The 144179-nt window shown below is 51.5% G+C and overlaps 1 protein-coding gene and 1 pseudogene across 1 annotated transcript; one reads left to right on the top strand and one right to left on the bottom strand.

The window, feature by feature from the left end:
• The first annotated feature begins 7013 nt into the window (after positions 1–7013).
• LOC147118175 (RNA-binding protein 39-like) lies at positions 7014–112412 on the top strand. The gene is made up of 9 exons (XM_085983671.1): positions 7014–7076; positions 34890–34949; positions 35995–36047; positions 39704–39821; positions 46568–46720; positions 77448–77585; positions 82862–82927; positions 109654–109858; positions 112279–112412. The coding sequence occupies exons 1-9, from the start codon at positions 7014–7016 to the stop codon at positions 112410–112412; spliced, it is 990 nt and encodes a 329-aa protein (XP_085839797.1).
• Positions 112413–119578: 7166 nt separating this feature from the next.
• On the bottom strand, positions 119579–120556 carry LOC147118176 (uncharacterized; annotated as a pseudogene).
• Positions 120557–144179: the final 23623 nt, after the last annotated feature.

The raw sequence follows: 144179 nt of genomic DNA on the forward strand, positions 1-144179 counted from the left end.
CCCCTCACCCCTGGAACCAGTCTGGTCAATCCCCTCTCAACCTTCACTGCTCCAAGGAGAACAATCCCAGCTTCTCCAGTCTCTCCACGTAACAGAAGACCCTCATCCCTGGTACCGACTCTGGTCAATCTGCCCTTAACCTTCTCTGATCTAAGAATACTGCAGTCTGTTTATGTGTTGGATGTACTTCAGCCTTGCTCGGTTTCCGGCACTGCTGGTTAAATGTAATAGTTACTTGACACTTGATACTTCTGCCCTGTGACAATGAGGAGGAACTGATCTAACACGGACTCAGGCAAATCCAGCCTCTCTCTGTCCACAAGCAATGCGATAGATTCCGGAGCTGGGAATGCACAGTTGAAAATCCCCTCGATTTGATGGTAAGTTGGAGGGTGTAGCACCCAGCACGAGCAGAAAGGAGTTATACAGTCTATCACGCAGCGAATTACGTGGCCGTTCGCCCATCACCCCCATTGTCTCCCGGTTAAGCAGCGCCGCGATTTCAAAAGGCTCATCCTTGTTTTCAAATCCCTCCATGTCTTTCGACCCTCCTCCCTATCTGTGCAATCTCCTGCAGCCCCGACAAGCCCCGGAGATCTCTGTGCTGCAATGTAGGAAGGGCAGTACTGAGGGAGCGCCGCTCTGTCGGAGGGGCAGTACTGAGGGAGCGCCGCACTGTCGGAGGGGCAGTACTGAGGGAGTGCCGCACTGTCGGAGTGTCAGTACTGAGGGAGCGCCGCACTGTCGGAGGGGCAGTACTGAGGGAGCGCTGCACTGTCGGAGGGGCGGTACTGAGGGAGCGCCATACTGTCGGAGGGGCAGTACTGAGGGAGCGCCGCACTGTTGGAGGGGCAGTACTGAGGGAGCGCCGCACTGTCGGGAGGGGCAGTACTGAGGGAGCGCTGCACTGTCGGAGGGGCAGTACTGAGGGAGCGCTGCACTGTCGGAGGGGCAGTACTGAGGGAGCGCCGCAGTGTCGGAGGGGCAGTACTGAGGGAGCGCTGCACTATCGGAGAGGCAGTACTGAGGGAGCGCTGCACTGTCGGAGGGGCAGTACTGAGGGAGCGCCGCACTGTTGGAGGGGCAGTACTGAGGGAGTCCCGCACTGTCGGAGGTTCAGTACTGAGGGAGCGCCGCACTGTCGGAGGGTCAGTACTGAGGGAGTGCCGCACTGTCGGAGGGGCAGTACTGAGGGAGCGCTGCACTGCCGGAGGGGCAATACTGAGGGAGCGTCGCACTGTCGGAGGGGCAGTACTGAGGGAGCGCTGCACTGTCTGAGAGGCAGTACTGAGGAAGCGCTGCACTGTCGGAGAGGCAGTACTGAGGGAGTGCCGCACTGTCGGAGGGGCAGTACTGAGGGAGTGCCGCACTGTCGGAGGGGCAATACTGAGGAAGCGCCGCTCTGTCGGAGGGGCAGTACTGAGGGAGCTCCGCACAGTCGGAGGGACAATACTGAGGGAGCGCCGCACTGTCGGAGGGGCAGTACTGAAGGAGCTCCGCACTGTCGGAGGGGCATACTGAGGGAGCGCTGCACTGTCGGAGGGGCAGTACTGAGGGAGTGCTGCACTGTCGGAGGGTCAGTACTGAGGGAGCGCCTCACTTTCGGAGGGGCAGTGCTGAGGGAGCGCCGCACTGTCGGAGGGGCAGTACTGAGGGAGCACTGCAATGTTAGAGGGGCAGTACTGAGGGAGTGCTGCACTGTCGGAGGGGCAGTACTGAGGGAGTGCTGCACTGTCGGAGGGTCAGTACTGAGTGGCTCAGTGCCAGATTTAGTTTTACAACACACTCGTGCAGCACCTTGGGAGTTTAACAGTGGTAAAGGCGCTATATAAATGCAGCTTGTTGTTGCTGCGCCCCCGCTTTGAATCTGACGGGTTTGTTAAACACATTTATACTAAAGATTGTTCTGCGAAATTTCGCAACTGGGATCGAGTGCAGACTGAACCAGGGGAAACACTCAATATTATATCAGCTGTCTAAATGCGTGTGTGGGGGGGTTAATGTACTGAGAGAGACAGAGATAGAGAGGCTGCCAATGACTCATTGTATAGAGAGATAGAGAGATGGTACATAACACGTTATGGGTGGCTCGGTGGGTCGAACTCTCGCCTTGGAGTCAGAAGGTTGTTAGTTTCATGTCCCGCTCCAGAAACTTGAGCATAAAAATCGAACCTCACACTCTACTGCAGTACTGAGGGAGCGCCGCATTGTCGGAGGGGTAGTACTGAGAGAGGGCTGCACTGTCGGAGAGGCAGTACTGATGGAGCGCCGCACTGTCGAAGGGGCAGTACTGAGGGAGTGCCGCACTGTCGGAGGGGCAGTACTGAGGGAGTGCCGCACCGTCGGAGGGGCAGTACTGAGGGAGCGCCGCACTATCGGAGGGGCAGTACTGAGGGAGCGCCGCACTGCCTGAGGGGCAGTACTGAGGGAGCGCCGCACTGTGGGAAGGGCAGTACTGAGGGAGCGCCGCACTGTCGGAGGGGCAGTACTGAGGGAGAGCCACACTGTCGGAGGGGCAGTACTGAGGGAGCGCCGCACTGTCAGAGGGTCAGTACTGAGGGAGCGCTGCACTGTTGGAGGGGCAGTACTGAGGGAGCGCTGCACTAACGGATACCCGGGAGTGAGTTACAGGCTGGAATCTAATCGAGGGGTTCAGGGGGTTTATATATAGAATAACAGATACCTGGGAGTGAGTTACAGGCTGGAATCTAATCGAGGGGTTCGGGGGGTTTATATATAGAATAACAGATACCTGGGAGTGAGTTACAGGCTGGAATCTAATCGAGGGGTTCGGGGGGTTTATATATAGAATAACATATACCCGGGAGTGAGTTACAGGCTGCAAGCTAATCGAGGGTTTCGGGGGGTTTATATATAGAATAACAGATACCAGGAGTGAGTTACAGGCTGGAATCTAATCGAGGGTTTCGGGGTGTTTATATATAGAATAACAGATACCCGGGAGTGAGTTACAGGCTGGAATCTAATCGAGATGTTCGGGGGTTTATATATAGAATAACAGATACCCGGGAGTGAGTTACAGGCTGGAATCTAATCGAGGGGTTCAGGGGGGTTTATATATAGAATAACAGATACCCGGGAGTGAGTTACAGGCTGGAATCTAATCGAGGGGTTCGGCGGGTTTATATATAGAATAACAGATAGCCGGGGGTGAGTTACAGGCTGGAATCTAATGGAGGGGTTCAGGGGGGTTTATATATAGAATAACAGATACCCGGGAGTGAGTTACAGGCTGGAATCTAATCGAGGGGTTCAGGGGGCTTTATATATAGAATAACAGACACCCGGGAGTGAGTTACAGGCTGGAATCTAATCGAGGGGTTTGGGGGGTTTATATATAGAATAACAGATACCCGGGAGTGAGTTACAGGCTGGAATCTAATCGAGGGGTTCGGGGGGTTTATATATAGAATATCAGATACCCGGGAGTGAGTTACAGGCTGGAATCTAATCGAGGGGTTCGGGGGGTTTATATATAGAATACAGATACCCGGGAGTGAGTTACAGGCTGGAATCTAATCGAGGGGTTCGGGGGGTTTATATATAGAGTAACAGATACCCGGGAGTGAGTTACAGGCTGGAATCTAATCGAGGGGTTCGGGGGGTTTATATATAGAATAACAGATACCCGGGAGTGAGTTACAGGCTGGAATCTAATCGAGGGGTTCGGGGGGTTTATATATAGAATAACAGATACCCGGGAGTGAGTTACAGCCTGGAATCTAATCGAGAGGTTCGGGGGGTTTATATATAGAATAACAGATACCCGGGAGTGAGTTACAGGCTGGTATCTAATCGACAGGTTCGGGGGGTTTAAATATAGAATAACAGATACCCGGGAGTGAGTTACAGGCTGGAATCTAATCGAGGGGTTCGGGGGTGTTTATATATAGAATAACAGATACCCGGGAGTGAGTTACAGGCTGGAATCTAATCGAGGGGTTCGTGGGTTTATATATAGAATAACAGATACCTGGGAGTGAGTTATAGGCTGGAATCTAATCGAGGGGTTCAGTGGGTTTATATAAAGAATAACAGACACCCGGGAGTGAGTTACAGGCTGGAATCTAATCGAGGGGTTCAGTGGGTTTATATATAGAATAACAGATACCTGGGAGTGAGTTACAGGCTGGAATCTAATCGAGGGGCTCGGGGGGGTTTATATATAGAATAACAGATACCCAGGAGTGAGTTACAGGCTGGAATCTAATCGAGGGGTTTGGGGGGTTTATATATAGAATAACAGATACCCGGGAGTGAGTTACAGGCTGGAATCTAATCGAGGGGTTCGGCGGGTTTATATAGAATAACAGATACCCGGGAGTGAGTTACAGGCTGGAATCTAATCGAGGGGCTCGGGGGGGTTTATATACAGAATAACAGATACCCGGGTGTGAGTTACAGGCTGGAATCTAATTGAGGGGTTCAGGGGGTTTATATATAGAATAACAGATACCCGGGAGTGAGTTACAGGCTGGAATCTAATCGAGGGGTTCAGGGTGGGTTTATATATAGAATAACAGATACCCGGGAGTGAGTTACAGGCTGGAATCTAATCGAGGGGTTCAGGGGGTTTATATATAGAATAACAGATACCCGGGAGTGAGTTACAGGCTGGAATCTAATCGAGGGGTTCGGGGGGTTTATATATAGAATAACAGATACCTGGGAGTGAGTTACAGGCTGGAATCTAATCGAGGGGTTCAGGGTGGGTTTATATATAGAATAACAGATACCCGGGAGTGAGTTACAGGCTGGAATCTAATCGAGGGGTTCGGGGGGTTTATATATAGAGTAACAGATACGCGGGAGTGAGTTCCAGGCTGGAATCTAATCGAGGGGTTCGGCGGGTTTATATATAGAATAACAGATACCTGGGAGTGAGTTACAGGCTGGAATCTAATCGAGGGGTTTGGGGGGTTTATATATAGAATAACAGATACCCAGGAGTGAGTTACAGGCTGGAATCTAATCGAGGGGCTCGGGGGGGTTTATATATAGAATAACAGATACCCGGGAGTGAGTTACAGGCTGGAATCTAATCGAGGGGTTCAGGGGGTTTATATATAGAATAACAGATACCCGGGAGTGAGTTACAGGCTGGAATCTAATCGAGGGGTCCAGGGTGGGTTTATATATAGAATAACAGATACCCGGGAGTGAGTTACAGGCTGGAATCTAATCGAGGGGTTCAGGGGGTTTATATGTAGAATAACAGATACCCGGGAGTGAGTTACAGGCTGGAATCTAATCGAGGGGTTCAGGGTGGGTTTATATATAGAATAACAGATACCCGGGAGTGAGTTACAGGCTGGAATCTAATCGAGGGGTTCAGGGGGTTTATATATAGAATAACAGATACCCGGGAGTGAGTTACAGGCTGGAATCTAATCGAGGGGTTCGGGGGGTTTATATATAGAATAACAGATACCCGGGAGTGAGTTACAGGCTGGAATCTAATCGAGGGGTTCGCGGGGTTTATATATAGAATAACAGATACCCGGGAGTGAGTTACAGGCTGGAATCTAATCGAGGGGTTCAGGGTGGGTTTATATATAGAATAACAGATTCCCGGGAGTGAGTTACAGGCTGGAATCTAATCGAGGGGTTCGGGGGGTTTATATATAGAATATCTGATACCCGGGAGTGAGTTACAGGCTGGAATCTAATCGAGGGGTTCAGGGGGTTTATATATCGAATAACAGATACCTGGGAGTGAGTTACAGGCTGGAATCTAATCGAGGGGTTCAGGGTGGGTTTATATATCGAATAACAGATACCCAGGAGTGATTTGCAGGCTGGAATCTAATCGAGGGTTTCGGGGGGTTTATATATAGAATAACAGATACCCGGGAGTGAGTTACAGGCTGGAATCTAATCGAGGGGTTCGGGGGGTTTATATATAGAATAACAGATACCCGGGAGTGAGTTACAGGCTGGAATCTAATCGAGGGGTTCGGGGGGGGTTATATATAGAATAACAGATACCCGGGAGTGAGTTACAGGCTGGAATCTAATCGAGGGGTTCGGGGTGTTTTTATATAGAATAACAGATACCCGGGAGTGAGTTACAGGCTGGAATCTAATCGAGGGGCTCGGGGGCTTTATATATAGAATAACAGATACCCGGGAGTGAGTTACAGGCTGGAATCTAATCGAGGGGTTCGGGGGGTTTATATATAGAATAACAGATACCCGGGAGTGAGTTACAGGCTGGAATCTAATCGAGGGGTTCAGGGTGGGTTTATATATAGAATAACAGATTCCCGGGAGTGAGTTACAGGCTGGAATCTAATCGAGGGGTTCGGGGGGTTTATATATAGAATAACAGGTACCCGGGTGTGAGTTACAGGCTGGAATCTAATCGAGGGGTTCGGGGGGTTTATATATAGAATAACCGATACCCGGGAGTGAGTTACAGGCTGGAATCTAATCGAGGGGTTCGGGGGTTTTATATATAGAATAACAGATACCCGGGAGTGAGTTACAGGCTGGAATCTAATCGAGGGGTTCGGGGGTTTATATATAGAATAACAGATACCCGGGAGTGAGTTACAGACTGGAATCTAATCGAGGGGTTCGGGGGGTTTATATATAGAATAACCGATACCCGGGAGTGAGTTCCAGGCTGGAATCTAATCGAGGGGTTCGGGGGGTTTATATATAGAATAACAGATACCCGGGAGTGAGTTACAGGCTGGAATCTAATCGAGGATTTCGGGGGGTTTATATATAGAATAACAGATACCCGGGAGTGAGTTACAGACTGGAATCTAATCGAGGGGTTCGGGGGGTTTATTAATAGAATAACAGATACCCGGGAGTGAGTTACAGGCTGGAATCAAATCGAGTGGTTCGGGGGGTTTATATATAGAATAACAGATACCCGGGAGTGAGTTACAGGCTGGAATCTAATTTCCTCGTTATCCTACGGGTCGTTAATCTGTATTATTTTTCAGGACACTCTGAGCTAACGGGGGCACGGATCAATCATGACGTCTGAAGATTTTGATGTTGTCATCGAGGCCATGCTGGAGGCCCCGTACAAGAAAGCGGTAACTAGATCAAATTCTTCCATCCTAACCCATGTTTCAGGTTGGGAGCAAATCCATTCTTCTTCAAAAATCCACACTGTCGCACCTCCCGTCGGCCAGACACAGCTCCCTCAGTACTGCCCCTCCGACAGTGCGGCGCTCCCTCAGTACTGCCCCTCCGACAGTGCGGCGCTCCCTCAGTACTGCCCCTCCGACAGTGCGGCGCTCCCTCAGTGCTGCCCCTCCGACAGTGCGGCCCTCCCTCAGTACTGCCCCTCCGACAGCGCGGCGCTCCCTCAGTACTGCCCCTCCGACAGTGCAGCGCTCCCTCAGTACTGCCACTCCGACAGTGCAGCGCTCCCTCAGTACTGCCCCTCCGACAGTGCGGCGCTCCCTCAGTACTGCCCCTCCGACAGTGCGGCGCTCCCTCAGTACTGCCCCTCCGACGGTGCGGCCCTCCCTCAGTACTGCCCCTCCGACAGCGCGGCGCTCCCTCAGTACTGCCCCTCTGACAGTGCGGCGCTCCCTCAGTACTGCCCCTCCGACAGTGCAGCGCTCCCTCAGTACTGCCCCTCCGACAGTGCAGCACTCCCTCAGTACTGCCCCTCCGACAGTGCGGCGCTCCCTCAGTACTGCCCCTCCGACAGTGCGGCGCTCCCTCAGTACTGCCCCTCCGACAGCGCGGCGCTCCCTCAGTACTGCCCCTACGACAGCGCGGTGCTCCCTCAGTACTGCCCCTCCGACAGCGCGGTGCTCCCTCAGTACTGCTCCTCCGACAGCGCGGCGCTCCCTCAGTACTGCTCCTCCGACAGCGCGGCGCTCCCTCAGTACTGCTCCTCCGACAGCGCGGCACTCCCTCAGTACTGCCCCTCCGACAGTGCGGCGCTCCCTCAGTACTGCCCTTCCGACAGCGCGGCGCTCCCTCAGTACTGCCCCTCCGACAGTGCAGCAGTCCCTCAGTACTGCCCCTCCGACAGTGCAGCACTCCCTCAGTACTGTCCTTCCGACAGTGCGGCGCTCCCTCAGTACTGTCCTTCCGACAGTGCAGCGCTCCCTCAGTACTGCCCCTCCGACATTGCGGCGCTCCCTCAGTACTGACCCTCTGACAGTGCAGCGCTCCCTCAGTACTGTCCCTCCCACAGTGCGGCGCTCCCTCAGTACTGACCCTCTGACAGTGCAGCGCTCCCTCAGTACTGTCCCTCCCACAGTGCGGCGCTCCCTCAGTACTGACCCACTGACAATGCAGCACTCCCTCAGTACTGTCCTTCCGACTGTGCGGTGCTCCCTCAGTACTGCCCCTCCGACAGTGCAGCGCTCCCTCAGTACTGCCCCTCCGACAGTGCGGCGCTCCCTCAGTACTGACCCTCTGACAGTGCAGCGCTCCCTCAGTACTGTCCCTCCCACAGTGCGGCGCTCCCTCAGTACTGACCCTCTGACAGTGCAGCGCTCCCTCAGTACTGTCCCTCCCACAGTGCGGCGCTCCCTCAGTACTGACCCACTGACAATGCAGCGCTCCCTCAGTACTGTCCCTCCCACAGTGCGGCGCTCCCTCAGTACTGCCTCTCCAACAGTGCGGCGATCCCTCAGTACTGACCCTCTGACAGTGCAGCACTCCCTCAGTACTGCCCCTTCGCCATATATCTGTTATATTTATATATATACGCACTGTCGGAGGGGCAAGTTCTGAGGGAGCGCCGCACTGTCGGAGGGGCAGTACTGAGGGAGCGCCGCACTGTTGGAGGGGCAGTACTGAGGGAGCGCTGCACTGTCGGAGGGGCAGTACTGAGGGAGTGCTGCACTGTCGGAGGGGCAATACTGAGGGAGCGCCGCACTGTCGGAGGGGCAGTACTGAGGGAGCGCCGCACTGTCGGAGGTGCAGTACTGAAGGAGTGCTGCACTGTTTGAGGGGCAGTGCTGAGGGAGCGCCGCACTGTCGGAGGGGCAGCACTGAGGGAGCGCCGCACTGTCGGAGATGCAGTACTGAGGGAGCACCGCACTGTCGGAGGGGCAGTGCTGAGGGAGCGCCGCACTGTCGGTGGGGCAGTACTGAGGGAGCACCACACTGTCGGAGGGGCAGAACTGAGGGAGCGCCGCACTGTCGGAGGGGCGGCACTCAGGGAGTGCCGCACTGTTGGAGGTGCAGTACTGAAGGAGCACCGCACTGTCGGATGTGCAGTTCTCCATTGTGTCTTGGCCCCAATATTGATCCCTCAACCAACATTGGTAAAACAGATTATCCCGTCTTTTAACACATTGCTGATTGTGGGAGCTTGCTGTGCACAAATAGGCTGTGGCATTTCCTGCATTACAACAGTGACTACACTTCAAAAAAAGTACTTAATTGGCTGTAAAGCGCCATGGGACTTCCCAAGGTGTTGAAAGGCGCTATATAAATGCAATTCTTTATTTCATCCTGACTCAGCCAAGCTGATACCCGCCAGAGTCTGGACTCTCGCCTGTTTTTGAGTCTGTCGTCAATTAATAATCGATATACTCTATGATGGTCTGACTGAGAGTTATTAAGCGCACTGTATTTGCCGCAGGGTTAGGATGGATCTGAAAATGCCCCTCGCATGGCAAGATCCCAGGTACAGTATGCCAGCAGCAGCCCTGAGTAAGGGGGTCCCTTCGGAACTAATCGAGAAGATGCAGCAGTGGCGAGATCCTTGGTGTCTGCCACCCTCCCGTGGGGGGTGGTTGTGGGGGTGAAGGGGATGTCGGCCCCTCCCCCAAGCCTGGGTCAGTGTCTGGGTTCCACCAGCTCCCAGTTGCCACCCCCCATTCCCTTAGCCCTCCCCCATTGCCCCTTTCCCTTCCTCTCATCGCGTCCCTTCCCCTCCCATCTCACCCCTTCCCAACTCATCACATCCCCATTCTATCCTAATCCATCCCATTCCTTCTCTTCTCACCATCCCCGTCCACTTCCCATTCCCTGCCATCCCATTCTGGCCCATTCATTCCCTTCCCATGCCAGTCCAATCCCATCCCATCCCAACTCATCACATCCCCATCGCATCCCATCCCTTCCCATCCCATTTCCTCCTGTCCCATCCCATTCCCTCCCATTCCATCTATTCCCATCCCTTCCCAACTCATCACATCCCCATTCTATCCTAACCCCATCCCATCCCTTCCCATCCCATCCCTTCTGAACCCATCTCACCCCTTCCCCTCTCCCATTTCCCTTCCCCATCCCATTCACTTCCATCCCATCCGAATTCCATCCCTTCCCACCCCACCGCATCCCACCCTGTTCCATCCCATTCCATTCAATCCCATGCCATCCCATCCCCATCCTACCCCATCCCATTCCCTTCCCAATCCCTTTCCACTTCCCAATTCCTCCCATCCCTTCACATCCCTTCCCATCACACACCAGCCCATCCCATCACATCTCATACCTTCGCCTTTCACCTTTCCATCCCAATCTCTTCCCCATTCCCATCCCATCCCATCTCAGAGACGCCTTTGTCTACCCAAGGGCCAATATTGACTTCAAAAGCCATAGGGAAGGGTGGAGAAGGGTAGAAGATGGCAGAAGGGTCAAAGCAAGAGGGCAACCATTGGGTCTGCTCGATGCTACTTTACTGAAGTCCGGCATTGGGTCTGACCTGTAGTATCGCCTCCTGCCTGGGAATTGTACGGTGATGAAACAGGAGCCGCTCCCAATACCATCACTTCATTTCATTTTATTATTAATTCCTCCCATCGTTACCCTCCTTCTCCAGTAACCCTTTCATCTCCCAACATTTGCGGCGCAATGATTTTGAACTGGGCTCAACACTTTCCTTTCTTTCACTTCTCACCCAGAACGAAAGATTCAAAACCAAGGGTTTCAACAAGGAGAACCAGAGGAGGTGAGTCTCGATAAAGTTCATTCTCGGGTGGACAATCTAGGCAGAGCTCCCTCTACACTGTCCCATCAAACAGTCGCAGGGCAGGTACAGCACGGGTTAGATACAGAGTAAAGCTCCCTCTACACTGTCCCATCAAACACTCCCAGGACAGGTACAGCACAGGTTAGATAGAGAGTAAAGCTCCCTCTACACTGTCCCATCAAACACTCCCAGGGCAGGTACAGCACGGGTTAGATACAGAGTAAATCTCCCTCTACACTGTCCCATCAAACACTCCCAGGGCAGGTACAGCACAGGTTAGATACAGAGTAAAGCTCCCTCTACACTGTCCCATCAAACACTCCCAGGGCAGGTACAGCACGGGTTAGATACAGAGTAAAGCTCCCTCTACACTGTCCCATCAAACACTCCCAGGGCAGGTACAGCACGGGTTAGATACAGAGTAAAGCTCCCTCTACACTGTCCCATCAAACACTCCCAGGGCAGGTACAGCACGGGTTAGATACAGAGTAAATCTCCCTCTACACTGTCCCATCAAACACTCCCAGGGCAGGTACAGCACGGATTAGATACAGAGTAAAGCTCCCTCTACACTGTCCCATCAAACACTCCCAGGGCAGGTACAGCACGGGGTTAGATACAGAGTAAAGCTCCCTCTACACTGTCCCATCAAACACTCCCAGGGCAGGTACAGCACGGGTTAGATACAGAGTAAAGCTCCCTCTACACTGTCCCATCAAACACTCCCAGGGCAGGTACAATGGGTTAGATAGAGAGTAAAGCTCCCTCTACACTGTCCCATCAAACACTCCCAGGCCAGGTACAGCATGGGTTAGATACAGAATAAAGCTCCCTCTACACTGTCCCATCAAACACTCCCAGGGCAGGTACAGCAAGGGTTAGATACAGAGTAAAGCTCCCTCTACACTGTCCCATCAAACACTTCCAGGGCAGGTACAGCATGTGTGAGATATAGAGTAAAGCTCCCTCAACACTGTCCCATCAAACACTCCCAGGGCAGGTACAGCACGGGTTAGATACAGAATAAAGCTCCCTCTACACTGTCCCATCAAACACTCCCAGGGCAGGTACAGCACGGGTTAGATACAGAGTAAAGTTTCCTCTACACTGTCCCATCAAACACTCCCAGGGCAGGTACAGCAAGGGTTAGATACAGAGTAAAGCTCCCTCTACACTGTCCCATCAAACATTCCCAGGGCAGGTACAGCACGGGTTAGATACAGAGTAAAGCTCCCTCTACACTGTCCCATCAAACACTCCCAGGGCAGGTACAGCATGGGTTAGATACAGAGTAAATCTCCCTTTACACTGTCCCATCAAACACTCCCAGGGCAGGTACAGCACGGGTTAGATACAGAGTAAAGCTCCCTCTACACTGTCCCATCAAACACTCCCAGGGCAGGTACAGCACGGGTTAGATACAGAGTAAAGCTCCCTCTACACTGTCCCATCAAACACTCCCAGGGCAGGTACAGCACGGGTTAGATACAGAGTAAAGCTCCCTCTACAGTGTCCCATCAAACACTCCCAGGGCAGGTACAGCACGGCTTAGATACAGAGTAAAGCTCCCTCTACACTGTCCCATCAAACACTCCCAGGGCAGGTACAGCACGGCTTAGATACAGAGTAAAGCTCCCTCTACACTGTCCCATCAAACACTCCCAGGGCAGGTACAGCAGGGGTTAGATACAGAGTAAAGCTTCCTCTACACTGTCCCATCAAACACTCCCAGGGCAGGTACAGCATGGGTTAGATACAGAGTAAAGCTCCCTCTACACTGTCCCATCAAACACTCCCAGGGCAGGTACAGCAGGGGTTAGATACAGTGTAAAGCTCCCTCTACACTGTCCCATCAAACACTCTCAGGGCAGGTACAGCACGGGTTAGATACAGAGTAAAGCTCCCTCTACACTGTCCCATCAAACACTCCCAGGGCAGGTACAGCACGGGTTAGATACAGAGTAAAGCTCCCTCTACACTGTCCTATCAAACACTCCCAGGGCAGGTACAGCACGGCTTAGATACAGAGTAAAGCTCCCTCTACACTGTCCCATCAAACACTCCCAGGGCAGGTACAGCAGGGGTTAGATACAGTGTAAAGCTCCCTCTACACTGTCCCATCAAACACTCTCAGGGCAGGTACAGCACGGGTTAGATACAGAGTAAAGCTCCCTCTACACTGTCCCATCAAACACTCCCAGGGCAGGTACAGCACGGGTTAGATACAGAGTAAAGCTCCCTCTACACTGTCCTATCAAACACTCCCAGGGCAGGTACAGCACGGCTTAGATACAGAGTAAAGCTCCCTCTACACTGTCCCATCAAACACTCCCAGGGCAGGTACAGCATGGGTTATGTTGTGTATGTACCTTTAAGAGAATAACTGGTCTCAGACTGCAGTACCGGCAGTGACCACCCCTGTATAAAAGGCGCTAGAGAGCCTCTGTTGTTTAGTTTCGTTTATGCCTTTCACCAGCGAAGATCTGTTTGTTTCCTCTCCTGCTAGTCCGTGTCTCAATCATTCACGGACTTAACACTGGCGACGAGTAAGAAACAAACTTACCTGCAACTCAGCAGCAGCTCCGACGACGTTGTTGAAGGTCGGAGCCGGAAAAAAAAGGAAATAAAAGAGGCCATTGGAACTCGAGAAACGGGCGTTGACCGTCAATCATCGGTTTGAAAACTTGCAGGAGAGGCTGTCCAGAGCCAGGCTGGGTTCCTCGGTCCGTGGTTTCCCAGCTAATTGGGCTGGTGACAGGTAGTGCTCTGATCCTTCCTGGGCTGCGGCGCGCTGAAGCTCGATCGGGTGGCTTTTCAACGGGGCCGGGCAGCGAGTCGGGAAGCAAAGAGAGAGAGAGAGGGTGGAGCACACAGGGCGCGGCCGGTGCTTCGAAGCTGGGCAGCGTTCGGACCTCAGAAGAGGGAGGGAAGTGTCCCAGAGGGTCCGCTCCACGACGGGAAAATAATCAAAGAAAAAGAATACGCGCAAGAAACCGTGGAAAGCAGCGCTAACAACAGCGGGGAAGAAGGCAAAGCGCGGGAGGCGCCATTTTTTAAAATCGGGGAAGAAGGCAAAGCGCGGGAGGCGCCATTTTATATTTGCAAGATGCCGAAGACTGGCTGTATCACTGCTTTTGATAATACATTACCGGACTGGACCACGTATGTGGAAAGAGTCGAGGTATATTTCGAGGCAAACGATATAGTGGAGGGGAAAAAGGCATCGATATTGTTAAACTTAATGGGCGCTAGAATGTACGGCCTATTGCGGGGCCTGATTACTCCAGCCAAACCGAAGGCGAAGAGTTTTAACGAAATTGTTGCTGTCCTACAGGAACACTTAAACCCTGCACCGCTGTTGATAGCAGAAAGATTTAAATTCCACAGGAGAACTCAGCACAAAGATGAGAGCAATGCTGAGTATCTTACGGAACTACGCAAGCTATCAAAGCACTGCCAGTTCGGGGCAGGACTGGCAGATACCCTACGGGACAAATTTGTCTGTGGACTCCTGAGTGAAGGAACACAGAAGAAGTTACTCGCAGAAAAAGAGCTGACGCTAGATAAGGCTTTCAGCGTGGCAGTATCGTATGAAGCAGCAGCCAGGGGAGCTGCAGAAATTCAACAAAAACCACAGGAATACGGCACCCATGAAATGACACGGGGATTTGCAAGATGTTATCGCTGCGGCAGGACTAACCATGACCAGAAGGACTGCTGGTCCAAAGACAAAATATGCAGACAATGCGGGAAGATTGGACACATTGCACGAGTTTGTAGGTCTGGGAAGAAGACCAGCAACAACAAAAAGGCTACTAAGGAACCGTACAAGAAAGTACAAAAGATGACGGACAGTAGTTCCGAAGACCAGATGAGCGATAGTGAATCCGAGAACAGGAGATTAAGCTGTCTCAAACTTCACAATGTAATCGCAAAAGAGGATCACCGAACCATTTGGGTCACCCTCACGATAGCAGGGTCCCAAGTTAAAATGGAATTGGATACAGGATCAGCGCTAACCGTCATGAATCGAAGAGACTACGAGCGGCTATTTTCACACATACACTTGAGAGAGACATCCATCATCTTGACGACGTATACGGGGCAAAAAGTATACCCCAGAGGAAAAATAAGGGTGCCTGTCGAATACAATGGCAAGAAAATACGGAAATTGTATCTCTACATACTGCCAAATGGTGGACCACCGTTATTTGGACGGGAATGGATCAGGAAGATAAACTTAGATTGGCATTCCATTCATGCAATGATGGTGGACGGTAAAAAAGATGAAGACGTCACTCCTGGACGATTGTCAACAATCTTAGCTAATGCCAAAGAGGTATTTCAACAAGAACTGAGCACGCTTAAAGGCGTAACCGCCTCGTTAAAAATAGAAGAGAATGCAGTTCCCAAGTTTTTCAAAGCGAGACCGGTACCATATGCAATTCGCCCAGCCGTCGAGGCAGAGCTGGAGAATCTGGAGAAGGCGGGTGTGTTGTCTAAGGTCGACTGGAGCGAGTGGGCGACCCCCATCGTTCCTGTCACGAAGAAAACGTTAAGCAATAAGTCCGGAGAGCCAAGGAAGATTCGCATCTGTGGGGATTTCAAGGTGACGGTGAACCCTGTCCTTCACACAGTACAATATCCTCTTCCAAGGATAGAAGACATCTTCGCCTCACTGTCTGGAGGGAAGCGTTTTACAAAAATTGACCTAGCACAAGCATATTTGCAGATGGAGGTTGAAGAGTCCTCTAGGAAGTATCTCACAATAAACACTCACAAAGGTCTTTACCAGTATCATGGATTGGTATTCGGAGTAGCATCGGCTCCGGCGGTATGGCAAAGAGCGATGGAACAAGTCCTGCAAGGGATTCCGGGGACTCAGTGTCACTTGGACGACATCCTTGTAACAGGTGAAGATGACAGTGAACACCTTAACAACCTAGAACAGGTGCTCACTAGACTACGGGAACATGGGCTGCGAGCCAGCCGCCCCAAGTGCGAATTTTTTAAGAAACAGATATCGTATTGTGGCCACGTGATTGATGAAGAGGGGTTACATAAGTCCCCTGACAAAATTGAAGCGGTTGTTAAGGCCCCAGCGCCTGAAAATGTGTTGCAACTGAGGTCATTCCTCGGGTTGGTGAATTACTATCATAAGTTTTTGCTGAATTTGTTGACAATTCTGCACCCACTGAACGCTCTGCTGCGAACGGGGGTAGCATGGAAATGGAGCGATGATTGTAAACGTGCTTTTCAGAAGAGTAAGGACTTAATCACTTCGAAGGAAGTATTGGCTCACTACAACCCAGCACTGCCAATTAGGCTGGCGTGTGATGCGTCTCCCTACGGCATTGGGGCGGTACTGTCACATAAATTCCTTGATGGTTTGGAGAGGCAGATAGCTTTTGCGTCACGCTCGTTAACTTCTGCCGAGCGTAACTACGCCCAGATTGACAGAGAGGCCCTCAGCCTAGTGTGGGGGGTGAAGAAGTTCAATCACTATCTGCACGGTCAAAAATTTACTCTACTAACCGATCATCAACCTCTTGTTGCCATTTTCAACCCTCAGAAGGGCGTACCGATAATGACAGCACAACGGCTGCAGAGATGGTCCCTTTTCCTAGGGGCACACCAATATGACATCGAGTACAAAGGAACTAAACAGCATGGAAATGCTGATGGATTGTCACGTCTACTGTTGCCGACGGTGGAAGAAGAAGACCTTGCAGTGGATCCAATGGAGTTATTCCACTCGACCATAGTCGAATGTCTCCCTGTGACGAATGAAAACATAGAAAAGGAAACACGGAATGACCCGACACTATCACGGGTCTATGATTTAACGGTGAAGGGAGTGGCCCTCATCTCCATGGCAAAGGGTGCACATTGATTTTGCAGGTCCCTTCATGGACTCGATGTTTTTAATTGCGGTGGATGCACATTCAAAGTGGCCAGAGGTAATAAAAATGTCCTCAACCACCACGGAAAAAACTATCACAGTTTTACGAACCATATTCGCCAGGAATGGGCTGCCTGAACAGATTTGCTCTGACAATGGACCACAGTTTGTGTCTGAAGAGTTCCGGAGGTTCTTAAAGAACAATGGTGTTAAGCATTACACATCTGCCCCATATCATCCAGCCACTAATGGATTGGCCGAGAGGTTTGTCCAAACATTCAAGAAGGCTATCAAGGCAATGTGTAATGAAGAGATACCCCTACAACACAAGGTGGACAACTTCTTGTTTGCCTACCGGAATGCGACACATGCGATTACCAACCAAACTCCAGCCATTATGTTCTTCAATCGAAGACTACGATGTCGCTTGGATTTGGTTAAGCCAAACGTCCGAAGAGATGTGGAGAACAGGCAGTTTCAGAATATGAATGAAAGGCCGACCAGGAGTTTTAAGATAGGGCAACCAGTTTTGGCCCGGGACTACCGCACTGAGAAATGGCAACCAGGAACGATTTGTACATGACAAGGACCTCTCATGTATACCGTGGACGTTGGGGAGAGCATTGTAAGACGCCATGCTGACCAGATTCTAGAGTCACTGGAAAACGTCAAATCTACACCACGATCTGATACACCTGGTAATGAAATCGACGTTCCAATTGCAGCTACCGCAGAACCGGTAATATTGGAAGCAGATGAACCAAACAACGATGTTGATTCCGACTCAACATTGCCAGAAGAACCTGATACCCCAAAGAGGCGTTATCCAGACAGAATCAGGAAGCCTCCTCAAAGACTGAACTTATAATTGCTTAAACTTAACCAATGTATCTAGCAACTGTAATTGTGATTGTAATTCGTTATCATTTAGTTGTTAAATGAATGTTTTGTACTGTTTATCTAAAAGGGGAGGAATTGTTGTGTATGTACCTTTCAGAGAATAACTGGTCTCAGACTGCAGTACCGGCAGTGACCACCCCTGTATAAAAGGCGCTAGAGAGCCTCTGTTGTTTAGTTTCGTTTATGCCTTTCACCAGTAAAGATCTGTTTGTTTTCTCTCCTGCTAGTCCGTGTCTCAAACATTCACGGACTTAACAGGTTAGATACAGAGTAAAGCTCCCTCTACACTGTCCCATCAAACACTCCCAGGGCAGGTACAGCACGGGGTTAGATACAGAGTAAAGCTCCCTCTACACTGTCCCATCAAACACTCCCAGGGCAGGTACAGCACGGGGTTAGATACAGAGTCAAGCACCCTCTACACTGTCCCATCAAACACTCCCAGGGCAGGTACAGCACGGGTTAGATACAGAGTAAAGCTCCCGCTACACTGTCCCAACAAACACTCCCAGGGCAGGTACAGCACGGGTTAGATACAGAGTAAAGCGCCCTCTACACTGTCCCATCAAACACTCCCAGGGCAGGTACAGCACGGGTTAGATACAGAGTCAAGCTCCCTTTACATTGTCCCATCAAACACTCCCAGGGCAGGTACAGCACGGGGTTAGATACAGAGTAAAGCTCCCTCTACACTGTCCCATCAACACACCCAGGGCAGGTACAGCACGGGTTATATACAGAGTAAAGCTCCCTCCACACTGACCCCATCAAACACTCCCAGGGCAGGTACAGCATGGGTTAGATACAGAGTAAAGCTCCCTCTACACTGTTCCATCAAACACTCCCAGGGCAGGTGCACCACGGGTTAGATACAGAGTAAAGCTCCCTCTGCACTGTGCAATCAAACATTCCCAGGGCAGGTACAGAACGGGTTAGACACAGACTAAAGTGCCCTCTACACTGTCCCATTAAACACTCCCAGGGCATGTACAGCAGGGGGTTAGATACAGTGTAAAGCTCCCTCTACACTGTCCCATCAAACTCTCTCAGGGCAGGTACAGCACAGGTTAGACACATAGTAAAGCTCCCTCTACACTTTCCCATCAAACACTCCCAGGGCAGGTACAGCACGGGTCAGATATAGTGTAAAACTCCCTCTACATTGTCCCCATCAAACACTCCCAGGGCAGGTACAGCACGGGTTAGACACAGAGTAACGCTGCCTCTACACTGTCCCATCAAACACTCCCAGGGCAGGTACAGCACAGGTTAGATACAGTGTAAAGCTCCCTCTACATTGTCCCTGTTGTGTATGTGCCTTTAAGAGAAGAGCTGATTCTATACTGCAGTACCGGCAGTGACCACCCCTGTATATAAAGCCATAGCAGGCTTTTGTATTTCAGTCTTGAATTACTCCCTGTTCAGTAAATACCTGTTTTATTGTTCTCCTGCAGTCTGAGTATTATTGATCCTCGGCCACTACACTGGCGACGGGCAGGTTTGAACTCACCTGCAGTAGTGCATCACCTCACGGGGATCTTTTCCCTAAAGAGAAGCTTCTTGGAGGTCGAATTCTGAACGGCGGGCGTCGACCACGGGCAACCTCCCAGGGATCCATCGGAGATTTGCAGGGGAGGCTGTGGAGAGCTGGGCCTGGCTCCCCAGTCGAGGTGTTCCAGCAAGTCGTGCTGGTAGCAGGCAGTGCGCTGACCCTTCCGGACTGCGGCGGGCTCGGGCTCGGTTGAGCGGCTCTGCAAAGGGGCCGTGCAGCGTCGTCGGGAGGAAGAGAGGGAGAGAGGGTGGAGCGCACAGGGCGCGGTCGGTGCTCAAGAACAGGGCAGCGTGGAGAGGATAGAATGCGGGGAAGGACAAGTGAGATGCGTCGAAGCCGCGGGTCACCGCCATTACCCTGTAGAATGCTAGGAGCAGCGTGGCAGCAAGGGGAAGAAGGAAAAGCGTGGGAGGCGACATTTTATTCCATTGGGGAAGAAGAAAAAGCGTGTGAGGCGCCATTTAAAACCACCCAAGATGCCAAAAAGTGGCAGTATCACTGCTTTCGACAACGAGGTAGAAGACTGGACCACGTATGTGGAAAGAATTGAAGTGTACTGTGAGGCAAATGAGGTGGCCGATGGAAAGAAGGCGTCGGTATTATTAAATTTGATGGGCGCGAGAACGTACGGCCTATTGCGGAATTTAATTACCCCAGCTAAACCAATGGAGAAAAGTTTTGAGGAGATTGTTAATATCTTACAGGAACACCTAAACCTTACACCGCTACTGATAGCAGAAAGATTCAAGTTCCATAAAAGAAACCAGCACAAAGATGAGAGCAATGCTGACTCTCTTACTGAACTACGCAAGTTATCGAAGCACTGCCAGTTCGGAGCAGGACTGGCAGACACCTTGCGAGATAAGTTTGTCTGCGGGCTCCAGAGAGAAGGAACCCAGAAACGACTACTTTCGGAAAAGGACCTGGCGCTAGAACAGACTTCCAGCGTCGAAGCAGCAGCACGGGGAGCTGCGGAAATACAACAGAAACCATAGGAATACAGCGCTAACGAAATGGCGTAGGGAGCAGAAAAGTGCTATCGCTGCGGCAGAACAACCCATGATCAGAAGGACTGCTGGGTTAAGGACAAAGTATGCAGGCAATGTGGGAAAATGGGACATATAGCAAGAGTCTGCAGGTCGGGAAAGAAAACCAACACTACAAGAACTACTAAGGAAAAGTACAAGAAAGTAAAGAAATTGACAGACAGTAGTTCGGAAGATCAGGAGAGTGATTAAAGACTCCGGGAGCAGGAGACTAAGTTGTCTAAAGTTACACAACGTGATCGCAAAGGAGGATCACCGAACCATTTGGGTCACCCTCATGATAGCAGGGTCCCCAGTAAAGATGGAATTGGACACAGGATCAGCCCTAACTGTCATGAATCGACGAGGCTATGAGCGGCTATTCTCACACATACCCTTGAAGGACATGTCCATTGTATTGAAGACATACACGGGGCAAAAAGTCTACCCCAGAGGAAAAATAAGGGTGCCAGTTGAATACAACGGCAAGGAAACACAGAAACTGTATCTATATATACTACAAGATGGAGGACCATCATTATTGGGATGTGAATGGATCCGAAAAATACAATTGGATTGGCATTCCATTCAGGCGCTAACTGTGACTGATAAAAAGGATGATGACGTCACACCTGGACGACTGTCAAAAATTCTAACTGACGCGAAAGAGGTGTTCCAACAAGGACTTGGGACTCTAAAAGGAGTAACGGCAACGATAAAAATCGAAGATAATGCAAACCCAAATTTTTTTAAGGCCAGACCGGTACCTTACGCGATCCGCCCAGCCGTTGAAGCAGAGCTGGAGAGTCTGGAGCGTTCGGGTGTGCTGTCCAAGGTGGACTGGAGCAAGTGGGCCACACCCATCATTCCTGTAATGAAGAAATCATTGAGCAGCATGGCTGGGGAACCGAAGAAGGTTTGCATCTGTGGGGACTTCAAGGTAACTGTGAACCCAGTCCTGCACACAGTACAATATCCACTTCCACGGATAGAAGATATTTTCGCCTCACTATCTGGAGGGAAACGCTATACAAAGATTGATCTGGCCCAAGCGTATCTACAAATGGAGGTGGAAGAAGCGTCTAGGAAATACCTCACGATAAACACTCACAAAGGCCTTTACCAGTACAATCGACTGGTATTTGGGGTAGCATCAGCCCCGGCTATTTGGCAGAGGGCGATGGAACAAGTCCTGCAAGGGATCCCGGGGACCCAGTGTTATTTGGACGACATCCTGGTTACAGGCGGAAATGACAGTGAACACCTTGCCAACCTGGAGCAGGTGCTCACGAGATTACAGGAATATGGGCTACGAGCCAACCGCCCCAAATGCGAGTTCTTCAGGAGACAAATCTCATATTGTGGCCACATGATTGATGAGGAAGGGTTGCATAAGTCGCCGGGCAAGATTGAGGCTGTAGTCAAGGCTCCAGCACCGGAAAATGTGTCGCAACTGATGTCGTTCCTCGGGTTGGTGAACTACTATCATAAGTTCTTGCCGAATTTATCTACAATTCTGCACCCACTGAACGCCCTACTGCAAACTGGAGTAACATGGAAATGGAGTGAGGAGTGTAAGCGTGCCTTTCAGGAATGTAAATGCCTAATCACTTCAAAAGAAGTATTGGCCCACTACAATCCAACACTACCGATTCGGTTAGCATGTGATGCGTCTCCCTACGGCATCGGAGCGGTGCTGTCACACAAATTCCCTGACGGTTCAGAGAGGCCAATAGCCTTTGTGTCACGCTCGTTAACCTCAGCCGAGCGTTACTACGCCCAGATTGACAGGGAGGCCCTCAGCCTGGTGTGGGGGGTGAAGAAGTTCAATCACTATCTGCACGGGCAGAAATTCACCCTACTGACTGATCATCAGCTCCTGGTCTCCATTTTTTACCCAAAGAAGGGCGTTCCGGTGATGACGGCGCAACGGCTGCAAAGATGGTCACTTTTTCTAGGGGCACATCAGTACGACATAGAGTACAAGGGTACGAAACAGCATGGAAACGCTGATGGGCTGTCGTGCCTACCGTTGCCTGCGGTAGAGGAAGCACCTGCAGTGGACCCTGTTGAGATATTCCATGCGACCATAGTCGAATGTCTACCTGTTACAAACTCAAGTATAGAGAAGGAAACCCGAAATGACCCGACACTCTCTCGGGTCTATGATTTGATGGTGAAGGGATGGCCAGCACATGGCGACTCACTGTTGCCAGCATTCTCGCCAAGGAGAAAACAGCTGTCAGTGTGCCGGGGGACCTTGATGTGTGGATCCCGAGTGGTAATTCCACCCAAGTTGAGAGATAGAGTGCTCAATGAGCTTCATGAGGGTCATCTGGGAGGGGTTAAAATGAAGAGCCTAGCCAGGGCGTTTGTGTGGTGGCCAGGAATCGATAAAGAAATCGAGGATATGACCAAGAGATGCACAGGATGCCAGAAGGTCCAAAACGCTCCACCACAGGCCCCGCTACATCCATGGGAGTGGCCCTCATCTCCATGGCAACGGGTACACATTGATTTTGCTGGCCCATTTATGGACTCAATGTTCCTAATCGCTGTGGACGCCCATTCGAAATGGCTAGAGGTCATCAAAATGTCCTCCACCACCACGGAGAAAACTATTGCAGTCCTACGGACCATCTTCGCCAGGAATGGCTTGCCAGAACAGATTTGCTCTGACAATGGGCCACAGTTTGTGTCAGAGGATTTCCGGAGATTTCTGAGGAATAATGGGGTGAAGCATTACACATCTGCCCCATATCATCCAGCCACAAATGGATTGGTTGAGAGGTTTGTTCAGACCTTTAAAAAGGCCATAAAGGCAATGCATAATGACGACATACCACTGCAACACAAGGTGGATAATTTCTTGTTTGCTTACCGGAATGCGACACATGCAGTCACCAACCAAGCTCCAGCCATAATGTTCTTCAACCGAAGGCTAAGATGTCACCTGGATTTGCTCAAACCAAACATAAGACGAGATGTTGAGGATAAGCAATTCCAGCACATAAATGAGAAGCCAACCAGGAGCTTCAAGATAGGGCAACCAGTCTTGGCCCGCGACTACCGAACAGAAAAATGGCAGCCAGGAACGATATGCACACAGCAGGGACCACTAATGTACACAATGGACGTTGGAGAGAGCATCGTGAGACGCCATGCTGACCAGATTCTAGAGTCACTGGAACAAGCCAAACTCATACCACGAGGAGGTGCACCTGGTAATCAACCCGAAGTACAGATTGCGTCTACCTCAGAAGCAGTGGTATTGGAAGCTGACGAACCAACCAATGACAATGAGCCAGAATCAACTCCGCCGCAAGCACAGGATACTTGAGAAAGGCGCTATCCAGTCAGGATCAGGAAGCCTCCTCAAAGACTGAACTTATAAATGATTATTTCAGTTGATGTATATAGTACAGAGAAAATTGTAATTGTAATTAGTAATTATTTAGTTGTTAAATGAATGTTATGTACTGTTTATCTAAAAGGGGAGGAATTGTTGTGTATGTGCCTTTAAGAGAAGAACTGATTCTATACTGCAGTACCGGCAGTGACCACCCCTGTATATAAAGCCATAGCAGGCTTCTGTATTTCAGTCTTGAATTACTCCCTGTTCAGTAAATACCTGTTTTATTGTTCTCCTGCAGTCTGAGCATTATTGATCCTCGGACATTACAGTCCCCATCATACACTCCCAGGACAGGTACAGCATGGGTTGGATACAGAGTAAAGCTCCCTCTACACTGTTCCATCAAACACTCCCAGGGCAGGTACAGCACGGGGTCAGATACAGAGTAAAGCTCCCTCTGCACTGTCCCATCAAACACTCCCAGGGCAGGTACAGCATGGGTTAGATACAGAGTAAAGCTCCCTCTACACTGTATTTATCCCTCCTGTGTCAGCTATGGCTCAGTGGGTCGCACCCTCCCACCTCTGACTCAGAAGTTTGTGATTTCAAGTCCTACTCCCGAGACTTGAGCACATAATCCAGGCTGCCACTCCTGTATAGAACTGAGATATTGCTGCATTGTCAGAGAGGCAGTAGTGATGGAGCGCTGCACTGTCGGAGGGGCAGTACTGAGGGAGCGCTGCACTGTCAGAGGGGCAGTACTGAGGGAGCGCCACACTGTCAGAGGGGCAGTACTGAGGGAGTGCCGCACTGTCAGAGGGGCAGTACTGAGGGAGCGCTGCACTGTCAGAGGGGCAGTACTGAGGGAGCGCTGCACTGTCGGAGGGGCAGTACTGAGGGAGCGCTGCACTGTCGGAGGGGCAGTACTGAGGGAGCGCTGCACTGTCGGAGGGGCAGTACTGAGGGAGCGCTGCACTGTCGGAGGGGCAGTACTGAGGGAGTGCTGCACTGTCGGAGGGGCAGTACTGAGGGAGCGCCGCACTGTCGGAGGGGCAGTACGGAGGGAGCGCCGCACTGTCGGAGGGGCAGTACTGAGGGAGTGCTGCACTGTCGGAGCGGCGGTACTGAGGGAGCGCCGCATTGTCGGAGGGGCAGTACTTAGGGAGCACTGCACTGTCGGAGGGTCAGTACTGAGGGAGCACCGCACTGTCGGAGGGGCATTATTAGAGAGCGCCGCACTGTTGGAGGGGCAGTACTGAGGGAGCACCGCACTGTCGAATTGGCGGTACTGAGGGAGCGCCGCACTGTAGGAGGGGCAGTACTGAGGGTGCGCTGCACTGTCGGAGGGTCAGTACTGAGGGAGCGCTGCACTGTCGGAGGGGCAGTACTGAGGGAGCGCTGCACTGTCGGAGGGGCAGTACTGAGGGAGCTTTGCACTGTCGGAGGGGCAGCACTGACGGAGCGCTGCACTGTCGGAGTGGCAGTACTGAGGGAGCGCCGCAGTGTCGGAGGCCCAGTACGGAGGGAGCGCTGCAATGTCAGAGGGCCAGTCCTGAGGGAGCGCTGCACTGTCGGAGAAGCAGTACTGAGGGAGTGCTGCACTGTCAGAGGGGCAGTACTGAGGGAGCACCGCGCTGTCGGAGGGGCAGTACTGAGGGTGCGCCGCACTGTCCGAGTGTCAGTACTGAGGGAGCGCTGCACTGTCGGAGGGGCAGTACTGAGGGAGCGCCGCACTGTCGAAGGGTCAGTACTGAGGGAGCGCCGCACTGTCGGAGGGACAGTACTGAGGGAGCGCTGCACTGCCGGAGGGGCAGTACTGAGGGAGCGCCGCACTGTCGGAGGGGCAGTACTGAGGGAGCGCTGCACTGTCGGAGGGGCAGTACTGAGGGAGCGCTGCACTGTCGGAGGGGCAGTACTGAGGGAGCTTTGCACTGTCGGATGGGCAGCACTGACGGAGCGCTGCACTGTCCGAGGGTCAGTACTGAGGGAGCGCCGCAGTGTCGGAGGCCCAGTACGGAGGGAGCGCTGCAATGTCAGTGGGCCAGTCCTGAGGGAGCGCTGCACTGTCGGAGAAGCAGTACTGAGGGAGTGCTGCACTGTCAGAGGGGCAGTACTGAGGGAGCACCGCGCTGTCGGAGGGGCAGTACTGAGGGTGCGCCGCACTGTCCGAGGGTCAGTACTGAGGGAGCGCTGCACTGTCGGAGGGGCAGTACTGAGGGAGCGCCGCACTGTCGAAGGGTCAGTACTGAGGGAGCACCGCACTGTCGGAGGGACAGTACTGAGGGAGCGCTGCACTGCCGGAGGGGCAGTACTGAGGGAGCGCCGCACTGTCGGAGGGGCAGTACTGAGGGAGCGCTGCACTGTCGGAGGGGCAGTACTGAGGGAGCGCTGCACTGTCGGAGGGGCAGTACTGAGGGAGTGCTGCACTGTCGGAGGGGCAGTACTGAGGGAGCGCAGCACTGTCGGAGGGGCAGTACTGAGGGAGTGCTGCACTGTCGGAGGGGCGGTACTGAGGGAGCGCCGCACTGTCGGAGGGGCAGTACTGAGGGAGTGCTGCACTGTCGGAGGGTCAGTACTGAGGGTGCACCGCACTGTCGGAGGGGCATTACTGAGAGAGCGCCGCACTGTCGGAGGGGCAGTACTGAGGGAGCACCGCACTGTCGAATTGGCGGTACTGAGGGCGCGCCGCACTGTCGGAGGGGCAGTACTGAGGGAGAACCGCACTGTCGAATTGGCGGTACTGAGGGAGCGCTGCACTGTCGGAGGGGCAGTACTGAGGGTGCGCTGCACTGTCGGAGGGTCAGTACTGAGGGAGCGCTGCACTGTCGGAGGGGCAGTACTGAGGGAGCTTTGCACTGTCGGAGGGGCAGTACTGACGGAGCGCTGCACTGTCGGAGTGGCAGTACTGAGGGAGCGCCGCACTGTCAGAGGCCCAGTACCGAGGGAGCGCTGCAATGTCGGAGGGGCAGTCCTGAGGGAGCGCCGCACTGTTGGAGAAGCAGTACTGAGGGAGCTCTGCACTGTCGGAGGGTCAGTACTGAGGGAGTGCTGCACTGTCAGAGGGGCAGTACTGAGGGAGCGCCATACTTTCGGAGGGGCAGTACTGAGGGAGCGCCGCACTGTCAGATGGCCAGTACTGAGGGAGTGCTGCACTATTGAAGCATCAGTACTGAGGGTGTGCTGCACTGTCAGAGCGGCTGTACTGAGGGAGTGCTGCACCATTGAAGCATCAGTACTGAGGGAGTGCTGCACTGTCGGAGAGGCAGTACTGAGGGACACTGCACTGTTGGAGGGGTATTACTGAAGGAGCGCTGCACTGTTGGAGGGGCAGTACTGAGGGAGTGCTGCACTGTCAGAGATGCCATATTTCGGATGAGACTTTAAACTGCTCTCTCAGGTGGACGTAACGATCCCATGGCCACTATTGGAAGAAGAGCGGGGTAGTTCTCCCCTGTGTCCAGGAACAATATCCTGCAACCAACATCATTACAATCAGATGATCTGGTCATCATCACATTGCTGTTTGTGGGAGCTTGCTGTGCGCAAACTTGCTGTCACATTTCCTACATTACAACAATGACTACACTTCAAAAGTATTTGATTGGCTGTAAAGCACGTTGGGATGTCCTGAGGTCATGAAAGGCACTGCAGAAATGACAGGAGCATAAATAACACACAGAAGGAGATAATGACCCAGAATTTCAGGTCGGGGGCTTCCCGTGGGTGTAAGCCCCCATCCTGCACTTACCTACCGCGACAGCTCTTGAGATGTGAGCCCCCATGGAATTGCGATCCTCCAACTGCCGGTGCGCAGTGCTTGCGTATCCCAGGGGCGCAGTTAGTTCGAAGCGTCCCCTGGGATCACGTGGGCCATGGAGTGCCAATGGTAGCAGGGAATGCCCTTTCATAAAATTGACAGGAAGAGCTGTCAAACCTATAAATACTATAAGCCCCAAAACATCACTAAATCTTCAAATAAATAAAAAAAAAACATCACATTTTAAAAATCTATATATATAAAGCAGTTGGTTTGTCTGTCCATCTGTCTGTATGTCTGTCTGTATGTCTGTCTCTCCGCCGTACACTCAAAAGTTATAGAGCGTACCTACACATATGTTATATCAAAAGAAAGCTGATGATCAGGGGAGTGTCAGAGGCATATTTCCTTTTTGGTCAGACAAAAATTGTTCGGACAGTATACAAAAAACATTCAAAAATCCGCTCATTAGCGGTTGACCAATCCTACCGCTCATTAGCGTTGAGTGACGTGATGGTTGACCAATCCTACAGTTCAGTGACCTGATGGTTGACCAATCGGTGCATCACGGGCGGGACCTAATCCTGCAGCCTCCCGAAACCTTGCCGCCACTTTTTCCCCTGCTTTTCCTCAACAGCGAGCGGGGCAGCTGCGTCGGCCCGCCGGAGCAGGAGGTGAGTTGGGGGTCACTCGGGCCGGGCCTCACAACCGCTCGGCCTGAGACACAGAGCGGGGGAGCGGCAGCAGCCAGCCATCAACCGCGTGGCCCTCTAAACTGCCCTGGCAACGCCGGGCCTCCCCAACTAGTAAACTATAAATTACATGAAATAACTATTTAAAACAATAATTTAAATTTTTGAAAAAATTAATTACATTTTCTAACGAGGCTAAAAATAAACTTACCTTTCTTTAAAGTATTTAAAAATAATAAACCTGTGGAAAAAATGTTTTAATTTTAATTAATTCACCACTTACCTCGTAAAAAGCAGGCCTTGTGACTGCTTTTTAAATGTGTAACTCCTGGAGACTTACCTTACTGGGAAAACCTGCAAAAAAAACGTAAGTTCAATGCAAACGCGCTGCCTCTCCGGCGCACGCGTTCGACTTCTGAACCCCTTCTTTCAGGGGAATGGAAGTGCCGGTTTCCCACGCAGGCGCAGTGTGTGCACGAAACCGGCACTTCCATTGGGCTTACGGGTGAGTACCCTGTGCGCACTCACCCGTGGAGATCCGAATTTCTGGGCCATTAGCACAGTTGAGCAAAAACTCGGTCGAAGGGGTAGGTTTCAAGGAGCGTCTTAAAGGAGGAGGGAGAGGTGGAGAGGTTCAGGGAGGGAATTCCAGAGCTTAGGGCCCCAGCAGCTGAAGGCATGCCCACCAGTGGTGGAGCGATAGAAATGGTGGATGCTCAGGAGATCAGAATTGGAGGAGCGCAGATACCTCGGAGGCCACGGAGGAATTTGAACACGAGGATGTGAATTTTTAAAGTTGAGATGTTGCCGGACCGGGAGCCAGTGTAGGTCAGCGAGCACAGCATAGGGTGATGGGTGAATGGGTCTTGGTGCGAGTTAGGATCCCGGGGAAGCTGAGTTTTAGATGAGCGGATGGTTACGGAGGGTGGAAGGTGGGAGGCCGGTCAGGAGAGGGTTGGAAGAGTGGAGTCTGGAGGGGTGAAATGGCTGGGCTGAGGGTTTCAGCAGCACATGAGCTGAGGCAGGGGCGGAGATGGGTTCCTCTCCCTGACTTGCCTCTTCCTCTCTGTTCCAGCGGGAGTCGGGATCGGAGTGAGAGCAAGAGCCGGAGCCGGGATCGGAGTGAGAGCAGGAGTCGGAGCCGGGATCGGAGTGAGAGCAGGAGTCGGAGCCGGGATCGGAGTGAGAGCAGGAGTCGGAGTCGGGATCGGAGTGAGAGCAGGAGTCGGAGTCGGGATCGGAGTGAGAGCAGGAGTCGGAGTCGGGATCGGAGTGAGAGCAGGAGTCGCAGCCGAGAACCCAGCAGTAGGTATGTCATTCCCTGCCCTCCGACATCACTTCCTGTCCTCTGACATCATTTCCTGTCTTTGTACGACACTTCCTTTCCTTCTTGTCCTCGTACATCACTTCCTGTCTCTTCTCTCAGTCCCTCTCCCTCAGGGAAATATCTGTACACTGACTGGTGTCTCTCAGGGAGATATCTGTACATTGACTGGTGACTCTCAGTTCCTCTCTCTCAGGGAGATATCTGTACACTGACTGGTGTCTCTCAGTCCCTCTCCCTCAGGGAGATATCTGTACACTGACTGGTGCCTCTCAGTCCCTCTCTCTCAGGGAGATATTTGTACACTGACTGGTGTCTCTCAGGGAGATATCTGTACATTGACTGGTGACTCTCAGTTCCTCTCTCTCAGGGAGATATCTGTACACTGGCTGGTGTCTCTCAGTCCCCTCTCCCTCAGGGAGGTATCTGTACACTGACTGGTGTCTCTCAGTCCCTCTCCCTCAGGGAGATATCTGTACACTGACTGGTGTCTCTCAGTCCCTCTCTCTCTCAGGGAGATAGCGGTACGCTGACTAGTGTCTCTCAGTCCCCTCTCCCTCAGGGAGATATCTCTACACTGACAGGTGTCTCTCAGTCCCCTCTCCCTCAGGGAGATAGCTGTACACTGACTGGTGTCTCTCAGTCTCTCTCTCTCAGGGAGATATCTGTACATTGACTGGTGTGTCTCAGTCCCTCTCACTCAGGGAGATATCTGTACACTGACTGGTGTCTCTCAGTCCTCTCCCTCAGGGAGATATCTGTACACTGACTGGTGTCTCTCAGTCCCTCTCTCTCAGGGAGATATCTGTACACTGACTGGTGTCTCTCAGTCCTCTCCCTCTGGGAGATAGCTGTACACTGACTGGTGTCTCTCTGTCCTGTCTTTTTTGCTCAGATGTCAGTTGCTCTGCATGCACGACCTCCAACCCCTACTTTTTTCCTTCCCTCTCTCCGCAGTGACAGTCATGAGAGGAGACACGGGAAAGACCACCACCGGCATCGGAGGAGGAGTCATGAGCGACGGAGACGGCGTTCCCGGAGGCACGGCCGGAGAGGGCATCGCAGCTGGTGCAGGGGTCACCGGCATTCTCGCCGAAGATCTCACAGGTGTGGCCAGGCATGGGATTTGCTACTTATGTGATGCGCTCATCAAGCAATTGCACTCTGACTGACCTCACCCTGAGAGTTTGCTCACCATGCAATTGCACTCTGGCTGACCTCACCCTGCAGCATTTGCTCACTGTACAATTGCACTCTGACTGACCTCACCCTGCAGCGTTTGCTCACTGTACAACTGCACTCTGACTGACCTCACCCTGCAGTGTTTGCTCACCATGCAATTGCACTCTGACTGACCTCACACTGAGAGTTTGCTCACCATGCAATTGCAGTCTGACTGACCTCACCCTACCGTGTTTGCTCACTATGCAATTGCACTCTAACTGACCTCCCCCTGCAGAGTTTGCTCACCATGCAATTGCACTCTGACTGACCTCACCCTGGAGAGTTTTCTCACCCAGCGATTCAACTCTGACTGACATCAACCAGTGCAACACTCTCAAGTAAATTCAACTCTGATTCACCTCAGCCTATGCAACAAACTCACCAAGCAAATCAGTTTTCACTGACCTCACCCTGTTGAGTTTACTCACCCAGCAATTAAACTCTGGCTGTCCTCACCCTGCAGAGTTTGCTCACCAAACAATTGAACTCTGACTGATCTGATCCTGCACAACTCTCCCAACAAGCAATTGAACTCTGACTGACCTCAGCCTGCGTCACTCTCCCGGCAAACAATTGAATTCTGACTGACCTCATCCTGCGCCACTCTCCCAACAAGCAATTGAACTCTGACTGACCTCAGCCTGCGTCATTCTCCCGGCAAACAATTGAACTCTGACTTACTTCATCCTGCGCCACTCTCACAACAAGCAATTGAACTCTGACTGACCTCAGCCTGCGTCACTCACCCAGCAACCAATTGAACTCTGACTGACCTCACCCTGCGCCACTCTCCCAACAAACAATTGAACTCTGACTGACCTCATCCTGCGCCACTCTCCCAACAATCAATTGAACTCTGACTGACCTCATCCTGCGCCACTCTCCCAACAAACAATTGAACTCTGACAGACTTCATCCTGCGCCACACTCTCAACCATTTGGTCTGAGGCTCTGATCGTTTCTGTGTGGAGTGGGGGAAGGGGGGATTCGGGAGAACACGAGAGAGGCAGCGTCTGGGCCCTGGGATGAAACGGCAAGATGGTTATAACATAAGTAGAAACAATACAGTCATAGAATCATAGAAATCATAGAAATTTACAGCACAGAAGGAGGCCATTTGGCCCATCTTGTCCATGCCAGCCGACAAAGAGCTATCCACCCTAATCCCACTTTCCAGCTCTTGGCCCATAGCCCTGTAGGTTACGGCACTTCAAGTGCATATCCAAGTACTTTTTAAATGTGATGAGTGTCTCTCCCTCGACCACCCTTTCAGGCAGTGAGTTCCAGACCCCCACCACCCTCTGGGTGAAAAAAAATCTCCTCAAATCCCCTCTAAACCTTCTACCAATTATTTTAAATCTATCGCCCCTGGTTATTGACCTCTCTGCTAAGGGAAATAGGTCCTTCCTATCCGCTCTATCTAGGCCCCTCATAATGTTATACACCTCAATTAGGTCTCCCCTCAGCCTCCTCTGTTCCAAAGAAAACAACCCCAGCCTATCCAATTTTTCCTCATAGCTAAAATTCCCCAGCCCATGCAACATCCTCGTAAATCTCCTCTGCACCCTCTCTAGTGCAATCACATCCTTCCTGTAATGTGGTGACCAGAACTGCACGCAGTATTCTAGCTGCGGCCTAACTAGTGTTTTATACAGTTCAAGCATAACCCCCCTGCTCTTACATTCTCTGCCTTGGCTAATAAAGGCAAGTATCCCGTGTGCCTTCTTAACCACCTTATCTACCTGTCCTGCTACCTTCAGTGATCTGTGGACATGCACTCCAAGGTCCCTCTGATCCTCTGCACTTCTCAGTGTCCTACCATTTATTGTGTATTCCCTTGCCTTGTTAGCCCTCCCCAAATGCATTACCTCACACTTCTCTGGATTGAATTCCATTTGCCACTGTTCTGCCCACCTGGCCAGTCCATTGATATCTTCCTGCAGTCTGCAGCTTCCTTCTTCATTATCAACCACGCGGCCAATTTTCTTATCATCTGCAAACTTCTGAATCATACTTCCGACATTCAAGTCCAAATCATTGAATAAAATAAGGAAACTTAAGGCATCAATGACCATGTGGTCAGTCAGAGTTTAATTGTTTGAGTGAGCAGGTTGCTCAGGGTAAGGACAGTCAGAGTCCCCTTGCCTTTAGGTCGGGTTTGAGGCCCTCCTCAGACACTCCAATCTGAGGAGAGTCTTGGTGCTGACACTAACACTAGCTTCACCAAGCAATTTAACTCTGATTGACCCGACCTTGCGTGACTCCCTCGCAAATCCATTGAGCTCTGATTGGCCACACCTTGCACAGAGAACTCTTGTTCAAGCAGTGAGGTTGTCATTGACCTCACACCGCAGAGTTACCTCACCAAGCAATTAAACTCTGACTGACCTTACCCTGGGCAAACTGCTCACTCAAACAATTGAACTCTGACTGACCACATGGGCAGTAGTGCCTTATGTTTCCTTACTTTATTCATTCATGTGGGCATCGCTGGCAAGACCCGCATTTATTGCCCATCCCTAATTGCCCTTGAGAAGGTGGTGGTGATCCGCCTTCTTGAACTGCTGTAGTCCGTGTGGTGAAGGTGCTCCCACAGTGCTGTTAGGTCGGGAGTTCTATGATTTTGACCCAGCGACGATGAAGGAACGGCGATATATTTCCAAGTCAGGATGGTGTGTGTGACTTAGAGAGGAACTTGGAGGTGATGGTGTTCCCATGTGCCGCATCTGGAATACTGCATACAGTTTTGGTGTCCATACTTAAGAAAAGACATACTTGTTCTCGAGTCAGTACAAAGAAGGTTCACTCGGTTAATCCCGGGGATGAGGGGGTGGTCATATGAGGAGAGGTTGAGTAGATTGGGACTCTACTCATTGGAGTTCAGAAGAATGAGAGGCGATCTTATTGAAACATATAAGATTGTGAAGGGGCTTGATCGGGTGGATGCGGTGAGGATGTTCCCAATGATGGGTGAAACTAGAACTAGGGGGCATAATCTTAAAATAAGGGGCTGCTCATTCAAAACTGAGATGAGGAGAAACTTCTTCACTCAGAGGGTGGTAGGTTTGTGGAATTTGCTGCCCCAGAAAGCTGTGGAAGCTACATCATTAAATAAATTTAAAACAGAAATAGATAGTTTCCTAGAAGTAAAGGGAATTAAGGATTACGGGGAGCGGGCAGGAAATTGGACATGAGTCTGGGTTTGGAATGGTCATGGCCCTGTGGGTAGTGGAGTGGACCCAGGGGCCGTGTCACCTTGTTCTGCTCCTACTGTGTTCTAATTCTGTTAGATTTCAGGAGATGGTTTTATTCCTGTTCCTGGCTGGGGTGGAGATCGCCTTTACAGAAGGTAAGTACTGTAGAAAATATAGGGACAGAGTGATCTCCTGGAAGAATTTCGATCGCCTAGATGGGTCGGAGAGGAATTTCCCAGATTTTTTTCTCCCAAATTGGCCATGGGGTCTTTATCTGGTTTTTCGCCTCTCCCAGGAGATCACATGGGTTCGGGTGGATGCAGAGTGATAGAAGATTTGAGGTTAGGATCAGATCAGCCATGATCTTATTGAATGGTGGAGCAGGCTCGAGGGGCCGATTGGCCTACTCCTGCTCCTATTTCTTATGTTCTTATGTTCTTATGTGCCTTGTCCTTCTAGGTGGTAGGGGTTGCGAATTTGGGAGGTGCTGCCGAAGAAGCCTTGGCGAGTTGCTGCAGTGCATCTTGTAGATGGTGCACACTGCAGCCACGGTGCACTGGTGGTGGAGGGAGGGAATGTTTAAGATTGTGGATGGGGTGCCAATCAAGCGGGCTGCTTTATCCTGAATGGTGTCGAGCTTCTTGAGTGTTGTTGGAGCTGCACTCAACCAGGCAAGTGGAGAGTATTCCATCACACTCCTGACTTGTGCCTTGTAGATGGTGGAAAGGCTTTGGGGAGTCAGGAGGTGAGACACTTGCTGCAGAATACCCAGCCTCTGACCTGCTCTTGTTGCCACAGTATTTATGTGGCTGGTCCAGTTAAGTTTCTGGCCAATAGATCTAAGTATTGGCACTGGGCTGCCAGAAAGTCACGATCAGTAGGATGCGCACAACCTGAGAGCGGGTCTACGAAAGGCGCTGATCCATCTCAGGATCTCAAAAGCTATTCTACTGCTCCAGGGAGCACAGGACATGCGGTCCACCCTCAGCCATCTGGCTCAGGTGGGTAACGCGACTCCGATTGTCTTTCAGGCACCGTCGATCCCGCAGTCGGAGTTGGAGCCCATTCTCCAGGGGGAGGCGCCCCAGCAGGTGAGGGCCAAGTATTACACGAAGCCTCCCCTGCCCACCTTATTAAATGCGTGGTCACCGCGAGGGCAACAGGGCCAGTCTGAATACTCACCTCCGCACAGGTGCAACACTTGAACTCTGACTGACCTCATGCTGCACAGCTCCCTCACCCATACAATTAACCTCTGACTGACCTCACCTTGCACAGTTCCTTCACCAAAGAATTGAACTCTGACTGACCTTACCCTGTGTGGCTTGCTCCCTCAAACAATTGAACTCTGACTGACCCCACTCTGCACAACTCCCGCACCCATACAATTGAACTCTGACTGACCTCACCTTACACAGTTCCTTCACCAAAGAATTGAACTCTGACTGACCTTACCCTGTGCGGCTTGCTCACCCATACAATTGAACTCTGACTGACCTTACCCTATGCAGTTTGCTCACTCAAACAATTGAACTCTGACTGACCTTACCCTGTGCGGCTTGCTCACCCATACAATTGAACTCTGACTGACCTTACCCTATGCAGTTTGCTCACTCAAACAATTGAACTCTGACTGACCTTACCCTGTGCGGCTTGCTCATTCAAACAATTGAACACTGACTGACCTTACCCTGTGCGGCTTGCTCACACAAACAATTGAACTCTGACTGACCCCACTCTGCACAGCTCCCTCGCCCATACAATTGAACTCTGACTGACCTCACCCTGTGTGGCTTGCTCACGCATACAATTGAACTCTGACTGACCCCACTCTGCACAGCTCCCTCGCCCATACAATTGAACTCTGACTGACCCCACTCTGCACAGTTCCTTAATCAAACAATTGAACTCTGACTGACCTTACCCTATGCAGTTTGCTCACTCAAACAATTGAACACTGACTGACCTTACCCTGTGCGGCTTGCTCACTCAAACAATTGAACACTGACTGACCTTACCCTGTGCGGCTTGCTCACTCAAACAATTGAACACTGACTGACCTTACCCTGAGCCACTCGTTCACTCAAACAATTGAACACTGACTGACCCCTGTAAGACGTTCTGATTGTCTGACAGTTTGTAGAGTTTGGACCCGTGAAGCAGACAGCACAAAACCCAATGGGCCAGAAGTTTGGGTCGGAGGCTGCCCGCGGGCGCAAGCCCCCAACCTGCACTTACATAGCGCGCCTGCCGTTGTGCTGTGGGCCCATGTGGGATTCCGATCCTGGGCCTCCTCCAGCTGCTGGTGCGCAGTGCTCGCATATCCCAGCGGCGCAGTTAGTTCGCAGCATCACCTGGGATCACGTGGGCCATGGGGAGCCAATCGGAGCAGGGAATCTCCATTCATAGATTTGACAGGAAGACCTGTCAATTCTATGAATAGAGATCGGCCCCAAAACCTAAGTAAAACTTCAAATAATTTGTTTTTGAATCACATTTTTAAATAACTATAAATTACATAAATGAACTAATTTAAACAAAAATGTAAATTTTTGAAAAAATTAATTAAAATTTGTAACAGGGCTAAAAATAAACTTACCTTTCTTTAAAGTAATTTAAATTGATAAACCTGTGGAAAAAATATATTAATTTTACTTAATAAATCTCTTACCTTGTTATAAGCAGGCCTTGTGCCTGCTTTTTCCACGCGCTGCTGCTAGGGACTTACCCTCACGGGGAAACCCGTAAAAATAAATCGGAAGTTCCAGGTCTACGTGCTGCCTCTCTGGCGCACGCATTTGACATCTAAACTCCTTCCTTCAAGGGAACGGAAGCTCCGGTTTCCAGCGCATGTGCAGTGCATGAGCAAAACCGGCACTTTCGTTGGCCCTACGGGTGAGTACCCAGCGAGTACATAGAGACATAGAAACATAGAAGATAGGAGCAGAAGTAGGCCAATCGGCCCTTGAGCCTGCTCCGCCATTCAATGAGATCATGGCTGATCATCAAAACTCAGTACCCTGTCCCTGCTTTCTCCCCATATCCCTTGATCCCTTTAGCCTTAAGAAATATATCTAACTCCTTCTTGAATATATTTAATGAATTGGCCTCAACTCCAACATTCGATGGAATCTGGATCAGTACCCATGGATTGGAGGGTAGCTAATGTTACCCCACTGTTCAAAAAAGGTGTTAGAGAGAAAACGAGGAATTACAGACTGGTAAGCCGGACATCGGTAGTGGGGAAAATGCTAGAGTCCATTATAAAAGATGTAATAGCAGAGCACTTGGAAAACAGTGACAGGATCGGACAAAGTCAACATGGATTTACAAAAGGTAAATCGTGCTTGACTAATCTACTGGAATTTTTTGAGGATGTAACTGGTAAAATGGATAAGGGAGAACCAGTGGATGTGGTGTATTTGGACTTTCAGAAGGCTTTTGATAAGGTCCCGCATAAGAGATTAGCGTGTAAAGTTAAGGCACATGGGATTGGGGGCAAGGTATTGACTTGGATAGAGAACTGGTTGGCAACAGAAAGCAGAGAGTTGGAATAAACGGGTCTTTTTCCGAGTGGCAGGCAGTGACTAGTGGGGTACCGCAGGGATCGGTCCTTGGACCCCAGCTATTCACAATATATATTAATGATCTAGACAAGAGAACTAGATGTAATATCTCCAAGTTTGCAGATGACACAGAGCTGTGTGGGCGTGTGTGCTGTGAGGAGGATGCCGAGAAACTCCAGGATGATTTGGACAGGTTGGGTGATGGGGCAGAAGCATGGCAGATGCAATATAACGTGGATAAATGCGAGGATATCCACTTTGGTGGCAAAAACAGGAAGGCAGATTATTATCTGAATGGCAATAGATTGGGAGAAGGGGAAGTACAACGAGACCTGGGTGTCGTTGTGCACCAGTCGCTGAAGGTAAGCATGCAGGTGCAGCAGGCGGTTAAGAAGGCAAATGGTATGTTGGCCTTCATAGCGAGAGGGTTTGTGTACAGGAACAAGGATGTCTTGCTGCAGTTGCAATTCTCTACTACAGGAGGCACTAGAGGCCAATTCACTAAATATATTCAAGAAGGAGTTGGATATATTTCTTAAGGCTAAAGGGATCAAGGGGTATGGGGAGAAAGCAGGGACAGGGTACTGAATTTGGATGATCAACCATGATCGCATTGAATGGCGGAGCAGGCTCGAGGGGCTGAATGGCCTACTCCTGCTCCTATCTTCTATGTTTCTATGTTTCTATGCCTTCTGTGGCAGAGAATTCCACAGGTTCACCACTCTCTGGGTGAACAAATTCCTCCTCATCTCAGTCCTAAATGGCTTACCCCTTATCCTTAGACTGTGACCCCTGGTTCTGGACTCCCCCGCCATCGGGAACATCCTTCCTGCATCTAGTTTGTAAGGTCCGGTTAGAATTTTATAAGTTTCAATGAGATCCCCTCTCATTCTTCTAAACTCCAGCGAGTATAACCCCAATCGACCCAATCTCTCCTCATACGTCATTCCTGCCATCCCAGGTATCAGTCTGGTGAACCTTCGCTGCACTCTCTCCATGGCAAGAACATCCTTCCTCAGGTAAGGTGTCCAAAACTGCACACAATACTCAAGGTGCGGTCTCACCAAGGCCCTGTACAACTGCAGCAAGACATCCTTGCTCCTGTACTCGAACCCTCTCACTACGAAGGCCAACATACCATTTGCCTTCTTAACCGCCTGCTGCACCTGCATGCTTACCTTCAGCGACTGGCGCACAAGGACTCCCAGATCTCGTTGCTTTTCCCCTTTTCCCAATCTATTGCCGTTCAGATAATAATCTGCCTTCCTGTTTCTGCCACCAAAGTGGATAACCTCACATTTATCCACATTATACTGCATCTGCCATGCTTCTGCCCAATCACCCACCCTGTCCAAATCGTACTGGATTTTCTCGGCATCCTCCTCACATCACACACGCCCACCCAGCTTTGTGTCGTCTGCAAACTTGGAGATATTACATGTAGTTCCCTCGTCTAGATCATTTATACATATTGTGAAAAGCTGGGGTCCTAGCACCGATCCCTGCGGTACCCCACTAGTCACTGCCTGCCACTCAGAAAAAGACCCGTTTATTCCAACTCCTTGCTTTCTGTCTGCCAACCAGTTCTCTATCCAATCAATACTTTGCCCCCAATCCAATGTGCCTTAACTTTACACGCCAATCTCTTATGCGGGACCTTATCGAAAGCCTTCTGAAAGTCCAAATACACCACATCCACTGCTTCTCCCTTATCTATTCTACCAGTTACATCCTCAAAAAAATCCAATTGATTAGTCAAGCACGATTTACCTTTTGTAAATCCATGTTGACTTTGTCCGATCCTGTCACTGTTTTCCAAGTGCTCTGCTATTACATCTTTTATAATGGACTCCAGCATTTTCCCCACTACCGATGTCAGGCTCACCAGTCCTAGAGGATGGGGGAGAATTTTACAAAGCGAGGTCTTACAGGGCCGGTAGCCAATGTAGGTTGGCGAGCAGCATGGGGTGACGGGTGAGCGGGACTCGGTGCGAGTTACAGTACCGGGCGAACAGGAGTATTGTATGAGATGAGGTTAATGAATCTTGTTGACAGAGCCAGTCGTGCAATGACAGTGATGCCCAGCCCCCAGATTGCAACACGCTTCCAGTGCATCTGCGTTCCGGTTAATATTCATGATCGGTGGGTCATTGTAATGTTAAAAGCCCCTCCAATACCTTTAAACCCTCATCCGCACCTGCCCCATCTCCGCTCATCACCCCTCCCCCTCTATCCCAGGTTCTTCTGACATATTTCACTGCTGTCTCCTCCTTGTCCAGGGACCGCTCTTGGAATAGGAGCCCGGAGGAGCGGGACGCATGCACTGTGTTGTGTCTGCAGTTCTCCGGACATATCAGAAGCAGGGACCTGGAGGACTTCTTCACCTCAGTGGGAAAGGTAAGAGGGTCCTGGGTTAGGAACATGCGAGCGAAGCTGTACCTGCCCTGGGAGGGTTTGATGGGACAGTGTAGAAGGAGCTTTACTCTGTATCTAATCCGTGCTGTACCTGCCCTGAGATTGTTTGATGGGACAGTGCAGAAGGAGCTTTATTCAGTATCTAACCCGTGCTGTACCTGCCCTGGGAGTGTTTGACGGGACAGTGTAGAGGGAGCTTTACTCTGTATCTAACCCGTGCTGTACCTGCCCTGGGAGTGTTTGATGGGACAGTTTAGAGGGAGCTTTACTCTGTATCTAACCCGTGCTGTACCTGCCCTGGGAGTGTTTGATGGGACAGTGTAGAGGGAGCTTTCCTCTGTATCTAACCCGTGCTGTACCTGCCCTGGGAGTGTTTGATGGGACAGTGTAGAGGGAGCTTTACTCTGTATCTAACCTGTGCTGTACCTGGCCTGGAAGTTTTTGATGGGACAGTGTAGAGGGAGCTTTACTCTGTATCTAACTCCGTGCTGTTCCTGCCCTGGGAGTGTTTGATGGGACAGTTTAGAGGCGGCTTTACTCTGGTTCTAACCCATGCTGTACATGCCCTGGGAGTTGTAATGATATCAGCAAATAGTGATGGTATTTGCCTGTTTGATTATGATGCCTTACCAGCATATTTGCCTGCTTGATTATTTATGCCTGACCAGCAGAGGGCATGTGACAGAGGCAGAGTTGAGTTTTAGTTTCGTTTTAGATGGATCTTTAAGATGGTGTCTCCTGTAATGCTGTTAACTGAGTTGAACATACTTTAGATAAAAGGACATCTCTTTCATGAATGTGTCGTCATTGAACCCACATACAAATCAATACATGGTGTCAGAAGTCAGAAGTGATTGAAAGAGATGAAGAGGAAAAATCTGAAGTTAAATCAGCTCTCCACATATTAGCAAGCCAAAAGAGAACATCGTTACTTACCATTGGAGAATAGCTAACGAAGTGAAAAATGGAAGGTTTACACCCACCGGCGAAGCTTCAGTTGACAGGTAATGCGGCTGAAAATTGGAGAAGGTTCAAACAACGTTTGGAGTTGTATTTAGCGGCAATCGGAGCTGACGAGAAAAGTGAAAAAATGAAAGCGTCAGTGTTCTTACATATCGTGGGTGATGAAGCGCTGGATGTGTATAATAACTTCACATTCGCTGCTGATGGAGACAAAATGAAGCTGGATAAAATAATGGAACAGTTTGAGGCCTACTGCATACCGAAACATAACGTGACGTTTGAGAGGCACAGATTTTTCACATGTGTACAGAAAATGGGAGAGACTATTGATCAGTATGTGACTGAACTGAGAAACCGAAGCAAAACATGTGAATTTTGGGGACTGACAGACTCGCTGATAAAAGACAGACTGGTGTGTGGTATTCCAGATAATGGTCTAAGGGAAAGACTGCTAAGAGAGCAAGATCTAGACCTGGGAAAAGCCATAGCACTGTGTAGGGCTACAGAGACTGTGAAGTCACAGGCAAAAGAGCTATTCAGTGACAGTAGCTGCAACGTGGATGCAGTGAGAATGAACGGACACAAACTGTTTAACAAAAAGAGCGCCAATGTGAAAAAAGAGGCATGGCCAGCGAACAAAAATGAAAGGGGCAATCGAAAGTCATGTAGTCGATGCGGTACACAGCATCCACCAAGAAAGTGTCCAGCATATGGTAAAACATGCAATAGTTGCAACGAAAACAACCATTATGCCCGTTGCTGTAAGAACCAAGCGCAACAAAGCAAGGTCCATGCAGTAGATGAAAGCGAGATAGAGGAGCTCTATGTAGATGTTGTGTCTGAAAACAAAAAAGAAGAAAGAGACTGGATGTTGACACTAAAAGTGAATGACATACACATTCCATTTAAATTGGATACTGGAGCACAAGTTAATGTGATATCAGAGACTGATTTTAAGAAAATTAAACCCAGACCAAAGATACATGGAATAAAAGTGAAAGTGACAGGATACTCAGGTACTGATATACCAGTGAAAGGAAGATGCATTGTCAAAGTGACACACAAGGACAGAGAGCACACGCTAGCATTAATCGTGGTGCCGAAGGATGTGCAAGCCATACTAGGTTTAATAGCCTGTGAGAGGCTGAACCTGGTAAAGAGAGTCCTCGTTGTGAAAAGCGAAGGAGAGACAGTCTATGATGAACTCATGAAAGAGTACAATGACCTATTTCAGGGTCTAGGCTGCCTTCCAGGAGAACACACGATCAGAGTAGATAAAAGTATGCCAACGGTCATACATCCATGCAGAAAAGTTCCGTTTGCTCTTCAAAAGCAACTGAAGGCAGAGTTGGACAGGATGGAAAGCCTGAACGTGATTCAGAAGATAGATGAGCCAACTGAGTGCGTGAGTTCCCTCGTCGTTGTGGACAAAAAGAATGGAAAGCTCAGAATTTGCCTGGATCCAAGAGATCTAAACAGAGCAACAAAGAGAGAGCACTTCAAGCTTCCTACACGTGAGGAAATCATGTCACAGTTTGCAAATGCAAAGTATTTCAGCAAGTTAGATGCATCATCAGGATTTTGGCAGATGAAATTGGACGAAGCAAGTTCAAGACTGTGCACATTCAACAGTCCATTTGGCAGATACAGATTCCTAAGGTTACCATTTGGCATTGCCTCAGCTCCTGAAGTGTATCACAAAACTATCCATATGATCTATGAGCACCCGGACGGAGTTGATACATCAATGGATGACATCATAGTATGGGGAACCACGAGAACTGAGCATGACGAGAGACTGAAAAAAGTGCTGGAAGCAACAAGGAAAACAAACCTGAAGCTGAATAGAGAGAAATGCCAGCTCGGGGTGACAGAACTGACATTCGTGGGAGATATCCTTAGCAGTGAGGGCATCAGACCAGATCCCAGAAAGGTGTCCGCCATTGAGAATATGCCAAAGCCACAATGCAAAAAGGACGTGCAGAGGTTTAATGGAATGATCAACTACATGGGTAAATTCATATCCAACCTCTCAGAAAAGATGGCGCCACTGAGAAGACTAACTGAAAAGAACATAGAATGGGAATGGAATCATGAGCATGAGAAGTCATGGAGCGATCTAAAGAAACTGCTCACAGAGGAACCAGTTCTGAGGTTTTATGACCCAGCGAGACCCATCAAGATATCATCAGATGCATCACAGAGTGGGCTCGGTGCCGTTCCTCTGCAAAAATATGACTACTGGCAACCTATTGCATATGCATCATGCTCAATGACAGACGCGGAGACGCGATATGCTCAAATAGAAAAGGAGCTGCTCAGCATCACATACGCCTGTGAAAGATTTCACCAGTTTGTGTCAGGACAAGCAATCAGTGTAGAGACTGACCATAAGCCCTTGATTGCATTGTTCCAAAAGCCACTTAATAGCTGTCCGCTTAGAATACAAAGAATGATGATCAGGCTGCAACGCTATACACTGAATGTTGCGTACACACCGGGTAAGCTAATGTATACAGCAGACACGTTGTCCAGAGCTGTTGACCCAAGTGAGCCCGCAAACACCAAAATGGATGAAAAAGTGAACGCCTACGTGGACATGATCACAAGTGCACTGCCCATAGCAGATGCAAAAATGGAGCTGATAAAGACTGAGACAAACAAAGATGAAACAATGAGACGACTGAGGAAAAGCATCTTGGATGGATGGCCCAACATGAAGCAAGACTGCTCACCTGACATGGCAGAGTACTGGAACTGCAGGGCGGAACTATCAATAGTCGAAGACATCATCTACAAAGGAAGTAAAATAGTTATCCCAAAGAGTCTGAGAAAAGAGATGCTAAAAAGGATCCATGGAGGACATCTGGGAATCGAAAAGTGTAAGAAAAGAGCACGAGAGGTGATGTACTGGCCACGAATCAACCAAGATGTGACAAATGAGATGTCAAACTGCACAATATGCCTGAAATATCAAGCTAGCAATCCGGTAGAACCACTAAAGCCACACCCAGCACCAGACAGACCTTACCAGAAGGTAGGCGCTGACCTATTCGTATGTCAAGGGAAGGACTAACTTGTAGTCACAGACTATTACTCCCTGTATCCAGAGGTTTGTAGACTGTGCACCACCACTGCAGATGCTGTGATAACATGTATGAAAGCCATATTCTCCAGACATGGCGTGGCAAGCGAGGTCTTCACAGACAACGGACCCCAGTTTTACAATGCAAGTTTCCGACACATTGCCAAAGAGTGGGACTTTGTCCACACAACGTCAAGTGCTCACTATCCACAGTCCAATGGTCTAGTGGAAAAATCGGTCCAGACAGTGAAAAGACTGATGTACAAGGCAAAAGACAGTGGAACTGACTTCCACCAGAGCATGCTTGTATACCGCACAAGGCCGCTCGAGTGTGGTTAGTCACCAGACCAACTCCTTATGGGATGTCTGCTAAGGTCAAACCTACCCATCCCGGAGAACCTCCTGAAAACAAAAGATGGGGAGAAGGTGAGGAAGTTCAAAGAACAACAGAAAGAAAAGCAAAAGTACTACTATGACAGAGGAACACAAAACCTACCTGAACTCCACACTGGTGACCAAGTAAGGTTCAAAGACAAAACAAACATATGGACTCAGAAGGAAACTGTCCTGAGTGAAGTTCAACCAAGATCATACACCATTCAGACAGATGAGGGTGCTTTTCTGCGAAGAAATCGTCGAGATCTTCTCATGGGACCAGCCACAGCAGGTCAAAAGACTGATAATGTTGAACAACCTGATCACACAGCTGAGAAACCATCATCTGAGGCAACAACTCAGATTCAAGGACAATCAATCAGAAAATCCTCAAGACACATGAAGCCTCCTGAGAGACTCATTGAGCAAATTTAAGGACTATTGTTATAGAAGGAAGTAATGTTATCTTATTCTTTCTTCAAGTTCTAGTGTATTGACATATTTCATGTGAACACACAAAGCAAGGTGAAAAAACTTTGATCATGATAATGATAATGTAAGTTCATTAATTGTTACAGTTAATATGCAGAGTAATACAAAGAAAACATGTTGTTAGATAAAAGTAAAATACTTTTGTTTTAAGAAAGGGAGATGTAATGATATCAGCAAATAGTGATGGTATTTGCCTGTTTGATTATGATGCCTTACCAGCATATTTGCCTGCTTGATTATTTATGCCTGACCAGCAGAGGGCATGTGACAGAGGCAGAGTTGAGTTTTAGTTTCATTTTTGATGGATCTCTAAGATGGTGTCTCCTGTAATGCTGTTAACTGAGTTGAACATACTTTAGTTAAAAAGACATCTCTTTCATGAATGTGTCGTCATTGAACCCACATACAAATCAATGCAGGAGTGATTGATGGGACATTGTAGAGGGAGCTTTACTCTGTGTCGAACCCGTGCTGTACTTGCCCTGGGAGTGTTTGATGGGACATTGTAGAGGGAGCTTTACTCTGTATCTAACCCGTGCTGTACCTGCCCTGGGAGTGTTTGATGGGACAGTGTAGAGGGAGCTTTACTCTGTATCTAACCCGTGCTGTACCTGCCTTGGGAGTGTTTGATGGGACTGTTTAGAGGCAGCTTTACTCTGTGTCGAACCCGTGCTGTACCTGCCCTGGGAGTGTTTGATGGGACAGTGTAGAGGGAGCTTTACTCTGTATCTAACCCGTGCTGTACCTGCCCTGGGAGTGTTTGATGGGACAGTGTAGAGGGAGCTTTACTCTGTATCTAACCCGTGCTGTACCTGCCCTGGGAGTGTTTGATGGGACATTGTAGAGGGAGCTTTACTCTGTATCTAACCCCGTGCTGTACCTGCCCTGGGTGTGTTTGATGGGGACAGTGTAGAGGCAGCTTTACTCTGTGTCGAACCCGTGCTGTACCTGCCCTGGGAGTGTTTGATGGGACAGTGTAGAGGGAGCTTTACTCTGTATCTAACCCGTGCTGTACCTGCCCTGGGAGTGTTTGATGGGACAGTGTAGATGGAGCTTTACTCTGTATCTAACCTGTGCTGTACCTGCCCTGGGAGTGTTTGATGGGACAGTGTAGAGGGAGCTTTACTCTGTATCTAACCCGTGCTATACCTGCCCTGGAAATGTTTGATGGGACAGTTTAGAGGGAGCTTTACTCTGTATCTAACCCGTGCTGTACCTGCCCTGGGAGTGTTTGATGGGACAGTGCAGAGGGAGCTTTACTCTGTATCTAACCCGTGCTGTACCTGCCCTGGGAGTGTTTGATGGGACAGTGTAGAGGGAGCTTTACTCTGTATCTAACCCGTGCTGTACCTGCCCTGGGAGTGTTTGATGGGGACAGTGTAGAGGGAGCTTTACTCTGTATCTAACCCGTGCTGTACCTGCCCTGGGAGTGTTTGATGGGACAGTGTAGAGGAAGCTTTACTCTGTATCTAACCCGTGCTGTACCTGCCCTGGGAGTGTTTGATGGGACAGTGTAGAGGAAGCTTTACTCTGTATCTAACCCGTGCTGTACCTGCCCTGGGAGTGTTTGATGGGACAATGTAGAGGGAGCTTTACTCTGTATCTAACCCGTGCTGTACCTGCCCTGGGAGTGTTTGATGGGACAGTGTAGAGGAAGCTTTACTCTGTATCTAACCCGTGCTGTACCCGCCCTGGCAGTGTTCGTTGGGTCAATGTAGAGTGAGATTTACTTGGTATCTGTAGAAGCATTGGTTTGGGATGCAAGCTATCTTTCCATTCTATTAACGACCTGTCCTCTCTGAATCCTTGGTAGGTTCGAGATGTGAAGATCATATCAGACCGGAGCTCACGCAGGTCAAAGGGCATTGCTTACGTCGAGTTCTATGAGATCAAATCTGTTGCCTTGGCCATCGGTCTCTCGGGACAGAGGCTGCTGGGAGTTCCCATCATCGTCCAGGCCTCCCAGGTATGTTCGCTTGCTGAACTCGCCTTCCCCTGCCAGTCACTGTGGGAGGGGCAGGACAGTGGGAGCGCCGCACTGTCGGAGGGGCAGGACAGAGGGAGCCCTGCGCTGTTGGAGGGGCAGTACTGAGGGAGCGCTGAACTGTTGGAGGGGCAGTACTGAGGGAGTGCTGCACTGTCGGAGGGGCAGTACTGAGGGAGCCCTGCGCTGTTGGAGGGGCAGTACTGAGGGAGCGCTGAACTGTCGGAGGGCCAGTACTGAGGGAGCGCCGCACAGTCGGAGGGGCAGGACAGTGGGAGCGCTGCAATGTTGGAGGGGCAGTACTGAGGGAGCGTTGCACTGTCGGAGGGGCAGTACTGAGGGAGCGCTGAACTGTCGGAGGGGCATTACTGAGGGAGCGTTGCACTGTCGGAGGGGCGGTACTGAGGGTGCGCTGCACTGTCGGAGGGGCAGTACTGAGGGAGCGCTGCACTGTTGGAGGGGCAGTACTGAGGGAGCGCCGCACTGTCGGAGGGGCGGGACAGAGGGAGCGCTGCACTGTCGGAGGGGCAGTACTGAGGGAGTGCAGCACTGTCGGAGGGACAGTACTGAGTGAGCGCTGCACTGTCGGAGGGGCAGTAATGATGGAGTGCAGCACTGTGGGAGGAGAAGTACTGAAGGAGCGCTACACTGTTGGAGGAGCAGTACTGAGGGAGCGCTACACTGTCGGAGCGGCAGTACTGAGGGAGCGCCGCACTGTCGGAGGGGCAGGACAGAGGGAGTGCTGCACTGTTGGAGGGGCAGTACTGAGGGAGTGCAGCACTGCTGGAGGGGCAGTACTGAGGGAGCGCTGCACTGTCAGAGGGGCAGTACTGAGGGAGTGCTGCACTGTCTGAGGGGCAGTACTGAGGGAGCGCTGCACTGTTGGAGGGGCAGTACTGAGGGAGCGCTGCACTGTCGGAGGGGCAGTACTGAGGGAGCGCTGCACTGTCGGAGGTGCAGTACTGAGGGAGCGCCACACTGTCGGAGGGGCAGTACTGAGGGAGCGCTGCACTGACGGAGGGGCAGTACTGAGAGAGCGCCGCACTGTCAGAGGGGCGGTACTGAGGGAGCGCCGCACTGTCGGAGGGGCAGTACTGAGGGAGCGCCGCACTGTCGGAGGAGCAGTACTGAGGGAGCGCTGCACTGTCGGAGGAGCGGTACTGAGGGAGCGCCGCACTGTCGGAGGAGCAGTACTGAGGGAGCGCCGCACTGTCGGAGGGGCGGTACTGAGGGAGCGCCGCACTGTGGGAGGGGCAGGACAGAGGGAGCCCTGCACTGTTGGAGGGGCAGTACTGAGGGTGGGCTGCACTGTTGGACGGGCAGTACAGAGGGAACGCTGCACTGTCGGAGGGGCAGTACTGAGGGAGCGCCGCACTGTCGGAGGGGCAGTACTGAGGGAGCAGCGCACTGTCGGAGGACCAGTACTGAGGGAGCGCCGCACTGTCGGAGGAGTGGTACTGAGGGAGCGCCGCACTGTCGGAGGGGCAGGACAGAGGGAGCGCTGCACTGTCGGAGGGGCAGTACCGAGGGAGTGCTGCACTGTCGGGATTCAGTACTGAGGGAGCACCGCACGGTCGGAGGGGCAGGACAGCGGGAGCGCTGCACTGTCGGAGGGGCAGTACTGAGGGAGTGCTGCACTGTCGGAGGGTCAGTACAGATGGAGCGCCGCACTGTCGGAGGGGCAGTACTGAGGGAGCGCTGCGCTGTCGGAGGGGCAGTACTGAGGGAGATCTGCACTGTCGGAGGGGCAGTACTGAGGGAGCGCCGCACTGTGGGAGGGGCAGGACAGAGGGAGCGCTGCACTGTCGGAGGGGCAGTACTGAGGGAGCGCTGCACTGTCAGAGGGGCAGTACTGAGGGAGCGCCGTACTGTCGGAGGTGCAGTACTGAGGGAGCTCCGCACTGACGGAGGGGCAGTACTGAGGGAGTGCTGCACTGTCGGAGGGGCAGTACTGAGGGAGCGCTGCACTGTTGGAGGGGCAGTACTGAGGGAGCGCCGCACTGTCGGAGGGGCAGGACAGAGGGAGCACTGCACTGTCGGAGGGGCAGTACTGAGGGCATGCTGCACTGTCGGAGGGGCAGTACTGTGGGAGCACCACACTGTGGGAGGGGCAGGACAGAGGGAGCGCTGCACTGTCGGAGGGGCAGGACAGAGGGAGCGCTGCAGTGTCGGAGGGGCAGTACTGAGGGAGCGCTGCACTGTTGGAGGGGCAGTACTGAGGGAGCGCCGCACTGTGGGAGGGTCATCACGAAGGGATCGCTGCACTGTCGGAGGGGCAGTACTGAGGGAGCGCTGCACTGCCGCAGGGGCAGTACTGATGGAGCGCTACACTGTCGGAGGGGCAGGACAGAGGGAGCGCTGCACTGTCGGAGGGGCAGTACTGAGGGAGCGCTGCACTGTTGGAGGGGCAGTACTAAGGGAGCGCCGCATTGTCGGAGGGGCAGGACAGAGGGAGCGCTGCTCTGTTGGAGTGGTAGTACTGAGGGAGCGCTACACTGTCGGAGGCGCTGTACTGAGGGAGTGTTGCACTGTCGGAGGCGCAGTACTGAGGGAACGCAGCACTGTCGGAGCATCAGTACCGAGGGAGCGCTCCATTGTTGGAGGGGCAGTAATGACGGAGTGCTGCACTGTCTGGGGGCAGTACTGTGGGAGTGCTACACTGTCGTAGGTGCAGTGCTGAGATAGCGCTGCACAATTGGAGGGGCAGTACTGAGGGAGTGCAGCACTGTCGGAGGGGCAGTAATGAGGGAGTGCTGCACTGTCGGAGGGGCAGTACTGAGGGAGTGCTGCACTGTCGGAGGGGCTGTACTGAGGGAGTGCTGCACTGTAGGAGGGGCAGTAATGATGGAGTGCTGCACTGTCGGAGGGGCAGTACTGAGGGAGCGCTGCACTGTCTGAGGGGCAGTACTGAGGGTGTGACACACCGTCGGCGGGGCAGTACTGAGGGAGTGCCGCACTATCGGAGGGGCAGTACTGAGGGAGCGCTGCACTGTTGGGGGGGCAGTACTGAGGGAGTGCCGCACTGTCGGAGGGTCAGTACTGAGGGAGCGCCGCAATGTCGGAGGGGCAGTCCTGAGGGAGTGTTGCACTGTCGGAGGGGCAGTACTGAGGTAGCGCTACATTGGTGGAGGGGCAGTACTGAAGGAACGCTGCACTGTCAGGGTGTCAGTACAGAGGGAGCAGTGCACTGTTGGATGGGCAGTACTGAGGGAGCGCCGCAATGTTGGAGGGGCAGTGCTGAAGGAGTGTTGCACTGTCGGAGGGGCAGTACTGAGGGAGTGTTGCACGTTTGGAGAGGCAGTACAAAGGGAGTGCAGCACTGGCGGAGGGGCAGTACTGAGGGAATGCTGCACTGTCGGACGGGCAGTACCGAGTAGCGCTGCATTGTCGGAGGTGCAGTACCGAGGGAGCGCTGCACTGTTTGAGCATCAGTACCGAGGGAGCGCTGTATTGTCGGAGGGGCAGTATTGAGGGTGCGCCGCACTGTCGGAGGGGCAGTACTGAGGTCGCGCCGCACATTTGGAGGGGCAGTACAGAGGGAGTGCAGCACTGTCGGAGGGGCAGTACTGAGGGCGCGCAACAGTGTCAGAAGGGCGGTACTGAGGGAGTGCTGTACTGTCGGGAGGCAGTACCGAGGGAGTGCCAAACTGTCGGAGTTGCAGTACTGAGTTAGCGCCGCACAATTGGAGGGGCAGTACTGAGGGAGTGCAGCACTGTCGGAGAGGCAGTAATGAGGGAGTGCTGCACTGTCGGAGGGGCAGTACTGAGGGAGCTCTGCACTGTCGGAGGGGAAGTACTGAGGGCACGCCGCACTGTCGGAGGAGCAGTACTGAGCGAGTGCTACACTGTCGGAGGGTCAGTTCTGAGGGAGCACCGCACTGTCGGAGAGGCAGTACTGAGGGTGCTCCACACTATCGGAGGGGTCAGTACTGAGGCAGCGCCGCACTGCCAGAGGGGCAGTACTGAGGGAGTTCCGCACTGTCGGGTGGCAGTACTGAGGTAGTGCCACACAGTCGGAGGGGCAGTACTGAGGGAGCGCCGCACTTTTGAAGAGGCAGTACTGAGGGAGTGCTTAACTGTCGGATGGGAAGTACTGAGGGAGAGCTGCACTGCAGGAGTGGCAGTACTGAGGGAGCGCTGCACTGTCGGAGGGGCAATACTGAGGGAGCGCTGCACTGTCGGAGGGTCAGTACTGAGTGAGCGCAGCACTGCAGGAGGGGCAATACTGAGGGAGCGCTGCACTGTCGGAGGGGCAGTACTGAGGGAGCGCCGCACTGTCGGAGGGGCAGTACTGAGGGAGCGCCGCGCTGTCGGAGGGGCAGTACTGAGGGAGAACTGCACTGTCGGAGGGGCAGTACTGAGGGAGCGCCACACTTTCGGAGCAGCAGTACTAAGGGAGCGCTGCACTGTTGGAGGGGCAGTACTGAGGGAGTGCCACACTTTCAGAGGGGCAGTACTGAGGGAGCGCTGCACTGTTGGAGGGGCAGTACTGAGGGAGCGCCGCACTGTGGGAGGGGCAGGACAGAGGAAGCGCTGCACTGTCGAAAGGGCAGTACTGAGGGAGCGCTGCACTGTCAGAGGGGCAGTACTGAGGGAGCGCCGCACTGTCGGAGGGGCAGTACTGAGGGAGCACCGCACTGACGGAGGGGCAGTACTGAGGGAGCGCTGCACTGTCGGAGTGGCAGTACTGAGGGAGCGCTGCACTGTTGGGGGGCAGTACTGAGGGAGCACCGCACTGTCGGAGGGGCAGAACAGACGGAGCACTGCAGTGTCGGAGGGGCAGTACTGAGTGCGTGCTGCACTGTCAGAGGGGCAGTACTGTGGGAGTGCCACACTGTGGGAGGGGCAGGACAGAGGGAGCGCTGCACTGTCGGAGGGGCAGGACAGAGGTTGTGCTGCACTGCCAGAGGGGCAGTACTGAGGGAGCGCTGCACTGTTGGAGGGGCAGTACTGAGGGAGCGCCGCACTGTCGGAGGGGCAGGACAGAGGGAGCGCTGCACTGTCGGTGGGGCAGTACTGAGGGAGCGCTACACTGTCGGAGGGGCAGTACTGAGGGAGTGTTGCACTGTCGGAGGGGCAGTACTGAGGGAACACAGCACTGTCGGAGCATCAGTACCGAGGGAGCGCTCTATTGTTGGAGGGGCAGTAATGGCGGAGTGCTGCACTGTCTGGGGGCAGTACTGTGGGAGTGCTACACTGTCGTAGGGGCAGTACTGAGGTAGCGCCGCACAATTGGAGGGGCAGTACTGAGGGAGTGCAGCACTGTCGGAGGGGCAGTAATGAGGGAGTGCTGCACTGTCGGAGGGGCAGTACTGAGGGAGTGCTGCACTGTCGGAGGGGCTGTACTGAGGGAGTGCTGCACTGTCGGAGGGGCAGTACTGAGGGAGCGCTGCACTGTCTGAGGGGCAGTACTGAGGGTGTGACACACCGTCAGCGGGGCAGTACTGAGGGAGTGCCGCACTATCGGAGGGGCAGTACTGAGGGAGCGCTGCACTGTTGGGGGGGCAGTACTGAGGGAGTGCCGCACTGTCGGAGGGTCAGTACTGAGGGAGCGCCGCAATGTCGGAGAGGCAGTACTGAGGGAGCGCCGCACTGTCGGAGGGGCAGTCCTGAGGGAGTGTTGCACTGTCAGAGGGGCAGTACTGAGGTAGCGATACATTGTCGGAGGGGCAGTACTGAGGGAACGCTGCACTGTCAGGGTGTCAGTACAGAGGGAGCAGTGCACTGTTGGATGGGCAGTACTGAGGGAGCGCCGCAATGTTGGAGGAGCAGTAGTGAAGGTGTGTTGCACTGTCGGAGGGGCAGTACTGAGGGAGTGTTGCACGTTTGGAGAGGCAGTACAAAGGGAGCGCAGCACTGTCGGTGGGGCAGTACTGAGGGAATGCTGCACTGTCGAAGGTGTAGTGTATGTAACCGTTCACCTTTAAGAGAACTATTTTAGGTGTGGCACTATTTGTTTGGCTTCTGTATACGGTAACACCGACGGTGACCACACCGGTATATAAGTGCTGTGGCATGATTTATTGGGCAGATTCGCCCTAACCTTCGAATAGTAAAGTCTTGTTGTATGTTACTCCTGAACTCTGTGTCGTAATTAACTGCACAACCCACAGACTTTACAGTGGCGACGAGTCCGATCGTACCCTGCGGCAACAATAATTTCAAAGCAACGAAAGAGCGTCGAAAAAAGGCAACCGCCCTCGTCATTCGGCTGGGAGAAAACTCAAGGCTGCAGCAATAGAAAGGAGGAAGACTTTTGCGACAAAAACTTCCATCAGCAACAGGCACTGACTGTCCCTTCTGCCACGGTGACTGTGAGTAAAGGAAAGTGAAAAGAATAGCCGGAGGATAAGGGCTGGGCACTCGACCACGGTCAAGGGGGAAAAGGAGCCAGACAAAAAGTCGGGTCCAACGGCGTCGTGAGAGACCGCGACCGGCGGGAAAAGCCGGGTGGTGACCGAAGCCATGAAGCGCTGTGATCGGGAGCGTAGGCGCGGGAAGAGAGAAACTCAGCCGCAGCCGGGGAGAGAAGAACCGGACTGCGAGAGGGCTGGGAGGCGCGATTGGGGCCCGAGCGAGCGGGAGAGGCAGAGCCGACCAAGAGAGACTGCGCGAGAGCCAGTCCAGCGGCTGAACTGTCCTCCGTCAACGGGGTGTAACCAGCGCTGGTAGAGCCGAGCGAGCGGGAGAGAGGCAGAGCCGAGCAAGGGGAACTGTGCGAGAGCCAGTCCAGCGGCTGAACTGTCCTCCGTCAACGGGGTGTACCCAGCGCCGGTAGAGCCGAGCGAGCGGGAGAGAGACAGAGCCGAGCAAGGGGAACTGTGCGAGAGCCAGCCCAGCGGCTGAACCTGTTCGCCGTCAACGGGGTACCCAGAGCCGGTCGCCCTGCCATAAAATAAAAAAAAAAAGGGGAAAGCCTTGAAGCCGACGCGCAGGCTGTGAACCTGAAAGCCAGCGGCCGTCGCCCGTGGGGAAAGTGTACCCCTCCCGCCAGGGAAGAAACGCGGGAAGCCGCCATTAGGCGGGGAAGAAGACAGAAGTGGGAAACCGCCATTGAAGTGGGCGGGGAGAGAAGATAAGAGCGGGAAACCGCCATTTCCGCGGGAAAACCGCCATCTTAGGAAAAAAAAAAGAAATAATAATTTAAAGAAATACTTGTGTTGTCCCCAAAGAGAGGAAGATGCCTAAGCGTGGTAACATCAATGATTTTAATTCCGAAGTAGAAGACTGGGCCACGTACGTGGAACGCATTGAGATCTATTGTGAGGCCAATATAATAGAAGAAGATGACAAAGCTATAACCTTGCTGAACTCGATGGGCGCAAAGACATACGGGCTCTTGAAGCATCTACTAGCACCAGCTAAACCGACGGATCAGACTTTCGATGATATTGTGGCTGTCCTGAAGGACCACTTGAACCCTACACCGTTGATGTTGGCGGAACGATTCAAATTCTATGCGAGAACACAACGGAAAGACGAAAGCAACGCAGAATACTTGGTCAAACTGTGTAGACTAGCGAAATACTGCCAGTTTGGACGGAATCTGACAGAGGCATTGCGAGACAAGTTCGTGTGCGGGTTGGCAAAGGAAGGAACGCAAAAGCGACTACTCGAAGAGAACGACCTTACACTTGACAGGGCTGTCCTTATTGCAGCATCGCATGAAGCCGCAGCGAAGGGAACTGCGGAAATGCAGCTAAAGACAGCAGCACTAAGTGTGGATCAAATTACCTCGACAACAACAAAATGCTATCGTTGTGGGAAGACAACACACGACCAGAACCAATGCTGGTTTAAGAACCAGGAATGTAGGAAATGTGGCAAACTGGGTCACATAGCTAAGGTATGCCGGTCAGGGAAGAAGACCAACAACCAAAAGACCAACAACCAAAGGAAGCCATCACAGGAAAAGTACAACAAGGTACACAAGGTGGCTGAGAAGAGTTCAGATGAACAGAATTCAGACTCAGACCCAAACGGCCAGGAGCTGGGTAGTCTGAGAATTCACAATGTGAGTAAGGAAGCTGACCTACAAACTATCTGGGTCATGCTAAAAATAGCTGGAATCCAAGTGAAAATGGAGTTGGACACTGGATCAGCTCTATCAGTCATAAATCGAAGGGATTACCACCGGCTATTCTCACATATACCCTTAAGAGATACCAAGTTCGTATTGCAGACATACACGGGGCATAAAGTATACCCCATGGGAAAGATAAGAGTCAAAGTGAGAGATAGGGGTAAAGAACACCCAAGAATGAACTTATACGTACTACATGAGGGAGGACCACCACTTCTAGGACGGGAGTGGATCAAGAAAATAGACATGGAATGGCACTATCTAAAAGCCATAACGAGTGAGGACTCGGTGCAGACAATCAGCTCAGATTCTGAAACGGATGACGATAAGACCAACCCAAATATGAAAGACAAGGCTGAAATGGACTTGCCGAGGAAGATTGGAAAAACGAAGGCATGCATAAAGGCTTATGCTCCAGAGAAGAACAAAGTTTCAGAACAGAACTCCACCGAACAACGACAATCTAGTTCGACAGAAAATTCTGAGCCTGTTCAAGTTACGGACATATCCATGACGGAAGAACACCGAGCTCGGACTCAAACTTATTTCAAATTACGACAACAATTAGAACAATTGAGTTACCGTCTCGTACAAGAGATGAAAACAATGAAAAAGTTCTATGATACCGAATGGGAGAATCTGGAAAGACAACAGAAGCAGCTAGCTCAAGCAGAGAGTGACCATAGAGCCATCGTGACCAATTACCGATCACATCTCCCTTATGCTGTTCAGGAGTTAGAATATTTGCAGGAAGAAGCAAATGAAGAGGAATCTTCAGGAAGCCAGGATTTTATTCCAGTTCTTCTCTATGACTCCTTACAAGCAGAGTGTGAGAAGTTGAAAGAACAGTATGAACAGGCCCAGGCTACAATTCTGGAAGGTATTAACTCGGCAACCTCCAAAAAGCTAGTTTCAGTGGAAGCATATGAGCAACTGAAGGTTGAACATGAGCAAGAAGTCCAAAGGCTGCAGGAAATTCTTGATGAGCTCAAGGCCAAGACAGACTCATCGGTAGAAGTTCCATCCATAGATGAGAAATTAGAGGTGAAAGACATGGCAGAAGATGAAAGACAAGATGTACAAGAACTCATAAAAATATTAAAGGAAACCCAAGACAAATATGGGGCGGCAATGACCGAGATTCAACAACTTGAAGAACAGATTCAACTGGGAATCCGTTCAGTGGAAGAAAAGGGAACTGTAAGAAACACAGAGACTGTAAGAATGGCCTCTGAACATGAGCTAGAGAGCATCAAGGCGCAACTTCTCCGAGCGCTGGAAGCCAAAGTACAAGAGGAAAAGAAGGTGACAGCATTGGAGGAAAAGGTGGATGAAATGGAGAAGACTCTGACCCACAGTGTTCCCGTGGAAGAGTTAACGGTCAGCCAACTCCTTCATATGCTGAAGGACAAGACTCTACAATGGGAACAATCTGAACACGAGCTTCAATCTTCAAAGGGAAGGAGTTCGGAGCTCTCAAAAGTTATGGAAATAGCTGAGGTTGCAACACAGATTTTACAGGGATGCCAAAAGTACGCTGAATCACATCAATGTGAACAGCAGAATGTTGAAACAGCTGCTCCAGTAGAAGGATTGAATAGCCTGATCAATCAATCCCCGAGGGAAGGGGAAGTATTGAAATCACAAACGAGGTCATTAGTGAAGGATTTGCAGGAAACCCAGGAAGAGCGGGATGAATATGAACGCATGAAGAAGTCTCTTCAGGAAAGATGTCTAGGGAGGGAACAACAGTCGGCTAACGTCCAGTTGGGTACGGAAGAAGGAGCAGGCCCTCTCGCTAGACTAGCTCAGGACGACACCGAATATTACCATGACCTGTTGAGTGACACTGAATATTACGAGGATCTGGTCTGCCCAGCTTGTGATGAAAACTCCCAAAGTGCAGAAATCAGGATGAAGCACTTAAAGTCTAAGGAACATAGAGAGATGGTGGCACTACAGCTGGCAGCTGATAAGGGAGCCCCGAGAGTCTCCAAGAAGCAGAAAAGAAAAAGAAGAAGCAGAAGATGATAACCATCAAAAACATTATCACTCCTACCAGATCATGCACGTGGGCCCTACAAAGGGAGATAAATCAGTTGGAAAGTAAGGAAAATTACCAAGGCAATACAGCTGTTTGTAAAAGTCAGCATTGCTGGTTCAGCAGGACGGGAGTTCAAGCTGTTACGTCAAGGGGAAGACTAGTGGAGGAGTCACGCTAGCAATGTAAAGCGGCTACACCACAGCGATGTTGTTCGGACCGAGTCAAGACTAGAGACTGAATCTATACACTGTTCCCACAGAGACTGAACCTGTGAACTGTTTCCCACAGAGACTATATCTGTAAATTGTTTACCTGAAGTTGAATATATGTATGTTAATGAGAAATAGTATGTTGTAAGCTAAAAAGGGAGGATTGTAGTGTATGTAACCATCTACCTTTAAGAGACTATTGTATGTAACCGTTCACCTTTAAGAGAACTATTTTAGGTGTGGCACTACTTGTTTGGCTTCTGCATACGGTAATACCGACGGTGACCATACCGGTATATAAGTGCTGTGGCATGATTTAAAGGCCAGATTCGCCCTGACCTTCGAATAGTAAAGTCCTGTTGTATGTTACTCCTGAAGTCTGTGTCGTAATTAACTGCACAACCCACAGACTTTACAGGAGGGGCAGTACCGAGTAGCGCTGCATTGTCGGAGGTGCAGTACCGAGTAGCGCTGCACTGTTGGAGCATCAGTACCGAGGGAGCGCTGTATTGTCGGAGGGGCAGTACTGAGCGAGCGCCGCACTGTCGGATGGGCAGTACTGAGGTCGCGCCGCACATTTGGAGGGGCAGTACTGAGGGAGTGCAGCACTGTCGGAGGGGCAGTACTGAGGGAGCGCAACACTGTCAGAAGGGCGGTACTGAGGGAGTGCTGTACTGTCGGGAGGCAGTACCGAGGGAGTGCCACACTGTCGGAGTGGCAGTACTGAGGTAGCACCGCACAATTGGAGGGGCAGTACTGAGGGAGTGCAGCACTGTTGGAGGGGCAGTAATGAGGGAGTGCTGCACTGTCGGAGGGGCAGTACTGAGGGAGATCTGCACTGTCGGAGGGGAAGTACTGAGGGAGCGCCGCACTGTCGGAGGAGCAGTACTGAGCGAGTGCTATACTGTCGGAGGGTCAGTTCTGAGGGAGCACCGCACTGTCGGAGAGGCAGTACTGAGGGAGCTCCGCACTGTCGGAGGGGTCAGTACTGAGGCAGCGCCGCACTGCCGGAGGGGCAGAACTGAGGGAGTTCTGCACTGTCGGGTGGCAGTACTGAGGTAGTGCCACACTGTCGGAGGGGCAGTACTGAGGGAGCGCCGCACTTTTGAAGAGGCAGTACCGAGGGAGTGCTGCACTGTCGGATGGGAAGTACTGAGGGAGAGCTGCACTGCAGGAGTGGCAGTACTGAGGGAGCGCTGCACTGTCGGAGGGGCAATACTGAGGGAGCGCTGCACTGTCGGAGGGTCAGTACTGAGTGAGCGCAGCACTGCAGGAGGGGCAATACTGAGGGAGCGCTGCACTGTCGGAGGGGCAGTACTGAGGGAGCGCCGCACTGTCGGAGCGGCAGTGCTGAGGGAGCGCTGCACTGTTGGAGGGGCAGTACTGAGGGAGTGCCACACTTTCAGAGGGGCAGTACTGAGGGAGCGCTGCACTGTCGGAGGGGCAGTACTGAGGGAGCGCCGCACTGTGGGAGTGGCAGGACAGAGGGAGCGCTGCACTGTCGGAGGGGCAGCACTGAGGGAGCGCTGCGCTGTCAGAGGGGCAGTACTGAGGGAGCGCTGCACTGTCGGAGGGGCAGTTCTGAGGGAGCGCTGCACTGTTGGAGGGGCAGTACTAAGGGAGCGCCGCACTGTCGGAGGGGCAGAATAGAGGGAGCACTGCACTGTCGGAGGGGCAGTACTGAGTGCGTGCTGCACTGTCGGAGGGGCAGTACTGTGGGAGCGCCACACTGTGGGAGGGGCAGGACAGAGGGAGCGCTGCACTGTCGGAGGGGCAGGACAGAGGGAGCGCTGCACTGTCAGAGGGGCAGTACTGACGGAGCGCTGCACTGTCGGAGGGGCAGTACTGAGGGATTGCTGCACTGCCGGAGGGGCAGGACAGAGGGAGCGCTGCACTGTCGGAGGGGCAGTTCTGAGGGAGCGCTGCACTGTTGGAGGGGCAGTACTGAGGGAGCGCCGCACTGTCGGAGGGGCAGGACAGAGGGAGCGCTGCACTGTCGGAGGGGCAGTACTGAGGGAGTGTTGCACTGTCGGAGGGGCAGTACTGAGGGAACGCAGCACTGTCGGAGCATCAGTACCGAGGGAGCGCGCTATTGTTGGAGGGGCAGTAATGACGGAGTGCTGCACTGTCGGGGGGCAGTACTGTGGGAGTTCTACACTGTTGTAGGGGCAGTACTGAGGTAGCGCCGTACCAATGGAGGGGCAGTACTGAGGGAGTGCAGCACTGTCGGAGGGGCAGTAATGAGGGAGTGCTGCACTGTCGGAGGGGCAGTAGTGAGGGAGTGCTGCACTGTCGGAGGGGCTGTACTGAGGGAGTGCTGCACTGTCGGAGGGGCAGTAATGAGGGAGTGCTGCACTGTCGGAGGGGCAGTACTGAGGGAGCGCTGCACTGTCTGAGGGGCAGTACTGAGGGTGTGACACACCGTCGGCGGGGCAGTACTGAGGGAGTGCCACACTATCGGAGGGGCAGTACTGAGGGCGCGCTGCACTGTTGGGGGGGCAGTACTGAGGGAGTGCCGCACTGTCGGAGGGTCAGTACTGAGGGAGCGCCGCAATGTCGGAGAGGCAGTACTGAGGGAGCGCCGCACTGTCAGAGGGGCAGTCCTGAGGGAACGCTGCACTGTCAGGGTGTCAGTACAGAGGGAGCAGTGCACTGTTGGATGGGCAGTACTGAGGGAGCGCCGCAATGTTGGAGGGGCAGTACTGAGGGAGTGTTGCACGTTTGGAGAGGCAGTACAAAGGGAGCGCAGCACTGTCGGTGGGGCAGTACTGAGGGAATGCTGCACTGTCGGAGGGGCAGTACTGAGGGAGTGTTGCACGTTTGGAGAGGCAGTACAAAGGGAGCGCAGCACTGTCGGTGGGGCAGTACTGAGGGAATGCTGCACTGTCGGAGGGGCAGTACCGAGTAGCGCTGCATTGTCGGAGGTGCAGTACCGAGGGAGCGCTGCACTGTTGGAGCATCAGTACCGAGGGAGCGCTGTATTGTCGGAGGGGCAGTATTGAGGGAGCGCCGCACTGTCGGAGGGGCAGTACTGAGGTCACGCCGCACATTTGGAGGGGCAGTACTGAGGGAGTGCAGCACTGTCGGAGGGGCAGTACTGAGGGAGCGCAACACTGTCAGAAGGGCGGTACTGAGGGAGTGCTGTACTGTGGGGAGGCAGTACCGAGGGAGTGCCACACTGTCGGAGTGGCAGTACTGAGGTAGCGCCGCACAATTGGAGGGGCAGTGCTGAGGGAGTGCAGCACTGTCGGAGGGGCAGTAATGAGGGAGTGCTGCACTGTCGGAGGGGCAGTACTGAGGGAGTGTTGCATAGTCAGAGGGGCAGTACTGAGGGAGCGCAGCACTGTCGGAGGATCAGTACCGAGGGAGCGCTCTATTGTTGAAGGGGCAATAATGACGGAGTGCTGCACTGTCTGGGGGCAGTACTGTGGGAGTGCTACACTGTCGTAGGGGCAGTACTGAGGTAGCGCCGCACAATTGGAGGGGCAGTACTGAAGGAGTGCAGCACTGTTGGAGGGGCAGTAATGAGGGAGTGCGGCACTGTCGGAGGGGCAGTACTGAGGGAGTGCTGCACTGTCGGAAGGGCTGTACTGAGGGAGTGCTGCACTGTCGGAGTGGCAGTAATGAGGGGGTGCTGCACTGTCGGAGGGGCAGCACTGAGGGAGCGCTGCACTGTCTGAGGGGCAGTAGTGAGGGTGTGACACACCGTCGGCAGGGCAGTACTGAGGGAGTGCCGCACTATCGGAGGGGCAGTACTGAGGGAGCGCTGCAGTGTTGGGGGTGCAGTACTGAGGGAGTGCCGCACTGTCGGAGGGTCAGTACTGAGGGAGCGCCGCAATGTCGGAGAGGCAGTACTGAGGGAGCGCCGCACTGTCGGAGGGGCAGTCCTGAGGGAGAGTTGCACTGTCGGAGGGGCAGTACTGGGGTAGCGCTACATTGTCGGAGGGGCAGTACAGAGGGAACGCTGCACTGTCAGGGTGTCAGTACAGAGGGAGCAGTGCACTGTTGGATGGGCAGTACTGAGGGAGCGCCGCAATGTTGGAGGGGCAGTACTGAAGGAGTGTTGCACTGTCGGAGGGGCAGTAGTGAGGGAGTGTTGCATGTTTGGAGAGGCAGTACAAAGGGAGCGCAGCACTGTCGGTGGGGCAGTACTGAGGGAATGCTGCACAGTCGGATGGGCAGTACTGAGGTCGCGCCGCACATTTGGAGGGGCAGTACTGAGGGAGTGCCGCACTGTCGGAGGGGCAGTACTGAGGGAGCGCAACACTGTCAGAAGGGCGGTACTGAGGGAGTGCTGTACTGTCGGGAGGCAGTACCGAGGGAGTGCCACACTGTCGGAGTGGCAGTACTGAGGTAGCGCCGCACAATTGGAGGGGCAGTACTGAGGGAGTGCAGCACTGTCGGAGGGGCAGTAATGAGGGAGTGCTGCACTGACGGAGGGGCAGTACTGAGGTCGCGCCGCACATTTGGAGGGGCAGTACTGAGGGAGTGCCGCACTGTCGGAGGGGCAGTACTGAGGGAGCGCAACACTGTCAGAAGGGCGGTACTGAGGGAGTGCTGTACTGTCGGGAGGCAGTACCGAGGGAGTGCCACACTGTCGGAGTGGCAGTACTGAGGTAGCGCCGCACAATTGGAGGGGCAGTACTGAGGGAGTGCAGCACTGTCGGAGGGGCAGTAATGAGGGAGTGCTGCACTGACGGAGGGGCAGTACTGAGGTCACGCCGCACATTTGGAGGGGCAGTACTGAGGGAGCTCTGCACTGTCGGAGGGGAAGTACTGAGGGAGCGCCGCACTGTCGGAGGAGCAGTACTGAGCGAGTGCTACACTGTCGGAGGGTCAGTTCTGAGGGAGCACCGCACTGTCGGAGAGGCAGTACTGAGGGAGCGCCGCACTGTCGGAGGCGTCAATACTGAGGCAGCGCCGCACTGCCGGAGGGGCAGTACTGAGGGAGTGCCGCACTGTCGGATGGCAGTACTGAGGTAGTGCCACACTGTCGGAGGGGCAGTACTGAGGGAGCGCCGCACTTTTGAAGAGGCAGTACTGAGGGAGTGCTGCACTGGCAGATGGGAAGTACTGAGGGAGAGCTGCACTGCAGGAGTGGCAGTACTGAGGGAGTGCTGCACTGTCGGAGGGTCAGTACTGAGTGAGCACAGCACTGCAGGAGGGGCAATACTGAGGGAGCGCTGCACTGTCGGAGGGGCAGTACTGAGGGAGCGCCGCACTGTCGGAGGGGCAGTACTGAGGGAGCGCCGCGCTGTCGGAGGGGCAGTACTGAGGGAGAACTGCACTGTCGGAGGGGCAGTAATGAGGGAGCGCCGCACTGTCGGAGCGGCAGTACTGAGGGAGTGCTGCACTGTTGGAGGGGCAGTACTGAGGGAGTGCCACACTTTCAGAGGGGCAGAACTGAGGGAGCGCTGCACTGTCGGAGGGGCAGTACTGAGGGAGCGCCGCACTGTGGGAGGGGCAGGACAGAGGGAGCGCTGCACTGTCGGAGGGGCAGCACTGAGGGAGCGCTGCACTGTCAGAGGGGCAGTACTGAGGGAGCGCCGCACTGTCGGAGGGGCAGTACTGAGGGAGCGCTGCACTGACGGAGGGGCAGTACTGAGGGAGCGCTGCACTGTTGGAGGGGCAGTACTGAGGGAGCACTGCACTGTTGGAGGGGCAGTACTGAGGGAGCGCCGCACTGTCGGAGGGGCAGAACAGAGGGAGCACTGCACTGTCGGAGGGGCAGTACTGAGTGCGTGCTGCACTGTCGGAGGGGCAGTACTGTGGGAGCGCCACACTGTGGGAGGGGCAGGACAGAGGGAGCGCTGCACTGTCGGAGGGGCAGGACAGAGGGAGCGCTGCACTGTCAGAGGGGCAGTACTGACGGAGCGCTGCACTGTCGGAAGGGCAGTACTGAGGGAGCGCTGCAGTGTTGGAGGGGCAGTACTGAGGGAGCGCCACACTGTCGGAGGGGCAGGACAGAGGGAGCGCTGCACTGTCGGAGGGGTAGTACTGAGGGAGCGCTACACTGTTGGAGGGGCAGTCCTGAGGGAGTGCCGCACTGTCGGGGGGTCAGTACTGATGGAGCACCGCAATGTCGGAGAGGCAGTACTGAGGGAGCGCCGCACTGTCGGAGGGGCAGTCCTGAGGGAACGCTGCACTCTCAGGGTGTCAGTACAGAGGGAGCAGTGCACTGTTGGATGGGCAGTACTGAGGGAGCGCCGCAATGTTGGAGGGGCAGTACTGAAGGAGTGTTGCACCGTCGGAGGGGCAGTACTGAGGGAGTGTTGCACGTTTGGAGAGGCAGTACAAAGGGAGCGCAGCACTGTCGGTGGGGCAGTACTGAGGGAATGCTGCACTGTCGGAGGGGCAATACCGAGTAGCGCTGCATTGTCGGAGGTGCAGTACCGAGGGAGCGCTGCACTGACGGAGCATCAGTACCGAGGGAGCGCTGTATTGTCGGAGGGGCAGTATTGAGGGAGCACCGCACTGTCGGAGGGGCAGTACTGAGGTCACGCCGCACATTTGGAGGGGCAGTACTGAGGGAGTGCAGCACTGTCGGAGGGGCAGTACTGAGGGAGCGATACACTGTCAGAAGGGCGGTACTGAGGGAGTGCTGTACTGTCGGGAGGCAGTACCGAGGGAGTGCCACACTGTCGGAGAGGCAGTACTGAGGTAGCGCCGCACAATTGGAGGGGCAGTACTGAGGGAGTGCAGCACTGTCGGAGGGGCAGTGATGAGGGAGTGCTGCACTGTCGGAGGGGCAGTACTGAGGGAGTGTTGCACAGTCAGAGGGGCAGTACTGAGGGAGCGCAGCACTGTCGGAGCATCAGTACCGAGGGAGCGCTCTATTGTTGGAGGGGCAGTAATGACGGAGTGCTGCACTGTCTGGGGGCAGTACTGTGGGAGTGCTACGCTGTCGTAGGGGCAGAACTGAGGTAGCGCCGCACAATTGGAGGGGCAGTACTGAGGGAGTGCAGCACTGTCGGAGGGGCAGTAATGAGGGAGTGCGGCACTGTCGGAGGGGCAGTACTGAGGGAGTGCTGCACTGTCGGAGGGGCTGTACTGAGGGAGTGCTGCACTGTCGGAGGGGCAGTAATGAGGGAGTGCTGCACTGTCAGAGGGGCAGCACTGAGGGAGCGCTGCACTGTCTGAGGGGCAGTACTGAGGGTGTGACACACCGTCGGCGGGGCAGTACTGAGGGACTGCCGCACTATTGGAGGGGCAGTACTGAGGGAGCGCTGCACTGCTGGGGGTGCAGTACTGAGGGAGTGCCGCACTTTCGGAGGGTCAGTACTGAGGGACCGCCGCAATATCGGAGAGGCAGTACTGAAGGAGCGCCGCACTGTCGTAGGGGCAGTCCTGAGGGAGTGTTGCACTGTCGGAGGGGCAGTACTGCGGTAGCGCTACATTGTCGGAGGGGCAGTACTGAGGGAACGCCGCACTGTCGGAGGGGCAGTACTGAGGGTGCGCCGCGCTGTCGGAGGGGCAGTACTGAGGGAGAACTGCACTGTCGGAGGGGCAGTAATGAGGGAGCGCCGCACTGTCGGAGCGGCAGTACTGAGGGAGCGCTGCACTGTTGGAGGGGCAGTACTGAGGGAGTGCCACACTTTCAGAGGGGCAGAACTGAGGGAGCGCTGCACTGTCGGAGGGGCAGTACTGAGGGAGCGCCGCACTGTGGGAGGGGCAGGACAGAGGGAGCGCTGCACTGTTGGAGGGGCAGTACTGAGGGAGCGCCGCAATGTTGGAGGGGCAGTACTGAAGGAGTGTTGCACTGTCGGAGGGGCAGTACTGAGGGAGTGTTGCACGTTTGGAGAGGCAGTACAAAGGGAGCGCAGCACTGTCGGTGGGGCAGTACTGAGGGAATGCTGCACTGTCGGAGGTGCAGTACCGAGTAGCTCTGCATTGTCGGAGGTGCAGTACCGAGGGAGCGCTGCACTGTTGGAGCATCAGTACCGAGGGAGCGCTGCATTGTCGGAGGGGCAGTACTGAGGGAGCGCCGCACTGTCGGAGGGGCAGTACTGAGGTCGCGCCGCACATTTGGAGGGGCAGTACTGAGGGAGTGCCGCACTGTCGGAGGGGCAGTACTGAGGGAGCGCAACACTGTCAGAAGGGCGGTACTGAGGGAATGCTATACTGTCGGGAGGCAGTACCGAGGGAGTGCCACACTGTCGGAGTGGCAGTACTGAGGTAGCGCCGCTCAATTGGAGGGGCAGTACTGAGGGAGTGCAGCACTGTCGGAGGGGCAGTAATGAGGGAGTGCTGCACTGTCGGAGGGGCAGTACTGAGGGAGCTCTGCACTGTCGGAGGGGAAGTGCTGAGGGAGCGCCGCACTGTCGGAGGGGCAGTACTGAGCGAGTGCTACACTGTCGGAAGGTCAGTTCTGAGGGAGCACCGCACTGTCGGAGAGGCAGTACTGAGGGAGCTCCGCACTGTCGGAGGGGTCAAAACTGAGGCAGCGCCGCACTGCCGGAGGGGCAGTACTGAAGGAGTGCCGCACTGTCGGGTGGCAGTACTGAGGTAGTGCCACACTGTCGGAGGGGCAGTACTGAGGGAGCGCCGCACTTTTGAAGAGGCAGTACTGAGGGAGTGCTGCACTGTCGGATGGGAAGTACTGAGGGAGAGCTGCACTGCAGGAGTGGCAGTACTGAGGGAGCGCTGCACTGGCGGAGGGGCAATACTGAGGGAGCGCTGCACTGTCGGAGGGTCAGCACTGAGTGAGCACAGCACTGCAGGAGCGGCAGTACTGAGGGAGGGCCGCACTGTTGGAGGGGCAGTACTGAGGGAGCGCCGCGCTGTCGGAGGGGCACTGCTGAGGGAGAACTGCACTGTCGGAGGGGCAGTACTGAGGGAGCGCCGCACTGTCGGAGCGGCAGTACTGAGGGAGCGCTGCACTGTTGGAGGGGCAGTACTGAGGGAGTGCCACACTTTCAGAGGGGCAGTACTGAGGGAGCGCTGCACTGTCGGAGGGGCAGTACTGAGGGAGCGCCGCACTGTGGGAGGGGCAGGACAGAGGGAGCGCTGCACTGTTGGAGGGGCAGCACTGAGGGAGCACTGCACTGTCAGAGGGGCAGTACTGAGGGAGCGCCGCACTGTCGGAGGGGCAGTACTGAGGGAGCGCCGCACTGACGGAGGGGCAGTACTGAGGGAGCGCTGCACTGTTGGAGGGGCAGTACTGAGGGAGCGCTGCACTGTTGGAGGGGCAGTACAGAGGGAGCGCCGCACTGTCGGAGGGGCAGAACAGAGGGAGCACTGCACTGTCGGAGGGGCAGTACCGAGTGCGTGCTGCACTGTCGGAGGGGCAGTACTGTGGGAGCGCCGCACTGTGGGAGGGGCAGGACAGGGGGAGCGCTGCACTGTCGGAGGGGCAGGACAGAGGGAGCGCTGCACTGTCGGAGGGGCAGTACTGAGGGAGTGTTGCACGTTTGGAGAGGCAGTACAAAGGGAGCGCAGCACTGTCGGTGGGGCAGTACTGAGGGAATGCTGCACTGTCGGAGGGGCAGTACCGAGTAGCGCTGCATTGTCGGAGGTGCAATACGGAGGGAGCGCTGCACTGTTGGAGCATCAGTACCGAGGGAGCGCTGTATTGTCGGAGGGGCAGTATTGAGGGAGCGCCGCACTGTCGGATGGGCAGTACTGAGGTCACGCCGCACATTTGGAGGGGCAGTACTGAGGGAGTGCAGCACTGTCGGAGGGGCAGTACTGAGGGAGCGCAACACTGTCAGAAGGGCGGTACTGAGGGAGTGCTGTACTGTCGGGTGGCAGTACCGAGGGAGTGCCACACTGTCGGAGTGGCAGTACTGAGGTAGCGCCGCACAATTGGAGGGGCAGTACTGAGGGAGTGCAGCACTGTCGGAGGGGCAGTAATGAGGGAGTGCTGCACTGTCGGAGGGGCAGTACTGAGGGAGCTCTGCACTGTCGGAGGGGAAGTACTGAGGGAGCGCCGCACTGTCAGAGGAGCAGTACTGAGCGAGTGCTACACTGTCGGACGGTCAGTTCTGAGGGAGCACCGCACTGTCGGAGAGGCAGTACTGAGGGAGCTCTGCACTGTCGGGTGGCAGTACTGAGGTAGTGCCACACTGTCGGAGGGGCAGTACTGAGGGAGCGCCGCACTTTTGATGAGGCAGTACTGAGGGAGTGCTGCACTGTCGGATGGGAAGTACTGAGGGAGAGCTGCACTGCAGGAGTGGCAGTACTGAGGGAGCGCTGCACTGTCGGAGGGGCAATACTGAGGGATCGCTGCACTGTCGGAGGGTCAGTACTGAGTGAGCGCAGCACTGCAGGAGGGTCAATACTGAGGGAGCGCTGCACTGTCAGAGGGGCAGTACTGAGGGAGCACCGCACTTTCGGAGGGGCAGTACTGAGGGAGCGCCGCACTGACGGAGGGGCAGTACTGAGGGAGCGCTGCACTGTCGGAGGGGCAGTACTGTGGGAGCGCTGCACTGTTGTAGGGGCAGTTCTGAGGGAGCGCCGCACTGTCGGAGGGGCAGAACAGATGGAGCACTGCACTGTCGGATGGGCAGTACTGAATGCGTGCTGCACTGTCGGAGGGGCAGTACTGTGGGAGCGCCACACTGTGGGAGGGGCAGGACAGAGGGAGCGCTGCACTGTCGGAGGGGCAGGACAGAGGGAGCGCTGCACTGTCAGAGGGGCAGTACTGACGGAGCCCTGCACTGTCGGAGGGGCAGTACTGAGGGATTGCTGCACTGCCGGAGGGGCTGTACTGATGGAGCGCTACACTGACGGAGGGGCAGGACAGAGGGAGCGCTGCACTGTCGGAGGGGCAGTACTGAGGGAGCGCTGCACTGTTGGAGGGGCAGTACTGAGGGAGCGCCGCACTGTCGGAGGGGCAGGACAGAGGGAGCGCTGCACTGTCGGAGGGGTAGTACTGAGGGAGCGCTACACTGTTGGAGGGGCAGTACTGAGGGAACGTTGCACTGTCGGAGGGGCAGTACTGAGGGAACGCAGCACTGTCGGAGCATCAGTACCGAGGGAGCGCTCCATTGTTGGAGGGGCAGTAATGACGGAGTGCTGAACTGTCTGGTGGCAGTACTGTGGGAGTGCTACACTGTCATAGGGGCAGTACTGAGGTAGCGCCGCACAATTGGAGGGGCAGTACTGAGGGAGTGCAGCACTGTCGGAGGGGCAGTAATGAGGGAGTGCTGCACTGTCGGAGGGGCAGTACTGAGGGAGTGCTGCACTGTCGGAGGGGCTCTACTGAGGGAGTGCTGCACTGCCGGAGGGGCAGTAATGAGGGAGTGCTGCACTGTCGGAGGGGCAGTACTGAGGGAGCGCTGCACTGTCTGAGGGGCAGTACTGAGGGTGTGACACACCGTCGGCGGGGCAGTACTGAGGGAGTGCCGTACTATCAGAGGGGCAGTACTGAGGGAGCGCTGCACTGTTGTGGGGGCAGTACTGAGGGAGTGCCGCACTGTCGGAGGGTCAGTACTGAGGGAGCGCCGCAATGTCGGAGAGGCAGTACTGAGGGAACGCCGCACTGTCGGAGGGGCAGTCCTCAGGGAACGCTGCACTGTCAGGGTGTCAGTACAGAGGGAGCAGTGCACTGTTGGATGTGCAGTACTGAGGGAGCGCCGCAATGTTGGAGGGGCAGTACTGAAGGAGTGTTGCACTGTCGGAGGGGCAGTACTGAGGGAGTGTTGCACGTTTGGAGAGGCAGTACAAAGGGAGCGCAGCACTGTCGGTGGGGCAGTGCTGAGGGAATGCTGCACTGTCGGAGGGGCAGTACCGAGTAGCGCTGCATTGTCGGAGGTGCAGTACCGAGGGAGCGCTGCACTGTTGGAGCATCAGTACCGAGGGAGCGCTGTATTGTTGGAGGGGCAGTATTGAGGGAGCGCCGCACTGTCGGAGGGGCAGTACTGAGGTCGCGCTGCACATTTGGAGGGGCAGTACTGAGGGAGTGCAGCACAGTCGGAGTGACAGTACTGAGGGAGCGCAACACTGTCAGAAGGGCGGTACTGAGGGAGTGCTGTACTGTCGGGAGGCAGTACCGAGGGAGTGCCACACTGTCGGAGTGGCAGTACTGAGGTAGCGCCGCACAATTGGAGGGGCAGTGCTGAGGGAGTGCAGCACTGTCGGAGGGGCAGTAATGAGGGAGTGCTGCACTGTCGGAGGGGCAGTACTGAGGAAGCTCTGCACTGTCGGAGGGGAAGTACTGAGGGAGCGCCGCACTCTCGGAGGAGCAGTACTGAGCGAGTGCTACAGTGTCGGAGGGTCAGTTCTGAGGGAGCACCACACTGTCGGAGAGGCAGTACTGAGGGAGCTCCGCACTGTCGGAGGGGTCAGTACTGAGGCAGCGCCGCACTGCCGGAGGGGCAGTACTGAGGGAGCTCCGCACTGTCGGGTGGCAGTACTGAGGTAGTGCCACACTGTCAGAGGGGCAGTACTGAGGGAGCGCCGCACTTTTGAAGAGGCTGTACTGAGGGAGTGCTGCACTGTCGGAGGGGCAGGACAGAGGGAGCGCTGCACTGCAGGAGTGGCAGTACTGAGGGAGCGCTTCACTGTCAGAGGGGCAGTACTGAGGGAGTGTTGCACAGTCAGAGGGGCAGTACTGAGGGAGCGCAGCACTGTCGGAGCATCAGTACCGAGGGAGCGCTCTATTGTTGGAGGGGAAGTAATGACGGAGTGCTGCACTGTCTGGGGGCAGTACTGTGGGAGTGCTACACTGTCGTAGGGGCAGTACTGAGGTAGCGCCGCACAATTGGAGGGACAGTACTGAGGGAGTGCAGCACTGTCGGAGGGGCAGTAATGAGGGAGTGCTGCGCTGTTGGAGGGGCAGTACTGAGAGAGTGCTGCACTGTCGGAGGGGCAGTACTGATGGAGTGCTGCACTGTCAGAGGGGCAGTAATGAAGGAGTGCTGCACTGTGGGAGGGGCAGGACAGAGGGAGAACTGCACTGTCAGAGGGGCAGTACTGAGGGTGTGACACAGCATAGGCGGGGCAGTACTGAGGGAGTGCCGCACTATCGGAGGGGCAGTACTGAGGGAGCGCTGCACTGTTGGGGGGGCAGTACTGAGGGAGTGCCGCACTGTCGGAGGGTCAGTACTGAGGGAGCACTGCAATGTCGGAGGGGCAGTACTGAGGGAGCGCCGCACTGTCGGAGGGGCAGTCCTGAGGGAGTGTTGCACTGTCGGAGGGGCAGTACTGAGGTAGCGCTACATTGTCGGAGGGGCAGTACTGAGGGAACGCTGCACTGTCAGGGTGTCAGTACAGAGGGAGCACCGCACTGTCGGATGCGCATTACTGAGGGATCGCCGCAATGTCGGAGGGGCAGTACTGAAGGAGTGTTGCACTGTCGGAGGGGCAGTAATGAGGGAGTGTTGCACGTTCGGAGGGGCAGTACAAAGGGACCACAGCACTGTCGGTGGGGCAGTACTGAGGGAATGCTGCACTGTCGGACGGGCAGTACCGAGTAGCGCCGCATTGTCGGAGGTGCAGTACCGAGGGAGCGCTGCACTTTTGGATCATCAGTACCGAGGGAGCGCTGTATTGTCAGTGGGGCAGTATTGAGGGAGCGCCGCACTGTCGGAGGGGCAGTACTGAGGTAGTGCAGCACTGTCGGAGGGGCAGTACTGAGGGAGCGCAACACTGTCAGAAGGGCGGTACTGAGGGAGTGCTGTACTGTCGGGAGGCAGTACCGAGGGAGTGCCACACTGTCGGAGTGGCAGTACTGAGGTAGCGCCGCACAATTGGAGGGGCAGTGCTGAGGGAGTGCAGCACTGTCGAAGGGGCAGTAATGAGGGAGTGCTGCACTGTCGGAGGGGCAGTACTGAGGAAGCTCTGCACTGTCGGAGGGGAAGTACTGAGGGAGCGCCGCACTCTCGGAGGAGCAGTACTGAGCGAGTGCTACAGTGTCGGAGGGTCAGTTCTGAGGGAGCACCACACTGTCGGAGAGGCAGTACTGAGGCAGCGCCGCACTGCCGGAGGGGCAGTACTGAGGGAGCTCCGCACTGTCGGGTGGCAGTACTGAGGTAGTGCCACACTGTCAGAGGGGCAGTACTGAGGGAGCGCCGCACTTTTGAAGAGGCAGTACTGAGGGAGTGCTGCACTGTCGGAGGGGCAGGACAGAGGGAGCGCTGCACTGCAGGAGTGGCAGTACTGAGGGAGCGCTTCACTGTCAGAGGGGCAGTACTGAGGGAGTGTTGCACAGTCAGAGGGGCAGTACTGAGGGAGCGCAGCACTGTCGGAGCATCAGTACCGAGGGAGCGCTCTATTGTTGGAGGGGAAGTAATGACGGAGTGCTGCACTGTCTGGGGGCAGTACTGTGGGAGTGCTACACTGTCGTAGGGGCAGTACTGAGGTAGCGCCGCACAATTGGAGGGACAGTACTGAGGGAGTGCAGCACTGTCGGAGGGGCAGTAATGAGGGAGTGCTGCACTGTTGGAGGGGCAGTACTGAGAGAGTGCTGCACTGTCGGAGGGGCAGTACTGATGGAGTGCTGCACTGTCAGAGGGGCAGTAATGAAGGAGTGCTGCACTGTGGGAGGGGCAGGACAGAGGGAGAACTGCACTGTCAGAGGGGCAGTACTGAGAGTGTGACACAGCATCGGCGGGGCAGTACTGAGGGAGTGCCGCACTATCGGAGGGGCAGTACTGAGGGAGCGCTGCACTGTTGGTGGGGCAGTACTGAGGGAGTGCCGCACTGTCGGAGGGTCAGTACTGAGGGAGCGCTGCAATGTCGGAGGGGCAGTACTGAGGTAGCGCTACATTGTCGGAGGGGCAGTACTGAGCGAACGCTGCACTGTCAGGGTGTCAGTACAGAGGGAGCACCGCACTGTCGGATGCGCATTACTGAGGGATCGCCGCAATGTCGGAGGGGCAGTACTGAAGGAGTGTTGCACTGTCGGAGGGGCAGTAATGAGGGAGTGTTGCACGTTCGGAGGGGCAGTACAAAGGGAGCACAGCACTGTCGGTGGGGCAGTACTGAGGGAATGCTGCACTGTCGGACGGGCAGTACCGAGTAGCGCCGCATTGTCGGAAGTGCAGTACCGAGGGAGCGCTGCACTTTTGGATCATCAGTACCGAGGGAGCGCTGTATTGTCAGTGGGGCAGTATTGAGGGAGCGCCGCACTGTCAGAGGGGCAGTATTGAGGTAGCGCCGCACAATTGGAGGGGCAGTACTGAGGTAGTGCAGCACTGTCGGAGGGGCAGTACTGAGGGAGCGCAACACTGTCAGAAGGGCGGTACTGAGGGAGTGCTGTACTGTCGGGAGGCAGTACCGAGGGAGTGCCACACTGTCGGAGTGGCAGTACTGAGGTAGCGCCGCACAATTTGAGGGGCAGTGCTGAGGGAGTGCAGCACTGTCGGAGGGGCAGTAATGAGGGAGTGCTGCACTGTCGGAGGGGCAGTACTGAGGAGGCTCTGCACTGTCGGAGGGGAAGTACTGAGGGAGCGCCACACTCTCGGAGGAGTAGTACTGAGCGAGTGCTACAGTGTCGGAGGGTCAGTTCTGAGGGAGCACCACACTGTCGGAGAGGCAGTACTGAGGGAGCTCCGCACTGTCGGAGGGGTCAGTACTGAGGCAGCGCCGCACTGCCGGAGGGGCAGTACTGAGGGAGCTCCGCACTGTCGGGTGGCAGTACTGAGGTAGTGCCACACTGTCAGAGGGGCAGTACTGAGGGAGCGCCGCACTTTTGAAGAGGCAGTACTGAGGGAGTGCTGCACTGTCGGAGGGGCAGGACAGAGGGAGCGCTGCACTGCAGGAGTGGCAGTACTGAGGGAGCGCTTCACTGTCAGAGGGGCAGTACTGAGGGAGCGCAGCGCTGTCGGAGCATCAGTACCGAGGGAGCACTCTATTGTTGGAGGGGAAGTAATGACGGAGTGCTGCACTGTCTGGGGGCAGTACTGTGGGAGTGCTACACTGTCGTAGGGGCAGTACTGAGGTAGCGCCGCACAATTGGAGGGACAGTACTGAGGGAGTGCAGCACTGTCGGAGGGGCAGTAATGAGGGAGTGCTGCACTGTTGGAGGGGCAGCACTGAGAGAGTGCTGCACTGTCAGAGGGGCAGTAATGAAGGAGTGCTGCACTGTGGGAGGGGCAGGACAGAGGGAGAACTGCACTGTCAGAGGGGCAGTACTGAGGGTGTGACACAGCATCGGCGGGGCAGCACTGAGGGAGTGCCGCACTATCGGAGGGGCAGTACTGAGGGAGCGCTGCACTGTTGGGGGGGCAGTACTGAGGGAGTGCCGCACTGTCGGAGGGTCAGTACTGAGGGAGCGCTGCAATGTTGGAGGGGCAGTACTGAGGGAGCGCCGCACTGTCGGAGGGGCAGTCCTGAGGGAGTGTTGCACCGTCGGAGGGGCAGTACTGAGGTAGCGCTACATTGTCGGAGGGGCAGTACTGAGGGAACGCTGCACTGTCAGGGTGTCAGTACAGAGGGAGCACTGCACTGTCGGATGCGCATTACTGAGGGATCGCCGCAATGTCGGAGGGGCAGTACTGAAGGAGTGTTGCACTGTCGGAGGGGCAGTAATGAGGGAGTGTTGCACGTTCGGAGGGGCAGTACAAAGGGAGCACAGCACTGCCGGTGGGGCCGTACTGAGGGAATGCTGCACTGTCGGACGGGCAGTACCGAGTAGCGCCACATTGTCGGAGGTGCAGTACCGAGGGAGCGCTGCACTTTTGGATCATCAGTACCGAGGGAGCGCTGTATTGTCAGTGGGGCAGTATTGAGGGAGCGCCGCACTGTCGGAGGGGCAGTACTGAGGTAGCGCCGCACAATTGGAGGGGCAGTACTGAGGTCGTGCAGCACTGTCGGAGGGGCAGTACTGAGGGAGCGCAACACTGTCAGAAGGGCGGTACTGAGGGAGTGCTGCACTGTCTGGAGACGCAGTACTGAGGGAGTTCCGCACTGTCGGGTGGCAGTACTGAGGTAGTGCCACACTGTCGGAGGGGCAGTACTGGGGGAGCGCCACACTTTTGAAAGGGCAGTACTGAGGGAGCGCTGCACTGTCGGAGGGGAAGTGCTGAGGGAGCGCTGTACTGCAGGAGTGGCAGTACTGAGGGAGCGCTGCACTGTCGGAGGGGCAATACTGAGGGAGCGCTGCACTGTCGGAGGGGCAGTACTGAAGGAGCGCTGCACTGCAGGAGGGGCAATACTGAGGGAGCGCTGGTCTGTCGGAGGTGCAGTATTGAGGGAGCGCCCCGCTGTCGGAGGGGCAGTACTGAAGGAGCGCCGCACTGTTGGCGAGGCAGTACTGAGGGATCGCTGCACTGTCGGAGGGGCAGTACTGAGGGAGCAACGCACCATCGGAGGGGCAGCACTGAGGTAGCAGTGCACTGTCGGAGAGGCTGTACTGAGGGAGTGCCGCAACGTCGGAGCGGCAGTATAGAAGGAGCGCAGCACTGTCGGAGGTGCAGTACTGAAAAAGTGTTGCACTTTCGGAGGGGCAGTACTGAGGGAGCGCCGCACTGTCAGAAGGGCGGTACTGAGGGAGTGCTGCACTGTTGGAGGGGCAATACTGAGTTAGCTCCGCACAATTGGAGGGGCAGTATTGAGGTTGTGCTCCACTGTCAGGGGGGCAGTACTGAGGGAGTGCCGCACCATCGGAGGGACAGTACTGAGTGAGCGCCGCACTGTTGGAGGGACAGTACTGCGGGAGCGCTGCACTGTCGGAGGGGCAGTACTGATGGAGCGCCGCAATGTCGGAGGGTAAGTACTGAGGGAGTGCTGCATTGTCGGAGGTTCAGTACTGAGGAACGCCGCACTGTCGGACAGGCAGTACTGAGGGAGCGCCGCACTGTCGGAGGAGCAGTACTGAGGGAGCGCCTTACTGTCAGAGGGGCAGCACTGAGGGAGCAGCGCACTGTCGGAGGAGCAGTACTGAGTGTTCACCGCACTGTCGGAGGGGCAGTAATGTGGGAGCTCTGCACTGTCGGAGGGGAAGTACTGAGGGAGCGCCGCACTGTCGGAGGAGCAGTACTGAGCGAGCGCTGCACTGTCGGAGGGTCAGTTCTGAGGGAGCACCGCACTGTCAGAGAGGCTGTACTGAGGGAGCTCCGCACTGTCGGAGTGGAAGTACTGAGGGAGTGCCGCACTGGCGGATTGGTCAGTACTGAGGCAGCGCCGCACTGCCGGAGGGGCAGTACTGAGTGAGTTCCGCACTGTCGGGTGGCAGTACTGAGGTTGTGCCACACTGTCAGAGGGGCAGTACTGGGGGAGCGCCGCACTTTTGAAGGGGCAGTACTGAGGGAGCGCTGCACCGTCGGAGGGGAAGTACTGAGGGAGCGCTGCACTGCAGGAGTGGCAGTACTGAGGGAGCGCTGCACTGTTGGAGGGGCAATACTGAGGGAGCACCGCTCTGTCAGAGGGGCAGTACTGAGGGAGTGCCGCACTATCGGAGGGGCAGTACTGAGGAAGCACCGCACTGTCAGAGGGGCAGTACTGAGGGAGCACCGCACTGTCGGAGGAGCAGTACTGAGGGAGCACCGCACTGTCGGAGGGACAGTACTGAGAGAGCGCCGCACTGTCGGAGGGGCAGTACTAAGGGCACGCCGCACTGTCGGAGGGGCAGTACTGAGGGAGCGCTGCACTGTCGGAGGGGCAGTACTGAGGGAGCGCTGCACTTTCGGAGGGGCATTACTGAGGGAACTCCGCACTGTCGGAGGAGCAGTACTGAGGGAGCGCTGCACTGTCGGAAGGGCAGTACTGAGGGAGCACCGCACTGTCGGAGGAGCTGTACTGACGGAGCGCCGCACTGTCGGTGGAGCAGTACTGAGGGAGCGCCACACTGTCGGTGGGGCAGTACTGAGGGAGCGCTGCACTGTCGGACGGGCAGTACTGAGGGAGCGCTGCACTGTCGGAAGGGCAGTACTGAGGGAGCGCCACACTGTCGGAGGGGCAGTACTGAGGGAGCGCCGCACTGTCGGAGGGGCAGTACTGAGGGAGCACCGCACTGTCGGAGGAGCTGTACTGACGGAGCGCCGCACTGTCGGTGGAGCAGTACTGAGGGAGCGCCACACTGTCGGAGGGGCAGTACTGAGGGAGCGTCGCACTGTCGGAGGGGCAGTACTGAGGGAGCGCCGCACTGTCGGAGGGGCAGTACTGAGGGAGCGCCGCACTGTCGGAGGGAGCAGTACTGAGGGAGTGCCGCACTGTCGGAGGGAGCAGTACTGAGGGAGCACCGCACTGTCGGAGTTGCAATTATTTGGGAAGCAATGGTAAGCAGGTGGACGGAAAAGTTCCAATGAACATGATTTCGAAGACGAGCAGGGGGAGTTCTCCCCGGTGTCCTGGGGCCAATATTTAACCCTCAGCCAACAGCACTAAAAAACAATAGCAAAATACTGCGGAGGCTGGAAATCCGAAATAACAACAGAAAACGCTGGAAAACTCAGCAGGCCAGGCAACATCCGTGGAGAGAGAGACAGAGTCAAAGTTTCAGCTCGAAGATCTTTTGTCAGAACTGGAAAAAAGCAGGAAAAGCAATAGGTCTTAATGCAAGTTTAGGGGCTGGGAAAAGGGGGAGGGGATGAAAGTACAAAGGGAAAGTCAGTGATAGGATGGAAAGCAGAAGAGACTAAGAGACAGATTGGAAAACAGTGACAGGATCGGACAAAGTCAACATGGATTTACAAAAGGTAAATCGTGCTTGACTGATCGACTGGAATTTTTTGAGGATGTAACTGGTAGAATAGATAAGGGAGAACCAGTGGATGTGGTGTATTTGGACTTTCAGAAGGCTTTCGATAAGGTCCCACATAAGAGATTAGCGTGTAAAATTAAGGCACATGGGATTGGAGGCAAGGTATTGACTTGGATAGAGAACTGGTTGGCTGTGTGCAGTTCTGGTCACCACACTATAGGAGGGATGTGATTGCATTGGAGAGGGTGCAGAGGAGATTCACCAGGATGTTACCTGGGCTGGAGCGCTTCAGCTATGAAGAGAGACTGGACAGGCTGGGGTTGTTTTCCTTAGAGCAGAGAAGGCTGAGGGGGGACCTGATTGAGGTGTACAAAATTACGAGGGGCATTGATAGGGTAGATAGAAAGGAACTTTTCCCCTTAGTAGATGGGTCAATAACCAGGGAGCATAGATTCAAGGTAAGGGGCAGGAGGTTTAGAGGGGATTTGAGGAAAAACTTTTTCACCCAGAGGGTGGTTGGAATCTGGAACTCACTGCCTGAAAGGGTGGTAGAGGCAGGAACCCTCACAACATTCAAGAAGCATTTAGATGAGCCCTTGAAACGCCATAGCATACAAGGCTATGGACCAAGTGCTGGAATATGGGATTAGATTAGACAGAGCTTGATGGCCGGCGCGGACACGATGGGCCGAAGGGCCTCTTTCTGTGCTGTATAACTCTATGACTCTAACCTCACTGGGGCCCAACTCTTTAATTCTCCTCCTTCCCCCCATTCCCGTCCCCAACAGGCTGAGAAGAACCGGCCGACGTCCATGGCCGGCAGCCAGCAGAAGGGGCTGGATGGACCCATGAGGCTCTACGTGGGATCGCTCCATTCCAACATCACCGGCGAGATGCTCAGGGGAATCTTCCAGCCGTTCGGAAAGGTCAGTGGGTTTCCGCCTCAGGCTTCACTCGCCCTCTCTCCTTCTCTCTCCCACTCTCAATCTGTCTCTCTCTCTCCCCGTCTCTCTCCCACTCTCCAACTCTCTTTCTCCATCTCTCTCCCACTCTCCCTCTCTCCGTCTCTCTCCCACTCTCCATCGCTCCCTCTCTCCGTCTCTCTCCCACTCTCAATCCTCCTCTCCCTGTCCCTCACTCATCCACTCCATCCCTCTCTCCCCCTCTTGCTCTCTCTCCATCTCTCACTCATCCTCTCCATCCTTCGATCACCTATTCGCTCTCACTGACTCATCCAATGCGTCACCCTCTCTCTGTCTCTGTCTCTTTCTCTGCCTCTCTCTCTGTCTCTCTCTCTCTCTCTGTCTCTCTCAAATTCAAATTCAAATTCAAATCGCTTTATTGGCATGCCAAAGCATCGAAAAACATTCATGGTTGTACACAAAAATACAGATCTATCCATACAGTGTACAAACAGATATATCCCTGAGTGTATAAATATACATTCATATAATTTGTATATACTCTTTTCTTATATTTAGTGGTTGTCCCTCTGTTTATGGCAAGCTGTAACGTAGTGTGCCGCTAAGGTTACACAATTTCTCTCTTCCCCTAGTAGGTATGGGAGTGTTTGGTCGTCATTCAAATTTCTGAATTCCGGGCATATTTTTGTGAATTTTGGGTAGAAATTCTCCCTTATTCCCTGATATTTTCTACAAGCTGTGAGGAAGTGCATCTCTGCCTCCACCACTCCCTGACTGCAGTGAGAGCATATCCTGTCCTCTCTTGGTAGCTGGGTCTGCCTGTGTCTACCTTTTTCGATCGCCAGGCTATGTTCACTAAGTCTGTACATTGTCAAGGTTTTTCTCAGTTTGCTATCCTTTACCCTGGTCAGGTAATCAGCCATGCTGTATTGTCTGTTTATGGCCAAGTAGCAATTGAGTTTGCTTTGGGTTTTTGTTGTTTCTGCCCAATATGACAGATATTTTTCCTTTTGCTTAGCGACGATTGTGTTGGGTCGAATTCTTTGTGTTATGCTGTCACTGTCCTGGGGCTGGTTATTGTTAGTAGTGTTAGTAGTTACTTCACTGAGTCCCAGGACTAGTTGACTGAGGGTATTCTTCTTTATGGTCCTCTCTTGGCATTTCAGGGCTTCGTAATGATAGCATTGGGGTTGCTCATTTCTAGGTGTTTCTAAAATTTGGTTGCTCTTTTTTGGATAGTGATTATTAATGGATATTGGCCTAGTTCTGCCCTGCATGCATTGTTTACGGTTTTCCTTTGAGTCCGGAGGATACTTTTACAGAATTCTGCATGTAGGATCTCAATTGGGTGCTTGTCCCATTTTGCAAATTCTTGTTGTGTTAGCGGTCCCCACACCTCACTGCCATAGAGTGCAATTGGTTCAATTACTGATTTGAACATTTTTAGCCAAATGCTAATTGGGACTTCTATTTGGATTGATTTTTTAATGGCATAGAAAGCCCTTCTTGCTTTCTCTTTCAGTTCATTCACAGCCAGATGAAAATTTCCTGTAGAACTGATTTTTAAGCCCAAGTATGTGTAGTTAGTGGTTTGTTCAATTTTGGTTGTTCCTACTGTGAAATTTATTTTGGGTCCCTGATGTCTGGATCTTTGCTGGAACACAAGGACTTTGTTTTTTTGGGGATTTATTGTCAGGGCCCAGGTCTGGCAGAACGACTCCAGCAGATCCAGGTTCTGCTGTAGACCCTCCTTAGTTGGTGACAGCAGAACCAGGTCATCTGCATAGAGGAGGAATTTAACCTTGGATTCATATAGGGTGAGGCCGGGTGCTGTAGATTGTTCAAGTAGTTTTGCCAATTCATTTATGTAAATATTAAAGAGTGTCGGTGAGATGGGCGAGCCCTGCGTCACCCCCCACCCCTGTGGGAAGTATTTTGTTTGTTTGTCTCCAATTTTAACTGCACATTTGTTGTTTGTATACATTGATTTAATTACATCATATGTTTTTCCCCCTACCCCGCTTTCGATAAGTTTCAGGAATAAACCGTCGTGCCAGATGGAATCGAAAGCCTTCTGGAAATCTATAAAGCATGCGTAGATTTTGCTTTTGTTTTGATGAACATGTTTGTCAATTAGGGTCTGTAGGGTGAAGATATGATCTGATGTTCTATCGTTTGGCAGGAATCCAATTTGGCTTTTACTCAAGACATTGTGCTCCTCAAGGAAGTTTATAAGTCTTTTGTTTATGATACTACAGAATACCTTCCCCAGGTTACTGTTTACACAGATGCCTCGATAGTTATTTGGGTCGACTTTGTCCCCACTTTTGTATATGGGCATTATGAGTCCTTTGTTCCAGATATCAGGGAAGTAACCGACACTCAGAACCAAGTTGAAGAGTTTTAGGATAGCCAGTTTCATTTTATCGTCTGTGTGTTTAATCATCTCGCTTAGTATGCCGTCTGCACCGCAAGCTTTTCCTGGTCGCAGGTCCTTGAGTTTTACAACTAGTTCTTTTTCTGTTATTATGGAGTCTAGCGGGTTTTGGTTATCTTTTATGGCCATTTCGAGCTTTTCCAGTTTTTTGCATATTTGGTGTTGCTCTGGTCTTAGTGTGTTTTTCTGGTATAATTTTTCAAAGTGGTTTTCCCATGTGTCTCCATTTTGAATGGCCAATTCGTCATGTTGTTTTTTGTGTAATGTATTCCAGTTGTCCCAGAAACAATTGGAATCAATGGATTCCTCAATGGAGCTGAGTGTATTCTTAATATACTGCTCTTTTTTGGTTCTGAGTGTGTTTCTGTATTGAGTTAGTGTCTGACAATAAGTAAGGCATAATTCCTCGTTTTCTGGCTGTCTGTGTTTTTGGTTTGATATTTTTCTAAGTTTTTTCCTCATGTTATGGCAATCTGGGTCAAACATTTTTCATAGTTTTTTGTTTTGGGTTTGTTCTTGCGAGCTTTCAAGTTTGACCTTGTTGCCAAATTATCAAAAATATTGTTTAGGTTATTCACTGCCCGGTTTACGCTTTCTTTATTGTGAGTGTATATGTTGTCCAGAAAGGTGTCCAATAGAGCTTGAGTTGATTCATTGCTAATTGCATCCTGGTATTTTTCCGTGCTGTTTTTGGCCCATCTGTACGATTTTTTGGTGTTGTACAGCTTACTGGGTTGTGTTTCTGTGTTGGTTGTTTCTGTCTTTTTAAGGTACATAGTAATTTGGCTGTGGTCTGACAGTGTTGTTTGTGGTTTGACTGTGAATGCTCTGAAAGAGGATGGGTCCAAATCCGTAATCATATAGTCTGCGGTGCTACAGCCAAGAGGTGAGCAATAGGTCGATCTTCCTAGGAGGTCTCCCATGAACCTACCATTGACAATGTACAGACCCAGGCTTCCACAGAGCTGCAGGAGCTGTTTTCCGTTGGTATTTTTCTGCTTGTCGCAGTTATGCCTGTATGGAAGGGAAGGGATATCGAAGTGGTTATTCCCGAATATGTAATTGTTTCCCTGATTATTGGTGAAGTCTGGTTCTTCGCCAGTTCTTGAATTGAAGTCACCACAGATCAATAAGTTCCCCTGGGCCTGGAATTGGATAATCTCCCTCTCAATGTTGGAGAAGGTGTCCTCTTTAAAGTACGGGGATTCCATTGGGGGGATATAGAGTGCGCAAATGAAAACATCTTGAGTGTTAGAGATAATCCCCCTCTCAATTTTGAGCCACATGTGGTTTTTGCCCTTTTTTATAAATTTGATGCAATTCTTAAGCTCTGTTTTAAACCAAATCAGTATGCCTCCAGAGTTCCCGCCTTGGGTTACTCCTGGTAATTTATTGGAGGGGACCACCAGCTCTGTGTACCCTTGGGGGTGGCCAGTGTGTCCTTTTCCTCTATACCAAGTTTCCTGTAAAATGATAATATCCAGATCTTTAGTTTCATCTATGAACTCTGGGGTCCTACTCTTCACGTCGAGCACCGAAGAGCGTAGACCTTGGATATTCCAGGTCGAAATATATAAGGATTTCATGTTAAGTTTTATCTTTTACTATGATAGGTTAAAGAATGATATGTGTTTGTCGTGTCTAAATGGGGGAAAAAAGATCATCTCAATTGTCTATAAATATTAATACTACTTGGTTACAATTCTTTCTAGTAATTAGTCCATGATTTTTCTTTTTCTTTTCTGATCCATAAGGCGGAAGTAGATGCTGCTGCACGTCTGCTTAGTGTCTCTTAATGGATTGTCTCTGCCTGAGGTATTGCGTACGCCCTGTGCATCTCTCCCTCTGTCTGGCTGGGAGCCGACCTGTTCCGCTGTATGACAGGAGTGGTGCAGGTCTGATATTGTTGTTGTGCATGGGGATCCTCTCTGGTCCCGGTTGGTGTGGTGGTGGTCTCTCTCTCTCTCTCTCCCTCTCCCTGTCTCTCTCTCTCTCTCTCTCTCTCTCTCTCTCTCTCTCCATCTCTCTCTCTCCGTCTCTCTCTCTCTCCATCTCTCTCTCTCTCTGTCTCTCTCTCTCTCCATCTCTCTCTCTCCATCTCTCTCTCTCCATCTCTCTCTCTCCGTCTCTCTCTCCCCGTCTCTCTCTCTCTGTCTCTAGCTCTCTGTCTCTCTCTCCATCTCTCTCTCTCCATCTCTCTCTCTCCATCTCTCTCTCCCTGTCTCTCTCTCTCCGTCTCTCCCACTCTCAATCCTCCTCTCCCCATCACTCACTCATCCACTCCATCTGTCTCTCCCCCTCTTGCTCTCTCCCAATCTCTCACTCATCTTCTCCATCCTTTGCTCACCCATTCGCTCTCTCTGATTCATCCACTGCGTCTCTCTCTCTCTCTCTCAGTTTCTCCGTCTCTCTCTCTCTCAGTCTCTCTCTCTCCATCTCTCTCTCCCTGTCTCTCTCTCTCCCCGTCTCTCTCTCTCTGTCTCTCTCTCTGTCTCTCTCTCCATCTCTCTCTCTCTGTCTCTCTCTCTCTCTCTCTCTCTCTTTCTCCATCTCTTTCTCTCTCCCCGCCTCTCTTTATCCATCTCTCTCTCCCTGTCTCTCGCTCTCTCCCTGTCTCTCTCTCCCTGTCTCTCTCTCTCTGTCTCTATCTCTCTGTCTCTCTCTCCATCTCTCTCTCTCTGTCTCTCTCTCTCTCTCTCTCTCACTGTTTCTCCATCTCTCTCTCTCTCCATCTCTCTCTCTCTCTGTCTCTCTCCGTCTATCTGTTTCTCTCTCTCTCAGCCTCTGTCTCTCTCATACTCTCTACTCTAACTCATGGTCCATTTCTCTCTCTCTCGCTCAGATTGACAGCTTGCACCTGATCAAAGACCCAGACACTGGGATTTCCAGAGGTTACGGATTCGTCACGGTGAGTCGTGCTGGGAAATCCCGGCTCCTCCTACTCGTTCTGGCAACACCTCGACTTTAAAATTCTCATCCTGGTGTTCAAAAACCTCACTGGCCCTCAACCCTCGCTATCTCTGTAACCTGCTCCAGCCCCTACAACCCTCCCTATCTCTGTAACCTCCTCCAGCCCCTACAACCCTCCCTATCTCTGTAACCTCCTCCAGCCCCCTACAAACCTGCCTATCTCTGTGACCTCCTCCAGCCCCTACAACCCTCCCTATCCCTGTAACCTCCTCCAGCCCCTTCAACCCCCCCTATCTCTGTAACCTCCTCCAGCCCTACAACCCCCCCTATCTCTGTAACCTCCTCCAGCCCTACAACTCTCCCAATCTCTGTAACCTCCTCAAGTCCCTTCAACTCTCCCTAACTCTGTAACCTCCTCCAGCCCTACAAACCTCCCTATCTCTGTAACCTCCTCCAGCCCTACAGCTCTCCCTATCTCTGTAACCTCCTCCAGCCCCCTACAACTCTCCCAATCTCTGTAACCTCCTCAAGTCCCTTCAACTCTCCCTATCTCTGTAACCTCCTCCAGCCCTACAAACCTCCCTATCTCTGTAACCTCCTCCAGCACTACAACCCTCCCTATCTCTGTAACCTCCTCCAGCCCTACAGCTCTCCCTATCTCTGTAACCTCCTCCAGCCCTACAGCTCTCCCTATCTCTGTAACCTCCTCCCTGGCCCTCAGCCCTCCCTCTCTCTGTAACCTCCTCCGGCCCCTTCAACCCTCCCTATCTCTGTAACCTCCTCCAGCCCCTGCAAACCCCCCTATCTCTGTAACCTCCTCCAGCCCTACAACCCTCCCTATCTCTGTAACCTCCTCCAGCCCTACAACCCTCCCTATCTCTGTAACCTCCTCCAGCCCCTACAACCCTCCCTATCTCTGTAACCTCCTCCAGCCCCTAAAACCCTCCCTATCTCTGTAACCTCCTCCAGCCCCTACAACCCTCCCTATCTCTGTAACCTCCTCCAGCCCCTACAACCCTCCTTATCTCTGTAACCTCCTCCAGCCCCTACAACCCTCCCTATCTCTGTAACTTCCTCCAGCCCTACAACTCTCCCTATCTATGTAACCTCCTCCAGCCCTACAACTCTCCCTATCTCTGTAAACTCCTCCAGCCCTACAACCCTCCCTATCTCTGTAACCCCCTCCAGCCCCTACACCCCTCTCTATCTCTGTAACCTCCTCCAGCCCCTTCAATCCTCCCTATCTCTGTAACCTCCTCCAGCCCTACAACCCTCCCTATCTCTGTAATCCCCTCCAGCCCTACAACCCTCCCTATCTCTGTAACCTCCTCCAGCCCCTTCAATCCTCCCTATCTCTGTAACCTCCTCCAGCCCTACAACCCTCCCTCTCTCTGTAACCTCCCCCAGCCCCTACAGCCCTCCCTATCTCTGTAACCTCCTCCAGCCCTACAACCCCCATATCTCTGTAACCTCCTCCAGCCCTACAACTCTCCCTATCTCTGTAACCTCCTCCAGCCCTACAACTCTCCCAATCTCTGTAACCTCCTCAAGTCCCTTCAACTCTCCCTATCTCTGTAACCTCCTCCAGCCCCTACAACCCTCCCTATCTCTGTAACCTCCTCCAGCCCTGCAGCTCACCCTATCTCTGTAACCTCCTCCAGCCCCCTACAACCCTCCCTATCTCTGTAACCTCCTCCAGCCCTACAACCCTCCCTATCTCTGTAACCTACTCCAGCCCCTACTACCCTCCCTATCTCTGTGACTGTTAAGTCCGTGAATGATTGAGACACGGACTAGCAGGAGAGAAAACAAACAGATCTTTACTGGTGGAAGTCCATAACGAAACTAAACAACAGAGGCTTTCTAGCGCCTTTTATACAGGGGTGGTCACTGCCAGTACTGCAGTCTGAGACCAGTTATTCTCTTAAAGGTACATACACAACAATTCCTCCCCTTTTAGATAAACAGTACATAACATTCATTTAACACTAATGATAACGAATTACAATCACAATTACTGTTGCTAGATTCATTGGTTAAGTTTAAGCAATTATAAGTTCAGTCTTTGAGGAGGCTTCCTGATTCTGTCTGGATAACGCCTCTTTGGAGTATCAGGTTCTTCTGGCAATGTTGAGTCGGAATGAATGTCGTTGTTTGGTTCATCTGCTTCCAATATTACCGGTTCTGCGGTAGCTGCAATTGGAACGTCGATTTCATTGCCAGGTGTATCAGATCGTGGTGTGGAGTTGACGTTTTCCAGTGACTCTAGAATCTGGTCAGCATGGCGTCTTACAATGCTCTCCCCAACGTCCACGGTATACATGAGAGGTCCTTGTCATGTACAAATCGTTCCTGGCTGCCATTTCTCAGTGCGGTAGTCCCGGGCCAAAACTGGTTGACCTATCTTAAAACTCCTGGTCGGCCTTTCATTCATATTCTGAAACTGCCTGTTCTCCACATCTCTTCGGACGTTTGGCTTAACCAAATCCAAGCGGCATCGTAGTCTTTGATTGAAGAACATCATGGCTGGAGTTTGGTTGGTAACCGCATGTGTCGCATTCCGGTAGGCAAACAAGAAGTTGTCCACCTTGTGTTGTAGGGGTATATCTTCATTACACATTGCCTTGATAGCCTTCTTGAATGTTTGGACAAACCTCTCGGCCAATCCATTAGTGGCTGGATGATATGGGGCAGATGTGTAATGCTTAACACCATTGTTCTTTAAGAACCTCCGGAACTCTTCAGACACAAACTGTGGTCCATTGTCAGAGCAAATCTGTTCAGGCAGCCCATTCCTGGCTTTTGAATGTGCATCCACCGCAATTAAAAACATCGAGTCCATGAAGGGACCAGCAAAATCAATGTGCACCCTTTGCCATGGAGATGAGGGCCACTCCCATGGATGCAGAGGAGCTTGTGGTGGGGCGTTTTGGACCTTCTGGCATCCTGCACAGCTCTTGGTCATCTCTTCGATTTCTCTATCAATTCCCGGCCACCACACAAACGCTCTGGCTAAGCACTTCATTTTTACCCCACCCAGATGACCCTCATGAAGCTCATTGAGCACTCTATCCATCAACTTAGGTGGAATTACTACTCTGGATCCACACATCAAGGTTTCTCTGCACACTGACAGCTGTTCTCTTCTTGACAAAAATGCTGGCAGCAGTGGTTCGCCATGTGCTGGCCATCCCTTCACCGTTAAATCATAGACCCATGATAGTGTCGGGTCATTCCGTGTTTCCTTTTCTATGTTTGCATTCGTCACAGGGAGACATTCGACTATGGTCGAGTGGAATAACTCCATTGGATCCACTGCAAGGTCTTCTTCTTCCACCGTCGGCAACGGTAGACGTGACAATCCATCAGCATTTCCATGCTGTTTAGTTTCCCTGTACTCGATTTCATATTGGTGTGCCCCTAGGAAAAGGGACCATCTCTGAAGCCATTGTGCTGTCATTATCAGTACGCCCTTCTGAGGGTTGAAAATGGAGACAAGAGGTTGATGATCGGTTAGTAGAGTAAATTTTTGACCGTGCAGATAGTGATTGAACTTCTTCACCCCCCACACTAGGCTGAGGGCCTCTCTGTCAATCTGGGTGTAGTTACGCTCGGCAGAAGTTAACGAGCGTGACGCAAAAGCTATCGGCCTCTCCAAACCATCAAGGAATTTATGTGACAGTACCGCCCCAATGCCGTAGGGAGACGCATCACACGCCAGCCTGATTGGCAGTGCTGGGTTGTAGTGAGCCAATACTTCCTTCGAAGTGATTAAGTCCTTACTCTTCTGAAAAGCACGTTTACAATCATCGCTCCATTTCCATGCTACGCCCGTTCGTAGCAGGGCGTTCAGTGGATGCAGAATTGTCGACAAATTCGGCAAAAACTTATGATAGTAATTCACCAACCCGAGGAATGACCTCAGTTGCGACACATTTTCAGGCGCTGGGGCCTTAACAACCGCTTCAATTTTGTCAGGGGACTTATGTAACCCCTCTTCATCAATCACGTGGCCACAATACGATATCTGTTTCTTAAAAAATTCGCACTTGAGGCGGTTGGCTCGCAGCCCATGTTCCCGTAGTCTAGTGAGCACCTGTTCTAGGTTGTTAAGGTGTTCACTGTCATCTTCACCTGTTACAAGGATGTCGTCCAAGTAACACTGAGTCCCCGGAATCCCTTGCAGGACTTGTTCCATCGCTCTTTGCCATATCGCCGGAGCCGATGCTACTCCGAATACCAATCGATGATACTGGTAAAGACCTTTGTGAGTGTTTATCGTGAGATACTTCCTAGAGGACTCTTCAACCTCCATCTGCAAATATGCTTGTGCTAGGTCAATTTTTGTAAAACGCTTCCCTCCAGACAGTGAGGCGAAGATGTCTTCTATCCTTGGAAGAGGATATTGTACTGTGTGAAGGACAGGGTTCACCGTCACCTTGAAATCCCCACAGATGCGAATCTTCCTTGGCTCTCCGGACTTATTGCTTAACGTTTTCTTCATGACAGGGACGATGGGTGTCGCCCACTCGCTCCAGTCGACCTTAGACAACACGCCCGCCTTCTCCAGATTCTCCAGCTCTGCCTCGACAGCTGGACGAATTGCATATGGTACCGGTCTCGCTTTGAAAAACTTGGGAACTGCATTCTCTTCTATTTTTAACGAGGCGGTTACGCCTTTAAGCATGCCCAGTTCTTGTTGAAATACCTCTTTGGCGTTAGCTAAGATTGTAGACAATCGTCCAGGAGTGACGTCTTCATCTTTTTTACCGTCCACCGTCATTGCATGAATGGAATGCCAATCTAAGTTTATCTTCCTGATCCATTCCCGTCCCAATAACGGTGGTCTACCATTTGGCAGTATGTAGAGACACAATTTCCGTATATTCTTGCCATTGTATTCGACAGGCACCCTTATTTTTCCTCTGGGGTATACTTTTTGCCCCGTATACGTCGTCAAGACGATGGGTGTCTCTCTCAAGGGTATGTGTGAAAATAGCCGCTCATAGTCTCGTCGATTCATGACGGTTAGCGCTGATCCTGTATCCAATTCCATTTTAACTTGGGACCCTGCTATCGTGAGGGTGACCCAAATGGTTCGGTGATCCTCTTTTGCGATTACATTGTGAAGTTTGAGACAGCTTAATCTCCTGTTCTCGGATTCACTATCGCTCATCTGGTGTTCGGAACTACTGTCCATCATCTTTTGTACTTTCTTTTACGGTTCCTTAGTAGCCTTTTTGTTGTCGCTGGTCTTCCTCCCAGACCTACAAACTCGTGCAATGTGTCCAATCTTCCCGCATTGTCTGCATATTTTGTCTTTGGACCAGCAGTCCTTCTGGTCATGGTTAGTTCTGCCACAGCGATAACATTTTGCAAATCCACGTGTCATTTCGTGGGTGCCGTATTCCTCTGGTTTTTGTTGAATTTCTGTAGCTCCCCTGGCTGCTGCTTCATACGATACTGCCACGCTGAAAGCCTTATCTAGCGTCAGCTCTTTTTCTGCGAGTAACTTCTTCTGTGTTCCTTCACTCAGGAGTCCACAGACAAATTTGTCCCGTAGGGTATCTGCCAGTCCTGCTCCGAACTGGCAGTGCTTTGATAGCTTGCGTAGTTCCGTAAGATACTCAGCATTGCTCTCATCTTTGTGCTGAGTTCTCCTGTGGAATTTAAATCTTTCTGCTATCAACAGCGGTGCAGGGTTTAAGTGCTCCTGTAGAACAGCAACAATTTCATTAAAACTCTTTGCCTTCGGTTTGGCTGGAGTAATCAGATCCCGCAATAGGCCGTACATTCTAGCGCCCATAATGTTTAGCAATATTGATGCCTTTTTCCCCTCCGCTATTTCATTTGCCTCGAAATATACCTCAACTCTTTCCACATACGTGGTCCAGTCCTCTAATGTATTATCAAAAGCAGTGATACAGCCAGTCTTCGGCATTTTGCAAATCTAAAATGGCATCTCCCGCGCTTTGCCTTCTTCCCCGATTTAACAAAATGGTGCCTCCCGCGCTTTGTCTTCTTCCCCGCTGTTGTTAGCGCTGCTTTCCACGGTTTCCTGCGCGTTAAATATTAATTCGTTTTCCTTTATTATCTTCCCGTCGTGGAGCGGACCCTCTGGGACACTTCCCTCCCTCTTCTGAGGTCTGAACGCTGCCCAGTTTTGAAACACCGGCCGCGCCCTGTGTGCTCCACCCTCTCTCTCTCTCCTTGCTTCCCGACTCGCTGCCCGGCCCCGTTGAAAGGCCACCCGATCGAGCTTCAGCCCGCCACAGCCCAGGAAGGATCAGAGCACTACCTGTCACCAGCCCAATTAGCTGGGAAACCACGGACCGAGGAACCCAGCCTGGCTCTGAACAGTCTCTCCTGCAAGTTTTGAACTCGATGACTGACGGTCGACGCCCGTTTCTCGAGTTTCAATGGCCTATTTTTTATTTTTATTTTTTTCCTTTCTTCTGGCTCCGACCTTCAACAACGTTGTCGGAGCTGCTGCTGAGTTGCAGGTAAGTTCGTTTCTAACTCGTCGCCAGTGTTAAATCCGTGAATGATTGAGACACGGACTAGCAGGAGAGAAACAAACAAGTCTTTACTGGTGAAAGGCATAAACGAAACTAACCAACAGAGGCTCTCTAGCGCCTTTTATACAGGGGTGGTCACTGCCGGTACTGCAGTCTGAGACCCGTTATTCTCTTAAAGGTACATACACAACAGTGACCTCCTCCAGCCCTACAACCCTCCCTATCTCTGTAACCTCCACCAGCCCCTACAACCCTCCCTATATCTGTAACCTCCTCCAGCCCCTACAACCCTCCCTATCTCTGTAACATCCTCCAGTCCCTAAACTCTCCCTATCTCTGTAACATCCTCCAGCCCCCTACAACCCTCCCTACCTCTGTAACCCCATCCAGCCCCTACACCCCTCTCTATCTCTGTAACCTCCCCCAGCCCCTACAGCCCTCACTATCTCTGTAACCTCCTCCAGCCCTACAACACTCCCTATCTCTGTAACCTCCTCCAGCCCTACAACTCTCCCGATCTCTGTAACCTCCTCCAGCCCCTTCAACTCTCCCTATCTCTGTAACCTCCTCCAGCCCTACAACCCTCCCTATCTCTGTAACCTCCTCCAGCCCTACAACCCTCCCTATCTCTGTAACCTCCCCCAGCCCTACAACTCTCCCTAGCTCTGTAACCTCCTCCAGCCCTACAACCCTCCCTATCTCTGCAACCTCCTCCAGCCCCTACACCCCTCCCTATCTCTGTAACCTCCTCCAGCACCTTCAACCCTCCCTATCTCTGTAACCTCCTCCAGCCCTACAACTCTCGCGATCTCTGTAACCTCCTCCAGCCCCTACACCCCTCCCTATCTCTGTAACCTCCTCCAGCCCCTTCAACCCTCCCTATCTCTGTAACCTCCTCCAGCCCTACAACTCTCCCTCTCTCTGTAACCTCCTCCAGCCCTACAACTCTCCCGATCTCTGTAACCTCCTCCAGCCCCTTCAACCCTCCCTATCTCTGTAACATCCTCCAGCCCTACAACCCTCCCTGTTAGATCCGTGATTCTTTAACTAGGATGTTTCCCCAAGAACTACACGGATGCTGTAACTTAACGATCAACAGGTATTTACTGGAGTAGTGTAGTCTCAAGACTGAAGTACAGAAGCCTGCTCCGGCTTTATATACAGGTGTGGTCACTGCCGGTACTACAGTATACAGGAGCTGTAAAACAGTTCTCTCTTAAAGGTACATACACAACAATTCCTCCCCTTTTAGATTAACAGTACCATAACATTCATTTAACAATTAACATTTTTAACATGCAACATTAACTGAAAATAGTCCATTTATAGATTCAGTCTTTGGGGCGGCTTCCTGATCCTTTCAGGATAGCGCCTTTCCTGAGGTTCTTGTTCTTGGTGCGGAGGCGATTCTGGCCCCTTTTCGTCGGTTAGTTCATCGGTTTCCACTGCTACTGGTTCGGAGGTAGATGTCGGGTTCATCCCCAGGTACTCGAGACATGGGGTTGACTCGTTCCTGTGACGCTAAGATCTGATCGACGTGGCGTCTCACAATGTTCTCCCCGACATCCACTGTGTGCATTAATGGCCCCTGCCTTGTGCATATCATTCCGGGTTGCCATTTCTCTGTTCGGTAGTCACGGGCCAAGACTGGTTGTCCTACATTGAAGCTTCTCATTGATGTGCTGGAATTGTTTATCCTCAACATTTCTTCGCACATTGGGTCTGAGCAAATCCAGATGAGATCTCAACCTTCGGTTAAAGAACATCATGGCCGGGGTTTGGTTGGTAACTGCATGTGTCGCATTTCTGTAGGCTAATAGGAAATTGTCCACCTTATGCTGTAGTGGAATTTCATCGTCGCACATGGCCTTTATCGCCTTTTTAAAAGTTTGTACGAACCTTTCAGCCAATCCATTTGTGGCTGGATGATACGGGGCGGATGTGCAATGCCTTACCCCATTCCTTCTCATAAATTTTCAAAACTCTTCGGACACAAACTGTGGTCCATTATCAGAGCAAATCTGCTCTGGCAAGCCGTTCCTGGCAAATATGGTCCGTAGGACTGCAATCGTTTTCTCTGTAGTGGTTGAGGACATTTTTATCACCTCAGGCCATTTCGAGTGAGCATCCACTGCTATTAAGAACATTGAGTCCATGAATGGACCAGCAAAATCAATATGCACCCGTTGCCATGGAGAGGAGGGCCACTCCCATGGGTGCAGAGGGGCATGTGGTGGTGCATTTTGGACCTTCTGGCATCCTGAGCAGCTCTTGGTTAGGTCCTCGATTTGTTGATCGATCCCCGGCCACCACACATAAGCCCTAGCAAAGCTTTTCATTTTCACCTCTCCCAGATGACCTGCATGAAGCTCATTTAGCATTCTCTCCCTTAACTTGGGTGGAATCACCACTCGGGATCTACACATCACTGTCCCCTGGCATACTGACAGCTGTTCTCTTCTGGATGAGAATGCTGGCAACAGTGAGTCACCATGTGTTGGCCATCCCCTCACCGTCATATCATATACCCGAGACAGTGTCGGATCATTGCGGGTCTCCTTCTCTATATCCGCGTTCGTTACTGGCAATCGTTCAATTATTGACGAATAAAATATCTCGATAGGGTCCACTGCTGGTGCTTCCTCCACAGCAGGCAGTGGCAGGCGTGATAGCCCATCAGCGTTTCCATGCTGTTTCGTGCCTTTATATTCTATTTCATATTGATTCGCCCCTAGAAACAGGGACCATCTTTGTAACCGTTGTACAGTCATCACTGGAACGCCCTTCTTAGGATTAAAGATGGAGACAAGTGGTTGGTGGTCAGTCAGCAAGGTGAACTTCTGCACATGCAGATAGTGGTTGAATTTTTTTACTCCCCATACTAGGCTGAGGGCCTCCCTGTCAATCTGGGCATAGTTGCGCTCGGCTGAGATTAGTGACCGAGACGCAAAGGCCACTGGCCTCTCCAACCCGTCTGGGAATTTGTGCGACAGCACCGCTCCAATACCATAGGGTGATGCATCACATGCCAAACGAATTGGTAGTGCTGGGTTGAAATGAGCCAACACCTCTTTTGATGTGATCAATTCTTTACACTTCTGGAAAGCTCGTCTACGTTTGTCATTCCACTTGCATGGCACCCCTGTTTGCAGTAGGGTGTTCAGTGGGTGTAATACCGTGGACAAATTTGGTAAGAACTTATGGTAGTAGTTTACCAGCCCAAGGAACGACCTCAGTTGTGACACATTTTCCGGTGCTGGAGCCTTGACTACTGCCTCAATCTTTTCAGGTGACTTATGTAACCCCTCTTCATTGATGACGTGACCACAATACGAGATCTGCTTCTGGAAAAACTCGCACTTGTGGCGATTAGCTCGTAGCCCATATTCCTTTAATCTGGTGAGCACCTTCTCCAAGTTGGCGAGGTGATCACTGTCATTTTCGCCCGTGACCAGGATGTCGTCCAAATAACACTGGGTCCCTGGAATCCCTTGCAGGACTTGATCCATCGCCCTTTGCCAAATAGCCGGAGCCGATGCTACCCCGAACACCAGCCGGTTGTATTGATAGACACCTTTATGAGTGTTGATCATGAGGTATTGTTTCGAGGCTTCTTCTACCTCCATTTGCAAGTACGCTTGGGCTAGATCAATTTTGGTGAAGCGTTTACCTCCAGATAGCGAGGCGAAAATATCCTCAATTCGTGGAAGCGGATATTCTACCGTGTGAAGGACTGGGTTCACTGTCACCTTAAAATCCCCACAGATGCGGACCTTCTTTGGTTCCCCAGGCGTATTACTCAACGACCTCTTCATTACAGGAACGATGGGTGTAGCCCACTCACTCCAGTCTACTTTGGGCAGTACTCCTGAACGTTCCAACCCTTCCAGCTCTGCTTTGACGGCTGGTCTGATCGCATAAGGCACTGGTCTGGCCTTAAGAAGCTTTGGGCTTGCATTTTCCTCTATTTTAATCATTGCTGTTATGCCTTTTAGTGTTCCTAGTCCCTCCTGGAACTCTTCTTTTGCATCAGTTAGCATTTTTGACAGTCGTCCAAGTGTTACGTCATCATCCTTTTTGGCCTCAACCTTCAGTGCCTGTATGGAATGCCAATCTAATTGTATCTTCCGGATCCATTCACGTCCTAGCAGTGGTGGTCCTCCATCTGGCAATGCATATAAGTCCATTTTAGGTATTTCCTGGCCTTTGTATATCACTTTCACCCTTATTTTTCCTTTGGGGTAGACTTTTTGCCCCGTGTACGTCTTCAAGACAATCTCTGTAGCTTTCAAGGGTATATGTGAAAATAGCCGCTTGTAGTCCCTTTGGTTTATGACTGTTAGGGCTGATCCTGTGTCCAATTCCATTTTCACTTGGACTCCGTCTATCTTGAGTGTAACCCAGATAGTCTGGTGATCCTCCATTTTGGTTACCTTATGTCGTTTCAGACAACCCAGCTCCTTGCTTCTGGAGTCTGTGTCACTTTTCTGTTCGTCTGAACTACTGTCCATCACCTTGTGTACCTTTTTGTACTTCTCCTGTGGAGATTTCTTGCTGTTGGTTTTCTTCCCAAACCTGCAGACTCTTGCTATGTGTCCTGCTTTTCCACACTGTCTGCACACTTGGTCCTTGAACCAACAATCCTTCTGGTCGTGTGTTGTTCTGCCGCAGCGATAACACTTCCCTGTTCCGTATGACATTTCATTGGTGCCATATTCTTGCGGTCTCCGTTGCATCTCTGCAGCGCCCCTTGCGGCTGCTTCGTGTGATGCTGCCATACTGAAAGCCTTGTCCAGCGTAAGATCCTTTTCTGATAGAAGCCGTTTCTGGGTTCCTTCACTTTGCAGCCCACACACAAACTTGTCCCTTAACGTATCTGCTAGTCCCACTCCAAACTGGCAGTGTTTCGATAGCTTGCGCAGTTCCGTTAAGTACTCAGCATTGCTTTCGTCTTTGTGTTGGTTCCTTTTATGGAACTTAAATCGTTCTGCTATCAGCAGCGGTGTGGGGTTTAAGTGGTCCTGTAGGATTTCTACTATGCTTTTGAAATGCTTATTCACAGACTTCTCTGGGGTTATTAGGTTTCGCAGTAACCCATAAGTTTTTGCACCCATGGAATTTAACAAAACCAGTGCTTTCCTAGCATCTGGCACTTCATTCGCCCTGCAGTACACCTCAATACGTTCCACATATGTCGCCCAATCTTCGACTTCATTGTCGAACGTAGAGATACTGCCACTCTTCGGCATCCCTGGGTGTGATTTAACTGTCAAAAATGGCGTCTCCCGCGCTCTTTCTTCTTCTCCGCTGGCACAAAATGGCGTCTCCCGCGCTCTTCCTTCTTCTCCGCGGCTCAATGGCGTCTCCCGTGCTCTCCCTTCTTCTGCCCATGGACACTGTTCAGCTCTTGAGCCCTGGCTGTGCTCTGCGCGTTTTTTTTTTTCTGTGCGCCTTTCCCATTTCCGCCGCTCGGTCCTGAACCCGGCTGTTGCTTTACCCTCTCTCTCCGTTTTGTTTTTCCTCGACGCCGCTCAGTTTTCAACCCCCAGCTGCGCCCTGTGCGCTTCACCCTCTCTCTTACCCCGTCGACGCTGCTCGGCTTTCTCTCCGCCGTCGGTCGGCTCCAGCCGCCGCTGTCCGGGAAGGGTCTGCGCTGTACCTGTCGTCAGTCTGTTGCTGATCGTCGTGGCTGGGGAACCAAGCCCGGCTCTCCACAGCCTCCCCTGCGATGTTCACTCTCTGCCGGACGACTGGGCGGTTGCTCGTGGTCGACGCCCATGTTTCTGGCCTCGACTTTCTTCCACTGCCCTCCCGGAGCGAATCCTCGAAGGGAAATGCAGAGTTGCAGGTAGATTCGAATCGACACTCGTCGCCACTGTTAGATCCGTGATTCTTTAAAGAGGATGTTTCCCCAAGAACTACACGGAGGCTGTAACTTAACAATCAACAGGTGTTTACTGGAGTAGTGTAGTCTCAAGACTGAAGTACAGAAGACTGCTCCGGTTTTATATACAGGTGTGGTCACTGCCAGTACTACAGTATACAGGAGCTGTAAAACAGTTCTCTCTTAAAGGTACATACACAACACTCCCTATCTCTGTAACCTTCTCCAGCCCCTACAACCCTCCCTACCTCTGTAACCTCCTCCAGCCCTACAACTCTCCCTATCTCTGTAACCTCCTCCAGCCCCTTCAACCCTCCCTATCTCTGTAACCACCTCCAGCCCCTACAAACCTCCCTATCTCTGTAACCTCCTCCAGTCCTACAACCCTCTCTATCTCTGTAACCTCCTCCAGCCCCCTACAACCCTCTCTATCTCTGTAACCTCCTCCAGCCCCTACAACCCTCCCTATCTCTGTAACCTTCTCCAGCCCCTACAACCCTCCCTACCTCTGTAACCTCCTCCAGCCCAACAACTCTCCCTATCTCTGTAACCTCCTCCAGCCCCTTCAACCCTCCCTATCTCTGTAACCTCCTCCAGCCCCTACAACTCTCCCTATCTCTGTAACCTGCTCCAGCCCAACAACTCTCCCTATCTCTGTAACCTCCTCCAGCCCCTTCAACCCTCCCTATCTCTGTAACCTCCTCCAGCCCCTACAACTCTCCCTACCTCTGTAACCTCCTCCAGCCCCTTCAACCCTCCCTATCTCTGTAACCTCCTCCAGCCCTACAACTCTCGCGATCTCTGTAACCTCCTCCAGCCCCTTCAAACCTCCCTATCTCTGTAACCTCCTCCAGCCCCCTACAACCCTCTCTATCTCTGTAACCTCCTCCAGCCCCTACAATCCTCCCTATCTCAGTAACCTCCTCCAGTCCCCTACAAACCTCCCTATCTCTGTCACCTCCTCCAGCCCCATACAACCTTCCTTTCTCTGTAACCTCCTCCAGCCCCTTCAACCCTCCCTATCTCTGTAACCTCCTCCAGCCCCTACAACTCTCCCTATCTCTGTAACCTCCTCCAGCCCTACAACTCTCCCTATCTCTGTAACCTCCTCCAGCCCATACAACCCTCCCTATCTCTGTAACCTCCTCCAGCCCCTTCAACCCTCCCTATCTCTGTAACCTCCTCCAGCCCTACAACTCTCGCGATCTCTGTAACCTCCTCCAGCCTCTACAACCCTCCCTATCTCTGTAACCTCCTCCAGCCCCGACAAACCTCCCTATCTCTGTAACCTCCTCCAGCCCCCTACAACCCTCTCTATCTCTGTAACCTCCTCCAGCCCCGACAATCCGCCCTATCTCTGTAACCTCCTCCAGTCCCCTACAAACCTCCCTATCTCTGTAACCTCCTCCAGCCCCTACAACCCTGCCTATCTCTGTAACCTCCTCCAGCCCCTACAACCCTGCCTATCTCTGTAACCTCCACCAGCCCCTACAACCCTCCCTATCTCTGAAACCCCCTCCAGCCCCTACACCCCTCCCTATCTCTGTAACCTCCTCCAGCCCCTTCAACCTTCCCTATCTCTGTAACCTCCTCCAGCCCTACAACTCTCCCTACCTCTGTAACCTCCTCCAGTCCCCTACAAACCTCCCTATCTCTGTAACCTCCTCCAGCCCCTACAACTCTCCCTATCTCTGTAACCTCCTCCAGCACATACAACTCTCCCTATCTCTGTGACCTCCTCCAGCCCTACAACCCTCCCTATCACTGTAACCTCGTCCAATCTCTAAAATCCTCCCTATCTCTGTAACCTCCTCCAGCCCCCACAACTATTCCTATCTCTGTAACCTCCTCCAGCCCCTACAACTCTCCCTATCACTGTAACCTCCTCCCTGGCCCTCAGCCCTCCCTATCTCTATAACCTCCTCAAGCCCTACAGCCCTCCGTATCTCTGTAACCTCCTACCGCCCTACAGCCCTCCCTATCTCTGTAACCACCTCCAGCTCCTACAGCCCTCCCTATCTCTGTAACCACCTCCAGCTCCTACAACCCTCCCTATCTCTGTGACCTCCTCCAGCTCCTAAAATCCTCCCTATCTCTGTAACCTCCTCCAGCCCATACAACCCTCTATATCTCTGTAACCTCCTCCAGCCCTACAACCCTCCCTATCTCTGTAACCTCCTCCAGCCCTACAACCCTCCCTATCTCTGTAACTTCCTCCAGCCCTACAACTCTCCCTATCTCTGTAACCTCCTCCAGCCCTACAACCCTCCCTATCTCTGTAACCGCCTCCAGCCCTACAACCCTCCCTATCTCTGTAACCTCCTCCAGCCCCTACAAACCTCCCTATCTCTGTAGCCTCCTCCAGTCCCTTCAACCCTCCCTATCTCTGTAACCTCCACCAGCCCCTACAATCCTCCCTATCTCTGTAACCCCCTTGAGCCCCTACACCCCTCCCTATCTCTGTAACCTCCTCCAGCCCCTTCAACCCTCCCTATCTCTGTAACCTCCTCCAGCCCTACAACCCTCCCTATCTCTGTAACCTCCTCCAGCCCTACAACCCTCCCTATCTCTGTAACCTCCTCCAGCCCTACAACCCTCCCTATCTCTGTAACCTCCTCCAGCCCTACAACCCTCCCTATCTCTGTAACCTCCTCCAGCCCCTACAACCCTCCCTATCTCTGTAACCTCCTCCAGCCCTACAACCCTCCCTATCTCTATAACCTCCTCCAGCCCCTATAACCCGCCCTATCTCTGTAACCTCCTCCAGCTCTACAACCCTCCCTATCTCTGTAACCTCCTCCAGCCCTACAACCCTCCCTGTTAAGTCTGTGTGTTATAGTGAGAATTACTACACAGACCACAAGAGTAAATTCAACAGGTCTTTACTGGTTGGAGGTCGGACTATACTGAATACAATATTATTACACTGTGCTTATATACCGGTGTGGTCACCACCGGTATTACGTATACAGCAGCCAAAGAAAGTAATACCTTTCTTAAGGTGGACCAGGCTTAAGTTCTCTTAAGGTGGAACAGGTTACATACACCACAATCCTCCCTTTTTAGCTTAACAGTCATATCCCCAAATAAACATAACATATATACATATATAACTTCAGGTATAACAGTTCAAAGGTTCAGTCTCTCAGGAGGCTTTCTGATTCGGCTTGGATAACGCCTTTCAGTGGTCTCTGATTCTTGTTGTTGAGGTGCCTCCTCTAGTTGGTTGCCAATGTATTGGGTGTCATCATCATCAAGTACATTCTCGGCCAAGGTAGATGCTTTAGGTTCATGAACGTCTTCCACAGCTGTCTCTGTCACAACCATGGGTTCGACCCTTGCTCTCGACTCTACCAGTTGATCCGCATGACGCCTTATCACATTATGACCAATATCTACGGTGTACATCAGAGGTCCTTGTCTGGCCCGGATTGTTCCGGACTGCCATTTTTCGTTTCCGTAGCCCCTTGCCATCACTGGTTGTCCTACGTCAAAAGTTCGAGTGGTCTTGCTGTTAATATGCCGAAACTGTTTGTTTTCCACTTCCCTCTGCACATTTGATTTTAACAAGTCCAACTTGGACCGCAACCTCCTGTTATAAAACATCATAGCAGGACTTTGGTTAGTCACGGCATGATTGGCGTTTCTATATGGCATCAGGAACTTATCGACCTTGTGTTGCAGCGGAATCTGATCATCATTCATGGCCTTTATTGCCTTTTTGAATGTCTGGACAAATCTTTCAGCCAACCCGTTTGTCGCCGGATGATATGGGGCAGAGGTATAATGTTTAACTCCATTCTTCTTTAGGAATTGTTGGAATTCTTCCGATACAAACTGTGGTCCGTTGTCCGAACAGATCTGTTCTGGCAATCCGTTCCTTGCGAATATTGTTCTTAACACCGCAATTGTCTTTTCTGAAGTAGTGGTATTCATCTTGATGACTTCTGGCCATTTGGAATGTGCGTCCACCGCGATTAGGAACATGGAGTCCATGAATGGACCAGCAAAGTCAATGTGTACGCGTTGCCATGGGGCTGAAGGCCATTCCCATGGGTGTAGCGGTGCTATCGGAGGTGCATTTTGCACTTTTTGACACCCAGCGCAGCTTTTTGTTAACTCCTCAATCTGTTGGTCAATACCCGGCCACCATACGTAAGCCCTAGCAAGACTTTTCATTTTAACTCCCCCCAGATGACCTTCATGTAGTTCTTTTAAAACTCTTTCCCTTAACTTGGGAGGAATAATCACTCTTGTCCCGTACATCAAAGTACCATGGCAGATGGACAGCTGGTCTCGCCTTGTCGAGAATGCCGGTAACAGAGGATCACCCCGTGTTGGCCATCCTTTCACTGTCACCTCGTAGACTCTGGACAGTGTCGGGTCGTTCCTGGTTTCTCTTTCAATACTTGCATTGGTGACAGGTAAACACTCGATAATGGTCGAATGAAATAACTTAACAGGGTCAATTTTCATCGTGTCTTCATCTTCAGGTAGTGGCAGGCGCGACAGGCCATCAGCATTGCCATGCTGTTTCGTACCTTTGAATTCTATCTGATATTGATGTGCCCCTAAGAAAAGAGACCATCTCTGGAGACGCTGTGCTGTCATCACCGAAACACCCTTCTTAGGGTTAAAAATGGACACCAACGGTTGATGGTCTGTCAGAAGTGTAAATTTTTGGCCCTGTAGGTAATGATTAAACTTCTTCACTCCCCATACAAGGCTAAGGGCCTCCCTATCGATCTGCGCATAGTTGCGCTCAGCGGAGGTCAATGATCTGGATGCAAACGCGACTGGCCTTTCCGTGCCATTTGGCAACTTGTGTGAGAGTACTGCCCCAATACCATATGGAGAAGCATCACAAGCCAACCGAATAGGCAGTGTCGGGTTGAAGTGAGCCAACACTTCCTCTGAGGTGATCAATTCTTTGCTTTTGCGAAATGCCTTCTTACAGTTTTCGCCCCAGTCCCATGGTACCCCTTTCTGTAAAAGAGCGTTCAACAGATGCAGTACCGTGGATAGATTTGGCAGAAATTTATGGTAATAGTTAATTAATCCTAGAAACGACTTCAACTGAGAGACATTCTCCGGAGCGGGAGCCTTTACAACTGCCTCTATCTTGTCAGGAGACTTATGAAGCCCCTCCCGGTCAATGACATGACCACAGTACGAGATCCGCTTCTGGAAGAACTCACATTTCTGCCGATTTACTCTAAGTCCATACTCTTTCAGTCTGTTGAGCACCAGTTCCAAGTTAGTGAGATGTTGTTCATCACCATCACCTGTGATCAGAATGTCGTCCAGGTAACATTGTGTGCCTGGAATTCCCTGTAATACCTGCTCCATGGCCCTCTGCCAAATTGCTGGAGCCGATGCCACTCCAAAAACCAGCCTATTGTACCGGTACAACCCTCGATGCGTGTTGATCTTGAGGTATTGGCGTGACTCTTCTTCAACCTCCATCTGCAAGTACGCCTGCGCCAGGTCTATCTTGGTGAAGTGTTTCCCGCCAGACAGTGAAGCGAAAATATCCTCAATCCGTGGAAGCGGATACTGCACCGTGTGAAGCACCGGATTAACGGTGATTTTGAAATCTCCAGAGATGCGAACCTTCCCTGGATCTCCTGGCTTATTGTTCGCAGGACGTTTCATAACGGGAACAATGGGTGTAGCCCACTCACTCCAATCTACTTTAGACAGTACCCCTGAACGTTCTAGTGCTTCCAGCTCCGCTTCAACCGCAGGTCGTATTGCATAGGGTACCGGTCTGGCTTTAATAAATTTTGGTTGTGCATGTTCATCAATCTTGATGTTTGCCGTAATTCCTCTCAGTGTTCCCAGTCCCGGCTGGAACACCTCTTTAGCCTCATCCAATATTCTGGACAATCGTTTAGGTTTGACAGCTGTTCCCCCGGAATCTACCGTTAGTGCTTTCAAGGAGTGCCAGTCCATATTCATTTTCCTAATCCACTCCCATCCTAGTAGTGGTGGACCTCCTTCAGGTAGCACATATAAGTCCATTACTTGGCTTCCTTCACCCTTGTGGACCACTTCTACCTCTATTTTTCCGATGGGGTACACTCTTTGCCCCGTGTACGTTTTCAATATAATCTCCGTATCCTGTAAGGGAATATGTTGGAATAACCTTCTGTAATCTTTCTTATTCATGACCGTCAATGCTGATCCAGTGTCCAATTCCATTTTTACTTGGACTCCTGCTATCTTAAGAGTGACCCAAATTGTCTGGAGGTCTGTATCCTTACCAACGTTGTGTATTCTTAAGCTATCCAGTTCATTACTGCTAGCGTCTGAATCTGACTTCTGTTCGGTCAAACTGTTCTTTGTCACCTTGTGTACCTTTGCATATTTTCCTTGCGGTGACTTTTTGTTGCTGGTCTTCTTTCCTGACTGGCATACTTTAGCTATGTGGCCAAGCCTGCCACACGTTCTGCATTCTTGGTTTTTAAACCAACACTGGTTCTGATCGTGCGTTGTCTTTCCACAACGATAACATTTGACAGAACTTAAACCCAATTTGTTTGTACCGAGTTCCGGTGGCCGTAGCTGCATTACTGCCGTGCCTCTCGCTGCGGCCTCGTGTGCTGCTGCCATAGTGACCACCTTCTCGAGAGACAGCTCATTCTCCTCGAGCAGTCGCCTTTGTGTATCCTGTTTAAATAAACCACACACAAATCTATCTCGAAGTGCCTCTGTCAGTCCCGTTCCAAACTGACAATATTTTGCTAGCTTACGCAATTCCATCAAATATTCAGCATTGCTTTCATTTTGCAGCTGTCTTCTATCGTAAAATTTAAATCGTTCCGCTAGCATCAGCGGCGTGGGGTTAAGATGATTTTTTAGGACAGTAACAATCTGTTCGAACGTCTTATCCGCCGGTTCATCTGGTGATAACAGGTGTTTCAATTGCCCGTATGTCTTCGCACCCATTAAGTTTAGTAATGTTAGTGCTTTATCTGCATCAGGAATTTTATTTGCCTTACAATAGTTTTGTATGCGTTCTGCATACATAGCCCAGTCTTCTATATCACTGTCGAAGGCATTAATGTTCCCATGTTTAGGCATCGTAGCAATTTATCGTATTTTTAATGTTATCCAAGATGGCGGCTTCCCGCTCTTGTCGACGTCCTCCGCCCACAAAATGGCGGTTTTCCCGCGCTTGGCGGTCTTCACCCGTCCCCCCCGACGCTGTCTCCGCTTCACCGCGGCTCTCGTGCCTTCAGTTTCCCCAGACGCTGCGCCTTTAGCCCGAATGCAGCCCTTATCTCCGGTCGCGATCGACGTCCTGCGCTGCGCCTCTCGCTCGAAAGCGGCCCGGCCCTTATCTCTGGTCGCGATCGACCTCACCGCCCTTATTCCTCCGTCTTCCCAGCCCCGTCTGTACAGCCAACGTGGTTGACTTTCTGTCGCGTCGCTGCCCGGCTTACCCACCACGAGGTAGTAGAAGAAGCTGACAGTCGCTGATGGAGGCTTCGAGGTCAGGATGTCTTCTGCACTCCGGTTGCTCGATGCCTGCCACTCGACGTGTCTTCCCGTAAGTGATGAGGGTGGAAACCTCTCTTCGACGTCCTGTCTGTGGACGAAGTCGCCGTGGAAATTACTGCAGCAGGGTAAGAATCGGACTCGTCGCCACTGTTAAGTCTGTGTGTTATAGTGAGAATTACTACACAGACCACAAGGGTAAATTCAACAGGTCTTTACTGGTTGGAGGTCGGACTATACTGAATACAATATTATTACACTGTGCTTATATACCGGTGTGGTCACCACCGGTATTACGTATACAGCAGCCAAAGAAAGTAGTACCTTTCTTAAGGTGGACCAGGCTTAAGTTCTCTTAAGGTGGAACAGGTTACATACACCACACTCCCTATCTCTGTAACCTCCTCCAGCCCTACAACCCTCCCTATCTCTGTAACCTCCTCCAGCCCTACAACCCTCCCTATCTCTGTAACCTCCTCCAGCCCCTACAACCCTCCCTATCTCTGTAACCTCCTCCAGCCCTACAACCCTCCCTATCTCTATAACCTCCTCCAGCCCCTACAACCCTCCCTATCTCTGTAACCTCCTCCAGCCCTACAACCCTCCCTATCTCTGTAACCTCCTCCAGCCCCCGACAACCCTCCCTATCTCTGTAACCTCCTCCAGCCCCCGACAACCCTCCCTATCTCTGTGACCTCCTCCAGCCCCTACAACCCTCCCTATATCTGTACTCTGTAACCTCCTCCAGCCCTACAACCCTCCGAGATCTCTGTGCTCCTCCAATTCTGGCTTCTTGTGCATCCCCCAGATTTTCCATCGTTCCAACATTGGCGGCCGTGGCTTCAGCTGCCGAGGCCCCGAGCTCTGGAATTCCCTCCCTAAACCTCTCCACCTCTCTCCTCCTCCTTTAAGACGCTCCTTAAAACCGACTTGTTTGACCAAGCTTTTGGTCACCTGTCCTAATATCTCCTCCTGTGGCTCGGTGTCAAATTTTGTTTGACAACGTTCCTGTGAAGCGCGTTGGGACGTTTTACTACGTTAAAGGCGCTATATAAATGCACGTTGTTGTTGTTTTATTGACCCCCTCCCCTTCCCTCCCACCCCGCCTTTTCCTGTCTACCCCTCCTGCCAGCCTCTTCGTGTCTTCCTGAGGTTTCCCCTCCTGCTCCTCCGGGAGAGGGCAGGCCCGATGTTGAGCCTGTTCCATCACTCTAGCTCCTCCGGGACAGGGTAGGCCCGAGTTGGAGTCTGGACAATCACTCTTGCCCCTCTCGGACAGGGTAGGCCCGAAGTGGAGCCTGGAGGATCGCTTCTGCTCCTCCAGGAATGAGCAGGCCTGAGGTGCGGCCTACACCAACACTCTAACTCCTCTGACAGGAGGGTAGGCCCGAGTTGAAGCCTGGATGAGCAATCCTGCTCATCCAGGTCAGAATAGGCCCAAGGTGCAGCTTGGACCATCGCTCCTGCTCCTCCGGGCAAAGGTAGGCCCGAGGCGGAGCCTGAACAATCAGTCCTGCGCCTCGAGGAATGAGGAAGCCTGAGGTGAGGCCTAAACTCATCACTCCTGCCCCTCTGGGACAGGCTAGGTCTGAAGTGGCGCCTGTACGATCACTCCTATTGCTTTGGGAGAGGGTAGGCCCGAGATGGGGCCTGGACATTCACTCCTGCTCCAATGGGACAGGGTAGGCCTGAGGTGGGGCCTGCACCATCACTTCTTCTCCTCTGACGTCCCCAGGCCTCCCACCTAAGTCTGAACCTGAGCGCTTTGAACATAAGAACATAAGAAATAGGAGCAGGAGTCGGCCATTTGGCCCTTCGAGCCTGCTCCGCCATTCAATATGGCTGATCATCCACCTCATCTCCACTTTCCTGCACTATCCCCATATCCCTTGATTCCCTTAATATCCAAAAATCTATCGACCTCGGTCTTGAATATACTCAATGACTGAGCCTCCACAGCCCTCTGTGGTAGAGAATTCCAAAGATTCACCACCCTCTGAGTGAAGAAATTTCCCCTCATCTCAGTCCTTAATGGCCGACCCCTTATTCTGAGACTGTGACCCCTGGTTCTACACTCCCCAGCCAGGGAAACATAGAAACATAGAAACATAGAAGATAGGAGCAGGAGTCGGCCATTTGGCCCTTCGAGCCTGCTCCACCATTCAATGAGATCATGGCTGATCATCCAAATTCAGTACCCTGTCCCTGCCTTCTCCCCATATCCCTTGATCCCTTTAGCCTTAAGAAATATATCCAACTCTTTCTTGAATATATTTAATGAACTGGCCTCCACCGTCCTCTGTGGCAGAGAATTCCACAGGTTCACCACTCTCTGGGTGAAGAAATTCCTCCTCATTTCAGTCCTAAATGGCTTACCCCTTATCCTTAGACTATGACCCCTGGTTCTGGACTCCCCGGCCATCAGAAACATCCTTCCTGCATCTAGTCTGTCCAGGCCTGACAGAATTTTATAGGTTTCGATGAGATCCCCTCTCAATCTTCTAAACTCTAGTGAGTATAAGCCCAATCGACACAATCTCTCCTCATACGTCATTCCTGCCATCCCAGGTATCAGCCTGGTGAATCTTCGCTGCTCTCCTTCCATGGCAAGAACATCCTTCCTCAGGTAAGGCGACCAAAACTGCACACAATACTCAAGGTGCAGTCTCACCAAGGCCCTGTACAACTGCAGCAAGACATCCTTGTTCCTATACTCGAACCCTCTTGCTACGAAGGCCAACATACCATTTGCCTTCTTAACCGCCTGCTGCACCTGCATGCTTACCTTCAGCGACTGGTGTACAAGAACACCCAGGTCTCTTCTCTACATCCTTCCTGCATCTACCCTGTCGAGCCCTGTAAGAATGTTGTATGTTTCAATGAGATCACCTCACATTCTTCTAAACTCTAGAGAATATAGGCCTAGTCTACTCAATCGCTCGCCATAGGACAATCCCCCCCATCCCAGGAATCAGCCTGGTGAACCTTCGTTGCACTCCCTCTATGGTAAGGATATCCTTCCTTAGGTAAGGAGACCAAAACCGTACACAATACTCCAGGTGTGGTCTCCCCAGGGCCCTATATAATTACAGTAAGACGCCTTCACTCTTATACTCAAATCCTCTTGTAATAAAGGCCAACATACCATTTGCTTTCCTAATTGCTTGCTGTACATGCATGTTAACTTTCAGTGATTCGTGTACAAGGACACCCAGGTCCCTCTGAACACCAGCATTTCCCAATCTCTCACCAATTAAAAAATACTCTGATTTTCTATTTTTCCCACCAAAGTGGATAACTTCACATTTCTCCACATTATATTCCATTTGCCATGTTCTTGCCCACTCACTTAGCCTGTCTATATCCCCCTTGAAGCCTCCTTGCATCCTCCTCACAACTTACATTCCCACCCAGCATTGTATCATCAGCAAACTTGGATATATTACATTTGGTCCCCTCATCCAAATCATTGATGTAGATTGTGAATAGCTGAGGCCCAAGCACTGATCCTTGCGGGACCCCACTAGTTACAGCCTGCCAACCCGAAAATGACCCGTTTATTCCTACTCTCTGTTTTCTGCCTGTTAACCAATCCTCAATCCATGCTAGTATATTACCCCCAATCCCATTAGCCCTGATTTTGTTTAATAACCTCTTGTGGGGCACCTTATTGACTGACTTCTGAAAATCCAAATACACCACATCCACTGGTTCTCCCTTATCTATTCTACTCGTTACAACCTCAAAAAACAGATTTGTCAAACACGATTTCCCTTTCATAAATCCATGTTTACTCTGCCCAATCCTATTATTATTTTCTAAGTGCCCTGTTACAATGTCCTTAATAATAGATTCTAGCATTTTTCCTACTACTGATGTCAGGCTAACTGGTCTGTAATTCCCTGTTTTCCCCCTCTCCCTCCTTTCTTAAATAGTGGGGTTACATTTGGTAATAAGCTGAGGGGAGTGGGTGGCAGACACGAATGCTGGGAACAGTTACGAACCCTTTTCTCACTCCTCCTTCTCTCTCTCTCTCAGAAGTGGTGGAAGCGGAGACATTCAGGGCAAAAATTCGGTTGGTTTGCGCCTCCGGTTGGGGGGGGGGGGTGGGGGTGGGGGCGCTAGGAACTTAGTGCCCGAGCGCGGTGATTTTAGCGGCGCTCGCGAATTTGACCAGTCATTTTCGTGGTGGTGCTAAACACTACCGCCACGATCTCCCGCGCCCGCGGATCGTGACATCAGTCGAGCGTGCAATGTCCCCGGTAGATATTGAGTGGTGCCCCCTGCCTTAGTGCCTGCCGCTAGGAATGACAGGTAGAGGGGAACGTTTTCAAATCGGGAAGGGGCTGGGGGAGCGCTATTCAAAGGCGGGCACCTCCTGCCTTTTCTTGTCGGCAACATTTTTGGTTTCAACGCTGTCCTAAGGAGTTTTGTCCTTCAGCACCACTCTTGAGGTTCCTAAGCGCCGAGCTCTTTCACCTGGGCCCATCCATTAGTGCTTCCAACGCAATCGCTTTCGAGGTCTCTCCAGGCCGAGATTCAAGGCTGCAAAGAGCAGGGAGTGGCTGGCCAGCAAGATGGCCGCTTCCTCTTTAAGAACTTGACGGCGCCAGTCTGTCTGGCTTCCATGGTAATGGGCACCGCCTGAGCTTCGCCAGCGCTCTGAGGTAGCGCCTCGCTCCCCGACGTTAGCGCCTTAAGAGAGGTGTGTAGCGCTTGAGTTAGCGCTCAAATCACCTCCAGGAGGGGGCGACAGAGGCCAATTTTGCAGTCGGAGGCGATAATTAGCGCCGGGCGCTAAACTTTGCGCCCGGCCGATATGCGCGCCCCCAAAATGGGTGATACCGAATTTTTCACCCTCAATGTTTACAAGGGGAGACTGAATAGGCACTTGAGGAAAATAAACTTGCAGGGCTACGGGGATATAGCGGGGGAGTGGGACTGACTGGATTGCTCTACAGAGAGCCGGCACGGACTCGATGGGCTGAATGGCCTCCTTCTGTGCCGTTATGACTCTATGGGGGAGAAATTGGGTATCGTCCCGTTTGGGGCGTGATTATCGGCTGGGCACAAAGTTCAGCGCCTGGCGCTAATTATCGCTTCCGACTGCAAACGTAGCTTCTATCGCCCCTGGAGGTGATTGGAGCGCTAAATCAGGCGCTTCACACCTGTCTTAAGGCGCAAAGGCCGAGGAGCGAGGCGCTACCTCAGAGCGCTGGCGAAGCTCGTGTGATGTCAGTCGTCAATGGAACACAGACACACTGGCGCCGGCCACTTCTTAAAGGGGAGGGTCGATCTTGCGCGCCATCCACACCCTGCTCATTGCAGCCTTGAATCTCGGCCTGCAGAGACCTGTACATCAAATCTGCTGGAAAGAACAAGGGAGAGGCCCAGGGAAAGAGCTCAGACTGCAGCCCCCATTGTCTCCTCGAAATCGATGCAAGGAAGATCAAATCAGAAAGAACCTGCAAAGTGCTGCTCAGTACCCAAAACTCCTCAACACAGCTTTGAATCTCTCCAGAAGACTCTCTCTCTCTCTCAGAATGAGTGGAGCAAAACTCCAGTATGATTTGGACAGGTTGGATGATTGGGCAGAAGCATGGCAAATGCAGTATAATGTGGATCAATGCGAGGTTATCCACTTCGGTGGCAAAAACAGGAAGGCAGATTATTATCTGAACGGCAATAGATTGGGAGAAGGGGAAGTGCAACGAGACCTGGGTGTCCTTGTGCACCAGTCGCTGAAGGTAAGCATGCAGGTGCAGCAGGCGGTTAAGAAGGCAAATGGTATGTTGGCCTTCGTAGCGAGAGGGTTCGAGTACAGGAACAAGGATGTCTTGCTGCAGTTGTACAGGGCCTTGGTGAGACCACACCATGAGTATTGTGTGCAGTTTTGGTCGCCTTATCTGAGGAAGGATGTTCTTGCCATGGAGGGAGTGCAGCGAAGATTCACCAGACTGATACCTGGGATGACAGGAATGATGTATGAGGAGAGTTTGGACCGATTAGGCTTATATTTGCTAGAGTTTACAAGAATGAGAGGGAATCTCATTGAAACTAATAAAATTCTAACAGGACTAGACAGACTGGATGCAGGAAGGATGTTCCCGATGGCGGGGGAGTCCAGAACCAGGGGCCACAGTCTAAGGATAAGGGGTAAGCCATTTAGGACTGAGATGAGGAGGAATTTCTTCACCCAGAGAGTGGTGAACCTGTGGAATTCTCTACCACAGAAGGCAGTTGAGGCCAATTCATTAAATATATTCAAGAAGGAGTTGTATATATTTCTTAAGGCTAAAGGGATCAAGGGATATGGGGAGAAGGCAGGGACAGGGTACTGAATTTGGATGATCAGCCATGATCTCATTAAATGGTGGAGCAGGCTCGAGGGGCCGAATGGCCTACTCCTGCTCCTATCTTCTATGTTTCTATGCTTCTATGTAAAAACGTCGGCGACAAAAAAAGGCAGGAAGCGGCCTCCTTTAAATAGCGCTCCCCCAGTCCCTTCCCGAGTGCAAAACGCTCCCCTCAACCTGTCGTTGCTAGCGGCAGGCGGTAAGGCAGGGGGTGCCACTCAATACCCGGTCCGGTGCGTTGCATGCTCGACTGGCATCACGATCTGCGGACGCAGGAGATCGTGGCGGTCGTGTTTAGTGCCGCCGCAAAATGTCTGGTAAATTTCGCGAGCGGCGCAAACATCGCCGCGCCCGGGCGCAAGTTGCTTTGCGGTCCCATTAGCGCCCGCTTAAGGCACTAACGGGAGGCGCAAACCATTCAAATTTTTCCGCCCTATGACTCTATGATTCTCCCACGGCGCAGTTCTCAGAATCGGACTGTGCCCGCAGGGCGCTGGAGCAGCTGCACGGCTTTGAACTGGCGGGGCGGCCGCTGAAGGTGGGGCCGGTGTCGGACCGGGCCGAGCAGGATGCCGGGATCTCACTCATGGACAACGAGGAGACGGATCGATCGGGAATCAGCCTGGGACCCACGGGCAGGCTGCAGCTCATGGCTCGCTTAGCAGAAGGTAAGATCTGGAGCCGTCCGGGATCGAATCGAGGTTTTCGGGGAGTTTATATATAGAATAACAGATACCCGGGAGGGAGTTACAGGCTGGAATCTAATCGAGGGGTTCGGGGGGTTTATATATAGAATAACAGATACCCGGGAGTGAGTTACAGGCTGGAATCTAATCGGGGGGTTCGGGGGGTTTATATACAGAATAACAGATACCCGGGAGTGAGTTACAGGCTGGAATCTAATCGAGGGGTTCGGGGGGTTTATATATAGAATAACAGATACCCGGGAGGGAGTTACAGGCTGGAATCTAATCGAGGGGTTCGGGGGGTTTATATATAGAATAACAGATACCCGGGAGTGAGTTACAGGCTGGAATCTAATCGGGGGGTTCGGGGGGTTTATATACAGAATAACAGATACCCGGGAGTGAGTTACAGGCTGGAATCTAATCGAGGGGTTCGGGGGGTTTATATATAGAATAACAGATAGCCGGGAGTGAGTTACAGGCTGGAATCTAATCGGGGGGTTCGGGGGGTTTATATATAAAATAACAGATACCCGGGAGTGAGTTACAGGCTGGAATCTAATCGAGGGGTTCGGGGGGTTTATATATAGAATAACAAATACCCGGGAGTGAGTTACAGGCTGGAATCTAATCGAGGGGTTCAGTGGGTTTATATATAAAATAATAGATACCCAGGAGTGAGTTACAGGCTGGAATCTGATCGGGGGGGGGGGTTCCGGGGGGTTTATATATAGAATAACAGATACCCGGGAGTGAGTTACAGGCTGGAATCTAATCGAGGGGTTCGGGGGGTTTATATATAGAATAACACATATCTGGGAGTGAGTTACAGGCTGGAATCTAATCAAGGGATTTTTGGGGTTTTTATATAGAATAACAGATACCCGGGAGTGAGTTACAGGCTGGAATCTAATCAAGGGTTTCAGGGTGTTTATATATAGAATAACAGATACCCGGGAGTGAGTTACAGGCGGGAATCTAATCGAGGGTTTCGGGGGGTTTATATGTAGAATAACAGATACCCAGGAGTGAGTTACAGGCTGGAATCTAATCGAGGGGTTCAGGGGGTTTATATATAGAATAACAGATACCCAGGAGTGTGTTACAGGCTGGAATCTAATCGAGGGGTTCGGAGGGTTTATATATAGAATAACTGATACCCAGGAGTTTGATACAGGCTGGAATCTAATCGAGAGGTTCGGGGGTTTATATATAGAATAACAGATACCCAGGAGTGTGATACAGGCTGGAATCTAATCGAGGGGTTCGGGGGGTTTATATATAGAATAATAGATACCCGGGAGTGAGTTACAGGCTGGAATCTAATCGAGGGGTTTGGGGGTTGATATATAGAATAACAGATACCCGGGAGTGAGTTACAGGCTGGAATCTAATCGAGCGGTTCAGGGGGTTTATATATAGAATAACAGATACCCGGGAGTGAGTTCTGGAATCTAATCGAGGGGTTCGGGGGGTTTATATATAGAATAACAGATACCCATCAGTGAGTTACAGGCTGGAATCTAATCGAGGGGTTCGGGGGGTTTATATATAGGATAACAGATACCCGGGAGTGAGTTACACGCTGGAATCTAATCGAGGGGTTCGGGGGGTTTATATATAGAATAACAGATACCCGGGAGTGAGTTACAGGCTGGAATCTAATCGAGGGGTTTGGGGGGTTTATTTATAGAATAACAGATACCCGGGAGTGAGTTACAGGCTGGAATCTAATCGAGGGGTTCGGGGGGTTTATATATAGAATAACAGATACCCGGGAGTGAGTTACAGGCTGGAATCTAATCGAGGGGTTCGGGGGGTTTATATATAGAATAACAGATACCCGGGAGTGAGTTACAGGCTGGAATCTAATCGAGGGGTTCGGGGGATTTATATATAGAATAACAGATACCTGGGAGTGAGTTACAGGCTGGAATCTAATCGAGGGGTTCGGGGGGTTTATATATAGAATAACAGATACCCGGGAGTGAGTTACAGGCTGGAATCTAATCGAGGGGTTCGGGGGGTTTATATATAGAATAACATATACCCGGGAGTGAGTTACAGGCTGGAATCTAATCGAGGGGTTCGGGGGGTTTATATATAGAATAACAGATACCCGGGAGTGAGTTACAGGCTGGAATCTAATCGAGGGGTTCGGGGGTTTATATATAGAATAACAGCTACCCGGGAGTGAGTTACAGGCTGGAGTCTAATCGAGGGGCTCGGGGGGGTTTATATATAAAATAACAGATACCCGGGAGTGAGTTACAGGCTGGAATCTAATCGAGGGGTTTGGGGTGGTTTATACAGAGAATTGCACTCGGTGCTCTCAATTGCAAGTCGAACGCCGAAGGTCAGTAACAGGCCGATCCGGATCAGCTCTGTTCTTCTTTCTGCAGGTTCGGGGATCGAGATTCCTGCGGTGACCCAGGCCGCACTGCAGCTGAACAGAGTCTTCCCATTTGGGATACTGATGCCTGCCATCTCGGGTAAGAGAATCTGGGGGGGAAGGGCCAGAGATGGGAGGTGTTGAGAGCAAGCGGTATGTTAGCCTTCATAGCGAGAGGATTCGAGTACAGGAACAAGGATGTCTTGCTGCAATTGTACAGGGCCTTGGTGAGACCACACCTTGAGTATTGTGTGCAGTTTTGGTCGCCTTATCTGAGGAAGGATGTTCTTGCCATGGAGGGAGTGCAGCGAAGATTTACCAGACTGATACCTGGGATGGCAGGAATGACGTATGAGGAGAGATTGGGTCGATTGGGCATGTACTCGCTGGAGTTTAGAAGAATGAGAGGGGATCTCCTTGAAACTTATAAAATTCTAACAGGACTAGACAGACTAGATGCAGGAAGGATGTTCCCAATGGTCGGGGAGACCAGAACCAGGGGTCACAGTCTAAGGATAAGGGGTAAGCCATTTAGGACACAGAGGAGGAGGAACTTCTTCACCGAGAGAGTGGTGAACCTGTGGAATTCTCTACCACAGAAGGCAGTAGAGGCCAATTCATTAAATATATTCAAGAAGGAGTTAGATATATTTCTTGAGGCTAAAGGGAGCAAAGGATATGGGGAGAAAGCAGGGACAGGGTACTGAATTTGGATGGTCAGCCATGATCGCATTAAATGGTGGAACATGCCCGAGGGGCCGAATGGCCTACTCCTGCTCCTAGCTTCTATGTTTCTATGAAGTGGGTGGATTGGCCCCGAGGCCTCCAGCACGCTCAGAGCGAGCTTCCTCTGGGCTCGTCTCGCTCTAGCGAACGTGGCCGTGCCCGCGGTTTGGGTGCGGGGTGAGTTAGGGGAGGGGCTGTGGTGGCCGAGGAGGGAGGGATGTGGGGGCCTGAGAGAGAGAGGGGGTGGAATGAAGGAGGTCTATTGAGCATTAGGAACAGGACTAGGCCCATTCAGCCTCCATCGAGCCTGTTACCACAGGAACAAGACTAGGCCCATTCAGCCTCCCTTGAGCCTGTTACCATAGGAACAGGAGTAGGCCCATTCAACCCTTCGCGCCTGTTACCATAGGACCGGGAGTAGACCCATTCATCCTCCCTTGAGCCCGTTACCATAGGAACAGGAGTAGGCCCACTCAACCCCTCGAGCCTGTTACCATAGGAACAGGACTAGGCCCATTCAGCCTCCCTCGAGCCTGTTGGCACAGGAACAGAAGTAGCCCCATTCAACCCCTCGAGCCTGTTACCATAGCAACAGTAGTAGGCCTATTCAGCCCATCGAACCTGTTAGCATAGGAACAGGAGGAAGCCCATTCAGTCTCCCTTGAGCCTGTTACCATAGGAACAGGAGTAGGCCCATTCAGCCCCTCGAGCCTGTTACCATAGCAACAGCAGTGGGCCCATTCAGTCCCTCGAGCCTGTTACCATAGGAATAGGAGTAGGCCCATTCAGCCCCTCGAGCCTGTTACCTTAGGAACTGGAGTAGGCCCATTCAGCTCCTCGAGCCTGTTACTATATGAACAGGAGTAGGCCCATTCAGCCCCACTCAAGCCTGTTACTATATTAACAGGAGTCAGCCCATTCAGCCCAACTCGAGACGGTTACTATACGAACAGGAGTAGGCCCATTCAGCCCCTCGAGCCTGTTACTATATGAACAGGAGTAGGCCCATTCAGCCCCACTCAAGCCTGTTACTATATTAAAAGGAGTCAGCCCATTCAGCCCAACTCGAGACGGTTACTATACGAACAGGAGTAGGCCCATTCAGCCCCTCGAGCCTATTACTATATGAACAGGAATAGGCCCATTCAGCCCCTCGAGCCTATTACTATATGAACAGGAGTAGGCCCATTCAGCCCCACTCAAGCCTGTTACTATATTAACAGGAGTCAGCCCATTCAGCCCAACTCGAGACGGTTACTAAAAGACAGCCATCCGTGGCTAAGTAAAGAAATTAAGGATAGTATTCGACTAAAAACAAGGGCATATAAGGTAGCTAAATCTAGTGGGAGGATCGAGGATTGGGAAAACTTTAAAAGACAACAAAAAATAACAAAAAGATTGATTAAGAAAGGGAAGATAGATTATGAAAGTAAATTAGCAAAAAATATAAAAACAGATAGTAAGAGTTTTTATAGTTACATAAAAAGAAAAAGGGTGGCTAAAGTAAATGTTGGTCCCTTAGAGGATGAGACCGGGAAATTAATGGTGGGAAATATGAAGATGGCAAAAACACTGAATGAATATTTTGTATCTGTCTTTACAGTAGAAGACACTAAGAATATCCCAACACTGGACAAACAGGGGGCTATGGGGGGGAGGAGCTAAACACGATCAAAATCACTAAGGTAGTGGTACTCGGTAAAATAATGGGACTCAAGGCGGATAAATCACCTGGACCTGATGGCTTACATCCTAGGGTCTTGAGGGAAGTGGCGGTAGGGATTGTGGATGCATTGGTAATAATTTTCCAAAACTCCCTGGACTCAGCAAAGGTCCCGGCAGACTGGAAAACTGCTAATGTAACACCCTTATTTAAAAAGGGCAGTAGACAGAAGGCTGGAAACTATAGACCGGTTAGCCTAACATCTGTGGTAGGTAAAATATTGGAGTCCATTATTTAGGAGACAGTAACAGGACATTTGGATAATCATAATTTAATAGGACAAAGTCAGCATGGTTTTATGAAGGGGAAGTCATGTTTGACAAATTTGCTGGAGTTCTTTGAGGAAGTAACATATAGGGTGGATAAAGGGGAACCAGTGGACATAGTGTATTTAGACTTCCAAAAGGCATTTGACAAGGTGCCACACAAAAGATTATTGCTTAAGATAAAAAATCACGGGATTGGGGGTAATATTCTGGCATGGATAGAGGATTGGCTATCTAACAGAAGGCAGAGAGTTGGGATAAATGGTTCATTCTCGGACTGGCAATCAGTAACTAGTGGTGTTCCATAGGGGTCAGTGCTGGGTCCCCAAGTCTTTACAATCTATATTAACGATTTGGAGGAGGGGACCGAGTGTAACATATCAAAGTTTGCAGATGATACTAAGATGGGAGGGAAAGTAGTGAGTGAGGAGGACATAAAAAACCTGCAAGGGGACATAGACAGGCTAAGTAAGTGGGCAGAGATTTGGCAGATGGAATACAATACTGGAAAGTGTGAGGTTATGCACTTTGGCAGGAAAAATCGTAGAGCAAGTTATTATCTTAATGGCAAGAAACTGGAAAGTACTGAAGTACAAAGGGATCTGGGGGTCCTGGTGCACGAAACTCAAAAGGTTAGTATGCAGGTGCAGCAAGTGATTAAGAAGGCCAATGGAATGTTGGCTTTCGTTGCTAGGGGGATAGAATATAAAAATAGGGAGGTATTGCTTCAGTTGTACAAGGTATTGGTGAGACCGCACCTGGAATACTGCATACAGTTTTGGCGTCCATACTTAAGAAAAGACATACTTGCTCTCGAGTCAGTACAAAGAAGGTTCACTCGGTTAATCCCAGGGATGAGGGGATGGACATATGAGGAGAGGTTGAGTAGATTGGGACTCTACTCATTGGAGTTCAGAAGAATGAGAGGCGATCTTATTGAAACATATAAGATTGTGAAGGGGTTGGATCGGGTGGATGCGGGGAGGATGTTCCCGATGATGGGTGAAACTAGAACTAGGGGGCATAGTCTTAGAATAAGGGGCTGCTCTTTCAAAACTGAGATGAGGAGGAACTACTTCACTCAGAGGGTGGTAGGTCCATGGAATATGCTGCCCCAAAAAGCTGTAGAAGCTATATCATTAAATAAATTTAAAACAGAAATAGACAGTTTCCTAGAAGTAAAGGGAATTAAGGGTTACGGGGAGCGGGCAGGAATTTGGACATGAGTCTAGGTTCGGATCGGTCATGGCCCTGTGGGTAGCGGAGCGGGCCCAGGGGCCGTGTAGCCTGATCCTGCTGCTATTTCGTGTGTCTAATTCTGTTAGATTCAGAAGATCGTTCTGTAACAGTAGATTGGCGGTTAGGATCAGATCAGCCATGATCTTATTGAATGGCGGAGCAGGCTCGAGGGGCCGATTGGCCTACTCCTGCTCCTATTTCTTATGTTCTTATGTTCTTATACGAACAGGAGTAGGCCCATTCAGCCCCTCGAGCCTATTACTATATGAACAGGAGTAGGCCCATTCAGCCCCACTCAAGCCTGTTACTATATTAACAGGAGTCAGCCCATTCAGCCCAACTCGAGACGGTTACTATAGTAGGCCCATTCAGCCCCTCGAGCCTATTACTATATGAAAAGGAGGAGGTCCATTCAGCCTCCCTCGAGCCTGTTACCTTAGGAACAGGACTAGTCCCATTGAACCTCCCTCGAGCCTGTTACCATAGGAACAGGACTGACCCATTCAACCTCCCTCGAGCCTATTACCATAGGAACAGGAGTAGGCCCATTCAGCCTCCCTCGAGTCTGTTACCACAGGAACAGGAGTAGCCATAGAAACATAGAAGATAGGAGCAGGAGTCAGCCATTCGGCCCCTCGAGCCTGTTACCACAGGAACAGGACTAAGCCTGTTCCCACAGGAAAAGGAGGCCCATTCAGCACCCGCCTTGAACCTGTTACATAGGAACAGGAGGAGGCCCATTCAGCCCCTTGAACCTGTTACATAGGAACAGGAGGAGGCCCATTCAGCCCCTTGAGGCTGTTACATAGGAACAGGAGGAGGCCCATTCAGCCCCTTGAGGCTGTTACATAGGAACAGGAGGGGGCCCATTCAGCCCCTTGAGGCTGTTACCACAGGAACAGGAGGAGGCCCATTCAGCCCCTTGAGGCTGTTACCACAGGAACAGGAGGAGGCCCATTCAACCCCGCGAGCCTGTTACCATAGGAACAGCAGTAGGCCCATTCAGCCCTCAAGCCTGTTACCATAGGAACAGGAGTAGGCCCATTCAGCCCTCAAGCCTGTTACCATAGGAACAGGAGTAGGCCCATTCAGCCCCTCGAGGCTATTACCATAGAAACAGGAGGAGGCTCATTCAGTCCCTCAAGCCTGTTACCATAGTGTGGAGATGCCGGTGTTGGACTGGCGTGACAAATGTAAGAAGTCACACAACACCAGGTTATAGTCCAACAGTTTTATTTGGAATCACAAGCTTTCGGAGCGCTGCTCCTTCATCAGGTGAAGTGGAGAGATGCATATAGACACAGATTATATAGTCAGAGAATAATGCCAAATGATTACAGGTAATCTTTCTAACTGCCATTTATCACACCTCGGCAGAGCGATAATCACAGCAATCAAAGGTGTGAATGGTGTCCAAACAGGTCCGTCTGGAAAACATTACATCAAAGAACAATAAGGTGGGGTCAGAAGGGGTAAAATGTTGCAGATGCTGGGGTCTGTATGAAAAACAAAAAACCAGACAAAAAACATTTTCTTTGCTGGAAATCACAGCAGGTCTGGCCGCATCTGTGTAGAGAGAACAAGCCAACGACGACTCGAGTCTGGATGACCCTACATCAGGTGGGGTTACATGTAGCGTGACATGAACCCAAGATCCCGGTTGAGGCCGTCCTCATGAGTGCGGAACTTGGCTATCAGTTTCTGCTCTACGATTTTGCGTTGTCGTGTGTCTCGAAGGCCGCCTTGGAGAATGCTTACCCATAGATCGGAGGCTGAATGTCCTTGACTGCTGAAGTGTTCCCCGACTGGGAGGGAACACTCCTGCCTGGTGATTGTTGCACGGTGTCCGTTCATCCGTTGTCGCAGTGTCTGCATGGTCTCACCGATGTACCATGCTCCGGGGCATCCTTTCCTGCAACGTATGAGGTAGACAACGTTGGCCGAGTCACATGAGTATGTACCATGTACCTGGTGGGTGGTGTCCTCACGCCTGATGATGGTATCTGTGTTGATGATCTGGCATGTCTTGCAGAGGTTGCTGTGGCAGGGTTGTGTGGTGTCGTGGTCGCTGTTCTCCTGAAAGCTGGGTAATTTGCTGCGAACGATGGTCTGTTTGAGGTTAGGCGGCTGTTTGAAGGCGAGTAGTGGAGGCGTGGGGATGGCCTTAGCGAGGTGTTCGTCATCATCGATGACATGTTGAAGGCTGCGAAGAACATGGCATAGTTTCTCCGCTCCGGGGAAGTACTGGACAACGAAGGGTAATCTGTTGGTTGTGTCCCGTGTTTGTCTTCTGAGGAGGTCTATGCGATTTTTTGCTGTGGCCCGTCGGAACTGTCGATCGATGAGTCGAGCATCATATCCCGTTCTTACGAGGGCGTCTTCAGCGTCTGTATGTGTCCATCGTGTTCCTCGTCATCTGAGCAGATCCCGTGTATTCACAGGGCTTGTCCTTAGGGGATGGCTTCTTTAACGTGGTTAGGGTGGAAGCTGGAGAGGTGGAGCATCCTGAGGTTGTCCGTGGGCTTGCGGTAGAGTGAAGTGCTGAGGTGTCCATCTTTGATGGAGATTCGTGTGTCCAAGAATTAAACCGATTCTGAGGAGTAGTCCATGGTGAGTTTGATGGTGGGATGGAACTTGTTGATGTTATCGTGTAGTCTTTTCAGTGATTCTTCGCCGTGGGTCCATAGGAAGAAAATGTCGTCGATGTATCTGGTGTATAGCGTTGGTTGGAGGTCCTGTGCAGCGAAGAAGTCTTGCTCGAACTTGTGCATGAATATGTTGGCATATTGGGGTGCGAATTTGGTCCCCATGGCTGTTCCATGTGTTTGGGTAAAGAACTGGTTGTCGAAGGTGAAGACATTGTGGTCAAGGATGAAGCGGATGAGTTGTAGGATGGCGTCTGGAGATTGGCTGTTGTTGGTGTTGAGTACTGAGGCTGTCGCAGTGATGCTGTCATCGTGGGGGATACTGGTGTAGCGTGCCGAGACGTCCATTGTGGCGAGGAGTGCTCCTGGTTCAACTAGTCCGTGGGTGCTGAGTTTCTGTAGAAGTCTGTAGTGTCACGACAGAAGCTGGGGGTTTCCCTGTACGATGGGTTTCAGGATGCCCTCGACGTATCCAGAGAGGTCCTCACACAGGGTTCCGTTGCCTGATACGATAGGACGTCCGGGTGTGTTGGCTTTGTGTATCTTTGGGAGGCAGTAGAAGTCTCCCACGCGGGGAGTACGTGGGATGAGAGCATGTAGGATGCTTTGAAGGTCTGGATCGAAGGTCTTGATCAGTTTGTTGAGTTGGCGGGTGTGTTCTTTGGTCGGATCTGCGGGTGACTGTCTGTAGTGTTCCTGGTTGTCCAGTTGTCAGTATGCTTCTTTGCAATAGTCCGTTCTGTTCTGTATGACGATGGCTCCTCCTTTGTCTACTGGTTTGATGACGATGTTGCGGTTGGTCTTGAGAGCGTGGATGGCGTTGCGTTGTGCTCAGGTGACATTCTGGACTGTCTTGTGAGTGAGGCTGATGAATCTGGCGTTGATGCATCTCCTGACAGCTTGCGCATACATGTCAAGCTTAGGGCAGCGACCCTCCGGAGGGGTCCAATTTGACTCTTTCTTCTTCGGATGCTGCACTGCAGATCCCTCTGTCTGCTGTTCCGGATCATTGATTGTCTCATTGGGATCGCTGCTGACATCTTGGGATTTGTGGAAGAATTCCCGGAGCCTCATTCTCCTGATGAATTCCTCTGTGTCTGCCGCGAGACCGATGGGGTCCATTTTGGTGGTGGGGCAGAAATTGAGCCCTCAGCTGAGAACTTCAATTTCGTCTGGTTGAAGGGTGTAGTCGGACAAGTTGATGATAGACTTCCCTGTTGTTTCAACTGTGGTACTGGGGGAGGCTTGGTTGCTGCTGGTGGTGATGCCGAGTTTCTCAAGCTTCCTGTTCTTGGTGTGCATGTAGGCAGTGTAGTTCCGTTGCCTCGTCTGTTTGGCGGTGTCTCGTAGCTAGTCTGCTGTGTCCTGAGCACAGGCTGAGAACATGGACTCTATCTCGGTTTCGAGGTTGCGGCGTCTGCTGTAGAGCTGGTGTACGAGATGGTTGAGGAGTGTGCGAGAGGTACGACGGCAGAGTCTCTCAGCGTAGTCTGTGTTGTAGGTCGACTTGAGTGGGTTCGTGATCTGTAGTCCTTTCGGGATCTTGTCTGCTTTCTTGCATCTCTCTAGAAACTTGATGTCTGTGTCGATATGCGCGATCTTCTTGGAGATCCTCTCCACTTTGAGCCGGCAGTTTGTGGTGTCGATAGTAGCCATGGTGTGGAGATGCCGGTGTTGGACTGGGGTGGACAAATGTAAGAAGTCACACAACACCATGTTATAGTCCAAAAGTTTTATTTGGAATCACAAACTTTCGGAGCGCTGCTCCTTCATCAGGTGAAGTGGAAAGATGCATATAGACACAAATTATATAGTCAGAGAAAAATGCCAGATGATTACAGGTAATCTTTCTAACTGCCATTTATCACACCTCGGCAGAGAGATAATCACAGCAATCAAAGGTGTGAATGGTGTCCAAATAGGTCAGTCAGGAAAACATTACATCAAAGAACAATAAGGTGGGGTCACAAGGGATAAAATGTTGCAGATGCTGGGGTCTGTATGAAAAACAAAAAACAGACAAAAAACATTTTCTTTACTGGAAATCACAGCAGGTCCGGCCGCATCTGTGTAGAGAGAACAAGCCAACGATGACTCGAGTCTGGATGACCCTACGTCAGGTGGGGTTACATGTAGCGTGACATGAACCCAAGATCCCGGTTGAGGCCATCCTCATCAAACCAGTAGACAAAGGAGGAGCCATCGTCATACAGAACAGAACAGACTATTGCAAAGAAGCATACCGACAACTGGACAACCAGGAACACTACAGACAGTTACCCGCAGATCCGACCAAAAAACACACCCGCCAACTAAACAGACTGATCAAGACCTTCGATCCAGACCTTCAAAGCATCCTACGTGCTCTCATCCCACGTACTCCCCGCGTGGCAGACTTCTACTTCCTCCCAAACATACACAAAGCCAACACACCCGGACGTCCTTTCGTATCAGGCAATGGAACCCTGTGTGAGAACTTCTCTGGATACGTCAAGGGCATCCTGAAACCCATCATACAGGGAACCCCCAGCTTCTGTCGCGACACTACAGACTGCTTACAGAAACTCAGCACCCACGGATCAGTTGAACCAGGATCATTCCTCGCCACGATAGATGTCTCGGCACTCTACACCAGTATCCCCCACAATGACGGCATCGCTGCGATAGCCTCAGTACTCAACACCAACAACAGCCAATCGCCAGACGCCATCCTACAACTCATCTGCTTCATCCTTGACCACAATGTCTTCACCTTCGACAACCAGTTCTTTACCCAAGCACACGGAACAGCCATGGGGACCAAATTCGCACCCCAATACGCCAACATCTTCATGCACAAGTTCGAGCCAGAGTTCTTCACTGCGCAGGACCTCCAACCAATGCTATACACCAGATACATCGACGACATTTTCTTCCTATGGACCCACAGCGAAGAATCACTGAAAAGACTACACGATAACATCAACAAGTTCCATCCCACCATCAAACTCACCATGGACTACTCCTCAGAATCAGTTTTATTCTTGGACATACGAATCTCCATCAAAGATGGACACCTCAGCACTTCACTCTACCGCAAGCCCACGGACAACCTCAGGATGCTCCACCTCTCCAGCTTCCACCCTAACCACGTTAAAGAAACCATCCCCTATGGACAAGCCCTGCGAATACACAGGATCTGCTCAGACGAGGAGGAACGCGATGGATACATACAGATGCTGAAAGATGCCCTCGTAAGAACGGGATATGACGCTCGACTCGTCGATCGACAGTTCCGATGGGCCAAAGCAAAAAATCGCAAGGACCTCCTCAGAAGACAAACACGGGACACAACTAACAGAGTACCCTTCGTCGTCCAGTACTTCCCCGGAGCGGAGAAACTACGCCATGTTCTTCGCAGCCTTCAACATGTCATCGATGATGACGAACACCTCGCTAAGGCCATCCCCACGCCTCCACTACTCGCCTTCAAACAGCCGCCTAACCTCAAACAGACCATCGTTCGCAGCAAATTACCCAGCTTTCAGCAGAACATCAACCACGACACCACACAACCCTGCCACGGCAACCTCTGCAAGACATGCCGGATCATCAACACAGATACCATCATCACATGTGAGGACACCACCCACCAGGTACATGGTTCATACTCATGTGACTCGGCCAACGTTGTCTACCTCATACGTTGCAGGAAAGGATGCCCCGGAGCATGGTACATCGGCGAGACCATGCAGACACTGCGACAACGGATGAACGGACACCGCGCAACAATCGCCAGGCAGGAGTGTTCCCTTCCAGTCGGGGAACACTTCAGCAGTCAAGGACATTCAGCCTCCGATCTTCGGGTAAGCATTCTCCAAGGCGGCCTCCGAGACACACGACAACGCAAAATCGTAGAGCAGAAACTGATAACCAAGTTCCGCACTCATGAAGACGGCCTCAACCGGGATCTTGGGTTCATGTCACGCTACATGTAACCCCACCTGATGTAGGGTCATCCAGACTCGAGTCGTCGTTGGCTTGTTCTCTCTACACAGATGCGGCCGGATCTGCTGTGATTTCCAGTAAAGAAAATGTTTTTTGTCTGTTTTTTGTTTTTCATACAGACCCCAGCATCTGCAACATTTCACCCCTTGTGACCCCACCTTATTGTTCTTTGATGTAATGTTTTCCTGACTGACCAATTTGGACACCATTCACACCTTTGATTGCTGTGATTATCTCTCTGCCGAAGTGTGATAAATGGCAGTTAGAAAGATTACCTGTAATCATCTGGCATTATTCTCTGACTATATAAGCTGTGTCTTTATGCATCTTTCCACTTCACCTGATGAAGGAGCAGCGCTCTGAAAGCTTGTGATTCCAAATAAAACTGTTAGACTGTAACGTGGTGTTGTGTGACTTCTTACATTTGTCCACCCCAGTCCAACACCGGCATCTCCACACCATGGCTACTATCGACACCACAAACTGACGGCTCAAAGTGGAGAGGATCTCCAAGAAGATCGCGCATATCGACACAGACATCAAGTTTCTACAGAGATGCAAGAAAGCAGACAAGATCCCGAAAGGACTACAGATCACGAACCCACTCAAGTCGACCTACAACACAGACTACGCTGAGAGGCTCTGCCGTCGTACCTCTCGCACACTCCTCAACCATCTCGTACACCAGCTCTACAGCAGACGCCGCAACCTCGAAACCGAGATAGAGTCCATGTTCACAGCCTGTGCTCAGGACACAGCAGACCAGCTACGAGACACCGCCAAACAGATGAGGCAATGGAACTACACTGCCTACATGCACACCAAGAACAGGAAGCTTGAGAAACTCGGCATCACCACCAGCAGCAACCAAGCCTCCCCCGGTACCACAGTTGAAACCACAGGGAAGTCCATCGTCAACTTGTCCAACCACACCCTTCAACCAGACGAAATTGAAGTTCTCAGCCGAGGGCTCAATTTCTGCCCCACCACCAAAATGGACCCCATCGGTCTCGCGGCAGACACAGAGGAATTCATCAGGAGAATGAGGCTCCGGGAATTCTTCCACAAATCCCAAGATGTCAGCAGCGAACCCAATGAGACAATCAATGATCTGGAACAGCAGACAGAGGGATCTGCAGTGCAGCATCCGAAGAAGAAAGAGTCAAATTGGACCGCTCCGGAGGGTCGCTGCCCTAAGCTTGACATGTATGCTCAAGCTGTCAGGAGATGCATCAACGCCAGATTCATCAGCCTCACTCACAAGACAGTCCAGAATGTTACCCGAGCACAACGCAACGCCATCCATGGTCTCAAGACCAACCGCAACATCGTCATCAAACCAGTAGACAAAGGAGGAGCCATCGTCATACAGAACAGAACGGACTATTGCAAAGAAGCATACCGACAACTGGACAACCAGGAACACTACAGACAGTTACCCGCAGATCCGACCAAAGAACACACCCGCCAACTCAACAGACTGATCAAGACCTTCGATCCAGACCTTCAAAGCATCCTACATGCTCTCATCCCACGTACTCCCCATGCGGAAGATTTCTACTGCCTCCCAAAGATACACAAAGCCAACACACCCGGACGTCCTATCGTATCAGGCAATGGAACCCTGTGTGAGAACCTCTCTGGATACGTCGAGGGCATCCTGAAACCCATCGTACAGGGAACCCCCAGCTTCTGTCATGGCACTACAGACTTCTACAGAAACTCAGCACCCACGGACCAGTTGAACCAGGAACATTCCTCACCACGATAGACGTCTCGGCACGCTACACCAGTATCCCCCACGATGACAGCATCACTGTGACAGCCTCAGTACTCAACACCAACAACAGCCAATCGCCAGACGCCATCCTACAACTCATCCGCTTCATCCTTGACCACAATGTCTTCACCTTCGACAACCAGTTCTTTACCCAAACACATGGAACAGCCATGGGGACCAAATTCGCACCCCAATATGCCAACATATTCATGCACAAGTTCGAGCAAGACTTCTGTGTGTTTATGCATCTCTCCACTTCACCTGACGAAGGAGCAGCGCTCCGAAAGCTTGTGATTCCAAATAAAACTGTTGGACTATAACCTGCTGTTGTGTGACCTGTTACCATAGGAACAGGAGAAGGCCCATTCAACCCCTCGTGCCTGTTACCATAGGAACAGGAGGAGGCCCATTCATCCTCCCTTGAGCCTCTTACACAGGAACAGGAGTAGGCCAATTAAGCCCATTGGGCCTGTTACTATACGAACAGAATTAGACCCATTCAGACCCTCTCAAACCTGTTACTTTATGAACAGGGGTAGGCCCATTCAGCCCCTCGAGGCTGTTACCATAGGAACAGGAGTCGGCCCATTCAGCCCCTCATGCCCCTGTTACCATAGGAACAGGAGTAGTCCCATTCAGCCCTCAAGCCTTTTACCTTCGGAACAGGAGGAGGCACAATCAGCCCCTCGAACCTGTTACATAAGAACAGGAGTAGGCCCATTCAATCCCTCGAGCCTTACGATAGGAACAGGAGTAGGCCCATTCAGCCCTCAAGCCTGTTACCTTAGGAATAGGAGGAGGCACAATTAGCCCCTCGAGGCTATTACCATAGGAACAGCAGCAGGCCCATTCAGCCCCTCGAGCCTATTACCAAGGAACAGGAGGAGGCTCATTCAGTCCCTCGAGACTGTTACCATAGGAACAGGAGTAGGCCCATTCAGCCCCTCAAGCCTGTTACCATAGCAACAGGAGGAGGCTCATTCAGTCCCTCGAGCCTGTTACCATAGGAACAGGAGTGGGCCCATTCAGCCCCTCGAGCCTGTTACCATAGGAACAGGAGGAGGCTCATTCAGTCCCTTGAGCCTGTTACCTTAGGAACAGGAGGAGGCTCATTCAGTCCCTCGAGCCTGTTACCATAGGAATAGGAGTAGGCCCATTCAGCCCCTCGAGCCTGTTACCATAGGAATAGGAGTAGGCCCATTCAGCCCCATTTGAGCCTGTTACTATATGAACAGAAGGATGCCCATTAAGCCCCTCTCTATCCTGTTACCACAGGAACAGGACTAGGCCCACTCAGCCTCCTTGAGCCTGTTACCACAGGAAATGGAGGAGGCTCATTCAGCCTAACTTGAGCCTGTTACAAAGGAACAGGAGTGGTTCCATTCAGCCCCACTTGAGCCTGTTACTATGTGAACGGGAGTAGGCCCATTCAGCCCCACTCGAGCCTGTTATGCAGGAACAGGAGGAGGCCGTTCAGCCCCTCGAGCCTGTTACACAGGAACAGGAGGAGGCCATTCAGCCCCTCAAGCCTATTACACAGGAACAGGAGGAGGCCATTCAGCCCCTCGAGCCTGTTACCATATGAACGGCAGTAGGCTCATTCAGCCGCACTCGAGCCTGTTACTATGTGAACGGGAGTAGGCCCATTCAGCCCCACTCGAGCCTGTTACGCAGGAACAGGAGGAGGCCATTCAGCCCCTCGAGCCTGTTACACAAGAACAGGAGGAGGCCATTCAGCCCCTCAAGCCTATTACACAGCAACAGGAGGAGGCCATTAAACCCCTCAAGCCTGTTACACAGGAACAGGAGGAGGCCATTCAGCCCCTTGAGCCTGTTACACAGGAACAGGAGGTGGCCATTCAGCCCCTAGAGCCCGTTACATAGGAACAGGAGGTCTGTAGGGTTGGGGAGGGGTGTGAAGGCGGGGAGGGGTCTGAAGGGTTGGGGAGGGGTCTGAAGGCGGGGAAGTGTTTGAAGGGTTGGGGAGATGGGACAGTGCTGGAGGGGAGGAGGTTTAACAAGATCTTGACTCTTGTTGTTCATCTCTCTCTCTCCCCAGGTCTGACTCCGACCCTCGGGGGTATTTTGAAGACCCAAACACCAACAGCCATCCCTCTCCCAGATCCCATTGATCACCTCCAGTCCTCCAAGATCCTGGGGTAAGTACTTGGGGTCCAGGAGGGTTGGTATGGGGTGGCAGGATGGGGGCGGGGGGGGTTGGGGGCTAAGTGAGACCAGGCTGACAAGTGCTGGAAGCCATTGAGATCGCGAAAGTTAGGACAGTGCACGAGGCAGCCATTCGGTCCATCGACCCCGAGGCCTCCTCTCTTTGAAAGAGGTCCTCCCTCTTAGTCCCGTTCCCCCCAACTACAGAGCCGGGAGGTTACGCTCGAACTGTATAAACATAGAAACACAGAAGATAGGAGCAGGAGTAGGCCATTCGGCCCCTTGAGCCTGCTCCGCCATTTAATGAGATCATAGCTGATCATCCAAATTCAGTACCCTGTCCCTGCCTTCTCCCCATATCCCTTGATCCCTTTAGCCTTAAGAAATATATCTAACTCCTTCTTGAATATATTTAATGAATTGGCCTCAACTGCCTTCTGTGGTAGAGAATTCCACAGGTTCACCACTCTCTGGGTGAAGAAATTCCTCCTCATCTCTGTCCTAAATGGCTTACCCCTTATCCTTAGACTGTGACCCCTGGTTCTGGACTCCCCGGCCATCAGGAACATCCTTCCTGCATCTAGTCTGTCCAGTTCTGTTAGAATTTTATAAGTTTCGATGAGATCCCCTCTCATTCTTCTAAACTCCAGCGAGTACAAGCCCAATCGACCCAATCTCTCCTCATACGTTGTGATAAATCCATTAAGTGGAACAAGGACTCAAAGAGGCGATATCGTAGAATTAACACGAGTACTTTATTAACAACTGGGAAACACGTTTGCAGACAGCCTGCATCAGCGTCCTGGAATTCCACCTTGTGCTGACCTAACAGGAAGCAAACCTCTGACCTTAGTAGCAGCATTGGCTACAGCACCACCTGGTGGATAACCTTAATCATAACATCCCAGATTACTATATCCCTCCACCCTTAAGATTTCAGTATGAATTTCTTAACAAACAACCATTCCTGAGGGTCACATAAGGAGTCTCCATTCATCATGTTCCATACTTGACAAATCTAACAGTTCAGTATCAATCTCTCTGGTGGCTTGCGAGGCCTTTGTGAACGTCTAACAGTAAAGTCCCTGCTTGTTTGTGGTGAAGCCACCAGCTGCTCCTGAGCAGTGCTCAGAGTATCTGACTCTGCAACGATGGTTTCCTCTTGACGGATAGGTTCCTGTGGAATTATCTCTGTCCCTGGTGGTGGCACCACAGCTGCACTTGGATAACTGGGGGCAACCCTGTCTTCAGCCATTGCATCTGAAACCTTCATTTCAATTTCCCCTTGTCTGGGAAGTATCTGATCTACATGTCTGTGTACTACCCTACCATCTTCCAACATGACCTGGTATGATACTGGACCTGTCATTGAGTCTATGAAGCCAGGAATCCACTTTGGTCCATAACTGAAATTCCTGGTAAGGACCGCATCTCCTTCTCCAAAACTTTGGCTCTTTGTTCTTTTGTCATGGTTCTCTTTTTCTTTGTTTTGTCTGTTTTCCATTTTCCTTTTTAGGTCTGGGTGGACAAGGTCAAGAGTGGAGCGTAGTCTACGACCTAATAAAATCTCAGCAGGAGAGAGTCCTGTGGTGGATTGAGGTGTTATTCTGTAGCTGAACAGAACCCGTGACACTTTGGCTGCTAAACTCCCTTCTGCACTTTTTTTCATCATCTCCTTAAATGTTTGTACGGCTCTCTCCGCAAGTCCATTCGAGGACGGATGATATGGAGCTGAGGTCACCTGCACTATGCCATTTTTTTTTTTTTCAAGAACTCTTTTGTCTCTGTACTCACAAAACAAGTGGCATTGTCACTCACCACGATCTCCGGTAGCCCTTGATTACTGAAGCTTCGACGCAGGCAGTCTATCGTAATTGTGGCGGAAGCAGAATTTACAGGATAAACATCCATCCATTTGGAATGTGCATCAATGATTATGAGGAACATCTTCCCCATGAATGGACCCGCATAATCTAAGTGCAATCTTCTCCATGTTTTATCCGGCCACTCCCAGGGGTGGAGAGGAGCCGCTGCTGGTGCCTTCCGGTGTTCCTGACAAGTGCTACATGTCTTGACTAGATTTTCTATCTCCTCATCTAGCTTTGGCCACCACAAGTAACTCCTAGCCAAGGCTTTCATACGCGAGACCCCAGGATGACACTGATGTAGTTGCTCTAGGATAGACTGTCGTGCTGACTGTGGAATAATAACTCGTGCTCCCCACAACACGCAACCATCCTGCACACTCAGCTCTGTTTTCCTGACACTGTAGGGTGTGAAGTCAGCCCCTTCCGGATGCTGTGGCCATCCCCTCACCACATATTCTCGAACTCTAGACAGTACTGGATCTTTACCTGTCCATGTTCTTACTTGCTCTGCAGTCACAAGTGCCGTGTCAGTGTCCTCCAACATCAAAACTCTGTCCTCTGGAGCTGCACGGATAGGTGTGCCTGCAGTGGAAGACGGCTCAAGGCATCTGCGTTCCTATGGTACTTGCCCGCCTTGTAGACGATGACATACTCATATGCCCTCAACGTCACTGCCCACCTCTGGATCTGGGGTGACACCATCTGTGGAATTGCTTTCATTTCATTGAAAAGAGAGAGAAGAGGTTTATGATCGGTGCATATGGTGAACTTCCTGCCATATATGTACTTGTGGAACCTCTGTAACCCAAACATTACTGCTAACCCCTCTTTGTCTAACTGGGAATAATTTTTTCCGCTAGAGTTCGGGACATAAACCCTATTGGTCTTTCAGTTCCTTCTTCCATGCAGTGTGAAAGAACTGCCCCACCCCGTAAGGTGAAGCGTCACAAGAGAGAATGATGTCTTTCTCTGCATTGTAGTGAATCAGCACATCTGACGACAGCATCAGTTTCTTGGACTGTTCAAATGAAACCCCCTGCTCCTCTCCCCACTGCCACTGTGTCTCCTTGCGCAGTAGTTTGTGAAGAGGTGCTAACACAGTTGACAAGTTTGGTAAAAACCTGTTATAATAGTTCAGCAGTCCCAGGTAAGCTTTTAACTCAGCCACATTTGTAGGAGCAGGGGCATCCTGCAGTGCTTGTACCTTCTCCTTGAGTGGATGGAGCCCGGTGGCGTCCACTCTGTGTCCCAGGAACACTGCCTCATTCCCCAGGAGAGTGCACTTACTCCTCTTGAGCCGGAACCCTGCCCTTTCCAATCTCTGTAGTACCTCTCTCAGAGTGCTCAGATGCTCCTGGTTGGTTCTTCCCATCACCAGAATGTCATCCAGATAGATGGAAACATGTGGAATCCCTTGCAGTACACCTTCGATTGTCCTCTGGAAGATAGCTGGACTAGATGAGACACCAAACGGTAAGCGGTTATATGTAAACAAGCCCTTGTGTGTATTTATGGTGACATACTTCTTTGATTCATCATCCAGTGTAATCTACAAGTAGGCATGACTCATATCCAACTTTGTGAATTTCTTTCCTCCAGCCAGGTTTGCAAAGAGTTCCTCTGTTTTGGGAATCGGATACTGCTCTAGTTTGGACACCCGATTGACTGTCAATTTATAGTCTCCACAGAATTTTACCGAATTGTCCGGTTTTAAAACAGGTACTATGGGAGCTGCCCATTCTGAACATTTCACTGGCTCCAGTGTGTTCTCTCTCAATAGACGGTCAAGCTCAGCCTCTACCTTTGGCTTCATGGCATAAGGCACAGGTCGTTGTTTAAAAAACCTTGGCGGTGCCTCCTTGTCTACATAAATCTTAGCTGGGGGGCCATTAAATGTGCCAAGTTCCTCCTTGAACACACTCTCGTGTTCACTCAACACTTCTTGCAAAGTCAACTGTTTGCCCGCATCTATTTGATGTACTGCTCCCCAGTCTAATTTAAGTTCTTTTATCCAGCCCCATCCTAACAGGTTTGGTCCGGTACCCGATATTATAACTACAGGTAGCTGTTCCACTGTGTCCCTGTGTTGCACAGTTACCTTAGCTGTACCTAATGTCGCTACTCGTTCACCTGTATATGTTTTAAGATGCAGGGAGCAAGGCTTTAACTCTGGAACTTTTGCACGGTTCCACAATTTTGAGTACTCTGCCTTGTTCATTATGGTCACGCCGCACCCTGTATCCACTTCAAAGTTCACCTTAGAGTCATTTACTGTCAGTTGCAGTGTGATAGGAGCCACTTTTGGAATGTTCTCTAACATGCTATACATTATGAACATGTCCTCTTCTTCCTCAGCTTCCCTGCTGATGTGGTGTGTTCCATGTTTTTTCACTTCTCTCCCTTGGTTTTGCTGTCCTCCCCCTTTTGGTTTGGATTCCTCCACAGGTAATTTCGCCCCGCAAGCTCGTTTTATGTGTCCTTGTTTCCCACACTTGTAGCACTTTTCCTCCAGAAACCGGCATTCACTCACCAGGTGGTCGCCCTTGCATCTATAACATGCCTTCACATGCTCACGTTGTGGTTTCTGACGCATGTTCAACTTGTGCACAACAACCTGACCTGCAACTTGCATAGCATTAGCCCTGTCTGAACCCTGTATTTCTTTTACATCTCGGTTCGCTGTCTCTATGGCTTGAGCAAGTTCCAATGCTTTTTCATAAGTAAGCCCAGTCTCGGATAATAATCTACGCTGCATTCGGTTGTCCATAATTCCGCAAACTAGCCTATCTCACAGCATTTCCTTCAGGTTGTTCCCATAATTGCAATCTTGTGCTAATTTACGCAACACCGCTACATAGTCCATTACGCTCTCTTCCTCTTTCCTGTTCCTTGAATTAAACTTGAACCGCTGTACAATCTCACTAGGCTTAGGGTTGAAATGTTCTTTTAGCAAAGCCACTAATTCCACAAATGATTTGTCTCCAGGCTTTTCAGGACTGAGCAGATTCTTCATCAAACTGTAGGTTTGGCTTCCCACTGAACTAAGCAGAATGGCTTTCCTTTTTCCGGCATCATTTATTTCATTTGCTTTGAAAAAGTAACCCAACACTTCACAGTATTCTTCCCAGGTTTGTGCTTGAATATCAAAAGCGGAAACCGTTCCTATCGTGGCAGCCATGCTCTCTTCCAGCTTGTAGCTAACTTTAGCTCGTGATTTGGTTGTTTAAATGTCCCAGCAGACTTTTCTTCTTTATGCAGGGTCCTTAAGTTACCTCGTCGCCAAATGTGATAAATCCATTAAGTGGAGCAAGGAATCAAAGAGGCGATATCATAGAATTAACACGAGTACTTTTTTAACAACTGGGAAACATGTTTACAGACAGCCTGCATCAGCATCCTGGCATTCCACCTTGTGCTGACCTAACAGGAAGCAAACCTCTGACCTTAGTAGCAGCATTGGCTACAGCACCACCGGGTGGATAAACTTAATCATAACATCCCAGATTACTATATACGTCATTCCTGCCATCCCAGGTATCAGCCTGGTGAATCTTCGCTGCATTCCCTCCATGGAAGAACATCCTTCCTCAGATAAGGCGACCAAAACTGCACACAATACTCAAGGTGTGGTCTCACCAAGGCCCTGTACAACTGCAGCAAGACATCCTTGCTCCTGTACTCGAACCCTCTCGCTATGAAGGCCAACATACCATTTGCCTTCAGTCCGTAAGGGTGACCCCGAGCTTCCACTCGCCTGTCATTTTAATTCACCGCCCCATTCCCACTCAGACCTCACCATTCTTGGCCTCTTGCATTGTTCCACGGAAGCCCAGCGTAAACTTGAGGAACAGCACCTCATCTTCCGATTCGGCACTTTACAGCCTTCCGGACTCAATATCGAGTTTAACAATTTCAGATCATAACCTCGGCCCCTATTACATTTTTAAATATATTTTTTATCCACACTTTTGTTTTGGACCTTCCGCCTTTTTTTTCTCCCTCCCACATGGCAGCTGTCTCTCATTCTGCCAGTGCATTTCACACCTAATCTAGAGCCGTCTTTTGTCTCCACTAGTCCTACCACCATCTCGTCTGGTTTTGAATACCTCTTAATGTCTCTTCACTTCTCTTTTGTCCTTTCACCCCCATTTCCCAACACCCAAACTGGCCTTTTAATCTGTTTAGTTTCCTGTATTTTTTCTCAGTCCTGATGAAGGGTTTCGACCTGAAACGTTGACTCTATTTCTCCCTCCACGGATGTTGCCTGGCCTGCTGAGTTTTTCCAGCATTTTCTGTTGTTGTTTCGGATTTCCAGCATCCGCAGTATTTTGCTATCATACCATTTGCCTTCTTAACTGCCTGCTCCACCTGCATGCTTACCAAAGTAATTGGTCGGTGGTTTAGAGGGGAGTGGAGGAGAACATACTTCACCCAGAGGGTGGTGGGGGTCTGGAACTCACTGCCTGAAAGGGTGGTAGAGGCAGGAACACTCATCACATTTAAAAAGTACTTGGATATTCACTTGAAGTGCTGTAACCCACAGGGCTATGGACCAAGAGCTGGGAAGTGGGATTAGGCTGGAGAGCACTTTGTTGGCCGGCGCGGACACAATGGGCCAAAATGGCCTCAATCCGCGCTGGAAATTTCTATGATTCTCTGAAAGGATGTTCTTTTCCGCCTCCTCCAGCAGCAACACTGACCCAAGTATGAGTCGCAAGGTACCCGATGAAGTCTCGGAGGAACAATCCTAGCTATGTCTTCGCGGCGAAGGGGTCGATGTAGAAGGACATCCCAGGAGAGCAATGGGGATCCACACAACCTCTCAGGACATGGAACCATGGCCTCCACTTGACCAGCCCATGATGCACCACCGACCCCTTGAGGAACACGGAGTAGGAGGGGAAATTAATTCAGGAGTGTGTGGTTTCACAGAACATCAAGGACAACTCTCTTTGTATCTAAACCCCGTGCTGTACTTGCCCTGGGAGTGTTTGATGGGACAGTGTAGAGGGAGCTTTACTCTGTATCTAACCCGTGCTATATCTGCCCTGGGAGTGTTTGATGGGACAGTGCAGAGGGAGCTTTACTCTGCATCTAACCTGTGCTGTACCTGCCCTGGGAGTGTTTGATGGGACAGTGTAGAGGGAGCTTTACTCTGTATCTAACCCATGCAGTCCCTGTCCCGGGAGTGTTTGATGGGACAGTATAGAGGGAGCTTTACTCTGTATCTAACACATGCTATACCTGACCTGGGAGTGTTTGACGGGGTCAGTGTGGAGAGAGCTTTAATCTGTATCTAACCCATGCTATACCTGGCCTGGGAGTGTTTGACGGGGCAGTGTAGGGGGAGCTTTACTCTGTTCCTAACCCGTGCGGTACCTGCCCTGGCATTGTTTGATGGGACAGTGTAGGGGTAGCTTTACTCTGTATCTAACCCGTGCTGTACTTGCCCTGGGAGTGTTTGATGGGAAAGTGTAGAGGGAGCTTTACACTGTATCTACCCCGTTCCGTACCTGCCCTGGGAGTGTTTGATGGGACAGTGTAGAGCGAGCTTTACTCTTTATCTAACCCGTGCTCTACCTGCCCTGGGAGTGTTTGACAAGACAGTGTAGAGGGAGCATTACTCTGTATCTAACTCTGTGATGTACCTGCCCTGGGAGTGTTTGATGGGACAGTGCAGAGGGAGCTTTACTCTGTATCTAACCCCGTGCTGTACCTGCCCTGGGAGTGTTTGATGGGACAGTGTAGAGGGAGCATTACTCTGTATCTAACCCGTGCTGTACCTGCCCTGGGAGTGTTTGATGGGGACAGTGTGGAGGGAGCTTTACTCTGTATCTAACCCATGCTGTACCTGCCCTGGGAGTGTTTGATGGGACAGTGTAGATGGAGCTTTACTCTGTATCTAACCATTGCTGTACCTGCCCTAGGAGTGTTTGATGGGACAGTGTAGATGGAGCTTTACTCTGTATCTAACCCGTGCTGTACCTGCCCTGGGATTGTTTAATGGGACAGTGTAGAGTGAGTTTTACTCCGTATCTAACCAGTGCTGTACCTGCCCTGTGAGTGTTTGAAGGGACAGTGTAGAGGGAGCTTTAGTCTGTAGCTAACCCATGCTGGACCTGCCCTGGGAGTGTTTGATGGGACAGTGGAGAGGGAGCTTTACTCTGTATCTAACCCGTGCTGTATCTGCCCTGGGAGTGTTTGATGGGACAGTGTAGAGGGAGCTTTACTCTGTATCTAACCCGTGCTGTACCTGCCCTGGGAGTGTTTGATGGGACAGTGTAGAGGGAGCTTTACTCTGTATCTAACCCCGTGCTGTAACTGCCCTGGGAGTGTTTGATGGGGCAGTGTAGAGGGAGCTTTACTCTGCATCTAACCTGTGCTGTACCTGCCCTAGGAGTGTTTGATGGGACAGTGTAGAGGGAGCTTTACTCTGTATCTAACCCGTGCAGTCCCTGTCCCGGGAGTGTTTGACGGGACAGTATAGAGGGAGCTTTACTCTGTATCTAACACATGTGTACCTGCCCTGGGAGTGTTTGACGGGGTCAGTGTGGAGGGAGCTTTACTCTGTATCTAACCCATGCTATACCTGGCCTGGGAGTGTTTGACGGGGCAGTGTAGGGGGAGCTTTACTCTGTACCTAACTCGTGCGGTACCTGCCCTGGCATGGTTTGATGGGACAGTGTAGGGGTATCTTTACTCTGTATCTAACCCGTGCTGTACTTGCCCTGGGAGTGTTTGATGGGAAAGTGTAGAGGGAGCTTTACACTGTATCTATCCCGTTCTGTACCTGCCCTGGGAGTGTTTGATGGGACAGTGTAGAGCGAGCTTTACTTTTTATCTAACCCGTGCTCTACCTGCCCTGGGAGTGTTTGACAAGACAGTGTAGAGGGAGCATTACTCTGTATCTAACTCTGTGATGTACCTGCCCTGGGAGTGTTTGATGGGACAGTGTAGAGGGAGCTTTACTCTGTATCTAACCCATGCTGTACCTGCCCTGGGAGTGTTTGATGGGGACAGTGTAGAGGGAGCTATACTCTGTATCTAACCCGTGCTGTACCTGCCCTGGGAGTGTTTGATGGGACAGTGTAGAGGGAGCATTACTCTGTATCTAACCCGTGCTGTACCTGCCCTGGGAGTGTTTGATGGGACTGTGTAGAGGGAGCTTTACTCTGTATCTAACCCGTGCTGTCCCTGCCCTGGGAGTGTTTGATGGGACAGTGTAGAGGGAGCATTACTCTGTATCTAACCCGTGCTGTACCTGCCCTGGGAGTGTTTGATGGGGACAGTGTAGAGCGAGCTTTACTCTGTATCTAACCCGTGTTGTACCTGCCCTGGGAGTGTTTGATGGGACAGTATAGAGGGAGCTTTACTCTGTATCTAACCCGTGCTGTACCTGCCCTGGGAGTGTTTGATGGGACATTGTAGAGGGAGCTTTACTCTGTATCTAACCCGTGCTGTACCTGCCCTGGGAGTGTTTGATGGGACAGTGTAGAGGGAGCTTTACTCTGTATCTAACCCGTGCTGTACCTGCCCTGGGAGTGTTTGATGGGACAGTGTAGAGGGAGCTTTACTCTGTATCTAACCCGTGCTGTTCCTGTCCTGGGAGTGTTTGATGGGACCGTGTAGACGGAGCTTTACTCTGTATCTAACCCATGCTGTACGTGCCCTGGGAGTGTTTGATGGGACAGTGTAGATGGAGCTTTACTCTGTATCTAACCCATGCTGTACCTGCCCTGGGAGTGTTTGATGGGACAGTGTAGAGGGAGTTTTACTCTGTATCTAACCCATGCTGTACCTGCCCTGGGAGTGTTTGATGGGACAGTGTAGAGGGAGTTTTACTCTGTATCTAACCCATGCTGTACCTGCCCTGGGAGTGTTTGGTGGGACAGTGTAGATGAAGCTTTACTCTGTATCTAACCTGTGCTGTACCTGCCCTGGGATTGTTTGATGGGACAGTGTAGAGTGAGTTTTACTCTGTATCTAACCCGTGCTGTGCCTTCCCTGGGAGTGTTTGAAGGGACAGTGTAGAGGGAGCTTTAGTCTGTAGCTAACCCGTGCTGGACCTGCCCTGGGAGTGTTTGAATGGACAGTGTAGAGGGAGCTTTACTCTGTATCTAACCCGTGCTGTACCTGCCCTGGGAGTGTTTGATGGGACAGTGTAGAGGGTGCTTTACTCTGTATCTAACCCGTGCTGTACCTGCCCTGGGCGTGTTTGATGGGACAGTGTAGAGGGAGCTTTACTCTGTATCTAACCCGTGCTGTACCTGCCCTGGGAGTGTTTGATGGGACAGTGTAGAGGGAGCTTTACTCTGTATCTAACCCGTGCTGTACCTGACCTGGGAGTGTTTGATGGGACAGTGTAGAGGGAGCTTTACTCTGTATCTAACCCGTGCTGTACCTGCCCTGGGAGTGTTTGATGGGACAGTGTATAGGGAGCTTTATTCTGTGTCAAAGCCGTGCTGTACCTGCCCTGGGAGTGTTTGATGGGGACAGTGTAGAGGGAGCTTTACTCTGTATCTAACCCATGCTTTACCTGCCCTGGGAGTGTTTGATGGGACAGTGTAGAGGGAGCTTTACTCTGTATCTAACCCGTGCTGTACCTGCCCTGGGAGTGTTTGATGGGACAGTGTAGAGGGAGCTTTACTCTGTGTCAAACCCGTGCTGTACCTGCCCTGGGAGTGTTTGATGGGACAGTGTAGAGGGAGCTTTACTCTGTATCTAACCCGTGCTGTACCTGCCCTGGGAGTGTTTGATGGGACAGTGTAGAGGGAGCTTTACTCTGTATCTAACCCGTGCTGTAACTGCCCTGGGAGTGTTTGATGGGACAGTGTAGAGGGAGCTTTACTCTGTATCTAACCCATGCTGTACCTGCCCTGGGAGTGTTTGATGGGACAGTGTAGAGGGAGCTTTACTCTGTATCTAACCCGTGCTGTACCTGCCCTGGGAGTGTTTGATGGGACAGTGTAGAGGGAGCTTTACTCTGTATCTAACCCGTGCTGTACCTGCCCTGGGAGTGTTTGATGGGACAGTGTAGAGGGAGCTTTACTCTGTATCTAACCCCGTGCTGTACCTGCCCTGGGAGTGTTTGATGGGACAGTGTAGAGGGAGCTTTACTCTGTATCTAACCCGTGCTGTACCTGCCCTGGGAGTGTTTGATGGGACAGTGTAGAGGGAGCTTTACTCTGTATCTAACCCCATGCTGTACCTGCCCTGGGAGTGTTTGATGGGACAGTGTAGAGGGAGCTTTACTCTGTATCTAACCCGTGCTGTACCTGCCCTGGGAGTGTTTGTTGGCACAGTTTTGATCCACCTCTCCCTTTTCCCCTGACCCTGATGTTCCTGTGGGCTGTGTTTTGATATAACACTGTCAGTTTTGCCTTGATCCCTGAGTTGCTCTCCATATTTGATGTCCGAGGGAGTCCTGAGTTGAGATCCTAGTTGTTGGCCAGGCTCGATAACCCTGACCCCAGCCCAGGCTGTCTCCAGTGCGCTGTCAGTCGTCAGTCCTGCTTTTTTAACGTTCAGCATTTGCCAGATTTCGGCACTGAATAGCTGAACGATTTCTTCATGATGGAGGAGAGAATTGTATGTGTGTTGGAATCTCAATCCTGTTCATTAAACCATGGAAAAGAAATTTGGTTTCTGCTTGATTATTATTCCTGGGGTCATGTTCCGATTGGGGAATGAAACACATTCACACGTGTCTGTCTCTCTCTCTGTCTCTCTCTCTCTGTCTCTCTCTCTCTCTGTCTCTCTCTCTCTCTCGGTCTCTCCCTCGGTCTCTCTCTTTCTGCCTCTCTCTCTCTGTCTCTCTCTCTCTCTCTGTGTCTCTCTCCCTCTCTCTCTTTCTGTCACTCTCTGTCTCTCTCTCCCTCTCTCTCTCTTTGTCTCTCTGTGTCTCTCTCCCACTCTGTCTCTCTCTGTCCCTCTAAATAAAGGGAATTACGAGGGTATGAGACGGGAATTGGGTAAGATTGATTGGGTGGTGTTTCTGGGGGGATTGACAGTGGATAGACAATGGCAAGCATTCAAAGATAGAATGGAAGAATTCCAGAACATGTTTATACCGGTTTGGCATAAAAATAAACCTAAAAAGGTGACTCAACCGTGGATAACGAGGGAAATTAGGGACAGCATAAAATAAAAAAAAAGGGCATATCAACTGGCAAAAAAAAGCACCAGACCGGAAGATTGGGGGCAGTACAGGATACAGCAAAAGAGGACAAAGGGATTAATCAGGAAGGGGAAAATAGAATACGAAAGTAAACTTGCAGCAAACATAAAGACAGACTGCAAAAGCTTTTATCGGTATATCAGGAGGAAAAGACTGGTAAAATCCCAAGTCGGTCCCTTGCAGTCCGATTCGGGAGAATATATAATGGACAATAAGGAAATGGCAGACCAATTAAACTCATACTTTGGTTCTGTATTCACAAAGGAGGACACAAATAACCTCCCAGGAATATCGGCAAACATAGGGACTAATGAGAGGGAGGAGCTGACAGAAATTAGTATCTCTAGGGATATGGTGTTGGGTAAGTTGAGGGGACTGAAGGCCGACAAATCCCCGGGGCCTGATAAACTACATCCTAGGGTACTTAAGGAGGTGGCCCTGGAGATAGCAGATGCTCTAAGGATCATCTTCCGGAACTCCATTGACTCGGGAACAGTACCCGTGGATTGGAGGGTAGCTAATGTTACCCCAATATTTAAAAAGGGGGGTAGAGAGAAAGCAGGGAATTATAGACCAGTAAGCCTTACATCGGTTGTGGGCAAAATGCTAGAGTCCATTATTAAGGATAAAATAGCGGAGCACTTGACAAATGGGGAAAGGATCGGACAGAGTCAACATGGATTTACAAAGGGTAAATCGTGTTTGACTAATCTGCTGGAATTTTTTGAGGAAGTAACTGGTAAAATAGATGGGGGAGAGCCAGTGGATGTGGTGTACCTTGACTTCCAGAAAGCCTTCGATAAGGTTCCACACAAAAGATTATCATGCAAAATTAAGGCTCATGGGATTGGGGGCAAAGTATTAACGTGGATAGAGAACTGGCTGGCGGATAGAAAACAGAGAGTTGGAATAAACGGCTCGTTTTCGGAGTGGCAGGCAGTGACCAGCGGGGTGCCGCAAGGATCTGTCCTGGGACCCCAGCTGTTCACAATATATATAAATGATCTGGATCAGGGAATTGGATGCAATATTTCCAAATTCGCTGACGACACTAAACTAGGAGGAGGGGTGGGCTCTGATGAGGATGTCAGGAGGCTACAGTGCGATTTGGACAGGTTGGGGGAATGGGCGGATACGTGGCAGATGCACTATAATGTGGATAAATGTGAGGTTATCCACTTTGGGGGTAAAAACAGGAGGGTAGATTATTATCTAAATGGCAATAGATTGGGAGATGGGGAAGTGCAGAGGGACCTGGGTGTTCTTGTGCACCAGTCACTGAAGGAGAGCATGCAGGTGCAACAGGCGATTAAGAAGGCAAATGGTATGTTGGCCTTCATACCAAGGGGGTTCGAGTATAGGAATAGGGATACCTTACTACAGCTGTACAAGGTGCTGGTGAGACCGCATCTGGAGTATTGTGTACAGTTTTGGTCGCCCCATCTGCGGAAGGATGTTCTTGCCATGGAAAGAGTGCAACGGCGATTCACCAGGCTGATACCTGGAATGGCGGGAATGACCTACGAAGAGAGATTAAATAGTTTGGGCTTGTACTCACTGGAGTTTAGAAGATTGAGAGGGGATCTCATCGAAACATATAAAATTATGGCAGGCCTGGACAGGTTGAATTCAGAGAGAATGTTTCCAATGACCGGGGAGCACAGAACCAGGGGCCACAGTCTAAAAATAACGGGCAAATCATTTAAAACAGAGATGAGGAAGAATTTCTTCACTCAAAGAGTGGTGAGCCTGTGGAATTCCCTGCCACAGAGGGCTGTGAAGGCTAATTCAATAAATATTTTCAAGAGAGAATTGGATATATTTCTGAAGGCTAAGGGGATTAAGGGTTACGGAGAAAAGGCGGGGACGGGGTACTGAACTGGTAAGATCAGCTATGATCACAGACGAAGATCAGCCATGATCTCATTGAATGGCGGAGCAGGCTCGAAGGGCCGAATGGCCTACTCCTGTTCCTATCTCTATGTTTCTATGTTTCTATGTCTCTCTCTCTCTCTGTGTCTCTCTCCCTCTCTCTCTTTCTGTCACTCTCTGTCTCTCTCTCCCTCTCTCTCTCTTTGTCTCTCTGTGTCTCTCTCCCACTCTGTCTCTCTGTCTCTCTCTGTCTCTCTCTGTCTCTCTCTCTCTGCCTCTCTCTCTCTGTCAATCTCTCTCTCTCTCTCTGTCTCTCTGTCTCTCTCTCTGTCTCTCTCTCTCTCTCCCTCTCTCTCTCTCTCTGTCACTCTCTGTCTCTCTCCCTCTCTCTCTCTTTGTCTCTCTCTGTCTCTCTCTGTCTCTCTCTCTCTCTCTGTCTCTCTCTCTCTGTCTCTCTCTCTCTCTGTCACTCTCTCTCTCTCTCTCTCTGTCTCTCTGTCTCTCTCTCTCTCTCTCTTTCTGTCTCTCTTTCTCTCTCTGTCTCTCTTCCTGCCACTCTCTCTTTCTGTCTCTCTCTCTCTCTATCTCTCTCTCTCTCTCTCTATCTCTCTCTCTCTGTCTCTCTCTCTGTCACTCTCTCTCTCTCTCTCTCTGTCAATTCAATTCAATTCAATTCAATTCAAATGCTTTATTGGCATGAAAGTTTACAGGGAACCATATTGCCAAAGCTTACATAACAAAAAGTACAGTTTTCCAACATTCTGTAGGTGTCAAACAATTCTGACCTTCGTTGGGTACATACAATATTACTTTAAACAGTCTTTGTACATCAGTGGGTATATTCAGTATTAATTTTAAACAGTCCTCAGGTTGTGACATGTTGTTACATATTTGGCACCAAGGTATGGTCTGTCTCCTTCTCCCAGGACTAATCTTAATTTTGACAGGTCATCCAATTCCTTGAAATCTGGGGTTGGTTGGCTGAGCTTGTCAAATAATATGTTTCTTGTTGTGTTGAATTTTTCGCATTTTAGGAGGAAATGCGTCTCTGTCTCAACCTCGCCGGCCAGACATTGATCACATATTCTATTCTCTCTAGGCTGCCAGGATTTCTTGTATCTTCCTTTTTCAATTGCCAGTTGGTGGTCGCTTAGTCTGTACCTGGTGAGGGTCTGTCTCTGTTTTGTGTCTCTGATGGTCGAGAGATAGTCTGCCAGTTTATATTCTCTTTTTAGGGCCCGGTAACATTCTAATCTGCTTTGGCTTTTGGTTATTTTGTTCCAATGTTCCAGGTAGGTTTCTTTGCTTTGTTTAATGATTTGGTTCACTCGGATTGGTGTTTGGACGGCAGTGTTGGCCTGGGGCTGGTCAGGGTCCGGCTGAGTACTTAGTTTCAGTAGCAGCTGACTCAGGGGACTCTTTTCTGGGTTTAGCTCTTGGGTCTGGAAGGCTTTAAAATGAAGGGTGTCTGGGGAGCTAGATTTGAGGTGATTTAGGAAGTTTAGTGCTCGTTTTTGGAAGTTTATTATCAGTGGGTATCTGCCTAGTTCAGCTCTGCATGCATTTGTTGGTGTTTTCCTTTCTCTCTCTCTCTCTCTCTCTCTCTCTGTCTCTCTCTCTGTCACTCTCTCTCTCTCTCTGTCTCTCTCAAATTCAAATTCAAATTCAAATGCTTTATTGGCATGAAAGTTTACAGAGAACCATATTGCCAAAGCTTACATAGCAAAAAGGTACATTTTCAACATTTTGTAGGTGTCAATCGAGTTGACATTTGTTGGGTACATACAATATTACTTTTAAACAATATTAATTTTAAACAGTCTTTGTACTTCATTTGGTACGTTCAATATTAATTTTAAACAGTCTTAATTTTAAACAGTCCTCAGGTTGTGACATGTTGTTACATATTTGGCCCCAAGGTATGGTCTGTCTCCTTCTCCTAGGACTAATCTCAATTTTGACAGGTCATCCAATTCCTTGAAATCTGGGGTTGTTTGGCTTAGCTTGTTGAATAATATGTTTCTTGATGTGTTGAATTTTTCGCATTTTAGGAGGAAATGCATCTCTGTTTCAACCTCGCCGGTCAGACATTGATCGCATATTCTATTCTCTCTAGGCTGCCAGGATTTCTTGTATCTGCCTTTTTCAATTTCCAGTTGGTGGTCGCTTAGTCTGTACCTGGTGAGGGTCTGTCTCTGTTTTGTGTCTCTGATGGTCGTGAGGTAGTCTGCCAGTTTATATTCTCTTTTTAGGGCCCGGTAACATTCTAATCTGCTTTGGCTTTCTCTCTCTATCTCTCTCTCTCTGTCTCTCTCTCTGTCTCTGTCTCTCTCTCTCCCTATCTCTGTCTGCCTCTCTCTGTGTCTCTGTCTCTCCCTCTGTCTCTCTCTCCCTACCTCTGTCTCTCTCACTCTCTGCCTCTGTCTCTCTCTATCTGTCTCTCTCTCTTTCTCTCTCTGCCTCTCTCTCTGCCTCTATCTCTCTCCCTCTCTGTCTCTCTGTGTGTCTCTCTGTCTCTCTCTCTCTATCTATCTCTTTCTATCTCCCTCCCTCTTACTTTCTCTCTCTCTCTTCCTCCCTCTCTTACTCTATCTCTCTCCCTCTTTCGGTCTCTCTCCATCTCTCTCTCCGTCTCTCCCTCCCCCTTCTCTCTCTCCTGTAGGGGGGCATCTTTTCCGTGGTTTACGGTAATTTACCTGTTCAGCAGCTTTGCCTGCACTGTGACCAATTGCAATCTTTTACCTGGTTCACGGTAATTTACCTGGTCAGACAGCTTTTGCTGCTGCACTCTAAACCAATTTCCAAACAGCAGTTTCAAATCAGTAAACCCACCCTTCCAGTTCTGACTGAAGGACTTATAATTAATGATATATTAAACGGACAACTGGTCTGGATGTGAGAAAATCAACTTTTATTACACTAAAGAAACTATAATCAAATTTTACACTATACCACATGAACACAGTAATTACAGTAAATTGCTTAACAGGGGAAGGCAGATGGCTAAACTGAGGGATAAATGTCTGCAATGTTAATTAAACAATTTTAGCAATTTCCCCTAAATTACTACCCCCTAACTCCTTACTAGGTTGCCTCACTGAGGAGTCAGAAACCTGCTCACCTGTGGTCCAAGGAATTAATCAAATCAAATCAAATCAACTTTTATTGTCATTGTTAGTGCACAAGTGCAGTACAACGAAATGTAGGCTTGCGGCTCCCGAGAGTGTACATTTAGTTTAAGACATTTAAACATTCAACATACATTTGGCTTGTAATACATTAACATAAACATAATAAAGTGCATTGGCAGATGTGCAGGCTTTAGAGTTTATTTGTGGAGTTCAGTAGGATGACAACTGGGAAAGAAGCTGTTCCTAAATCTGGTCATACGGGTGCGAATGCATCTCCCAGATGGCAGGAGGGTGAACAGACTGTGGCTGGGGTGGGTAGGGTCTTTGATGA

This window comes from Somniosus microcephalus, chromosome 4 (assembly GCF_052327205.1).
Source record: "Somniosus microcephalus isolate GS21.2 chromosome 4, FLI_Smic_1.0, whole genome shotgun sequence".
Lineage (NCBI taxonomy): Eukaryota > Metazoa > Chordata > Chondrichthyes > Squaliformes > Somniosidae > Somniosus > Somniosus microcephalus.

What these genes read in the sequence shown, in the direction of transcription:
- LOC147118175 (XM_085983671.1), top strand. Translation starts at nt 7,014, where the DNA reads ATGACGTCTGAAGATTTTGATGTTGTCATCGAGGCCATGCTGGAGGCC. An exon ending in TCATCGTCCAGGCCTCCCAG is followed by an intron (nt 46,721 to 77,447) that starts GTATGTTCGCTT and finishes CGTCCCCAACAG; the next exon opens with GCTGAGAAGAACCGGCCGAC. An exon ending in CATGGCTCGCTTAGCAGAAG is followed by an intron (nt 109,859 to 112,278) that starts GTAAGATCTGGA and finishes TTCTTTCTGCAG; the next exon opens with GTTCGGGGATCGAGATTCCT.